The sequence below is a fragment of the Mya arenaria genome, chromosome 16 (genome assembly GCF_026914265.1).
Source record: "Mya arenaria isolate MELC-2E11 chromosome 16, ASM2691426v1".
NCBI lineage: Eukaryota > Metazoa > Mollusca > Bivalvia > Myida > Myidae > Mya > Mya arenaria.
The window spans coordinates 12,671,540-12,815,718 of NC_069137.1; the positions used below are offsets into that span (position 1 = coordinate 12,671,540).

The 144,179-nt window shown below is 35.2% G+C and overlaps 2 protein-coding genes and 2 long non-coding RNA genes across 9 annotated transcripts; 1 reads left to right on the forward strand and 3 right to left on the reverse strand.

Moving 5' to 3' along the window:
- Nucleotides 1-17,341: 17,341 nt before the first annotated feature.
- Nucleotides 17,342-20,771, reverse strand: LOC128221262 (uncharacterized). Its single transcript, XR_008258932.1, has 3 exons — nt 20,701-20,771; nt 18,165-18,282; nt 17,342-17,641 (listed from the first exon to the last, which is right to left on the reverse strand). It is a non-coding gene; the product is annotated as an uncharacterized LOC128221262 (long non-coding RNA).
- Nucleotides 20,772-23,535: 2,764 nt separating this feature from the next.
- LOC128221897 (uncharacterized) lies at nt 23,536-25,221 on the reverse strand. Its single transcript, XR_008259021.1, has 3 exons — nt 25,194-25,221; nt 24,188-24,316; nt 23,536-23,573 (listed from the first exon to the last, which is right to left on the reverse strand). It is a non-coding gene; the product is annotated as an uncharacterized LOC128221897 (long non-coding RNA).
- Nucleotides 25,222-45,171: 19,950 nt separating this feature from the next.
- LOC128222228 (golgin subfamily A member 6-like protein 2) lies at nt 45,172-102,342 on the forward strand. 6 transcript variants are annotated; one of them, XM_052931170.1, is made up of 22 exons: nt 45,172-45,238; nt 73,671-73,719; nt 73,915-74,006; nt 75,884-75,944; nt 80,773-80,871; nt 83,915-83,983; nt 84,155-84,217; nt 84,399-84,461; nt 84,666-84,728; nt 85,458-85,520; nt 86,486-86,536; nt 86,804-86,899; nt 87,202-87,243; nt 87,457-87,498; nt 87,615-87,656; nt 89,199-89,243; nt 89,909-89,950; nt 94,598-94,639; nt 95,406-95,447; nt 98,638-98,733; nt 99,937-99,972; nt 100,931-102,342. In XM_052931170.1, the coding sequence occupies exons 2-22, from the start codon at nt 73,676-73,678 to the stop codon at nt 100,935-100,937; spliced, it is 1,200 nt and encodes a 399-aa protein (XP_052787130.1). In that variant the 5' UTR covers nt 45,172-45,238; nt 73,671-73,675; the 3' UTR covers nt 100,938-102,342. The 6 variants fall into 6 exon arrangements, with proteins under 6 accessions (XP_052787130.1, XP_052787129.1, XP_052787131.1 ...); XM_052931169.1 differs by lacking the exon at nt 45,172-45,238 and adding an exon at nt 45,275-45,660; XM_052931171.1 differs by lacking the exon at nt 45,172-45,238 and adding an exon at nt 57,570-57,662.
- Nucleotides 102,343-109,809: 7,467 nt separating this feature from the next.
- On the reverse strand, nt 109,810-112,441 carry LOC128221409 (T-cell-specific guanine nucleotide triphosphate-binding protein 2-like). The gene is made up of 3 exons (XM_052930021.1): nt 112,336-112,441; nt 111,379-111,471; nt 109,810-110,883 (listed from the first exon to the last, which is right to left on the reverse strand). The coding sequence occupies exons 2-3, from the start codon at nt 111,442-111,444 to the stop codon at nt 109,810-109,812; spliced, it is 1,140 nt and encodes a 379-aa protein (XP_052785981.1). The 5' UTR covers nt 111,445-111,471; nt 112,336-112,441.
- Between the last annotated feature and the right edge of the window lie 31,738 nt (nt 112,442-144,179).

Sequence of the window (144,179 nt, forward strand, 5' to 3'; positions counted from 1 at the left end):
CATGTGCCAGGCAATAATTACCACGACACAGTTATACGCACGCCTTGGTCAGGGTATGTTCACCAGTACATTGTTTTCCACCGCCGCTCGGAGAGGGATTATTGCATGCCCTAGTCATTGTCTCTGTTCCTTGACCATACGTTGCGCTGCACGTTGTCCACTCAGACCAAACCGACCATTCGCCATTAACTGAAAGTGTTACAAACAGCTTTATTAAAAATGTAATCGAATAGTTGATGCTTAAATATCAGCACTAAATCTGTCTCGCTATTAAACTATTATTGACCGCGGTTTTGATCGCCTGCATATTAAGAGGTCAATATCTTCTTCCCGACCATCAACTTCTTAATTAACGCGAAAATAGTTAAACCAAAAGCATTTTTTTTCAACAGAAAAGAAATAAAAAAAGGGTAATGTAAACATAAGGATTGATTCTTATTTTTCATTCGTTCGTTCAGTATGAACGCTCGGTCGCGGCTAGCGCGTAGCACCTGACTAAGCGTTAATCTATAGTCAAAGCATCATTCAGACAATGCCCACAGCTCCTAGGGACTTGAAACGAATAAATACGCGTTCAGCGAATATAAGATGATTTTGTAGAGGCATTCAATAACATAGGCATACAATTTATGATAGATATTTAAATGATAACACTAACCTAATGGGATGCATTTGTCATTACAAAGGTCACTTGAGCAACATGAGGTACAACCACGGCTGTCGTCAGACCTTCTTTCCAAGTCCGAAATTTGCCGTCGACCAATGAGTATTTCGCCCGAATGGTGTGTTTCGCATGCCTTGAAGGTGCAAACAGTCAGACATTGGCATTTATGCATGTGTATTTTATAACTATAGCTTTCATAAACGTCAATACAATTGTATTTCAAATGACTAATTAAGTCTTAATTGATAAAAAATGTGATTAGTATGACTGATAATGTTTTAATTTAAGTAAGTGCTCTTTAACGCTAGTAGCGATTACCACGACACATGTTTAGCACCTTTGACAAACATATGTCTATAATCTAAATGTAAGACTCCGATAAACTTTTAAGGTTGAATGTACAATAACCATATGAATATTTCAGTGAGATAACAGTCAACTATCTAGATGCACTGTTTAGATATACATGACTTAATCCCCGTTTTTAACTAAGGCGCCTGTTTGTGCAAAACTGTATACAAAACAGTGTTTACGACACGTCGTAGACAGCATCCTATGGCTCCACAATAGGTAACTGTGCTTCCCACTGTATGTGTACATCTAATTTGTAGCAATCTTGCTGTTCACTAAAGGGCTCCTCGCTATTGATGTCGATAACACTTTAAAGGGAATTTCGCGATGATCGCCGAATATTGCAACACATTGATGACACATTGACATACAACGTATTGTGTGTTGGCTTATAGATTTGTCTTGTCTTGGCAATATTCATGTCAAAGTACATGCGTTTGTCCTAAGCAACTATCCAATATCTTCATTACTGTAGTTATTATATTTGACAATTTCATCAGGATGCTTCGGAGTCAGTAGGTGTTATATTCAAGAGGAAATATTGCGATGGAATACGTACAAATTGGCATTTCGACGAGAAAACCATTGTCCCAAATACTTCTCTTCCAGTCACACTGCATACCTACAACGGTAAACATAACTTGTGCAAAAACACAATATTCAATTCTCTATATGTTAGATTAAAATTATTTCTTTATTACCAGCTAATGTAATCGGCAAGCGCGTTCAATATGACACACACAATCACATCAAAATATAATTGAACGTTTTGGAACGCGACGTGATGCGACGCGACGACATGTGACGGAAAACATCCTATATAGCCACTGTTATATACTATTGTTAAACAGCTCTTTATAATATCTTGCTTAAGAGTTATTCATAATCAAACGAAGTCTAGCTCTAGCTTTTTACACATCGATTCTATGATTTTTCCAGATATTCTTATTTGCTTCGTAGTCGACCGCGGCCTATATTTGATGTATATATTGATTGGCATCGCAATTTTACGCAGCCTATTTATGATAAAACTATGAAGTTTGTTGCAGTTGAACGCGGCCTCTAAGTATGCTGTAACTATTTACAAACTTCGCAGACGACTGCAGCCTCTATTAACAATAACTTTTAATTGGAGTCGTAGTTGACCACGGCCTCATTATAATGATACTATATATTTACTTCGAAGACGACCACGACCTCATTATGATGTTATTAATTATTGCACTCAACCAGGGCCTATATATGATGAAACTATTTATTGTATAATTTTGATTAAGATAAAGATCGGAGTATTAGAATGTACTGTCCCTTAAGGTCCTTTCAAACTAGACCAAACCGTCTGGGGCAGAGTAAAGAAAAGTTCATTAAGCATTTTTGTTCCAAACGCCCTTGCAAGTATGTCTCCAAATTCAAATTAGCAAACGGTTGTGTCTGCTGTAAAGCTTAGGTCAATGTAGTCATTTATAATTAGTAAGTGTGTCTTTCAAAATGCTAAAATATTTGAAAGGTATTAAGCCGAATGCAAACATCCCAAAACTACAGGGACAAACACATTAAAAATCTAAAAAAAAATGCATGATATATGTTCAATAATTTATTTTGTGATATTACTGAAAGTGAAGCTGTGGATGAGACGGTGTGATGGTATTTCAGTAGTTTATCTACATAAGCTTTGCGGAGGTATTTTAAGTGACATCAACAATGCCTACCTCTCCTGATCGACAAAAGTCAATGTTATGGCACCTGCCGGCTGGTACGGGGTCATGACAGTTGAAACAAAGAAGTCCTCGATCTGCCGGATAACCTATATAAACGAATTCAAAGTATAATACATTAACTATTTACCTTTTCCTAAATGTTTATATATATATTAGGTTGTATGTTGAATGTGATAGTAAATGTAGAACAACTGACAACTCTAGCAACGGCTTAAATGCCTAAAGTATGGAATTGTTGTCACGGTAATCCTTAGCTCTGATTTAATTTCCTAGTTATTGCTCTAGTGTTAAATAGCAGGATAACACATTTCCACTCGATGATTATTAGTTTAGTATGGGACGTGTTCAATGAGAATGCACATTGGGGCTATTGATCTTATCAAATAAGGGCAATACTAAAAAGGAACAATTAACAACCAGTGCAAAACACATGCAAACTCGTATATTCACAGTAATAATTTAAACATATATAAATAATTGAATTTCATCTTAAATAATTTAACTGTAATAATAGTAATGTATGAGCGGGACTTTAAAACATTGAATCTTCAAAGGTGTCGGATGGAAGGGGTATCATGCATCTCTTCAGTTTCAGTTAAAAAAAAACAGAACCACAATCGTTGCATATCTTTAGATTTGCGTCTTGCCGCTTGCAACATTTGCACCATTTTTCATGTAGTTGTATTGAGCGGTTTTTGAAAAATGTGTGTGCACCCCGATTACCTCGCAAACAACACATAGGCTTAGACAATACTTAAATTGTTGGCATAAAATGATGGCAAAGAAGTTGCTTGCCCGGTTCTCCACAGGCCTCGTTGTTACATAGCGGGCTGTCACAGCAGTGTTGACATCTGCTGAACTGAGAGGTTGAGGAAGAGTTTGAACATATCTGAAATTTTAAAGAAATAATATGATTAACTTTACTCTCTTCTCTTTGTTTTTTATTGCTAAGGGGTTGCTGTTTATTTTCACATGAAAAAGTAAATTAATCAAATCGAACCAAATCAACACGTTGAATAGACTGCATAACAAAACAAAATGTGTTGACATTGTCTGGTGATAACATGTTTTTAACATACATTTATGAAAATTCTTTGCTAATGGGAGACAGATTTTATATTAAACTTTCCAGTATCAATGCATTTAACATGTCCATTAAACATGTCGGTATTGCCTTACGGCGGAGGGAGACTTATGGGCGAGGGGAAATATGACATATGAAAAAATAAGAAACACATACTTGGACAATCCCATCAGTTGAAACGTAAATGTCTATGACCTTTTTTAAAGGTAATGTTAACATAGGCAAACGTGTGTATAACGAAACAAACGAAACAAACATGACGTCGGAGGACAACAAACACATATTTTAGAATTTTGAAATATCGTTATCAATTAAATTTAATGAAACAGTTACTGGCTTTAAACCCTTACATTGAGAAAAACACAGTTTACAAGTGACTTTTATCCATTTCAATCCCTCAATCTTTCTAAAACATTACAATCACGTATATTAGTTAAAATACAGAGTTCAGTCAGCCAAATGTGCACAAATACCCCATGTGTCTCATAACAGCCCGACATGTAATCACACGAATGGCCACTTATGGTTACATCTTCCCTACTAAAGCAATTATTAGTATACTAGGTTGTCCATGAAGTGTACATAGTTCAATTGAAATACTTCAATATTGTAAGATATTAAAGAAATATTAAATCAATCTAATTTTTAAAGTTTTATAAAAATAACTTTTAGAAATACTTGCCTGTTTTGGCGTGCATCCCAATGTATAGCGACCTCGTCCAGGTCATTAACTGTTCTTTCGGCGTAACACACCTAAAGTAGTTATATTTAGATTGAATAATTTATGCCCATTTTATTGTACTGTAAATGTGTAATATACACGAACATATGGAAGTAGTTTTTGAAAACATAATAATATCACTCGAAACACATGTTTGTCATGTGTACGTCTGTTGTGATGAAACCAATCAAAGCGTGTATTTGAAAATTGAGATGATCACGGACAAAATGGTACGTTTCTTAATAAAATATATAGTATATGTGATCAACCGCAATGGCTTTTATAATGATAAATGTTTGGGTTGACAAATTCGTACCAACCTCAGAATCTGCACAGCTGACAGCGGTCATGCAGTGTCGTGGCTGTACAACGTAATGGCATTTCAAACACACCAGACCTGTAATACAAATGCATTTAACTTAGTGGTAATTTAAAAGAATTTGTCCCTCGTCATGGCGTTTCGAACACTAACGACTGATAATGCAAACAGGGTAACTCAATGTTTTTTTTAATTAAACATTTCCCCTCGTCATGGCATTTTGAATAATAACGACCGGTAATGCAAAGTGGGGTTACTCAATTGTATTTTAAAGGTATTTTGTCCTTCGCCATGGCCTTTCGAACAAAAAGACCGGTAATGCAAAGTGGGATTATTCAATTGTATTGTTAAGGAGTTTTGTCCCTTGTCATGGCGTTTCGACCACTATCGACTGATAATTCAGAGAGGTTAACTCAATGACATGTTAATGAAAGTTTCCCCTCGTTATGGAGATTCGAACACTAACGACTGATAATGCAGAGGTGTTAACTCAATGATATCTTAATGAAAGTTTCCCCTCGTTATGGAGATTCGAACACTAACGACTGATAATGCAAAGGAGGTAACTCAATTGTATGTTAATGGAATTTGTCCCTCGTCATGGAGTCTCAAAAGGGTGTTACTCAATGGTATTTTAATGGCTATTCAAACATTGACGACCAGTAAAACAAAGGGCGCTCAGTTAATAGTTTGTTATGGAGACTGTACCACGTGATAACGTTTCGAACACTGACAACCTGTAAGGCAAAGGTTGTTACCCCAATGGTAGGGCTAGCAACGGCAAAGCTCATAAATATTTCAAATATGAATGTACATACCTTGTGATATATTAACACGAAAGCCTATCACTAACACAAGCAAACGTAATGATTTCATACTATCAGCCGAGTAGCTCCACTTCGAAAGAAAGCATAACCTAAAATAAATCGCTTGTGTTTATCTTGGCTGTATCGTGTAATGATGTACTTGTGTTGGTATGAAAGATAAGAATTGTGATCTTCATCATTATCACTTTTATAAACTACTTATATTCGCAGTTTAAGGTAGCAAGACAATATTATATAAAGCATGTTCATATCATTTTTTAGCTATTTACTTAATATCGGCCAATTAGGGTTTTTATTATATGTGTTTGATTGTTCAATATTTATCCATATATTGTTTTTATATGAAATCTTACCAAATGATAGATAACCTGTGTATACTTATCATTTTTGTATAGAAGTGGCCCCAGATAAATATGCTTATTTTTATAGTGTACCTGTCATAAGCAAACAAACAAAATATCACACATAAAAGAACCCTTCTAAGACTAGTGGAAGACTGTTAGTGAATGAATATGTTACAGCCGTTCTCATGGACCTGTCCAAGGCATTCAGCTATCTCCTTCATCAGCTGATTGTTCAGTTACTTCCAACCTATGGGTTTTTGTCTTCTTCTGTCTCACTTCTTAATGATTCACATCTTTCAAATCGTCAATGCGTAAAAATAGGCAATTTTCTTAGTGCGTTGATGCCAATTACTAAACAACAGCCCCAGGGATCAATTCTGGGTATTCTGATCTTTGATGTTATTTCTTAATAATAGTTTCTTCTTTGTAGAGAAGGCCAATTGTTTCAATTGTGCAGATGATAACACCAACTGCGACAAAACTATCGCCAATTTGAAACTTGTTCTAAATAATGAGAGCGCAGTTTTAATGTCATGGTTTGAAAGCAATCATGTGTAAGCCAGTCCTGAAAAGTTTCAGAGGAAATGTATTGGTAAAAACACAAGTGATTGCATTAAGGATTTTAAAATTCATGGCTCCTTTATTTCATGTGACATTAGTCTCAAATGTCTGGGAATTGAAATTGATTCATTGCTAAATTATAAACAACATGTGTCACCTGTTTGTATGAAAGAAGCAAGACAAGTAAATGTTTGTAAAAAATATTTAGACCGTGACATTAGAATTTATACATGTTTAGTAAAATCAAATTTTAATTATTGTCCTCTTGCCTGGGACTTTTGCAGGTCCGAATACCGAATGTTTTTACTGATTTTACATCTAGCTTCATAATTGTTGAATAAGGTAAATATGCCAACTCTGCATGTCAGTCGCTCGAGACAAATGGTTAAAATGTCAACAACACTATTCCCAGTATATGTTTAAAATGTAAATGTAGAATCTAAACATTATTCTTACAGGTGTAGTTATGCTCTCGATGTCGCTTGATTCAAAACTTTAACCTATGGTAAGATGAGTTTCTGTTATGAAGCCGCCCAGGTATGGAACTCTGTTCTAAAGGACATCATAACAACCACAGGCTATGGTAAGTTCAAGAGACTGATCCAACCTGGGGTGGCTTCAAGTATGGTTGTTTATTGTGTACATAGTTTGTATGTTATGGGTGTACCTGCATGTTTGATGTGCCTGTAATATAAAGGTGCGCATGTGTTGTTTTAGAATGATTATGTAGCTGCTGTCTTTGTCATTCGTTGTGCTTTAGTTTATGAGCTTGTAATTTATGCATTTTTAGTTATGCTTTTGCTGTAACCTTGCTTTCCTTTGAATTGCAGCACCATGCGTTTCACTTTGTTGAATGTTATTTGTTATTTATGTATAAAATTTTAGGTGCGTGTACTATATATTTATTTGTTCGGAAGCAAAATGTCAATGCTGCTCTTTTAATCTGTCTAAACGTATTCAATCTAATGTATTTAAGCCATTCTAAGTTACTTTTGCTCCGCTAAATGATTGTGTTTTTGAAATGATAAAGTATTATTACTTTTACCATGTTAACTTGTCACCTTTATATATGTTTGTAGTATTTCCTTATATGTACATTGTATATATGCTAAGAGTTTCTATGAAAATCCTATAATGTATAAATCAACTAAATTGTACTCTTGTGGATCTTTAAATACTACTCTCTTAACAGAACGTGTGTTCGCTTGTTTTTTGGATAATCTTGTTTTGTCGGACAATTGCTTGCAAATAATGTAACCCTTTTTCAATGTAACCGACGTTTTATAAAGATTATCTTATATTATCTTAAAGAAAAGTATTCACGTTGGTTTTATATCAATTATTGTTTATTAAAAGTGTTTTAATAAAAATATAAAAACAATTAGACGAAGGCGAAGACAAAGGCGAAGATATAGAAGAAAAAAGCGAAAAAGAAGAAGAAGAAGAAGAAGAAGAAGAAGAAGAAGAAGAAGAAGAAGAAGAAGAAGAAGAAGAAGAAGAAGAAGAAGAAGAAGAAGAAGAAGAAGAATATGAAGATGAAGAATATGAAGATGATGATGATGAAGAAGAAGAACAATGAGGGTTATTTTGTTACACACTTAGTTGATTAGTAAACATTGTATTCTTAATCGAACTAGTGTAATCATTAGCGACTAAATGATTTACCCATGTTTGGGTGTAGCTTCGAATTAGTTGATCATACAAAAGTTTGACACAATCGACTATCATGTATTCGAAATTACAAATCAGTGGCTGTTGTTATTTTTTAGTTGCGTTTATATAAGGTCGATATAATTTTTAATGTGTATTTAAAATAAATCGTCACCACATACCGCAAGTATATTACAAAATTTTGAAATAAAACAAAACACTTTTAATATCATTAATGCATTATTTTGATCTCAATTGCTAAGAAAGGAAGAGGAAAAGGAAGAAACACCATAACGGACAGGAAGGCTTGCACGTATTCTAATGAGGCGAACCTTGAAAAGCCCACAGAACGTTAAAATTCTTACCGATTACGCGTAGGGCGAGGAGACTGTTCATTGGCTGAAAATGTAGGTTATATTCTAGCTTGGTAAATGACCCAACAACACCAACAAGGCTACGAAACAGGTACGATACACGAAATTTGATAACATTGTATACCAAGTAGATTATAAGCTAGCATACATATAAGGCTTGACAAGGTTGACTGTCAAAATATATGGAGCTATTGACAATAACTGGTTATTCCCGTCTCACACTTACTCACTGATAACGATTACAGGTGATCACCGTAAGGCTATGAATAATCACTAACTAGATTAAAACATATATTTAAGGCTTGTTATTTCTCGTTCTCAATACAGCCTGATCGTAAGTCGTACCTAACGCAACAATCTGTATCACGCCTCCAACATAAATGACGCAACGCCATTGGTCTAGGAATAACACGCGGTGACCCCATATTTTTCCACCAAATTTATATTGCGCCAAAATGGCGTCTATTTCCCGATTCCGATTCCGATAAATATTCCGATAAATAAATGAACTATTTAAACATGTAAACCGATTGTTGACGTGATATATACGTTACGGGGTTAGTAGGTGAGCCGATATAGGATATACGGGGCGCAGGAACTTGTAATATCCTTAAAACGAGGAAAACACGCTACCTAAAAAATGCGCTAGAACCCTTATTTCCATACCGACGAGCTGTTATATGGTACCAGTTATTATGCACATGGCATAGCGTTAGGGTTAGGGTAAGTAATCTAGTAGTCCCTTTAATGTTCAACCAAGTTGAAAAAGATGTTTTCGGATTAATATGGAGTCTGTCTTCGGAAGTTTCTGATACTCAAGAAAGGGATAATGTATGTGTACGACCAAATGTTTGGTCTGGCATTCCCGTCTTCCTGCAAACATAAGTAATTATATTAATAAAGCAAGGTGCACGAATAAAACACATGCTTTTTTGAAATGTTACGGATACCGTTATAAGTGTAGGGAAAACAGAGATTACATTTATATTTGGGTAAATTACGGTTACCTTATTGTTTAAACTTTATTTGTTTGAATCGTGATTAATTGTACACATGTACATATCAGTCTTGGTGAATTCAACAGCAATACTGGTTATCAATGTGCAACACTATTTGTTTATTTAATGCAATTATATCTTACAAACAAAACGTTTGGTTATGTAAAAGTATTTGTTAATACAAGGTATATACAAAACACGTTTGAATTTAAGTTCGGTGCTTATTTAATACAGATCTCTAAATTTTAAACTTATACCAGCTAGGAAACGTGTGTGAATGTTGTAAGTCAAGCAGTACATAATGACAGCCATTACATTCGACGCCATATCGGATATATGGGCATTGTGCATATGTTCATAATCAGAAAATAATATTCTTATTCATTAATCCTTTTTTTCTTTATTGATTATTTTGCTTTAAATTAATAAATCAGTCACGTCTAGCTACTATTAGAAAACAAATGAAAACTCTCGGCTGCATTTATCTAGTATAAGGAAAGTTGTTCGTCTAAAGCCCTAACGACCTTCCAAGACTTGAAGGATGTTTCAATTATTATGTAATGTTCTCTTGTGGCGTTTTGTGTGTCTCCTTTACTGTCTGTTGGGCTTGGACCCTTGCTTCGTGGGCTCATAGATAAACATTCGCCTGCTGGACTTGTCTGTATAGATACCATTATAGTTAGAAGTTTTAAGCATAGTACATGGACATGGGTAAACATTCGCCTACTGGACTCGTCTGTATAGATACCATTATAGTTAAAAGTATTAAGCATTGTACATGGACTTGGGTAGATTTCAGTTCACAATGTCCACCAGCGTATTGTTACATGGGTATTCCTTGTATACAGCTTGCAGCCTTTCATATCGTGTCATACAATTTCCAAAACCCGACGTATGTGGTACATGTTTTTTCATTGGCTGTAATGCTACAAGTTAATGACTGGTGACCCCATGTAGGTGTGGTATATCTTATTCATGTTATAAATATTAAACTATTTATTTACGTCATAAACATAACAGTACTACTAGACAAATTCCACAGAGAAGGTGTTTTCTATGTCGTACAGTAAGCATTGTCTCCACGAATATTAGATGGTGATGTTTAAAATCACGTGACGTTATTCACAACGTTTCAATTGTATTTCACTTGATTTTTGTTTTAAACTTCGGAAACAATGCTATATTAGGCACATTTACAAACATTTCGAATTAATACGTTTTGTTGTGTTTTTTAATTAAAATTGACAACTGAAATCGATCTTTTTTTCAAATGTTGTGGCTGGTATTGTATATATTCATCAAAGGAGATCATTTCGTATGGGATTGGAATTTAAGGAGGTCGAATTGTTTAACAGAGGATTCAAATATGTCTAACCAATGTTCGATCTGCTTAACATATGTTGCCGTTTAGTATAGCATAAGACAATTCAAAAGAAACTCAACTCGTAAAATTGTAAAAAAAACAACGTTTGTTGTCGTTTCCTGCATGAGACCTAGAGACGGTTGTTCGGTTAGTGCAGTGGTTAGCGCACTCGCTTCCCACCAAAGGTCCGGGTTCGATTACCGGCCTGGGCGTATATGAGTTTGGTTAGGGGTCACCAAGCCGGACAAGTGGGTTTTCTCCGGTACTCCGGTTTCGCCCGCAACACAGGACCACATTCTCGCGCTACATCGTGCGAACGAGGGTGACTTAGTATAAGCTATCATAGCTTTTTTTACAATCGTTGTAAAATATATAATGTTTAAATTAAACCTAGAGACGGCACGCTTCATTCAGCTAATACGGGTTCGATACTTGATAAGGGCCAAGAGTTTTTAGAGCAAGTGTTGAAAGGTTTTCAAAAGCGTTGATGCATTTGTGGACATAGGTGGTATTCAATCGATTTTTCTATATCAAATATTGCAATCAGCAGTAAACATTTTTGACATAATTCATATATTTTGAATCTTACTCGAAATTGACCGTATAGTTTCCAATTCCAATTGTAAATCCACCCATCATATTCATGAATACCATTTCACAAAACAAAACCAAAAGTCTTGAAACATTCAATAATTCTTTGTTTAAACACTGAAGTACATATTTGCGAAGACGGTAACATCGGGTGAAGTCGCTGGTCATTAAACGGGCTTGTGCCATTGTTTACAAAACATTGACATACTTGAAACTTTAAGGAAGTATTAGGGACACTTAATTACAACACGTTATCGCGTTTTACCTTAAAAGTTGTATTTTTTATTCATTTATTTATACAAACTTCCTCACAATGTCATTAAACAGCAAAATTGAAGTTAACACTTTGATCAAATTTGTTTTTTCGGTGTGTTACCTAAAGCAGGAATATTTCTACTAAATACACCTAATACTTATACTTCAAATGTATGCCTAACAACAAATAACTCGTTTGTTAATTAAAAATAAATAGTCATTACAATGCATTACTACAAGTTTAAGGTAACACCGACCAATTTCCAGATCAAGATAAAATACTGTTACGTTTAATGCTCTGTTTAATGTGCTTGTAACGTCCCTTAGACAATATTTTGTTACTAGAATGCTTGATTGCGATCAGATAATTTGATTGGAAGTAGTAACGCTGAAAAGTTGCATAAATAATTCAAAAAAACATGTAGTATTGATTTAAAGAACTTTTACAAATCAGAAATTGCATCGATGGTGTCGTATTTATTATACATTAATATTTAATAAAAACATTTTTTATTAACATAAAGACCTTTTGAAATAAGTATGTTATATCAATAAGCATAATCATTCATTTATGCTAATGAAGTTTTACGAAATTCTTAAACACACATATTTTACATTCACGTTTTATTACTAACAATTTTATATTATGAGGGTTTAGGTACCCAATAAGGATGATTAAACAACAAGTTCGTGGTATAGTACATTTACAGCACAGAAATATTTTGCTACTAATCGGAGGCTTAAAAATACGTTTATATAGACAACATATCAATTTCATAATTTGTGATCTCAAATATTTTCGAATCTTATTCTTAATTCAAGAGAGACAATGTAGAATTATCGAATTGCTTGAATTGCGATACTTATTAAGCAACATTTAAGCTGTTAACTAAATTATACATCTGTCTAAGAAGTATCAAAACTTAATATTCTATTTATGTCGATATAAGGAGGCTTCATTACCTTTGTCATGTTACATGTATTCCGTTGAAACTGGGAAAACATTATTATAAAATGATGATCGACACTTGGACATACATAAAAGGATAACACATCTGATGTCGTTGCACATGTATTTTATGATTTGGAAAAAATTTCTTGCGTTTGTGAATAGTTTAAAAACTAGACTTTTTAAACATGCAACGGAAATATAATTTGCATATTCATGTTTTATGTAAGAAATGATACTATATTTGCATCTTAAATAAGATAACAATATATTCCTTCATCATACCGATACCTTCAAAGCGTTACTGGGATGTATATATATATATTCATACTTATATTTTGTGATGCATCTTTGAAACGTTCGCATAAAGCTTGGTTTACTGTATGCGCCAGCCAGCCAGCCATTCAGCGAGACATTCAGTCAGTCATTTAGGCAGTCAGTCGACCGACCGACTGATTGTCAAACATGCTCACTCACTCACTCACTCACTCACTCACTCACTCACTCACTCACTCACTCACTCACTCACTCACTCACTCACTCACTCACTCACTCACTCACTCACTCACTCACTCACTCACTCACTCACTCACTCACTCACTCACTCACTCACTCACTCACTCACTCACTCACTCACTCACTCACTCACTCACTCACTCACTCACTCACTCACTCACTCACTCACTCACTCACTCACTCAATCACTCACTACTCGCTCGCTCGCTCGCCGCTCACTCACTCACTCACTCACTCACTCACTCACTCACTCACTCACTCACTCACTCACTCACTCACTCACTCACTCACTCACTCACTCACTCACTCACTCACTCACTCACTCACTCACTCACTCACTCACTCACTCACTCACTCACTCACTCACTCACTCACTCACTCACTCACTCACTCACTCACTCACGTACTCGCTCGCTCGCTCGCTCACTCACTCAATCTGGTCAGTCACGTGTATGTGTCTGTGTGTTTTTTAATTAAGTGTGCCTCTTGCACACTCTCAGACCAGGTGGACCTTATAAGCTGGATAAATGAAAAAAAGTAAACAATTATATCAAAGTAGCTTACATGATTAGGAGTATGTGGCTATCTTAATAGATTCACTTTATCTTTTATGATGTTGTCCTACAATGTTTCAATTTAAAATGTTCTACAATTGATGTCGAAGTAAATAAACAAAAACAATGAAATTAAATATCTAAAAATCTCATTTAAAAAAATATAAGAAATACAATCAGCGGTTACACCGTATACATTTGATATATAAACTTGAATTAATACACTCACAAAAAACCTGAAGTTATTTTCCAGTGCAAAAGGTAGTGTATAAAAATGATATTCGTTCGATACCGAGGTATTTTGCGAACGTTTTCAAGTTCACGTGCAACTGCCGAAAAACATTAACAAGCATTCATCTTCATTTCAGGTGTCTGTTATTTTTCTTTCTTTTAAATGTCCCTTGTCTTCAGATGATAAAGTCTGAGTCAAAGGAACATGCGATAACGAAGAGATTTAATTAAAATCACTGACGTCAATAGGCACTTGAACTAACATGTGATTATCAATCATTTGGTAAAACATCATTTGTCTTGTTTAAGTTCGTCTTCAGACAGGGAAGTCTTGAAGCAAAACACTTGAATGATTAAACTTTCTTAAAGCATGTGTTTGATCATGATACGCTGCTTCAGTTATTAAAAGCCGATATATCGACACATCAACAAAGTTAATCCACTCTTATTTCTGTCAAATATTTACAATTTTTGTCACATTTTGTATATGCGTGTTCTTTAAGGTTTATCATAGTTTGGCTAAATAACAAACGCGTTTAGTTGTTTTTAAATGGTTGTCTAATTCAGATGCCGTAGCAACATTTGTCGCTGGTTTATGTTTTTTATGTTACTTTTTTAATACTGTTTTCCTTCAGAAACGTGGGATTGTTTCTAAAACATTGCAATATCATTTGTATTTTTGCTTATGAATAATTCAATTAGCAATTTCATGATATTTTACATGTACCCTTGGTCATTGAAATTACCAAAGGAACGCTTTTAGTTGAGTCATTTCGTTTGTTTTCAATGAAATGCCATTAAGGCTGTTCTGCATCGCATTCAGTTAATAACTTAATGTGTGATTTGTGTAAGCTGTGTAAACCGTTGATGCTCCGTTTACAGGCTTCTTCTTATTGTCCATGCTTCAACCAAAGGTTTACATTATTATATCAACATAAACGAATCATCGACATTCCCAGACTTTGATATAAACGCTATCATAATATATTTAAAAGTTTATTATTTACTTAACAGCTGCATGAGGCACATACTATTCTGCAGATGTGTTAAATTGTGATAAAATATATGCACACTGCTGAGATATCACAGGTGAGTAATACTGATGACACTGAAAAGTTTGTATTCTTTGTCTATTTTTAATTAACGTTATAAGATGAAGAGAAATGAGTTTGGCCATCAGCACCAATAATGTTGAACCGACTGCAATTAAGTAGTAGTAGTAAGTAGTAGTAGTAGTAGTAGAAGAAGAAGTAGTAGTAGTACTAGTAGTAGTAGTAGTAGTAGTAGTAGTAGTAGTAGTAGTAGTAGTAGTAGTAGTAGTAGTAGTAGTAGTAGTAGTAGTAGTAGTAGCATCAGCAGCAATAGTAGCAGCAGCAGCAGCAGTAACAGTAGCAGTAGCTAGCAGCAGTAGTAGTAGTACTATAGTTGTAATAGTAGTAGTGAAAGTAGTAGTAGTAGTAGAAGTAGAATGTCCTATCGACAATGACTATCATAATTACAAACGTTTCTTAGTATAGATGGCGCATATTTTGCGATTTAAAAAAGTAGATTCGTTGCTCGTTTTATTCTGTGTATTATTTACCATAATATTTCATATTTTGTTTTGTAGTACCAGCTATGGTTAACTCATATCCATTTGCTACTAGAGTGACACACATAAATTATACAGTTTGAGATGATCACGGTAAAACACGTCGTGTATGTTCGTTTCCTTGATTATTGTGATAAGTACAATAACAGCACACAGGGAGTTACGTCACGTAAGTATAAATACGTCACGCGCGATACGTCGATGCATCGCGTTATGTCTCCCGGCCACAAATGGTTCTAAGGTGTATTCCGATAAAGTATATTTAGTGTCCACTACTTCCAGCGGGAATACTTTCACTTGAGGCCTAGTGGATGCCCCCTTCGCTGTATGTATTTTTGCGGCCCTCGTGAATCCGACATTACCGGTAATGAGTTCCTCTACAATTGGAAGGTCCCACAATCTCGCGAGATCCGTGGTCTTTGAAGCATGCGTTACTATTACGTCCACTGCTGTTGTATAGGAAGTTTAGAGTTTAATTGTATACTTGTGTAATAAAGGGGTTATTTAGGACAAGAATTCCTATCGAGATTTCATGTCTTGATACCTTTTTAACTAGTTTTAGCTCCGTGAGTTCTTCGACCGACTATAAACTACGGTCATAGGTTTCGAGTCGTTAGATGAAGAAAATTATGGAAACCTATGTATTCCTTTAATCCTTGAGAGGCTTCCACCGAAAAAGAGGCGCGACTTAGCAAGAGGACTTGGAACTGGAAGTTTGACACTATCTGAACTTCGCGAAGCGATACACAAAAAGACAGGATATTATGGAGGATGGTCAGACACAGGTACAAGTACCTCATTCCTTTCAAGCACCCGTTAATCGTCTAAACATGACGACTTTCCGAATCCATCACAAAAGATGCGTTAAGAAGGAAATGCGAAAACCGCAATTGCCCCAGTAAACTGCTATTGGTCGAATACCTTAAACCTTTAACCAACCTTTTACAGAAGGAGTTTCATTTCGACTGCATCCAACTCCAGTTCCATATAAGATCAATTTCCAGGAAGACAATGTGCCTACAATGAAAGAAACAAGCTTATTATAGATCTTTCTGCATTATTTTAAGCAGCTTCATTCAACATAAATATCATTGCTGCTTTCCTATCAATCAAAATGGAAACTGAATAAAATACACCATAGCCAAGCATTATGTATGTTTTATATATCAGATGAAGTATTTAATGTTTAACAATTTTGTTGTTGGTCAAACTAACTATAATTTCAAAGTATTATCAAGTCAATGACCACCAGTGACAAGATATCTGTGAATGGATTAATTGAACCAGCATTTTTTTTTTAAATACGAGTACTTATAATGATTGTCGGGTTCAAGTTATGCCTATAACACATATATCAATGAAATCGTACTATCTTAGTATTAAGACTCCAACTTTCAAATTATCTTCCTACTTAGGATGGCATAATAGTTAAGCTACCACAGGCAACATCTTCAAGGTTATGCATATTATGATATATGAGCTTTGTCATTGTTAAGAAACTAATATAAAATTAAAGAAAGGTTGAGAATAGAAATTACAAATAAATACAAATGTATTAAATATAGATAATATGTAATGTATATTAGTAATTATGTATACATTTCATTGGTTTTTGAACTACAGCCTTTGATTTCATGCTTTTCTATGGAATAATTTGTACCTCCTTCGTTTATATTCGCTTTGACCGATAAGTTAAGTTTCCACGTTCCAAATGGATTTTCACTCCAATGATGTACCGACATATATGTCCATTTTTGTTCTGAATTTTTCATTGAATCCGAGCCCCTCGTATTCAAAAGCGTGCTCACAGTCCCGCTTGGAGATTCTAGAATTAGTTCAATAATTCCTCTAGTTGTGTATGAAAACTCTATATATGCCTCTACATGTTCAACTCTGTTAACACAATAAGTGGTGTCGTTACACCCGTCCGTGTATATTTGGCTCTGCACCACACGTACAGTGTCTTTAGGTTTGACCGTTCTGAAATGGTGTAATTAGTTGAAATCAAATGTTTTTACGTATAAAGGCTTTAGTTCAGTGCGAAAATTATGAAATTATGACATTTTTAGGGTGAATTTATACCTAAATAACCATCAACTAAAATCATTATAAAGATATCGTCAACTGCATGCATAATGTAGAAAACCATAAACTTAACATACTATTTAAACCACCAGCACCTCGATATATATATACACTTTTAAGTATATGTAATATGTAGAATACCATCAATAATACATTATGTATAATATCATCAACTACCTACATTATATAATACAATCATTTGCATCCATTATGTACTTCAGTCAACTGTATACATTAAAGATTATACCAGTTAATATTAATAATAATACATACAAGAAATGGAAACGTTAAGGAATACGAAGCAACAAAGAGAAAAAAATATCAACATTCGGTAGCAATTGCATTTTTTAAAATAATACATTCGTAGAATCATAATAACATAACCCTTTTTCGTAAAAGGTACTATAATTATTATTACTTCATTTCATATTTCACTTGAGTGTGACACGAATGTTGCTCTGGAAGACTCTGCCACGTTGGAGCTCTTTGAACCATCGCTTCGACGTCAATGAGGCCGTATCCGAACCAATGACTCACTACAGAGCAGAAAAAAAAAACAATACGTAAGTCAACACATAAGGGCAAGTATTTGGATCAAGGTCATTACAAATTAATACAAATTACGTGAAATTTGAATAAAACATTATTATTCCTGGCATAATTTGCAATTGAAAGTGAGGTATGCAGTTATGTTCAAAGGGTAAAACTTCCAGTGATTTGAATAATTCTTAAAGTTGATATTTTAAAACCACTCCTAAAACTGCAATGAAACATTCCTTGATATTGTTTACTGATTTAGCTATTGTTGTCAATGAAAAGCATGAACGAAAACAGTGAGAATATGGTTTAGATTTCAGCCTTATCTGTTTTATCACATTGATAGTGTGTACCGTATAATACAGCAGGTCATGTTACCATAAAAACCACGTTTTATGGTCTTTTGACTTGTCTTACTATATTGAGTACAACTATTTAGCACCTACATGCATTGTCTTGAAAGGTTGTCAATTAAGTGTAAACAGTCAATTCAAAGACGATGCAAACGGTCATTTCAAGGTCGAATTTCGGTTAAATTTGACGTGAATTATGGTAGAAATAGTATCTATATGTATACTGACGCATATCTGTTTTGATATTTGCAACATTCATATACAATATTTTAACTAAATTTCTCTGTATACACCATGTGTCGGCTGTTATGACACCAGGTTAATATTATACAGACCAAACCTTTTGGTATATAACATTGATTATTCTACTGTTCTTACTACTCTTCCCCAATATTAACCAATTGTCATTCAACTATAAATGCATATTAAGGGTGTCACAACAGGTTTTATTTAACTTGACTTTAATAAATGATAATCTGAATGTTTCATCCATGATATATGCCAACAGGTCATTCATTGATGAGGATAAGAAGCATCAATGTATACTTATTAAACATTAAAATGTTGAAAAAATCTCAGATAATTGAGTGTGTTTAAAAATATTGCAATTAGAAAATGTTCAGCAAATTTTAAAATAAAGTAGTGGCACATAATTGACTGTTGTATCTTATCAGTATATCGTATGCGGTCCTCGTTTTAATTCTCTGTTTGGAAATGGTTATAGAACTATTTTCCTTTAATACAATATTGATTTTTTTATAAATGATTAAACACGGAAAAAGATAGATAATCAATATATATTTTAGCACTTATATTCATATTTTTACCTTGACATGATCTTGACCCTGACCTTTTATGAGCGTAATGGGCAATATGTTACAAAGACTGACATTTATAAAAAAAAATAGTAAAATAAGTACTTGTTAGTGTTAATTTGAAAATGTGAATATAGTTATACAGTAAAACTGCGATCGCTCGAGGACGGCGGGGACCGAGCCTAAATCTCGAGGGAACCGATGTTTTTTAACGACCCGAATGTCAATTTCCGAGTCTGTTAAGAAATATCTTTCAGTGTGTTTTAAGTTTGAAGTCGTTAAACCGACTGTTTACTTAAACACCGATTATGAGTTACATTGTGGAAATCGATCATATGTTCAAAGGATGTCGTACATTTAATGTAAAAGAAATATCAATAAATCAATAAATTGAAATGTTTATTTTTACAAAATCGCCATTTTGCAAGTGACAAGAAGGAATTATTTTCAGAGATTCCGATGTTGGATTTGTATGGTAATGTTTATTCATATTCTTATTACTCATTTACATTTCTCACAATTAACTTCTCGTCATTAATTTCTCATAATTATCTTGTAAAAAAGCCTTTATCAACTACTATCGGTCATGCGTAAACAGTGATAAACGGTTGTTCACACCTGATCAAATTGCCTTTCAACTGTCACTGTAATTTTAACAACTTGCGAAAATTTTAACACCTATCAATTGTCTGTTTATTTTGGTACACGCGTTTGGGAAAAAGTGTGAAATTATGATCTCGAAGGAGCCATAGGGTTTTGTGCATGATTTTTGAACTTGAGACCGACTATATTGCTCGACCCCTTGACATATTTAGGTAACGATGCAGCGTAGGTATATTTTATATGAAAATAGAAGGAAAAAATGTTCGGGACCAAGCTCCAACCTCGAGGGACTGCCGGTTATAGAACGACCGCTTGTTCGAACGACCGAAGTTTTACTGTGCTAGTCATTGGTTCAGAAAACGACGCCAAATCTGACTGTTTCTTGGTTGGAATGGTTATTTGTATAATGCCATTTGTGCATCCTGGGTATAAAAGAGTATTTTGACTTCCAACAACCCAATTGTATCTGGACAAAAAAAATGCTCAGAAATATCGAGTCGAATTCGATCGTACGATTACTACTCTCATGCTATGATACACTACTCCTGAATAAACTTTCAGTTAAAACGTAATGCGAATATTTGCTTCAGAAACTATCCTGAATGTTGCATAAAATTCTTGTGTCGAAGTTTGATTTAATACAAACCATTTCGTCCTACTGCATTTTGCTGAGCCTCTGTGTATTTCAGGTTGTCTTATTTCGCAGTTTCAATCAAGAGCTGTTGCATGTCACGCCAATGAAGATTTTGGCTAAAACAAAGCATTTACGTAAGTTTTTGAAGAAAAATTCGAAACAATAAGCTAACAGTGTTTAAAGCTTTCACATTTTCATGATTTTAAGGAGGAAGTATTGGTTGCAATGAATAAATGACAAAAACATGTCGAATATTAATAACTTCTATTGCACTTTAATGAAAGTTTTGCAAAAGCATAACAGAATTGTACATTTGTATAAATGCCTTGCAAAATCAAACTCTAGCCAAGCAGGTTATCTGAAAAAGTTCCTTTTTACTCGGATGATGGCAAGTGGTCACATTGCAATTGACTTTCGTTGTTTCATTTTTAAAAACAAAAATATCAATTTTGCTTTTTGAACGGTCGATAATATATTGTATTCTATTATATATTACACGCTACAATGTCAAAAGTGAATGCATGAATCTGCTTGTAGCACTGATATTCGACCAACAATCAATTGATTTCAGGAACGCCAGAAATACTGTAACCAAGTTACACCTACTTTGATGCTGACATAGTCACAAAATATAATTGAATATTTAGTGGCATACTTTGCCCCAAGCACCAGTGCAAGTGCCCCAGCTGCTAACGGAGCGGCTGCCGACTTTCCGCTGAGCGAATTAATGCAACCGCCATTCACGTCAGTGGTACACTGTAAAGTAAATTTAGATCTGGTACAGAGAAAACTCCATTGATTCTGTGGACACTTTGTAGTGTTACATACAAATTGCCTCTTAACTTACTAAATTGTCCGAGATTCCTCCCTTTCCTGTGTAGGCACTTGCCATGACAGCGCTACAAGGTTCTGCATAACCTGGAGGCTCGAGATCACGGGCAACACCGTTGATGCCAATTGTATAAATACTGTTAACATATCCGTCCATGTTGCAGTTGTCGTCAAAACCACCGTTGCCTCCGGCGAAGACGTAGATTACACCTTTCCCCCCTCGTAGCTGTAATGTATTATAACACAAACAACATATTAAAGCTTATTCAAAAATGCTTGTGATAATTTAGTTATTCTTTTAACGCAATTAAGCTTTCAGTCATTATTAGAACAAGTATGTCGGCTTAAGAATGTTTAATAATAATGTCGATAAAATACCGAAGATGTTCCATGAACAAAAGCTTCCTTCACAGGCTGTGAAGGGCCTTCGAAGCTTCCGTCAGTTCCTCCCCAACTGTTTGATGATACATCAACGTCAGTGGTCAAAGCAATCACCTGTCCACTTGGTAAAACACCATTTGGCCCTATCATCCGTAAAGCTGAAAATTAAGCATATTATTTTCTTTTGTCCATGGTGTAACGCACAAAAGAACAACACTTATGAGCTTTTACTATCAATATTTATATGAAAAACAAGCAAGCACAATAAGCCTTACCACACAGACAGATTGCGTTATTGTGTTAACATTGGGTTGCTCGTTAAGGACAAGACTGATGAGTACCCGGTGTAACGCACATGAGGATAGTTCATATTAACATTTTTCGACAGTGTTACGCACAGAAGGACTAGCTGTATTTTTATCCGACAGGAGTCTCCGCACACTTGATAACTACGCAAATATTTTTTCCCGCGACAGCAACAAATGCACATTGATTTACTTACCAAATCACTTTACGCGGTACGTTGGGCCGATAACGATCATTCTATTTTTCTCTTTTGCAGTTACCCCTGCTCTCTTCATTACTAACCAAATATCGGTGCATAGTATTCTGTGCCAAAAATGCAAATGATATTTTCCTATTATGCAGCAACCATTACACATGTTATTACTTATAATATAGCGTTGCATGTTTTGCCGTGCCGAGAACGCATACCCAACATTTCTCGGAGACAGCAACCCCTGTGTACTTTATTCATTAACAAAAAGTGCTGCCATGTTTGCTTTGACGATAAGGAAATGTTTTTGTCTATGCTTTATAAATTCCTGCATACTTTGATACTTGCCAAAAAGCGTTACCTGGTGTGCTGCGCCGAGAATGCCAATGATATTGTTGTCTGCGACTGCAACCCCTACGTACCTAATTCTTATCAAAAAGCGTTGCCTGTTGCTCTTTTAATATCGCAAATGCTTTATTTACTGCGACAGCAACCCGTACACAGTTTATGACTTACCAAATAGCTTTGCGTGGTTCGTTGTGCCCTATAACGCAAATGTTTTTTTTTTTTTTCAAATAGCGCTTCCTTGTTTGCTATGCCGAAAACGCAAATACTTTTTTTCCTGGTGCGACAGTAACCCTGCACACTATATAACTTACCAAATAGTGTTGCCTGGTATACGGCGCCAATTACGCAAATGTTATTGCTTTTTGCAACAGCAACCCCTGCACACTTAGTTCCATGGCTGGTAAAGAAGAATATAACACGTACAGCTGTGTACTAGTTGGTTTAAAGTAGTTGGACTGTGTGACGTACAATGTTAGTCAGTGATCTTTCAAGAATAATTAAACAGTTTTTGCAACGTAGGAACATATGTTGCAATATCTGTTAGACACCTTTTTTAAGTTGAAACACACGAGTCACAAACTATTTTCGAAAGTAATTCGATTAAATTTTTTGTAAATAGCAATATAGCTTGATCGGAGTTTAAATTCAAAACCTGGTAATACATATAAATATTATATTGAAAACATGTAAGTATTATAAAAAAGGATATAAAAAAGTACATGCATTTGAAAGTTTACATATCTCATGAGTACTTGCAGGCGTACCTTTGTCCAATACCAGGTAATGGATAATTGTCGTTATCATAAACGTCTCTGCTCCCAGATAAGTTCTGAATTTAATTGTTATACATATATAAGACAAGTATCGTGAAAATAAACCAGAACACGCAAATGCCCAGACAAACGCTGAAAATCAAGAAATGGAGCTCGAGGAATAGGGTTTTCATGTCAGAAATTCTACCAACTGAGATAACCGGGCCAATTAACTCAGATACACTCTGATGTTCGAATCAGTAACATGATATACATGTTCACTGATTGAAAATGCCGAACGCCAAACAAAAACATTAATTTACAATTTGGGCATCTCTATTCATCACGAGTTGAATTCCTGCTTATACACTGGGCTTAAGCAACAAGCCTACGTTCGGCGCGAAATGTAACAGAGTAAGAAAAGTTAATGACAAAATATTGACATATATGAATACTATAATTAAAAGTGAATTTGATTTGAAAAAAAAGTTTTTTTTTTTTTACTATTGTAACTAATGATGCGTTTTTTTAGTATAAAAAATGCATTCCAAATGACTTGCAATTAACCAATTAAACAACAGGTAGTGGGAACCATGCCATATATTGCCAGAACAAGCCAAGCGATAACAAACTATAGGTTTTTTTAACCTACGATGTATTAAAACAACTAATTACTCTAAACTAGACTCACAATTCTGTTTTTAAGGTCAGGATGGTTGTAGTCAACTCCGTCATCTACTATTGCCAATCTCACACCCCTACCAGTGATATTCTTTCTCCATGTATTTTCCACGCTCATAGATGGCCCAGATTTGCCATTCTGAAACCACAACGATCTATTAATTGTTTTCTTATAATAGTTGCAAAATTGTTTACTTGATAACAATGTAATACAATTCAAACAAACGTCAAAGCGTTCTTATATCTATTCGTGAAAGGTCAATGCGTTTAAGGGGCTAGACACCAGATGATACAATTGCAAAAACAGCAAATTGTCAAAATAATTACATATACTTTATATCGTTGTGTACAGCTAATTGAATCTTATTTAATGATGCATTGAATGGCTTACGACACGGGCATCTTTTTCATTTTTTGCGTATTGTTTATTCAAATTCGAAATTTACTTGGTTTGTCTTCCAGGTAAATAACAGTAAATTAAAAAAGAGTAACGGTAAAATATATAAATGACGTTTAATCCTTAATATATACACTATTAACCGGGAATACATTATGTGCTATTTTAAAACGGGAAAACTCTTTAATATATTATCTTAATCATTTAAAATGACGTTTTCTCGGTCTTATAACAGCTCGTATTTACAACTCTATTCTTGTTATGATAAAATAATGAATCTGCAGATTTTAGGACCATCTCGTGTCTTGTCCGTTTAATATCATTATCTTGACCTGGGTTGTTACCTTCGATGTGCGTAAACATGCAGAAGTGACGTAGTGAATATAATAATCTAGGATAGAGCACAATTATCGTCCTTTTGAGTCAGTTTTATGCAAGCAATACAAATATAAATTGTTTGTTGAGGTGAAATTTCCATTTCCTTTCTTATGGAGGGCGCGTGCAAGTATAATGTTGGGTGCACATTTAGTGAAGTAAAACTGATATGTCAAGGAAACAAACTCTTATTGTTTAGCTTAAGCTTATTACATTTAGTATAAATACAGGTTTTTTGTCTTACAAGGTACCACATCTGAGGCCATTTGGGGGTCCATAATCTGTCGCAAAGACACGTTGATCAACTGTTCTTGTTTAATGAATGTGAGCTGTAAAAATACATATCATACTTTTATTATCGCTTTGTTACGTTTAAAATTAAATTCGACAATTTACTTTGAAATAGTGTGATTGTATGTAGGACTATGGATAAAAACATAAGTAATGTGCACCAATTACAGAGCAACACAGTACGTGGTAAAAACTCTATCATGCACAGCTTAAGAATAATCAATGTGTAAGATGATCCACAATTATCTGTATCCCTTGCAATACCCATAAATGTAGTAATTAAATTGTAGGTTGATCAACCGAACTCATCTACAGCCTTACATTTAAAGCCTTATGCAGGGAGTTGTTGTAACTGTATTTACGTCTGGAGCGATGGGGAACATCGCCTCGTCTTAACACAAAATGGTTTGTTGGAAGCTGAAAAGGTACAATAAATGTACATGTACATCTACAATTAATTTATTACGATTACTATTCAATTCAAACCTTTGAAACATGATAGTTGTTAAGTCAATTTTAATTTCGGATTTTATTCGAGCTGGCAGTAGGATAATTATTAATGTTCCCAGCTTTGAGTAATTATATTTGATTTAAGTCGATTCGTGTCAGGTTTTACTAGAAGGTACTCGTACTAAATAACGTTCATAGCTCCATATCAAAGAAGAAATTAATAGTAATAAATTCAAAAATCAAGTTATGACCATTTTCGGAAGACCACTTTTGTTGTTAAACCTGCACTGGCGGTCAAATATTGCTTTGATTCAGATAATGAACTTATTTAATCGCCGTTACGATGTATTTTTTGTTAGGATCATATTTCATATCAAATTAATAGTATTTGTTAAGGTATATATCGTTTATCAAATTATGATTAGAAAGCCATTATTAAATATAAAGGTTTGACGATATTCACTCGATATTGCACCACTGTAATTCATTTATCGCGCATTAATATCGATTAAAGCAATTTTAATAGTGACAACCGATGACAGCATATTCAGACTGACTCGTGAGTTATCGCTGAATTTCTTATCGCTTTAATGTTACATACCAGGTTCGTGTAACCAGTTCACCATTAATATTAAATTGTTAACTTTTTTAATATAAATGTTTGACGATTTGAAAGAGTCATGTTAAGTGCCATGAAAGCCAGCTATTGAAACCGTACTGCTTGAGATGACTATAAACAAAGCAAGAAAGTATATTCGTTGAAAATGAAATACCATATGCTCACTCTTTGTTCATAATGTGTTTCCAAAATAGCTGACACTAGTTTTTAACATAATTTTGACTTAAAATCATCCATGAAAAGTCTTGTAAATTCCTAATAAAATATGATATTCAATGTCTTGACAGGACTGATAAAGGTTCTGACGCTCATGTTTCCAATTGATTGGAATATTATTTTCATCAGCAATGATTTTGTCATTTTAAACTTCCAGGTTTTTTTTCAGACGTTTGATCGTTACCACTTAATAAATAAAAGCAATACATCGATAAGATACAACATACGTGGTAATACACAATAGTCTGATCATTGACAGTAGGTAGGTGAAAATAAATCAGAGAATAAGTTTCAAACGCCAAAATGAAATGTTCTCATTGAATCATTTCTTCACAATCATTTTGATTTGGTGCATATATTCGTATAATTGCAATTTTAAAAAGCATCTGAAAAGTGAGTGCCTTTCTAATGCATCCGACCATTTACTGGCTAATATTTGTCTCTTCTGTATAAATATCACATTCTTGGCAGATATTGAAAATTGTCATTGTGCAAAAATATAAGATAAACTAAAATCTCACCTTTTGTAGAAAATCAAATCCAATCCTTGATGACACTTTTCTTACTTCCTCTTCAGTAACGTGTCCTTGTAAAAGCCATGTATTACTAAACCTATGTGATTCATTAATAGGTAAAGCATACGGTACTAAAGCAAAAATCAAATATATCGAAAATATCATTATAAGAAAGGAGTAAATACAATCACAAAATGCACGCTTACTTAATGCTTCGTTGCACTGAATCACTCGGTTTGATATCAGACATGATCAATTTGATCGATATGTTATCTTGCACAACAACAAAACAAATACAGTCCCATGCATTCAAATGTTTTTGAAAAGGGGCCATTGTGCAAAAGAAACGGGAAGTTTTCCGTTCAAGTATAGCAAGTAATCTGTTTAAGACTTAGGCCTTTCGATAACGCATGTTTGTTTGCACCTTGCGATCATTAACAATATGTGCTTAAATCGAGCATTTTGTTTTGGTTACACAATGTTAAATAACAATTCAGACCTATATCAGACAGGCGATAGTGCCCAGCAAAAAATAGTTTAAGTTTAGTGAAAATCGTTATTGATTACCGCGACCTACAACATTGATAACATTTTAAATAAAGCCTTATCAAAGGCTCAAATAATGGCGACCGTTCAATTATCCTATATCTCTAAGGCTAACAACTTAATAATTACATGGCCTTAAAGGGGCTGTACTCCGTATGATAAAATAGCGAAAAAAAAAAGAAAAAAAGAATTGTCGAACTGACATAAACTTGACATCGATGTGTGCAATGTATTGAAACTTACTAACTGAAGTACCACATAGATTACAGTTTATTTAAGCTAAGCAGTTTTTTCGTATTTTTCCATTAACAAAAGACTACTGGGTATGTCTTCCAGGTAGAATTCATTCCTAATGCGTGATTGGCTAATCGGTGTTATCACGTGATATTATCGAAGTAGATATATAGCTTAATTATGTCACCTACGTAGTGTAAGCCGTCGTATCTCAGAGGATACGACGCTGGGCTGCAATTTCGGCGACACGGGTTCGAACCAGGTCTCCGACACATTTTTTTTTACATTTTGGTACTTTTTTTACAATTATGATATCACAGCGTAACACATTCTATTAGATAATTGTCCTGAAATTCGTTACAGAAAAAACACTTTTTTTGGATGCCAATCTGGTGAACAGTCCATTTAATGTTGTTGTTCTGCCGGGTGATTCTATATCAGTTGTTCATTAGCATTCGAAACGTAACTGCCTACTGACTACTTATATGTTAAATGAACGACGTAAACTACCATTTTGTCAAACAGTGTTAAAGTAAACAATTAAACGGCAAGAAACACATCAGTCTTCCATTAGAGGTAACAAATAAGAATAAGACAATAACGAAAAGCAAATGCTATTGCCTGTTACATAATTTGAGCCTGGGTCTGTAAAATCCTATGCATTGCACAGAAAATCACATTTTTCAATTAAGAATTATGTATTTTGGTGACGGGAATATTGCTGTCAACGATTTATTTACATATCGTTGGTTTACATGAACAGTTCAAGATGCCTGTGGATGCTCTTTCGTTCTTTATGTTAATGGTTAACTCTGTTGAAACATAAGAGGGACATACTGCGTAGCGCTCGCTTTGTCTACGAAATCAATTCATGAGAAAAAACACCAACATATTTTTGAGTATTCGTTATTTTTATTGACCGTGATGTCATGTTCGAGTACCCTCGATAAAACTGTTTAAGGAATTAATTGCGGAGTTTATGTCATTATCGAGGTATGAACGCAATTAGGCTGGTCAACGTGTATGTAGTCCGAAGGACTCCAAGCGTTCTTTGACCACCCAAATTACGATTATATCCCCGACAATGTCATCAAACCCCCAATTTATTATTTATATTTACACCAATAGTTCATTATTTCATTCAAGAAGTGTTAAAAATACCGTCGAAACCCGTTGACTCGAACTCGCTTGGCTCGAATTCATCGTTGCCTTGAACGTGATTTAAGGGACCGATTTCTTTATACTGAAGATAAACAAAACCGCTTGGCTCGAATTTTCCGACGCTCGAAGTATTTTCGCCGGTCCCTTGGAGTTCGAGCGAACGGAGTTCTACTGTTCTTCATTTCATTTAAGAAAAAAATCAGTAATCCTTGATAACCCATTATGTAAATAGAACGACCCGACTGTAACCGGAAACATTTTTTCAAATGACGTCACAATAAAAGATAAAACACAAATTAATTTTTAAACGTGAAATTTAAACACTTATGGCAACAATACATTTAATATATCATAAATTACCACTTTATTAAATGTTGATATTTATTTTACGGGACCTGCTGACAAAATACAAACAATAAAAGGATCAACCATTTTCATGTATAATATTATGATATGAATTGCGATCCGAACATATCCGAAGATGTTGTGTTCATCGGATGATAAACACAATTGACGAAAAGCAGTTTATTGAAGGAATGGAAGTTTAGGTTTGAATGTATCAAAATACTATATTGTGTATACTAAATAGTTTTAAATGCATTTTTACAGACAAACACTAAGACAAGTACAACATATATTTTATTTCCGATAAGAGATAAATATGTTGAACTTTTACACGTTAATTTGCGCGTTCTTTCCCTTTGAACGATATTTGATATTATTTGCTAAATCGATTAAATGGTCTAGCTGTGCCCTTGAACACTTATTATCTTGACATTTTGAATGGCAAATAAGGGCAGATACCTGCTTCAATATTTTGGCTAATTCATGACTTGATTGCCTCCCTTAATCACATACAGCAGTGACGTCAGTACTTAATATGTACACAAAAGCATCAGACGATAGAAACTGTCAGCAAGTTAACCTGTCTCGTTTACCTTATTAAACTTGTTTAATGAAATTAATTAAAAACATTTAAAAAAAAAATGTGTATTTAATTTTGTTCGGTATAATAAAATAAATATCATATGGCAGCATATGTGACACTGATATTGTCAACGCCTCGGGTGACAATCTGCTCTCGGGTTATATGCTGCCATATGATATTTATATATTATACGATGAGGTAAATGCCCCTAAATCCTCAATATCGCAGTAGGTGTATCATTGTCTCTTTTACAACCATTAAAAAAACGTGCAAATAAAATACTACGACAAAAACTTAAACAGATCATCACAAATACTAAAGTCTTAAAGTTTAAATTAAATTACGAATGGTACGAGTATATCAATTACCATATGTGGCAAGCATGAAGACCTGTATTATTGTTGAAAACACGTAACCAGTTATAAAGTTTGCTATATGTAAACCGTCAGTAACACCGGATAAATATTTAACGCTCTTTATGGAAAATACTTCAGATAGAGTATCATCAAACCCGTATAGCTTAAGCACACACTTAGAAAATAAAGATTTAAACGTGGTCGTTTTTGCTACGTGGGTAAGTTTAACATGGGAATAGTCTCACCACCTGCGTCCGGTTAACGTAAAAAATCGAGAAAAATGGGTTAAAGTAGATTTAAAATTTGCAGAAACATACATGTGCCACATAAATTGCACGTTTTCGCTTTAATTGCTGTAAAGTCTTGTAAAAATATATACTTTGTACAACATTGACCATCACGATTTTTATTTTTGACTTTCCCTTTATCATATATAAAGCAGGTGTTTTACTGTATCGTCCGTCGAGTTTTAAATATGGACTAGAGTCGGCGTTTGAGACGGACTGGTGTCAGCCAGTTTTTGTCTGATATATTTTGTCTGATAAATTTGCTCAAAATATTTTTGTTGTAAGAACTTAAAAAACATGACATTACGTGGCAATGACTATTTTTTTCTCCGAGCAGGCAAGTGAATGGTACGCGAGGGTCAGGCATCTGGAAATTACTTACACAGTTCGTGCGGGCCACCAGCGGAGGGAAAGTACAAATAAAAATCGTTCGCGCGAGACACTCAATTGAACAGCAGATACATATTTCAAATTTAATGACGCTACTGCGTATCCTTCCTACAGTCATCTATGCACCTGATGTGTATGGTATTTATACATTCAGTTCTTTGCATTGTCCGTGACATTTTGTAGTTTAAATCGTGTATTGTTCTTTGTGTTCTGGCCCTGTAGTAATCGTTAATTTATTGTTATAGGATCAAATTCTATGATGTTCATTGTTAAAACTTGTTCTAATTAAACCTAAAATTAATTCTCAGATTATTAATTAATATTAACCCAGATCGTATATTACTTATTCAAAATATACCCCATTGCAACTTAGAGTACAAATCATTGTTCAATACCCTGTTAATTTGCCATTTACTTTTAGTCTTTAACATCTTAACAATATTCTTGAATTTATCAAATTAGTTTGCAGTCATTTTGAACATCTTTAGGTTCATTGTACAGGTATATTATTCAACATATATCAAATTGAAAAAGAGCTGCTTCTTATCTAAAAATAAACAATCATGAACAAAACAATTTTTTTTGTATGCTCTTCAGTATGTTCTATTGAATTCGTTTATTTTGTTGACTCTATATGAGTCGTACTAATGCATAATTCATAAGGAGCTATATAATCGTTATTGTTTCCCTTATCAGTGCCATTGCTATGTCAACAATTCATAAGGATTCAAACATTAAGACTTGCTCGTGATGACCTCAGATAAAATGACACATTATTTGCGTCAAAATATTGGGCTAATAAGATGATATCCGAAGCATTATTTACATTCCATTGCTGAAAGATGTTAAAAAGTATTAAAGTTAATCTTTTTAAGAAAGGCCCATGATACCACATAAAAAACTATACATATACACATATTAGTAATGTTCTATCAATTATTAATCAATTTTTGCTTTTTTTTCATGATAGCATTAACATAAAAACCTTTTGTTTTTACTGTCGTTTAAACAATGCATAAAATTGCAGAATACTTTGAATTAATGTATACCACTGTATCTTTAAGATATGTAAGATGTCTTAATTGATTTGATTTATTACATATAAACAACACATGGTTATCGTCTTCTAAACATCGAGTATAAAAAATAACCATAAATTTTCGGCTTTCTTTTAAAAGTTCTGAAATGTCGACCATTTTCATTAAACTATAACTTCTGAATCCTGCTAGTAATTGCTTAACAGAATATGTTAGATAATTGATAAATCCATGGCCATATTGATAAGATACTTTCTAAACAGAGGTGTCCCAATTTTTATTTTCAAATCCCATTTTTTTCAGCATTTAATATACATTCCTTGCACTTTAGAAAGGGATACAACTCATGTATGCATAATTCAAAGATTATAATAATGTTTACATCCCCTTAAATTGTGCCACCGCTTTAATTAACGAAATGGGTTAGTTTATCGTCACCGACAATTGCTAAAAATATCTAACTTCGTTTTTAAATCCGCCAATAAAATGTTTAATATACGCTCCAGTTTTCTGGTATTTTTGTTTGTACTTTTTTGTAATGCACAAAACTTGTCCGTTATAGAATAGCAAGCACGCATATGCCTCATGTATTCTATCAAATTGTTCAAAATTTCATACAAAAAAGTTTAACAGACAATTGATAAAGGATATGCTCCTATAATAAGACGTATCTTATAGACTGAATTGTGCAAGGGCCTACATAACTATATATTGACGTAGCTGGAAAAACGTAGTTTATTCATTGATTGATCCAAGGTTAGAGTTAACACATGTTTGTACTCTTATCAAATTCAGCACATAATCGATTTGTCCGTTGAGATGTCCCACTCTTTAAATTGATTATCCAAAGCTCAGACAGATTTGAATAATTATCCTTATTTATTATTAAACGAAAATTCAGTACCACAAACAAATTTTGTATTTTATTATCTGGTATATAATATAACATATTAATTTGTGTGGGCATACAAGCATATGTAATTATGCATTACAAATAGCAAATATCTGTTAAAATGTAAGCCATTTGAGAAATACCAATAACAAGGCACATGCAATTGAGATCGTTTTGAGCTATCGAGCTTGTATTTAAGTAATTTGATACAATTGTTTTATATTATTGGTCATTTGATTAAAGCTCAATAAGCTAATTTGCAAACCAATTAGAATATTTATGCAAAAAGCTACAAAAACAAGCTCAGTAGCAAAAAAAGCATAAACCCGGTTTATTGGCACTGGGCAAACGCCAAAGATATAAAACACAAAATCTCAAACAAGAAACATAGAAGAACAGCACAAAACTTCAAAAACAGCACAGTGCATACATACTATATATATAAAAAAAAATGTTTATCAAGAATTGTTAGGTACCGCCTTGGAACGTTCAGTAAAATGTAAATTTACTGGGGGTTTAAACCAGTATATGTGCACAAACATCACTCCTATCCCAACAATCCATAAAAAAGATAAAACGCAAAAGGTAAATCTTATCAAAGTATACATTAACTTGAGGAAACTTATCAATAAAACAAATAATAGTAAGTAAGTAAGTAAGTAAATTGTTTATTATAGTGACATGTGTATATAACATAATTACATTTTCAATACAAACATATAGCACATTTTACACCCGGCCCATCGGACCTATAAGTCACCTAAATATTAACGTTATGTAAAGCATATATTTATAGTTATACATTTTTAAATTTGTATGTTACAGTGCAGTTAATCTGGTATAGGTAATCAAGTTTATACATATATAGCATCTATGAGTTATAAATATGGAGATTGTTCAAAGAGGTAATAATTTCATTCGATAAAGATTAAATGAAAAAACGAAAGCAAACGTGTACATGTGCAAAAATATGGAGGCAAAATAAATAAACATAAACATGTATATTGAATAGAAACACAATGTCATTCATGCGTTAAGAATATAACGTATTTCTCCTTATGGTGTATGCCTTCACAATATATTTTGCTGTCTGACATGTTTTTGCATGAGATATGTGATTTTGCCTGTATCAGAGAGGTTTACAAATTCATTGTTGGACATAAGTGGTCCTAAACATGTAGTTATTGCAGCATTGTACAATTGACATTTCAGGACAAAATGGCACTCGTTTTCCACTTCTTGGGAATCACAAAGTTTACAGAGTCTGGAGTTGACTGGTTCACCTAAATAACGACCTGTTTCTATTCGTAGTGGCAATATACCAGTCCTAAATTGAGCAAGCAATGAACGTTCGTTCTTCTTAAGAGCCAAGCTCAAATACTTTTCACATTTAAATTCTTGTTTAAATTCACGGTATGTTCGTAGTTTTGGCATCGATCCTACATCTGTTGACCAAATGTTATTAATGTAATGATTTCGCACAAGCATATGCACAGTCGGGATTTCAACAGGTAGCTTAGCATTGAATTTATCCAATAATCCGATATGCATCATGATGTCCTTGACCTCGCTTGACCAGTTTGTAGTACATCTGTTATAGTCCGTTTCAAATACTTGCGCGCATAGCCGGTCTCGGTCCATTAGCACGAGTCTATTCCAGAGGCGTAGCATATTACTCCATCTGCGGTAGCGGGTGGGAATCCATCCGGTGTCCCCGGTTAGAGCGGGTATTGGAGCAAATCGATGAACACCAAGAGCGTAACGTAGGGCACGGTTTTGGACGTTATCGATGATTGAAATTGCTTGTATCCCCACACCGAACTACAGTAATCCATGACGGGCACAACACATGCGTTATACAATTTTTCATAGGGTTTAAATCCAAGGTCCTTCAGTGTGTGTACTTTACTGATGACACTTCCAACTGAGAGACCTTCACAAGTGAACGAGAAGTCGCGTTTATCTTGGAAAACGATACCGATGTATTTGTATTTGTCCACGATTTCAAGGACATTTTCACCGATGTGGGAATTAAACTGTGTTCGTTGAGTACGTCCTTTCCGGAAGTGCATGCATTTTGATTTTGACGTATTAATCATCACACGCCAACGTTTACACCAGCTGTTGAGAACATCTAGCATTGACTACAATTTTTCCTCACTGTCGGCCATAAGCACTATGTCATCAGCGTACATGAGCATTGATACCTGATTTTCTCCAATAGCTACGCCACAGCGCAGGTCATTTATTTCCTTGACGAGATCGTTGGCGAAGATGGCAAAAAGTGTCGGCGACTACGTGCAGCCCTGTTTCACACCTGTTACACAGTCAAACCAGTTGATGTGAGAGTTATTTATCCGGACACAAGATGAGGAACTGGCATAAATATTCTTGACAGGGTTGTAGAACTTTCCATCTACTCTAGTCAGCAACAGTTTGTACAATAGCATGTCTCGATCAATATAATCAAAACAACGTCGCAGGTCGATATATGCCGCAAAGACGTTCTTGTTGTTTCTAACAACACTATTTCAGGTGAATACATGATCTTCACACGATCTATTTGCCCGAAATCCGTTTTGTTCATCCGCAAGAAGATTTTCAATTTCAAGGTACTTCGAGAGCCGTTTATTCAAAAATGCAGTATACATTTTGCTAACGCACGACAAAAGGCTAATCCCTCTATAGTTCATTGGTATTCGTTTATCAGATGGAGGATCCTGAAGTATTGGGTAAATAAAAGCCTTTCTCCATATTGACGGGATAATGCTGGTGTCGAACACTAATTGAAATATTTGCTGTAGCACGGCAATAACAGGTGGATTTTTCAATACGTCATACGGTAAATTGTCTATTCCGCAGGCCGAACCAGATTTACATTTCTGTATTATAAATGCTATCTCTTCTAATGAAATGTTGTTATTCAATGATGCGTTCGTTTCATATAGGGGATCATTTATATTGTTCTCAAGTAACAGTTTATGTAACTTTGCACGGTTGTAATGTTCATTGTCGAAATTATCAAATTCCTGGCAATTGTACAAGTCTTTGAAGTCCTCATTCCACCGGTCAAACACTCTGTTTTCATCACTCGTAACAGATCCGTCGGCTTCGTACACTTCAGTAGGGATGCGCGAGTCTCTCCGTGGTCCCAGCGCTTTGATTTTGCTCCAAAACTCTTTGGGGTTATTTGCCTTTAAGGTCTCGATTTCAATGGCTTTGTCCTTTCTATAAACACGTTCTGTTCTATAGAGAGTCTTGTCAAACTTATTCCTGGCTGTAACATATTCCGAATGCAGACGTACTCTTAATGTCCTGTCATCCCTGCACTTAAGGAATCTATTTTCACGCTCTCTGAGCTCATTCCAAAGATCTTGCAATTCGTTGTTCCAGAACGGTTTTGTGTGTTTCAGTCTTTTTGATGTTCTTTTTGAACTTTACAATTTCGGAATTTTATCATTCATTCCAACCAAAATCACATCGCAAAGAGTTGTGTTTAGACTGCCAATAGATTCTTGAGTCTCTCTTGAGTTTTCTATTTGCATGATAAGAGAAAGTAAAGCAGTTCTGACCCTCTCACTGTCCATGAAGTCAGACGGGATACGCCGAAGGTTAAATCGAGCTTCGCGGGGGGTCTCTGTAGCAGTATTTGTACCAGATAAAGGTGCACTATAGATCAATATTACACTTAATGCGCAGTGATCAGGAACGCGTGAACGCTCAATCAATAATCCCTGTAATCCTTGTTGATCAATAATGTCATGGGGGTTTATAACTTTAAAGTTTTTACAGCGCTGATAAATATCGTGTGGGACACAAATAAAATCAACAACAGCTTTCCCTTTTCTCGAAATAGATGTAAAGTTATCTAGATCACGTTGAAAACGGCCGTTTAATACACAGAACTTGGAGTCACATAGGAATTCAACGAAATCATGGCCGTGCTGGTTTACAGTTTTATCAATAACCTTTCTCTCCGGTAGGGAGTCGCATTCATTAAGTAAATCTGATAATGAGCCTATCCTGGCGTTAAGGTCCGAACATATAACCATCTGGTCACAGTTTGCATGGGCGTATATCTGCGTTAGAAGATGCGCAAAGAAGCCCTGCGCATCGCGTCCTCGTGTGGATCCTTCCGGTGGCAAATAGCACGAGAATACAATAAAATCGGACTGCGTAGCTTTATTTGTGAAGTTAACAGCTAGAATTCCGTCGTAGGCTCGGTCAACCACGCTAACATCATAGTCATTTATAATCCGCTGTTTTACCAAAAGTCCGACACCGCCAGACGCTTTGGGTGCATTTCTGTGAATTTCGGTTCTATTAAAGCCAAACCATGAATATCCCTCAACCTCTATTACATTTATGTCAGGTAAATGAGTTTCGCAAACGGAGATAATATCAGCATCAAATGAGTTGATTAATGCAACACGAATATTTTCATTGTCTTTTGTCCATCCGCAAACGTTAATATGTACAATATGGACGGACGTTCCAATGGCACGGGGTGCATCCTAGTTACCATCACATGGGGCAGTGGGCTGCTGGTCGGGACGGGCGCAGATGCGTCCGTTGGCATCAACACGGTGGTTGGCGCCCTGTGGGAGATGGCGAAGAAGTGTCCTTGCGTTGAGCTCTATGAGTCTTTCTGCGTGGGATTTGCTGCTCTTAATGAACACGTCGCGATAGGTTTCAATGTCCTTCAGCTTCATTTTGTTTCTGAGAACGAGTACCTTTTCTTGAATTTCGCCAAAGCTGATTTTCAAAGGTCCCGGTTTTCCTTGAATTTTGCTTGGTAGACGTACTGTTCCCGTTATAGATACGCGGGAGGAAACCTCTTCACCCAATGCACCTATTAGGTTATTTGCCTTTTCAAGAAGATCCTCGCCGTCATGCTTCTGTATCCCAGTGGCAATAATGCAGAAGTCAGGGTCATTCAGACGATTTACATTGCTTGGGGGCAAGTCGGCCGGGGCTAACACACCATCTTCGACAGCTCATATGCGAACTTTGACGTCCTTCATAGAGGCCATAAGCTCATCAATGCCACTAGTCTCTTTGCCTATGTCGAGCGATATTTCATTCTTGAGCGATTTTAGTTTAGAATAAATGTTTCTCATCATATCATTTCTTAGAGTGTCAATTTTGCTTTCCAGGGTGCGTTTCATTCCTTCCTGTGTGGTTTTCATTTCTGTCATGACAGACAACACTTTGTCAACTTTATCACTGAGATCAGTGTAACCGTCGTGTTTTCCTCCGGTCGCCATGTTCCCCCCGCCTTGAGCGACGTCACCGTCGCCACTATACTGATGTTCGTTGTATAGAACACTGTTGGCCTCGTTCAGAACCTCGCTTACACTTAAGTCTTTGTCGCTGTCGTCTGGACTTCCGCACCGCCCTGTTTAAAAGTTAATCCTTCGTCGCTCGAAGTACTGGAGAATTTCTGTTTACGTTTACTTCGTTTCTTCGCCTTAAACGACATGTAGGCTAATAAGCGTATTCATACAGTTGTCCGTTTTGTGTCCCGTTAATATGTCCGTTATAATAGCTCGTTAACTCCGAGTGAACACATGTCAAAATCCTTCATGCGTGACGGTTTTTTGGCTATTCTTGGTGGGAAATTCGAATTTTTCAATGTCGATCCCCTACCCACAATGTACCCACAATGTACGTGATGTACGATCAATTCACAGAAACAGAAACAGAAAAGTCATTAAAGTCTCAAACACATACCGATGATAATCCGATATATCCTGATACACTATCACTATAAATATTTGCACTAGGCTCACATACCGGAACCGGAACCGAAACAAATAATATTAAACGTATATGTAAACCCCAAGTACTTCTATGATTAGAGATCCCAACTCTATCTGCAGACGGAGGGATACAATTCAGAGCACCTAATGCAAAAACTGACAAAAGATACGATGCAGTCATTGTTTGAAACTATAAACAACTGTGTGATCATTGAGTTTCATAATAAAAAGCATCATTGTACTAAAACTGGGAACAAATAAGGAAAACATTATCAAATATAACAGCGACATGTATAAATCTCGAGGAAAATGTGATTGCCAACTAAACACAATATGTATAAAATATAACACCGAAATTAGTCATATTAAACTGTTTTCTGTCTGAAAATGTGTTATTGTGGTACATATAAAAATAATAAATCAAGTACAGTCAAGCTCGCTACACTTTAAAAATCAAGCGCAACATTGTCATTGTCAATGATTTTGCCTACATATAGGTAAAAGTGAAAGGCCTTGTTTCAAAGATAAAGTAAATGAGACCAAAGTTCAACATTTGATTTTGTTTCATCCCATACGTCAACCTTTTTATCAAATTCCAATCATTAGGCAACGATTTGTTTGATTTAACTAATTCAATTTGCTTCGACTAAAATAAAACTGTTTTTAATGTTCATTATCACATCAATTTGCCACTGTTGGTCCCCATAAAGGAAGTTTGGGTAGCTTGATTGCTAGGATTGCATGTTTTTCAGATTGTAATATAGGTTATACAAATATTCAACAAGCAGTTGATTAAGACCACCTCAGCGATTTTGACAGTAATGGCGTGCAGCTACAGTATAAACTCATTCAAAATACAAATCTGTTGAACATTTGACAGATAGAGTTGTCAAATGTCACGTGAATACACGTATAAAAAGCAGATGCAAGTGAGACCGCACTTTAATATTGGCTAAGCGATTTGCCCTAAACAAGATGTCCGCAAATTATATTGTGGCGCTTTTTGTGATTTTAATGTTTTGTCATAAAATGGCTGTAGCAAACCCAGGTATTATCATTCATTTTCATTTTGAAATTTATTTTATAAAATACAATCTGAATATTGATAAAGTAGTTCGCAATGAATTGTCTTTCTTCTACTAAAACGACATCTCGTTATATTTTGTAAATGACTGTATGTATTATGTTAGAGTTAGACGATATATATTTTACAGATATATCGCAAACAAATATTCTTATGTTCTAACATATTTTGCTAGATACGCTTTTGAATCAATCTAGAGGTTGTAAAATAATTCGAGGCCATTCAGAAAGTATTAAACATGTTACATGGATACTAAAGATTGAATTATGAAATTGATCTAAAGATAATTAAAACAATGGATATAAAAACTTTGCTATTCTTCGTTTTGAATATAGTCCCTGTGTTACCTTCCGATTAAAGTTATCTTTATTTATATCAATGTAAATATTCAACGTAAATGCCATATATTTCGACAGCGCAATGTGCAACATTACTATTTATGATAAGTAACAAATTGGACTGGTTCATTTTTTTAAAAATCCGATTGATAAACAAATGATTCAGGCTGTTTTAGATTTGAAACATCCGTTCTATTTTCTAACATAAGGTTGTAATTCTTGCATTACAGGAGATGATTTTGACCTTGTGATTTTGTTTGAATCATCTGATGATTATCGATCTACGAATTTTGTTGAGGAAATGCGATTTCTTTCACGGCTTGTAGGACAGATGTTTCCTAGCAACAACAGGATCGCGTTGTATACGTTTGGCAGGAGTACATACAGTCAGTTTTCACTAGATATGTATTCTACTCCACACGACATTCTTCAGGCCATTCAGTATATGTGGTACAGCACCGGGAACGGGGCATTGGCTCCCGCAATTGATTTTACAATAGCGGATGCCTTTCAGTCATCTAGCGGAGATAGAGAATGTACTGCCAATTCAGTTTTGATTGTTACTCACTCGGCAATCAATGAAAGCGATCAGGCCTTAAAGCTTGCCGAAAAGCTCGTGGACAAAAGGGTCACGACATTTATTTTGAATATGGCAGGAACATCTGCAAACCCAAATTTTGAGACTCTTACAAACAAGTCTTCTCGGGTTATTAACATTGGGAATTGGACAATGTTGCAGAATATGTCAATGACAGTCGTAAATGCAATAAAATCAGGTAATACATTTAACATCTTTGGTAGTAGTATGCAGAATTCTTACACAATCCACGATGTGTCTGCCATTCTTAATGCATTATCCGGGACACGAAACGCACTTCTTAACATATTATGTTTATATATAACTAGTTTCGTTTGAAATATGCTTTTATATCACTGAATGTGCTTCACAGATGTCGGACATACTGGCTGTGGCCGCCTTTCCCAGTGGCTTTCTTGGACGGGATGCTGTAGAACTTGTGGATACGGGTTTCAGTTTCGAACTCGCCAATGTATAAGAGACGATCAATCAGAAAAAGACTGCGAAGGGGAATTTTCAGAAAACAAAGAATGCTTTATTACTAAATGCACAGGTATGGTGATGTTGCTAATATTTTGTATTTATTGAAAAACAAATGGGACAAGTGTGAAGTAATGGCCAATCAAACAATTTTAGCCCCCCCCCCCTCCCCCTACGAGTAGACTCGTGTTTAAGTAGACTATTGTTTTAAGTTTGTTATGTGTGTGTGTGTGTGTGTGTGTGTGTGTGTGTGTTTGCGTTTGTGTGTGCGTGCGTGCGTGTGTGCGTGTGAGTGTGTGTGGATAAATATGCATGTCTTGTACGATTCTCTTGTATTATTACACTAAATGGCTGCTTGCGCCTCGAGCAATCTGAAGCTTCAAAAACCAACTCGAGTCTAATTCAGCGCCCCCCCCCCCCCCTCCCTGTTCAAAGCGCAGTAATAATCTTATCATATTTACCATAGACCCCGTAGACGGTAACTGGGCATTTTGGGGTAACTGGGGTCCGTGTTCAAAGACTTGTGAAACAGGCTCCCAGCAGAGAACTCGCTCATGCACGCAGCCACCACCATTGAATGGAGGTAAAGCCTGTCCTGGAAACAATACCCAGACTAGAGCATGCGCAGACTACAAATGTCCAGGTGAGATTTACATACAGGGTAGGGTTTTTGCTGAATTTGGTCTCATTAATCTAGATAATATTTAGTCACAGTTTAATCTTTTTCATGAATCTGATAAACCTAATTCTAACATACGCATATTCTATATATACCTTTAAGAATTGAACATGTTTTGTCTGCGCTAGATCAAACACAAGGATGGGTTTAACGAATACACAAAGTTGGTTAACGTGTAGACTACCGGTCATGTCTCTGTAGTTTTCGTTGTTGTTTTTTTAACATCACTCGACGTAAATTTGTATTAGTACAAGCAACGCATATTCCAAATACGTGTTAAATCCATCCATTTCGAACAATTGCTTTATAAATAAAAACATACCCTCAGGAATATGCATTATTTTTACCTTTTATTACTTTGATCACTTTGCACATTCTATGAACGTAGTCAACACACTTTATGGTCCAAATACAACTTGTTTACAAAATTGATTATTGGTAATTATGTCATGGGATAATGATAACAACATTGTCTAGCTTTCTTGTATCTATGATTGTATTTAATAGATTGCAATTCCTCGTGTCCCGCTGGCGCACACCGTTCAAGAGACTGCAAGCTTTGCGAATGTTCCAGTTTGGTACTATATGGAAAAGTAATGAACGATAACAGCGAAATAGTACAGAGTGCCAACATATTTTTAGAATCTAGCAAATATAGCCCACTTGTGACAACGGATGCGTTTGTCTTGTTTCAAATAAGCGGTGTGTGCTTGATGAACGAACGCGTGTTCATAACAGCCGCACATTGCGCTGATGCCCATGTTTCTCCGAAAGAAGTCAACGCTACGCACTGGACGCTTCCTGATTTCAGTGTTGAAGTTTACGGTAAATATTCGAATCGTTTGACAATCGTTATCCACTATTTGATGAATAGTAACTATGTAACACATTTGTAAAGGTTAATATGAATTTTGGCTTGTTCGTAACGTCGAAATTCAAAACAGTTTCCTGCAAAGTCATCAGATGAAACATTGTTGTTTTCCGGCTTACTTTCAAATATATTTTTAACTTGGTGATACGTGTATCTGACCGTCGATCCTAAAGATAATAGGAATATTATTGCAGAATAACTTTAATTATACAGTTTATAAAAAAGGGAATATTTTTGACATGCTTAAATATTAAAACATGGCTTAGTCACGCCATTAGAGGATGATTGGCGATTGTGCTCATTTCTTCCTTCGATGACGTATCTGGTGGCTAATTAATAAAATATCGAAAGCCTTGTTGATGATTAATGCTGATATCACACAGGATCTTTATTTTATTTATCATACCTTGTTCACATAATTTTTATGAAATACTACAGAGACAAAATTGCACAATATCAAAATTGCATACTAGTTAAGTAAATTTGTTGATTACAGTTCCCCCTACACTCACAGTTCAACCAGCAGATAAAGTTCGAATGATCGGGCAAAGTCTAAGTATTTGCTGCAATGGAGTCGGAAGGCCGAAACCGAACGTTTTCAAATGGTTTATTAATTTTTTATAGTACAAAACTATTTATAATTAAGTTTCCTATACACAATAAACATATATATATATATATATATATATATATATATATATATATATATATATATATATATATATATATATATATATATATATATATATATATATATAAACTTTACTTGGTCAGATTAATTCAATGCATGGGGAAATAATGGCACTTTAAAAGTTTGCGGCTTACCGATTGATGGAAATGGCTATTTCTGTTTTCTATGAAAACACCACAAATGCTTATACTCATTCTAAAAGTGTTTAATATATCATTGCCAAACTTTCAGCATGTGTTGCATACAGCCTGAAATTGAACTATAGAAGTTTTGAAGTCTGTTTTTGCAAAAATATTATATGAAAATATAATTATAGTACATTTTTGTTCTGATAGTGTTGTGAACAGTTAAATTGCTTCATTGTGCATATATTACAAGTTTACAACATAAATATATATGTATCAATAACAATAACTAATGATTTGTTGAATTATCTATGTGCTTGTTTTTAGGAAATATACAATATACTATTGTGATCGCCCTGTGTTCGTCATCAGTCGTAGTTGTCCGTCGTCGTCCGTCATCAACAATTTGACTGTTAACACTCTAGAGGTCACAGTTTGGGCACTATCTTAATGAAACTTGGCCAGAATGTTACTCTCAATAAAATATTGGACGAGTTCGATATTAGGTCATCTGGGGTTAAAAACTAGGTTACTCGGTCAAATTAAAGGAAAAGCTTGTGAACACTGTAGAATTCACATTTATGACTGTATCTTCAGGAGACTTTGTCAGAATGTTAATATTGATAATCTCTAGGTCAAGTTTGAATCTGGGTCAAGTGTGGTCAAAAACTAGGTCACCTGATCAAATTGAAGGAAAAGCTTGTTAATACTCTAGGCCCCAATTTCTCGAAACTTCTTAAGCTTAACAGGCTTAAGTAGCTTTTAATATTTCAATTACTCAAAATACATACTTGAATGGAATTTTGGTAAATGAAAAATGGTTTAATTTAACTAACATATAGATAATTCCCATTTAAAGTATAAAAACTCTTAAAGAAGTAAATATTATCCAAATTATTGAAAACCAAAAATAGTGAGTTTAGCTTAATCCGGTTTGTCGAAAATCTAACACTTTGACAGATGTTTGTCGAAAATCTAACACTTTGACAGATGTTTGTCCAAAATCTAACACTTTGAAAGATTTTTGTCCAAAATTTAACACTTTGACAGATGTTTGTCGAAAATCTAACACTTTGACAGATGTTTGTCGAAAATCGAACACTTTGACAGATGTTTGTCCAAATGTTACACTTTGACAGATGTTTGTCCAAAATATTTTAAGAATATTGATTAAATGACAATCTTTTCAAATGTAAAGCTTCAGTGCTCTTATATTGTTTTGAACCCCGACGAGCCCCTGTTTTTCTGATCGTTCTAAAATGATAACCCCACTTTGTTTTAAATAAATGCATTGTATGGAAGTTTGTTTTTCAAGTTATTTGTACGTTGTTTTGTCAGTGTTCGCTGGGCCAATGTTCGACTACTCGGCTTTTTGCAGTTCTATTGTATTAAATTTGTTCATTTGTTGCAATTGCCTTCATCTTTTAAATGTTTGATCGAGGTTGGAAACTGAATATGTCATAATGTGTTAATGATGAAAGATGAAACACTGTCGTAAATCAGGGTTTAAACTTTCAAACCTAGTATGTGTTTACAACTTCGCATTTTAGATTAAGCTTTCGAAATAAATCTCTCTTATGTGGGAGAATATTCCTGCCTCATTTCTGCATGAAAAGCTTTAAATCGATATTCTGAAAAGCGCTAGTTAGAGTTGATCGATATTAAGTTAAACATTCCTTTTAAATCCAGGAGCATTCGCTCGTCATAGATAAAACGAGAACTATCTTATTGAGATTTAGCATTTCGAATTTCTTTTCAGAGTAAGTTTACATACATGTTTTCTACTTTCGGATATTTTACTTTAGCCGTCTTTTCTCGTGCCATTTGATATAATCGAAATTAAACAAACCGTCGGTCAGCACACAATAAACTTAAGAGAAAATAATTCGTGTAGACTTGTTCTGAATACATTCTGAGCCTCCTAGATATGTTTGACTTATGACTTTGATAAAAAGAGTAGGTATCGCGTAAACGCTTTGACAGAGCATGCACTTATAGTATGACGTGATGTCTTTTAAAAGCGACTGCGCAGTAAATGTGTATGTATTAAGTCCACTGGTAACATTAACGCCTGCGCGAATGTCAATATACAATAGCAGAAAAAGAGTGCATACGGGACTTTGAAAACACATAAGATAAATAAAAGGAGATTATATTGTGAACTCAACCGAGAAACAGGCATGTAAGTTTGGTTTAATACATACAATTAAATGTTTATTTAATATTTTATAACAACTATTATTGCATTGCAAGTCAAAAACACTTCATTGTTATCATATAACTTATGTTTCTTCTCTAAAAGTAATAATTGGATATCTTGGTGTGGATATAATGTTTTGTTTTTGTCACTAATCGTATTAAAATGTTGGCAATGCAAACAGTTTTGCTGTCTATATAAACATAAGGATACGTATTCAATCCATGAATGTATAATGCGTGATAAATCTTCTCTTTTGGCGATATAGTACAGTCCCTAGAGGTATTTGTGTGCATCTTTTGTCCAGAGCTTTTCTTGGTATATTTGTGTCGGGGGGATCTCTGAAATTCATTTTTAGCGAGGGTGGACAGCTGGCTTCCCCCAGGTTACCATGGTAATCACGACAACAACCAAGATGACCGCCGTTTTCTTAGCCCATTGCTAGTCTTTCAGTATTTATCATAACTATTTAACATAAAATTTTATTAAATTAAATGTTTGAAGTATGTTATGAACATATGCCAATCTTTCTAACACACTGACCATTAAGGTCAGCAAAGGTCAAGGTCAAGGTCATTTCAAGGACGAAATGTGAAAAAGTGCTAAAATATCAGTTATTTACCTCAAATTGTTTTTAATAATTTACAAATTATTATTAAATCTTCCATTCAAAGTGCATAGTTTTGTAACAAATAATTCATTCCTATCATAATAATCCAAAAGAGGACCAACACGTGGTATGTAAGACACTAAGTAGTCTGAACTAGAGTTGTATTTGTGTTTGTTTGGCTCCAATTGGCTTTTTTGGTTCCAACATGTGGTATGTAAGACTCTTAGTTGTCTGAACTAGAGTTATATTTGTGTTTTTTTGGCTCTATTTGGTTTTTATGGTGCAAACATGTGGTATGTAAGACACCCAGTAATCTGAAGTAGAGTTGCATATTTGTTTTTGGTTGGCTCTAAATGGCTTTTAAGGTGCCAACATGTGGTATGTAAGACACTGAGTAGTCTGAACTAGAGTTGTTTATGTGTTAGTTAGGCTCTAAATGGCTTTCGTGGTGCCAACATGGGGTATGTAAGACAATGAGTAGTCTGAACTAGATTTGTATACGTGTTTGTTTCGCTTTAAATGGCTTTTATGGTGCTAACATGTGGTGTGTAAGACACCCAGTAATTTGAACTAAAGTTGAATATTTGTTTGCATGGCGATTAAGGGGCGTTATGGTTGTCAACATGTGGTCTATTTGGCACTGTGTAGGCTTTACTAGAGCTTGACACTATATGAGTTCTATTGGAGTTACAATGAGATTTACTAGGCACTAAATTTACTTCGATATAACCTTTTGTGGATGGATTTCTTTGGCACTAAATAGTTTCCAATATAGCGAAAATGTGGTTCATTTAATTCTTTATCGGCTCGAAAGACTCCGATTGATGACATGTTTAACACAAAACTAAGTAATAAAATGTTTATTGAATACTAGGCACACTTAAACAGAGCCAATCGTTGATGACTGCGTGGCCGATTAGGCTCGGTTGTAGACAAAATGTGATTGATTAGGCTCTGGGTTGGCCTTGGAAGAACCTTTCTGGGGTTTTAATAAAAAGTAGGCTTGACTGAACAAACTAGAAGGGAGTATTGAGCTCTTAAAAAGTTTTTGAGTACCCATTGTATCTGAAAAAAGACAAATTGGAATTGGCTTGGCACTTAGAAGGCACTCGTATGCTTAGGTAGACACATTTAATGGTTTGCTAAACACGTATACATTAAACATGAGCCAAAATACATTGGGGTTGTTAGTTCTAAACTGTTTACAGACTAGGTCGGTAAAGCACTGGATAAACTTGAACATTGGTTGACTTCCGGCTGAATGGACTTTTGTGAAATTTACACAAATAGAATACATGTAGTTTGTTAAGCACTGAATGATGTTAAGTGAGGTATATTGCGATTAATCTGATTTTATGCTAAGTTTGGTATGGAAAAAGAGATGATATATGATTCGAAATGCTCTTTGCTTTTAGTTATGTTTAGATTTTTTTCAAAAGAAATCCAGTCAAACATAATGATGTTGTCAAACATAATGATGTTATAAATAACACAGTTGATATTGTTTATATTCGCATTTTAAAATTCAAATGATCATTTCGACCTTGATTTAGAATTGCTTGGTTTTGTATATCAATATTATGAAGTCCATTACAAAACAGTTTTCCTCTATTCATTAAGATGCATATTTTAAACAGTTACAATGTCATATAAAAGCCTCTTTGGAGCAGCCTGCTTTTGGTTTTATGTATTAGGATCACACCACGCCTAGCTGCTTTGCTTTAACAAAAATTTAAAATGGTTCACTGTTAAACTTACGAGCCCATAACATTTCTACAACATCTTGTGAAATTAAATTCAAATTGATTAAATACCTTTTTTTACCTTAAATGACCTTGAAGAAGTCAGTATTGAATGCTAACAAAAATCACATTGTATAAAAGATACATCCCGTTAGGTTGCATTTTTGAGTGTCACCCTGTAAGGCTAGCAAAATTTGCCATACAACTATTGTTATAGCAACCTTTCGACAACCTTCGGTACGTTTTAATGGCATTGGAAAGCTACACTCTAACAGATTTATCGTTTTGACAACTTTTTTTTTCTTTGAATGAGCCAATGTCTGCGTAAATATCTGAAAAACAGTGATATGAGACTGCTGACAAAAGATCAATTCTCAGTTTATCATAAAAAATGATGCGTTATGGCTTAAAGCGTAACTAACGTTTTAAGAAAAATGAAATTTCCAGCAGTTAACCAAGGCATTGATACCAAAATGAGCTGATTCTAGGACATTTTTCTATTAAAAAGTTTCGAATCTGACAATCTGTAAGAGTGTAGCTTTAAGAAATCATCTGAAAAGTCGACCCTTAAATAAATAATAAATGAGATAGATAGATAGATATTGTTTATTCCTCCATGAAATAAAGAGCAAAACATTGATATATATATATACAAATAATGACACATATTATGAATTACATTTAACACAATAATATTCAAACAATACGAGTAAACCAAACATGCATATTATGTACACAAGTAGACAAACAGAATAAAATATCAAGTACTCTCGAAAGATAACAATATTAAGCATTGGTAAGAAATATTTAGATTTAGAGCAGCCCTCTATTCCTAGGTATAATTACACACATAAATGCAAAGCTAATACGAAAAACGAAATAACTAGGAAAGCAAAGTGTGATATTACAATATACCTAATTCTGGATCTACTTAATTCAACAAGTTATTGACACAAAGCTACAAATGATTTTAGCAAGGTACAAATCACTCATTGACATTGTACTATCCACTGTTCCTGCCTGAGATAGAATATGAACAGATTGTATCAATGGGCTCATCGTGCGCAAGTTATTGAAGTTCATAAAGTTGAGCATTAAATAATCCCACATTTTCAGACTACAATTTTGCAACTTGAGACAAAAGCAAATTCTGTGAACAACCATATTATCTGTCAGCATATCACATTTGACGCAACGTCTCATAAAGTTGTTCGAAACGAGTTGACACATTGTGCGAAGTATTGTGCAACACAGGGGAGATAATCTAGGACTATTTCTTGACACTTCCCATAAGGTTGCTCCAGTCTTCTCCCTTAGTACAGTGCAAACGAATGGGTTGAACTTGGACCGATTTAGTCTTCTATACTGACTTACGAGAATTGGGTTTTTGACGTAAGTATCAAAGATTGCTTTCCACGTATATTGTGACGGAAAGGTCCCGCTATGCATGTAGTTTAGCAATATATCTAGAAGTCCGTATTTCGATAACAGTCTGTAAAAATCTGGTATACAGCCACGAGATTGGTTATCATATCCAAGGTACGTACACAGTCGTATGTTGAACACCTGTTTAGCGATATATGTATTTCGGAGCCGACATAATTGCCCGAAAAATTGAAGTTTTCGCAAATCCACATATGTTTCAATGGGTGGAATAGCTGAAGCACAGAGTGACCAGTATGTATTGCTGCTCTTATGGAGCATATATTTAATGCAAAATCGGTGCGCTCTTTCTGGTTTCAGTAAGTCCGGTGGCGATATGAATGACCATAATTCACACCCATATAAAGTCTTCGGTATGACAATAGATGTATATATTGTCTTTGACGTCAGCGGGTTAAGAGTTTCAGGATGTAAACCACTATTACAAATGCTGATGAACGTTTCCTTCAGTTTGGTACATGCGTCACGAATAATATCCGAAGTATTTAGATGCGCGTCACATTTAATTCCCAAATGAGTATAGTCCTTTGCTTCATTTAGAAGTTTATCACCAAGTTTGAATGTTCGTCTACTCTGTATGTTCTTACATTCATTAAATACCAATATTGAACATTTGTTAGCATTATATGTATATCTCCACTGTTTTGAATACAACTCGCGAATGTTTAACATGGAATTAAGTCCACTGACAGAAAAAGAGATAAGCACCATGTCATCTGCTACTGTTGGTGATCCGAGTTTCATGTCAAACATACAAAAACCATGACCGCTATTTTGTAGAGTGTTAATTAGTTCGTTGATGTATAGGAGGTAGATCAACGGCGAGGCCTTGCCCCCCTGCCGGACCGGAAACCACTCGGAAATATTGCCCAGGTAGCGAACACAGCTAGTCATATCTCGGTACATCGCTGCATAACTTAATATGGAAGTGGGGTCCATCTTACACTCCTTTAATAGTTTGTAAAGGATTCCGGTGTGCCACACGGTATCGAATGTTTTCCTACAGTCCATAAACGCTGCGTACACCCTAGACCCATGTTCACGTGCGAAATGTACGCTTTCACGAAGGACAAATGACGTCATGGAACACCCAAGACCTTCCTGAAAACCACCTTGTTGTTTATTGATGTTTTCCATAATACACTCTTTACTTCGCACTAAGAGTATCTGTTCATACAACTTAAATAGAACCGGAGAAAGGTTAATTGCTCGATAATTGTCAGGAACATACAATTTACATTCCTGCCACAAAAAAATAAATAAACGTAAATTATTTTCAAATTTTGAGGTAGTTTTCATACTTCAACCTTGAAGGACATTGACCTTGAAGTGGTCAATGGTACGTGTCAATTTGATATTCATTATAGGAGAAGTAATATATCCATGTGAATATTCACCCCTATATGTTATTGATTATTGCTGCATTCCAATATAATGTTTTAACTGAAATTGCAAGTTATGGCGGCCATCTTGGGCGCCATCTTGGATTTATCGATCCTCACCACGTGTTTGCAATAAATCACACCAGCTCCATATACTTGAGACTTTGCCAAACATTTGGGTATATACCATTGCTTGTTTTACTTTCGTTTCCAGTCTTCCCCAATTCCACTGAGTGTCACTAATCTATTAATGCCAATACAGGTGGTGTTTAACCTTTAAAGGACCTCCACAGTAATTTATGCTCAAGTAAAATGCTTCATACATGATACATGGCCACAGATCATTCATTTATAAGAATTTAAAGTATTGATGTATACATATAAATCAAATCATTTAATTGCCAAAAAACTCAAATGAATATTGTTTGTTGATTAAAATTACAATTAGAAATTGTTCAGAAAAGTCGATATAGGTAGGTGGTACGTAATGGTCTGGTGTGTCTTACCAGAATATATAATGCGGTTCTCGTTTTGATTATTATGATGGGAAATGATAACATATTATTTAAATATGCTCTTTAAATGCAATATTGCATAAGTTTGCAAATGATTAAAAACAATTTGAGGTAAATAACTGATATTTTAGCACTTTTTCACATTTCGTCCTTGAAATGACCTTGACCTTGACCTTTGCTGGCCTTGATGGTCAGTGTGTTAGAAAGCTTAGCGAATGTACAAAGCATACTTCAAACATTTAAGTCAATATAAGTTTATGTTAAATAGTTATGATTAATACTGTAAGACTAGACATGTGCTAAGAAAACGGCGTCCATCTTGGCTGTTGTTGTGGTTACCATGGTAACCTGGGGAATGCTAGCTGTCCACCCTCGCAAAAAATGAACTTCAGACATCCCCCGACACAAATATACCAAGAAACGCTCTGGACAAAAAATACACACAAATACCTCTAGGGACTAGACTAATATTGATTTCGCCGACAAACTAATGGTTCAAATTCTTCGTCTGAAACTGTGAATGAAAAATATCCATTTTAAAATATACAGATATTCCTTATACATGTACAGTTATCCACTGATGAGGAGCAAGTAGCGTTCTTTACTGATGAGGTTCATATACAGTTATTTACTGATTAGGTGCATGTACATTTTTTGTCTCTTGAGGTTCATGTACAGTTATTAACTGATGAGGCATATGTACAGTTAATCACTAATGAGGTACATGTGCTGTAATTGACTGATGAGGTGCATGTACAGTTATTGACTAATGAGGTGCATGTACAGTTATTGTCTGATGAAGTGCATGTACAGTTACTTACTGGTAAGGTGCATGTGCAGATTTTGACTGATCAGGTACATGTACAGTTATTGACTTATTAGGTACATGAACAGTTATTCACTGTTGAATAACATGTACAGTTATGGACTGATAAGATACATGTTCAGTTATTCACTGATGATGTGACTGTATAGTTATTGATTGACTAGGTTAATGTACAATTATTCACTGATGATGTACATGGACAGTTATTGACTGATGAGTTGCATGTACAGTTATTGACTGATTAGGTGTATGTACATTTAATAACTAATGAGGTACATGTTCAGTTACTGACTAATGAGGTGCATGTACAGTTATTGGCTAATGAGGTACATGTACAGGTATTGTCTAATTATGTACATGCCTAGTTATTGACTAATGAGGTACATGCGCAGTTATTGATTAATGAGGTACATGCCTAGTTATAGACTAATGAGGTACATGTACAGGTATTGACTTATTATGTACATGCCTAGTTATTGACTAATGAGGTACATGCGCAGTAATTGACTAATGAGGTACATGCAAAGATATTGACTAATGAAGTACATGCATATTTATTGACTAATGAGGTACATGTACAGTTATTGACTAATGAGGTACATGTACAGTTATTGACTGATGAGGTTCATGCTTAGTTATTGACTTATGATGTACATATACAGTTATTGACTAAGGAGGTTCATGCTTAGTTATTGACTGATGAGGTACATGTACAGTTAATGACTAATGAGGTGCATGTACAGTTATTGACTAATGAGGTGCATGTACTGTTATTGACTAATGAGGTGCATGTACAGTTATTGTCTAATAAGGTACATGTACATTTATTGACTAATGAGTTGCATGTACAGTTAATGACTTATGAGGTACATGTACAGTTTTTGACTGATGAGGTGCATGTACAGTTATTGACTAATGAAGTACATGTACAGTTATTGACTAATGAGGTGCATGTACTGTTATTGACTTATGAGGTAAATGTACAGTTATTGTCTAATAAGGTACATGTAAATTTATTGACTAATGAGTTGCATGTACAGTTAATGACTTATGAGGTAAATGTACAGCTATTGAATGATAAGTTACATGTACAGGTAATGACCAATGAGGTGCATGTACAGTTATTGACTAATGAGGTACATGTACAGTTTTTGACTGATGAGGTGCATGTACAGTAATTGACTAATGAAGTACATGTACAGTTATTGACTAATGAGGCACATGTACAGTTATTGACTAATGAGGTACATGTACAGTTATTGACTAATGATGTACATGTACAATTATTGACTGATGTGGCACATGTACAGTTATTGACTAATGTGGCACATGTACAGTTATTGACTAATGAGGTACATGTACAGTTATTGACTAATGAGGTACATGTACAGTTATTGATTAATGAGGTACATGTACAGTTATTGACTGATGAGGTGCATGTACAGTCATTCAATGATAATGTTCCAATCTTGTTATTGACTAATGAGGTGCATGCACTGTTATTGACTGATGAGGTACATAAACAGTTATTGACTGATGAGGTGCATTTACATGTTTTGACAAATAATCAGTTAATACATTTGAATTGCTCTTAATCAATATCGGCACTAGAATCTTTATTAAAACAAATATATTTAGTTTACTTTGGACATCATCATCATCATCATCATCATCATCATCATCATCAGCATCATCATCATCATCATCATCATCATCATCATCATCATCATCATCATCATCATCATCATCATCATCATCATCATCATCACCACCATTATCATCATCATCATCAACATCTTTAGAAGCAAGTTAACTCCAAGTAAATAAAATAATATTGTGCGTCTGTTGATGAGAACTATTGATATAAATACCATATTTAGTTTGTATTGTGCACTATGGGTTTTTCGAATGAATACGTTCTCTATTTAGCAATCTTTAGCATTAATAATTCATAGCCATATTTATTTCACATTGAATGATCGGAAGCTCATGAAAATGGCTACTAGCATTAAACCTGCATAGAAAGAATAACGATCCGTCAATGTCAATGAATTCAAAGGCCTGCATTTATAAGATAAGACCACACCAAATAATTTTCGTTTCTCGGATTTTTGTCAAAAAAATTGAGAGAGCAAGCGGGGAAAAATAAAAAAGTATAATTTTGTCAGTTTTCATAAAACCCGAAGTGAGCGAACAAAGTATTTGCTTTCTTATCATCAATACAAATAAGAAATATTGTTAAAAAATGCCCTGAAACCCATTTGAATGCAGTCTAAAACTGAAACTCTAGTGGACATTGGGAAAATGTCCGAATACATACTTTTTATTCATCCGTTTTTGGTTAAAACGTAATATGGATAAACCAAATTCTTATATAATTAAAGCATATTTTAAGTTGGATAATTATGCACATTCATTAGGATCGATTTTGGATGTTTAAAAAAATAATGTTTTACACTGGCATCTTCAAACATTAGACGCCATAAACGTTTAAATTTCTTGACTTAATTTTGTTTTGAATATCTCAGTAAATTCAAGTATAAGAATATGTTTCGATAACTTTTATGGTCAGTGAGATGAGTTTATAATTCTGATTCATGCTGTAAATAAAATGTGAAATTAAGGTGAAAAACATAACTGAGGCTTACCTACTTTTTTGGTCTATCCGGCCCAGTGTTAATATCGCTATATGTGAAAAGATTTAGTTCGACCACTGTTGTTTTGTCAGAATTTGGTCAAAAATGACTTTGATACATCAATTTGGACCAAACAAGTGAAATGTAAAGTGAACCTGTTTTCTTTAGTATTGAAGTAATAAGGTAAAGTTCTTGTCACTTGTATTATGACTTGAATCAAGTAATACCGTATTAAGTCATTGTTCATCATTCCAATTTCCATCTAAAAAGAATCACTAATAACTAATCCAACTAAATGGCCTTCAACGAGACTTTTAATGATTTTTTTACTATGGCAGACTCCAGACGTCGCTACAGGGATGCATTAGAAATGTCAATATAATAAAAAATATCCCTGATCGCTCAATATTGTAGCTACACTAATGACGCTACCAAAATCAAATACACATATTTAATTGCATAATAATTGATTCAATTAATGATCCTTTAGTGCATGAGACGTTGAAAAATGACATCCAGCATAGTCAAAATACATTTATTGTCAAAGATAAGATTAAATTTCCAAAGATTTGAGCCACAGTGTTTATACCGAAAGCCGCCATTTTGATTTAATTTATTGAAACCAATACTAAACCGATCGAACAATACAAAAACACCACGCATTGGTTACTTCCCTTTACAAAAAAATCTTGAACTAGCCGTAGAAAAAATATACTTGATTATTTTTCAGTTTCAAACAATAACTCCTACAAAAGATCTGGTTGGCGATAAAAATATTGGAGTGGGCGCACAATTTTTTTTATATTTTTAACATTTTCAAAAAAAATAAGAGCGGTAAATCCAAGGAACGGAACATCAATTTGGTGTGGCCTAAGGAACAATAGAGATTACAAAATACTACTTTTAGTTGTACTTATACTTGTTCAAGTAAATGTTGCAGTCAAATTCGGTGGCTAGATTTCACATTAGTGTGTACCGTGATATCACCCGACACTTCCTTAAATGTAGCGCCATTTTCTTTCACCATGCGAGAGACTACTCAAATATGTATGAAATAAATGGCTTAAGATGTCATTGTTATCGACTTCATGTTTTAAACATGCACAAAGGGCACATACCAGAGTTACGTAGAATCATTTTGAATCACAAATATAAGGTCTCGGTAAATGTGCAGATACCCGTGCAAGAATAATTTCAGAACACTTCTAATCAACGAATTCTAATGCATATATACTTAAAGTAATTGGTGAAGACCCATAAATTGTAACTGCTAAAATCATTTTGATCAATATCATAAAAAATGTTGGTAGGAGGATCAACAAGGAACCCAAATAAAGCATTCCAAGTCCAAGGGTTAAGGTTTGGTTAAATCGTTTAAAGTATTGTTGTTAAGGTTTCGGTTATTCGAAGTTCTGAGATATTGGTTAGGTTTAACACAATAACGTTCAAAGTCCTTGGGTAAAGGTTTTGTAAAATCCAGCTCAATGTACTTTTTTAGGGTAAGGTTAAATCAAACTGCATTCAAGGCCCTAGGGTAAACAAATGTAAGGAATTTGTTTAAACCAACTATGTTCATAGTCCTTGGGTAAACGTTAGGTACCTTTCTAACCCATCTTTGAACTATGGAAGGCCCTTAAATCAATTTACTGTTAAATTACTTTTGTTAAGGTAAGGTTTACGCTAGGTACGTCCAAAGTCACTGTGTAAAGCTACGGTTAATTCCAACTGCGTCCAAAGTCATTGTGTAAAGCTACGGTTAATTCCAACTGCGTCCAAAGTCATTGGGTTAAACTAAGAATATAACAAACTACATTCAAAGTCCTTGTGTTAGGGTTAGGTTTAAACCACCAACATTCAAAGTATGAACAAAAGCAGTTTTGGATTGATTTAGAAAAAAATACAATTAATATTTGATGTAAACTCTTTATGTCGGGTATATTATAAAAAAAGATATTAGCCTTATTGAGCTATTTTCCAACGAGGTCAGCTCCTGAATTGCTTGAAAAGTCCGTTTCCAAACATACCGTAGTGATTTGAAAGACAATGAAAGGCAAGATATGTGTGAATATGAAGATGGTAATAAAGTGAAATGTTTGATCGAGGCAGGTCACTTGTTATATGTGTTAAATGTAGATGCAACACAGTCGTAGATCAGGGTTTAAACTTTAAAACCTAGTATGTGTTTACTACTTCGCATTTTAGATTAAACATTCGAAATGAATCTCTCTTATTTTGGACAATCTAACTGCCTCAATTGTGCAAGTAAGGCTCTAAAATGATATTCTTAAAAGCGCTATTTAGAGTAAGATTTATTTTAAACATTCCTTTTAAATCCAGAGCATTTGCCGCTGTTATACTCTCGTTATTCGCGTGAACAAACGCAGTGTAGTTTATATACATGCTTTCTTCTTCCGGATATTGCTTTGGTAATAAAAAAAACACATTTCTATTTTAAACGTTATTTAAGCCGTCTTTACTCGGGCCGTTTGATATAACTAAAATTAAACAAACCTTTTTCGACTCGTCGGTCAGCACACAATAAACTTCAGAGGAAATAAATATTGTAGACTAATGCTTAATTTACAGTGAGCCTCCTAGACATGTTGGGCTTATGACTCAGATCAAGCAAGAATGTATCGGGTAAACGCCTCGACAAAGCACGTGCTTATAGCATGACGTGAAATCGATTTAAAGCAACTGCGTAGTAAACCACTAGTCACATGTATGCATGCGCGAATAGCAGAATACCGCCATCGGAAAAAAATGCATACGGGACTGTTAAAATGTAACATAAATTAAAGGAGATTATTTTGTAAACTTAACCGAAAAATAGGTACGCTAGCTTGTTTTTATACTTGTAATTAAATGTTTATTTAATATTTTATGACAATTATTATTGTATTGCAAGTCAAATTCACTTCAACGTTATAATAAAGCATGTGTTTCTTCTTCGAAAATAGTCATTAGAAAACTTGGTGTGAATATATTGTTTGGTTTGTGTCACTAGTCGTATTAATATGTTGGCAATTCAACATGTTTTCCTGACTATACAGACATTAAGATTCCTCTTTAATTCTTAAATGCATAATGTATGAAAAATCTTCTCTTTCGGTGATATTTGTTTGGTCGACAAATTACTGGTTCAAATCCTTCACCAAAAATTGAGAATGAAAAATATCCATTTTATATACAGACACTGCCTGTTGATTGCAATGTATATCTCACCTTGGATTCCTTAACAGAATTACATTGTAACATGAAACTGTTTTACAGGATGCCATTGAAAATATAGTCAATGTTGTTCCTGTTTTCCGTTTTGTTTAAGTTATCACGTGATAAGATTCGTGTTCGTCTGTTAAATGTAATAAATATGAATATGTTAGACTACCCCTTACCCAATGCATTATATCGCGTAATTGACATCGATGCAATTGGGACAATTAATGATAGCGTACTTTGTTTTATTAACTTTTCATTAGAACTGAAAGAAAAATATTTCAGTGAATGAAACTTTATGAATATGATCATATTGTAGTACAATATTAAACATTATGTTACAAACATGTTTGTTCTTACCTTCTTTGATATTGAGTTATTTATTTATTAAAAGCAAAATATAAATGACAATTGAAATATTGGCTTATTGAGATATGGAATGTGTACTTGTCAAGAACCATGACTGTGTTTTTTGTGCTCAAGTTCTGTCCTTTGCATACAAGGCAGTGTTGCAAATTATTCAAGGTGGAAACTGACAAACTTGACAATGATTGTTAGTTAAGTGTAGGCAACCATTTGAAGAATCATAGCTCCGTTTGTCCTAATGCTACCTCCCTTGGTTTTATCGATATTTAAGAATAACTATATTTAAAATATGTTTCTCATTGAGCTGATGATAGTGAGAACTCATCAACAATCTTGGTTCTGTTTCCATTTTTTTAAAATCTTACTTCTGTATTGATAAGATCCCATTGGCTGTGAGGATAAATTATGAACTATTTGTATTTTGAAATGTCTAGATTCTGCTGAATCAATAAACTGACAAGTATTTGTCTAATCGAAACGCTATACTTCTGATATTGAAAATGCTTATTTAAGTAAGTTCAATACGATAATGAATAGTTCACATTTGGCTTGTAATGATTACCTGCATGGTGGTTTTCCTAATTGTTTATCAATTTAATTGAAACACAAACCCAAGGGCTACTCGTTGTATATGGCTGTTAACACTTCAAATAATTTTATATACCAAGGTCAAAATTAGCAAAACAAAAGGTAGTGTGTTTTTCAAAAAGAACCATGACTAGTTTTAAAAGTCAATGTATTTATTTGAAATAAACTATGAACTTTATGAACGGATTATGCAGATTTATTGGATGATATTTCTGGAATTTTGATATTTCAGTAAAACGTTCACAGAATCGAACACTGGTTTTCCTACAAAATTTCCCATTCCACATTTACTACATTTCTCTGTATTAAAAAAGCTCTAGATGAAAAACATACCAACTTATAACTTTTAAATGTTTGAAGATAACTAGTGTTTTGAACAAACATATTATGTATAATTATTTTGGACATTTCTTTATAGTTGTACTTATTTCTGAATGACATGTGTACTTTTAATATTTAAACTAGGCGCTAGGGTAAACAGACATTCACATAATCACGTGGCATACTCCGAATTAGCTAGAACATTCACAACCGCGCACGGACGCAAGCACGTATTAACAAACAATACGAGAATTACAAATAAAACTGCACGCGTTGCATAATCTATGCCTTAAATGTCTTGGGTTCACCTATCACGATGTTTATTGTTGTTGAAGCAAAACTACTATTCAGTATGTTAAATCACGGATGTGTTCCATAGCACTCTCAACGTAATTGTTGATTCAAACAATTGAATAACAGATTGAAAACGACTAGATTGAAAGTTATCTATTATTTGTAATAATGGTTGGTAAGTGTTTGGTCAAATTCCTTGTTTTAGGGCTTGGTTAGTTGCGACTTCATTCAAATACCTTGTGTTAGGATTAGATTAAATCCAACTACATTCAAAGTCCCTGAGCCAGGGCTTGGTTAAATACGACTACATTCAAAGTCCTTGAGCGAGGGTTTGGATAAATACGACTACATTCAAAGCCCTTGTGTTAGGGCTTGGTTAAATACGACTACATTCAAAGTCCTTGTGTTAGGGCTTGGTTTAATACGACTACATTTGAAGTCATTGTGTTAGGGCTTGGTTTAATACGACATCATTCGAAGTCCTTGTGTTAGGGATTGCTTAAATACGACTACATTCGAAGTCCTTGTGTTAGGACCTGGTTAAATACGACAACATTCAATGTCCTTATGTATGGTTTGGTTAAATACGACTACATTCAAAGTTCTGGTTTTACGGTTGTGTTAAATAGGATTACATTCAAAGTCATTGTGTTAGGGCTTGGTTAAATACCACTACATTTCAAGTTCAAGTGTTAGGGTTTCGATAAATACGACTACATTCAAAGTCCTTATGCTAGGGTTTGGTTAAATTCGACTACATTCAAAGTCCTTTTGTTATGGTTTGGTTAAATGCGACTACATGCAAAGAATTCGTGTTAGGATTTAGTTGAATACGACTACATTCAAAGTCCTTATGCTAGGGTTTAGATAAACCCAACTACATTCACTCCGTTTCCCAATAGATAAAATAGCAATTTGAAAGACAAATGCGTATGCAGATATTTTGGATAAGGATGCTGGTGCTTACAAAGTAATATTCGATCGAGGGTGGATAATAACTCTTTTATAATGTGTTTGTTATTAAAAAAATGTCGTAAAATGAGGTTAAGACGTTGAAATACACTTTGTGTTTTCATCGTAGTTGCGTTCGATTAAGCATTTGAAAAATAAGAATTCTTATGTGGGGCTTAATGTCTAAAGTATTCGTTGTTCCCAAGCTTGTAGAATGGTTGACAGAAGTTATGCTATTTACAATCATTATGCAGAAGCAATTTGAAAAGCAAAGAATTGTGCTCATAAAAGATACAATTCAGCTACTGGTTCAAAGCCTGAATATGAATTTGAGATTTAATAATTCCATAATGGAAATTTCATACAGCCTATACTCTGTTTACAATTTATTTCAAACGACATTAAAATACCGCTTTACATTGTTGCATGTTATAAAAGGTATGCATTAAGAAATTAGTAAATGCAAATCTAAGTTGTAGTCTTTATTTGTTCTTTGGTAGACATTATTCTCAATTGTAAAGCTTTGTATCTATTTCGCCTTATCAACAATGCTATAATTGCGACAATCAATGGTATGCCATTCATCCATAATTTCTCTAATAAAAGGTATATTTACCTTATGCATTCGTATTTTAATTAGCTACATTGTGTAAACCGCCATAAGCTAGTTTAATTCAAATTTTGGTCTGTCTGTTGCGTTGTCCTAAACCAGATATGAGAATATCTCTAGTACCCAGGTATGCACCAATTGGATGGAGGCCCATATTTCACTTCGCACCTCTCATCTCATTAATTCAAACGTCCAGGGAAATGTTTCTGATCTACGTCAGACATAAATTCGACGAGTCGTGTATAAACATCTGAATTGCTTAGACAACATTTGAAATAATGAAAACTATATCCTAAAGACCAAGAATACATTGTTGATATCCAACCTTCTGATGACTGGATATGGCCTGTCGGCTAATTTCAATGATATTCCGCCATGGAAAACGTGGAGCATTTGAATATTATTTTAAATGCTTCCACTTTCAAGAACTTTAAGTTTAGTTAACGCTTTCCATCTTTGCTATGAAAGAGTTCTCACATTTTGTCATATGTTTTAAACAATCCCGAAAATAATGTATTACTCGATTATCCCGATCACCATTAAACTAATGCATGACCTGTGCATATGCTATAAATATGACGTAATCTCGTGATGAAGAAAAACAAGTTGACACCAATAGTTGCCATTGGCAATGACATTTGCGTAATCTGTAACGTATTTCCTAACATTTCTGTTTTATATTTTCTTCGTTGATGATTGCAGCATGGTTAATATGTAAAAAAGGATAATTATTAAAATCTTTATGTAGTATCGAATAAAACCTGGACACACGGCAAAACTGTCCATTTTATCGTGACCCTCGAACATCTCACTTGCCTATGTAGTACACACGGCGGCCAAGTTTGTTCAAATTCGTAACATTATAGGCAACAACAAAAGAAAAGAATTATTAACACAATTGCAATTTTCTTTAATCAAGCTTTTATCAAAAAGGATAATCATCTTTCATGTTCATAAAATACTTTAAAAATCATATAATGGTATGCTTAGTTTTAAAGATGATCTAGTTTGCATCCCTTTTTCCATTATATTATGCTATAATTATACTGATTTATCGTAAATTTCACCACCATGCGTGTTTGCTAAGCTGTATGGCAATGGATTGAATATAGTTGCCAATAAACTGACTCAGCATGATAACAAATTCAAATAAATTCATTTCAGAAAATATGTTTAAATCCTTATCAACCATTATGTAAATAGATCGACCCGTCCGTGACAAAAACAGTTTATCACAGGCATCATGTTATCTCGAATAAAATAACCTTTTTAAATATAATTGAAACCCTAATGATAGCAATACATTTAACAAATCATAAATACCACTTTTTGACATTTTTATTTAAGATTTTCGTGACCTGCTGTCAAGCAATAACAAGATACACAGTTATCGGTTTATATTCGCAGTCTGAACATATTTAAACATGTTGCGTTCGATATGTGAGCACTTAAGGTGACTTCAATGAGTTAGCACTAAAGGTGATTTCAATGTGTTAACATTTAAGTGAATGTGTAAAGATTGTGATATGGTATGTGTAGTTTTTAAGAATTAACACTGCCTTTTTGTTTCTCAAGTTCTTTCTGTAGCTTTTTGCATATATACTGTCCTTTGCATACAGGGAACTGTGTTGTATTTTGAAACACGTCATTTAAGTTTCTTTAAACTATGCCTAGTATGAAAGTTAGGAAAAAACTGTCATATTATGAACCTTCAGGAATATAACCATTACAAAGCTTCCAAGACAACGCGACAAGGTGAAATGCGTCTAATATATGAGTATGGTGCAGAAGAACAATATGACAAAGTTTTTTTTTCTCTTTAACTTGGACTCATGATGTTATGTAAACGATAATTGGTGAAAGGTTTAAATGAAGATTTTTTCCTGTATCTTGAACTATGACACGAAACAAAGAGCGCTTAAGTTACACTAAACTCACTTCAACGTTGATAATGCTTGTGGACGACTTGAACTACCTTTGAAGTATAAAATCGAGAAGCTTTAACGTGCAGCCAGTATATCACATTGATGATGTCTCGCGAATTTGCTTTATTTTATTGAAATACCTTAACTCTGGTCGTGTTTACTCGGGCTGTACACCATATTGCATGCCTTTGCAGATGGTAACGACCTCAAAAAGGTGCGTGAACCCTATATAAATCCAGGCTTTATCGGTAGAAAACGTGCATTAGTCAGTAAATTTTGGTGCCGTTAATGACCGGCTTTTTGTTTACATCAGCGCTATCAGTGCCCGCATCATAACATTATAACAATAGACGCTGATCGTCCTGGTTACAGTCCGAAAGTGAGTCCGCGATGCAATCTTTTGCACTTAATCATATTTTACCATATATTGCTGTATACAAATATTAAAGAAATTAAATAAACAACATTTAACTTACATATTTTCTTCTAAGTTGTCTTTTACTGGCAAGCTGAGGTGACTTACTAGAGTACTTTTATGTTTCAACCCATCAGGATTCCTGATTACTCCGAAGGAAAAGTCACCATGTGTATTGCTTAGTTCTGATTTATTTCGAGAGGCAGAGTTTATGTGATATATGGAACTAAGATGGAGAGTATGGAATTGAGTAACAACACCAATATATATATATATGGATTAAAATATTGGAAATGCATACAATCTTTAACAAAGGCATACATACCATTCATTCGCGGTGAAAACTTGTTTTCATGGCTGCCATCCATCCGTTAAGAGGTATTTTAAGCCATATTTAAGTGTTCCCATAAATGTTTGCGTACGACAGGTTGGACATTATACAATGCTTTTGCCGATCTGTCTAAAAGCTGATATGTAAAGAATGCAAGTACACCATAAGCATTACTATCATGTTTTTTGTGTTGTTTTTTTTGCAACAGTTTGAAGTATAGAAATAGCGTTAGCGGATGAAGAATTGGTAAAGTAAATACGAATCGTTGAATATGTATTATTTAAAAGCATCAAATTCATTAAAATTTCAATACGTTACACAGAAAATTGATATATCTGGAATACAAACCGATGTACATTTTTCCATAAATCTTCATTTTATGCCAGTATTCCTTTATTTTATTCGGTAAAAAATTCATAATACGTTATTCAAAAGCCTTTGGTTTAAACAAAGCATGCGATTCAGCTATGAAATACGTATATATTATTTCTGAACAGTGTATTTGGTGAAGCACGTGCTCAGTAATTTAATAAGGTTGCCAATAGAGTTATACCATTTACTCGTATTATTTTAAACCATCTTGCGTTACACTGAAACGGAAGGTCTGCTTCAAGTCAGTAGGATAGTTTAATGTACTCTGCACACCATATGTGTTTTGGAGCATTCAGTTCTTCGCAAAGTTTAAATTCATAAACTTTAACTTTTTTCTCAAGGTCATGACCACCGTACAAATCTGCTTGGCCCATATGTAAGCTTTTTATAAATAGTCCTAGTGCATATGTTCTGTAAATTCCTGTGTTGTGCTATCTGGCCTTACAGCATAACATCTAGCATGGAATACATTAATGTGACTTATTGTTAAGAACAATATGAACTCCATTACCTTTCAATCTTACAATCTAATTTAAAGTAGTTCACACTTAAAAGTGTGTAGTGTCTCGATGGAAGCTAGACATGAATGCCTTAGAAGTTAAATACGTATATGGGACTCAAACAACGCACCTAAAGCAATGATATTAATAAAAATAATATTATTAATATGAGTAATAAAGGTGTTTACCCGAACTGGAAACATAAAATAAATTTCAATATTCAATGTTTGTTTTTTCTGTTAGATCTCCTACCCTCAAACCCCTAGCAAAAACTGTATATACATATATACATATACATATAAAACATGTGCTTTTTACTATCGACATTATACTCTCTTCTAGGCCCGGCACCAATCATTTTCTTATATTTGTGCGTATATGTATAAACTTATGACATAGGACAATATAGAGACTTGTACCACCATTATACATGGAAAGTATGAATTGACGACTTTTTAAATGCTATGCAAAAGATACATGTTGTTACAATATATCATTCTAACCGGAAACGAAAGTTAACAGATAAAAAAAAATCATTTAAAGCTTACTATTCGGTCGATTTCAGTGGAAGGGCAAAACATGTTATTTATGATGACAATATCAGGTATACATGACTATTCAAAAATGTCCATTTTAACCCAAACCAAAAAAAAAACCCACACTACATCACACATTTTCTCATTCAAAGAAAACAAATATGTGCTTTTTCACCTAAACAAACAAGATCGTTATAACCCAGCGCATTTAGCTGCATAGCCTTATTCCCAACGTAATACGGACTTTATTCTGTACTTAAAGTGATAAGACGACCTATTTTGATAGAACAGAATGAAAATTAAAAACAATAAAAGGTAATGTATATTAACTCTTATCTTGATCTTTGTTACTTCTTGCTCTAGATGGTCGATAAATTCAGTGTACTGTTTGATGCGTCCTGCGATTTGGTCATGTTTGCATTGTGACTGTTACCTTGTTTTTGGTGATAAGTAGCAAAAACAATTTTATCGGAACGGAAACTAAGGGTACGTTAGGAACATTTCATGCTAGAGTATATATGCCTAGAGGTCAATATGTAAGTAAAACAAATTTGTTTAGGCCATTAAACATACTTCTAATAGCATCTTCAAAAAAGTTTGTTTACAAAATGTCCAGGCACGTTTAGTTGCAACTAATCATAGAAGCTATCAAGGATTTAAATTGAGTGATGAGTTTACCCGATTGACATACAATTAATAATGATAAAATCATTATAATGTTACCTAAAGTGTGTTTGTTGACAGACCGTTACTAATTAATCGTTTGAAATTGAGAATATTATACAGTTAACAATTAAATTAATTGTGCATAAATTAATTGTCATTTTTTAAACCACTCTTTTGTTTAGGCCTTATCGTCTTATGAGTTCATAACTTAAAAATAATATCGTTATACAACGTGCAGTTAATAGAAGACCGCCATGTGTGAATTAAATGGCGATAAAAACAAAATTTTCATTTTTATCTTTAAGAAATATGGTATATATTTTTTTATAATTGTGCATTGACTAATACGATAATCGTACAGATATTGACCGCAAAGTAAATGTAGATGTATTGACTGATGAGATATTCTCAAGTTAGTGTCAAGTTATTGACAGATCAAATATAAATACAAATAAAGTTCATGTACATTTATGGACAAATGAGGTATATGTCAAGTCATTGCCTTATGAGTTATGCGAACAGCAGGTATTGAATATTGAAATACATGTACAGTTGTTCTGACTGATGAGGTACATGTCAAATGATTGATAAGTGAGGTACATGTATATGTATAACACTTAACTGTTCAGGTTCATATACAGTCAATCACTGATAAGGTAAATATACAGTCATAAACAGATACGGAACAAGCACAGTGTCTGATGTGGAACATGTCCCGTCATTGACTGATGAGATACATGTGCAGTTAGTAACTGATGATTTACATGTCCATTCATTGACTGATTTGGTTTCTAAACAGTTATTGACTGATGAGGTACATGTTCAATAATTGATTGATAAGATAAATGTACATTATTTGACCGATGAGATACATGTGCAGTTAATGACTGATGAGGTATATGTATAACGAGGGACATTTATTGCTATTGACAAAAAAGTACGTGTGATGTTATTGTTGTTGTAAAAAGACAAACAAGGTACATATACATTTATTTACTGACGAGGTACATGTAAAATCATTAAATAAAGAGGTACAAGTACAGTTATTGACTGATGAGGTACATGTAAAGTAATTGAATTGAACTGAATGATCATGGCTTTAAGAACACCCCAACCCTACAAGTGAACTGCAACTTCCCATTGCAAAGGAAACCAACTGCAGGCATCAGCAATTTAGCATACATTTTGATGTAGCATCATGAACTTTTTACAATATAGTTGGTTACTTACCCCTGCTAAGTATGAATAGATCGCATTTGTTATCCTTCAATGAATCATACCTTCAAAAAAGTTTTGCTTTTTTGAGCAGTACAAGTTATTTTCGTTTCAAAACTTATTATTATCATGTTTCATCGTACGAAACAATTGTTATAGTTATCATATATCAGATCAACAGGCCTGATGACTTAATTGTGACATATATCGACCAAAAAAACTGCTGCCCGTAATTTACAAAATAATTCGAAACGGTATTTCATGAAAGCTTCGAATTGTGGTTATAAATAAACAACAAAACAGATTTAAAACGTCACTTCGGTCACCATGGAATCCTTTATACTTCAAGAAAACATTGTAACCAATTTTGAATACGGATCAAAGTTATCCGCAGCAATGCAGTAAATATTATAATGTGCTTCATTTCTCATTATTTTTAAAACAAATGGACACTAGTGGACTGAGATCCATCAGCACCTGTTCCGTTACTCCAAGGTATCAATCAAGATTTAATATTGTTAACATTGCTATATTCTATTCATATACAAACGTTTGATGATTATCCCCACCGCTCAAGCATCGTTAGATTTGCAATCGACATACCGTAAATTCAATATACTATGCATTAAATGCCGGTATTAAAATCCACAATAGAATGACAAGTGTCCATGCTTGAACAGCACCAAAGAAAAGGACAAGCGTACTATTGTACTGAATTCAATTTGAGACAACTCCCACTACATTTATCTTTTAGTCTGTCCGATTCGGTGAAAACAAAACCATTTCTATATCTACAGAAATGTTGTCATTGGTGTCAATGCCTGATATACAGAAGGTAGAACGTTTTTACCGATTATCAGAAATAATTGTCAAAATCTGTTTAAATTGACACTAACAGACATTGCCATACTTCTGCTTGGCTGGATCTATATTCTGGCTGACATGTGTATTTAACTTCCTGACAAAATATGCACACTAGGCTTTGAAATACATAAATACAAATGACTTCCTATGTAGTCTTCATCGAAACGAATCAAGAGCATCAAGGTCAAATCCAAGTACAGTAGTTAGTCCGCGTAACCAGTGACCCGGAATTCAAATTTGGAAACCAGGTCGCTTACGCAAAACAGCACTGAGTTTTATACAGCAATGACAATGTGAAACATGTCAATATGAAATGCCTTGTATTTATTCAAGATGAGCTATTTGCAAAACATGCTATCCTGTCGCAGATTAAAAACGTTAATGATATATTAAAATAATCCCTTTCAAAATATACAAAACATGCAGTGGATCATATCACTCTTAACACTTGAATATACACACAGACCTGTAACCAGAGCTCTCGCTACCTTACAATTATTTCAAGTCAACTTTAATTGCTATAATTGCCATATATTTTGTATCACATAACCCAAAAAAGTATGCAAAAAACTTGTATTTGAAATAGGATTAATTTTCACGCAAACCTTATCTACAGTTTGACCTCGTTGGTCATAAACCAACGTATTTGTCTGCAACACAAACTAGAAATCAGCTGCATATATCACTCCTCTTTCATATGATTGTACAATTAATTAACAGTGCCGTTTTATTTACATGTGTGACAAGGAGTTATACATTCCATATGCTATCAAATCATCATGTAGGAGTCAATATTGTCATTTAAATAGATGAAACTGAAATAATCCCCTTGTAAATTATTAATTACGGCATTTTCTTTAAATAATTGAAGGAAGCGATGTATTGAAAATGAAAGTAAGAAAATAAAGTTGTGTTTATATGTGTACATTTCTAAGTATTAATATTTATCTTAACAACTACAGAAACAAGCTCAGTAGCCAAAAGTTTAAACTTAAACACCGTTTAATGGCACAGGGTAAACGCCAAATACATAGAACAAAAACACAAAAAAATCACAAGCAAAAGCACAAAACTCAACAAACAACCTTAATGTGTAACACATTGAAGATTTCGGATTTCGAACTTTTTTGTATATAAAAAACAAGGGAGTAAAGTCGGTTTTCAATTCTACGCCCATTACTTTCTTAATTGTTCATTGCACTTTGACAATGATACTAACCGTCGATTCGGGTTACAAATCGAAACTATTCAGACAAGTTCGGTATTCGTTTGCTTTTAAAACTGTTACGTATTGTATTTAATGAACCTTAACGTGAAGAAAGTGTGCCTCAGGTATATAAGTTCGGAAATTTGATATGCAAAGCTTTGTCCTCAAAATAGATCAATACAAAGCCTGTCGAGTTGATCGATACGTATTTAAATATTAAATCAAGGAGTACTTTCCTCCACATTGAAAACATAGCTGAGTTATTGATTAACGCGATTTATCTTATAGAGTATTTACATAATTGTGTTCCGTTTTTGGTAGATGATTTCATAAATTAGAAATGATCAAACTCATTCACGCTGGCCGTGTTTACTCGGGCTGTTTTATATAACCAAAATTAAATAAGCTGAAACCCTTACATACAGTGAAATGGAATTTGGAAGATTTGTGTAGACTGAAGCTTTAGCTCTTGTACAGTGATCCTACGAATTGTTCGGATTATAACTCATATAACTCGGATAAAACGAGTAAGTGTGTACTTATGTATCCTTATTAGTTGAAACTATTTAAAATTTGATTTGCAATGCTTTGTTCTCAAATAAGATAAAAACAATTTCAAACCTAACATAATGATATACTGAACAGTGCTAAGAAGACTGGTTCTTTCAACAAATATAAAGGCGTTTAAATGAAATAATTGTAAGAGATGAAATTGAGTTAAAAAGTGTAGTACAGAGTGGTTTATCTTTGAACCCATGTGACTCGTAAAAAAGAAGTTGGTATTGCGAACAGTACAGTAAGGCTAGCGTGTATAAAGCTTTGTTTATAAATGATTGATAATTGTTTTAGTGTTAGATCGAAGTATATTTCATCGAGACAGCACAAACAGTTTATTTTGACGGGAGACGTAGAATGAAATAAAACTTTGTTGACATAAACATGAACGACAACCGTTTGAATATTTTTCAATGCAGTGCAATGTGTTAGCCAATCGCTTACACGAACCATTAAGGTAAATGCTAAAATCCTATACATTAAACAAATTCATTAATAATGAAATCAATTAGTGAAAAAAAATGTTAAACATGCATTTACGAGAACGCAAACGTTTCACGTAGTAGTTGTTTTAAATATTTGTATCTTGTTACTGTGACGAATGATTTTGTCATAACGACTTTACTTATTAACTAAAACGTATTTTACCCTATACTGGAACAATCTAATACTATACAATTGACGACAATAACTGCCAAAACTCGCACAATACGGACCAAAGTTTGCTCATACGAGTTTCTAGACTATTGATTGGCTAATTAGCTTGAACAAACAGGATTAGAAGCAATGGTCATTTTAATTGACTGCCTAAACTCACCGTAAAACGAACATGCTGTAAATTATTAAATTCGGCAGCCGTTTGGTTTTTAATCTTACCGACTGTTTCTAAGCTGTACTTCAACCACTTTATACGGTTTATTATTACAGTTTTGTTTAACCTGTTCGTGAATATTAGGACATTTCCTATTTTGGAAACCTGAAAAAATGGACGACGACGTGAAAACGTTTGGCAAACGATTTACAAATTAATCAAGGAAAAATGCTTCCTTAGCAAGTACAGTGCATTTGACTGAATCCATAAAGTATTTGCAAGGTCACTTTAAAGGATTCGAGATCAGCAAAGTCCAGTCTAGAAAAACAAAATTCATGAATGAAAAAGGAAAAAAAAAATCAATAATAAAGTAAGGTATAATTCTTTTTTAACCAAAATGCCGTAGCATACGTAATAGCTAATTGATAATATACTTTTTAATAACAATGTCGTAACAATGTGATACCTAGTCGTTTTAACTGCCTACTTAGTTGTTTTGAGGAGAGCGTGTCTCTTTTGCAATATACGTAATCGTTATGACAATATACTCAATATTTTCATTTAAAAAATGTCTTTATAACAAAAAACCAAGTCCTGAAACATAATGTTTATGCTGTTAATTCAAGAGACTCTATCTTTTGGATAAGCTACTTAGATGTTTTAACCATATACATATCATATATATATCGACATTCTAAGTCGCTTTAACAAACACACTTAAACGTTTAAATTTACTACGTACAGACATTTGCATGCGTGCAATATTTAAGTGAACAAGTATGTTATCCGAAACTAAAGTAACATCTTAATTCAAGTATTGTTGTTAACAAGAACACTGCAGGACCCTGTAAATGGAAAGCAATGATGCTACAATTTTTTGTGATTGTGATTTATAAGGTCTGCCCACGCTCATATGTTACATTTGGAATTTCGAATCACTTGCAAGCATATTACTCTTACCTTGGAAATCACATGAAAACATATTAAAAACACAAATACGTGATTGTAAAACAACAATGTCACGACATATACATTATTACACAATATTGACGTATCTCATAAGCCGGTCAGTATAGCATCCACAATTCATCTACCCAGGTCGTATGTCCCTTTATACAATTATTTTCTTATTTATATATTACTGATATTCTCAGAACACGCCGGATATTCCATTGCAAGTAGTTTTTTTTTGAATCTGTGGATATTGACATATATTAAAGATATAAAATATTTTGAGCTTAAACCTTGCTTTAACTGCCGTTAATGAAAGTACCACACGAATAAGGAATTTTCAAAGAATGGAACACAAATATGGTAAAATAGTTTTGTTTTAGTATGTACGTACAAAATGCAGTTGCAGTTGCATTAACATTTATTTGTGTAAGTACAAACTAACAATCTGTTCTTAGTGGTCTACATAATATTATAAAACTACCTACAAACTGGACCATCAACTGTTTATATCTACCGTTTCACATGATTAATATATGTATATCGGCTGACTGTTGATTTAGTGAAATAAATGTCTTGAGAAACTTGAGTACTACTGCCTTTTCATTAGTTAAACTATTATATTGACCTCAGATACATGTGTCTTGTTTAATTGGAGTATTTAACACTTCGCTGTGCATGTATTGTCAGGTTTGTTTCAAATTTCATACCATAGTTTTAGCACTTTCAACAGCTTGTTGCTGTCGATATATAAAGATTCTGTGATAGATGTTCTCTCCGGCGATATTTCCTTCGTCGAATAATACCTGGTTCAAAACCTAAGCATGAAATTGAGAATTAAATATCAATATAAAAGGATTCAGACTGTGATTCATAAATACACTCCTTATAACTGACTTGTATACATTTATTTCGCTCGTTAAGCTATTTAATACCCTGCTTTACATTGCAGCGTTGTAAGATGATACTGTTAGAATAAATATTGATTGAGATACTATTCAATGCAGATCAAATGAAGTCGTTTAATATCATAAATTTGTCGATATTATTGCGTGACAAGATTCGTGATCTCCTTATTGAATGTATTAAATGTATGGATAGTATGACTGAACTTATTCCTTGCCAGTATATCGCATATTCAATTCCGCTTAAAATGTGACACTAAATAATATGCCATTAATGACAGCGATAAAATATTCGAATCAAACTCGAGTTTGTATTTTAGGTTTGCAGCCATCTCCCTCGAATTTACCTGGTTAAATATTATTCTTCCTTACGCGGAAGTTTGTTCTTGAGATAGTTAGCATTGTAATGTGCATTTTAATCTAATGACCATATCATTAGCGATGTTTTTTTTTTAACCGATTTTATACGTTCAACTACATTAACATTAAGAAACAGTTTAAATACATCATTATCATTTTCGTCTCAAGAGGTTTTATGGCTTTCTTAAGCACAGAAGACATTTGTTTTACGCACAAAGCAAAAAATCACGACACAGTGTAGAACTTTGATCTTCATTCAATATACTTATGCTGTCGTATGAAATCACGTCAGATATAGTTGTTTCTAAATCACGCCATATCCATTTGTAGCCTGGCACCACTTAGTAAACGACAGCATAAGTATTTTGAATGAAGATCAAAGTTCTACACTGTGCCGTGATTTTTTGCTTTGTGTGTAAAACAAATGCCTTCTGTGCATGTAGTACTGCCCAGGTCAATGCTGTGCATGTAGTACTGCCCAGGTTAATGCAGTCCATGAAGTATTAAGTCGTTTTTTTTTTGGAAAAGCGCTGGCTACGTTATATGGGTATTCTACATTGTAAATGCATTATCTTTATTTTTACTTGTTTCTATAATTGGATAAAGGTTTGCCGAATAAAGTCGTTGATATCCTAGCAACAGCGCACGTGTGGCATATGCATATAGATTAAATGTGCCAAAATGACTATTTTAACACTTTTATGAACGTTATGGTTTACATATATTAATGAGCAGTTTCATTATTAAATAATTTTCTGTACTTACCTGGATAAATGTTTTATAAGACTCTCTCTTTTTTTAAAATAGCTCATCAATATTATTTGTCTTTACAAATACATTATTTGGTTCAATTTGTTTCTATTTTTGTTTTTTCCATGGAAGCTGATATGACAACACGAAGGCGACCCAAGCCATCGGGAAGAAGAAATGAGTATGATTGAATGTATCTTTTTATTTATTACTTAACAATTGAACTGCTGTTTAACTATATAGATCAGCTATGTTTTCCGAGTTTATTTAATTAATGTCCATTACAATTGAAATGTAACTGGTATCAGGGCGCCATTATGGGGATACGTCACAACAGCCTTGTTTTATTATCCCTTTACTGCATCTGTTTTTTTAGCACGGAGGAGTTGATACTACAAGTTGGACAAATGCCTTTTTCGAACGGATGTCTGGAATCCCCTAATACAGGGCATAGACCTTCTACCATAGGTATGTAATAATATATATCTATAACATCTACAATTCTTCTTTTATTCTACTGTAAATAACCATCAATAATTACCGCATGCATTGTTCTGTCTTAAAAGTCGAAACAAAAAGGTAGACTTGATACTACTTTTTAAGGGTCTGCTACAAAACGGTTGCATTTCCTTGTATCATGAAACAAATTTTCAAACTTGGGAAAATATTTATTCACATTTGCTTTGATTACCTGTTTGACCTTTCCAATATTCATTTAGTAAATGGTGATATGTGTATGCAATTATGCATGGTTTAATTTAAAAAAAATACATTTGTGCATGTTTGAACACAATATTTGTTCAATGACAAATGTGTACAAAATGCTTGCACAGTTACACTTGAAAAATAGTAAATAGTAATAAAGTTGATCGACCATCGTAGGAAAATGAACCAAATTCGTTTAAAATGTTGACTCTCCGTATACAATATTGACTCCCTACGATCGTGTCTATAAATGATCAACCCCACCGAAAAGAACCGTGTTTCTATTAGTGACGAAATTTTTGTAAGGTATTGGACACCATAAAATAACCACCCCTTAGTAATTATTCTTAGAAATAACATATCGACCACCCGGTCATGATATTAAGACTTCTACATGCAGTGAAACGATACTAGGGAGTCGTCATTCTGTATAAAAAGTGACCGCCGTGTTATTGTTTATCGACACTTGAGTCGAATGTATCGAATTGTCTACATACAGTAAATTATAACCTGCAAAGTCGTTTTTCTATGGGGGTAGTTGTTATTTGTAAATGTTAATTTGCCTTCGTGTAAAGGAATCGTAACATAATGACCTGATAGTCGAAATATTATTTTCTCCCACCTCAGATAAGTAGATCCATTAATTTAACCATGCTAGAAATTCTTATCTTGCCCAAGGGCGAAGATAAAATGCCCGTATGGAACTTCTTTTTATGGTCACCACATTGTAATTACCTCCCTTGTTGAAGATTGTCGTCTGTAGCTCATCATAGAATCCTTGTCTTGTGGCAATATTTAGAACGCGAGTTAATTATTTCTCGCTTCAAATGTCACCAGAAAACAGTTTTCACGCACCTTTCAAGAAATAACGCTTCACTCTTCTAAGAACTATTTGAAGACCGATCAGACCATTTACATACTCTGAACCACTGCGCGAATATCTATGACAACCACGAATTATCGCATATCCGTACGCAATTAGTTTCACTATCCTGGTGCCACTCGATGGAATGATAACCAGGTTTTTTATTCAATCAGGGTCGAAAAACTCCATTACACCGACGTAAAAATAACAGCCACCTCACCGGCAATAAATGTGTTGCATGAGTGTGAGGCGTTCCACGGGTAACAGCGTAGCAAACAATCTTCTCTTTTTAAAGATACGGTGTTTAAAATTAAATAAAATACCAGTTAACCTCCGAAAATAAGCATAAAAGAAACAAACGTTAGTGTAAAAACGTATTGTATTTCACTCGTGTTATTTTTTTTTTATTTTCAAACCTGGCATTTTTTGCATTTCTTCTATGACTTTCGTGAAATGATATACGATCTATCAATGAAATAAACACATATCCTTTTTTTGTGACACCACGAATTTCTCATCAATCAGAATATCACTGTGAACTGACGTAGACATATCAGACATATTTTATCTCAAAGTCAATAAATTTTTATTTATAAAACAATCACAGGGAAATGGCTTAGATATGTCATACATATCTCACGTATAAGTCAATCACTTCGAAATGGCTAAGATATGTCATAAATATATTATATATAAGTCAATCACAGGGAAATGGCTTATATAAGGTAAACAGTTTAACATGCTTATATTGTTATTGTTGTTTTTTTCATTATAGCGGATGAGGCAGAGCCTATGCGAACTAGGCCATCGGATGAGTGGAAGGAACACGATATTAAGTATTGCTTTCCAATACCCGGCTAATTATGGATAATATCTTACATAACCATATCAAATGCAAATTAGCTCTGCATGGTCCAGCATAAATAAAATATTTGAAAATTATAACAACTTTAAGATGGAAAGGTAATTTATTTATCGATTTGTTTGTCCGTTATTTCTTCAAGCAAATTCTGGTTTTATCTTAATCCTGTTGCCTTTTTAAGTGTTTCAAATGTCCAAACAAACGATGTATTAGCATACACATCAGCATAATATTTAACGACTCTGTTATAAATTTTTCTTAAAACACAAACAATTGATCAACAAAGCATTCGCTCCGACGTAGGTTTTTCATCGTTGTCGACGAAGTGCTCGTTTTACCGGAAATTATATCAAGGATTTTTCCGCTAAAATTATATCAACCTAATGTGCCGATTATAGGTAACTTGCAATCCTAGCAACACTAGCAATAATATACTGGACAAGCCCAATGTCCAAGTTGCACTGATAAGAATATATTGAACCAGCGCAATGCCCTTTGTGCATGCAACACTCGTAATAATATACTGGACAAGCCCACTGCCCTATGTCCAAGCAATAGTGCCAATAATATACTGGACAAGTCCAGTGCTCTATGACCATGCAACACTAGCAATAATATACTGGAAAATCCTAATGCTCTATGTCCAAGCAACACTGGCAATAATACACTGGACATGCCCAATGCGCTATGTCCAAGCAACACTGGCAATACTATACTGGACAAGCCAAATGGCCAATGTCCAAGCAACACTGGCAATGATATACTGGACAAACCCAATGCCATATGTTCAAACAGCACTGGCAATAATATATTGGACAAGCCCAATGCCCTATGTCCAAGCAACACTGGCAACAATATACTGGACAAGCCCAGTGCTTTTTGACAAAGCAACACTGGCAATATCATACTGGAAAAGCCCAATGTCCTATGTAAAACAAACACTAGCAATTATATACTGGACAAGCCCAATGCCCTTTGTCCAAGCAACACTAGCAATAATATACTGGACAAGCCCAATGCCCTTTGTCCAAGCAACACTAGCAATAATATACAGAACAAGCCCAATACCCTTTGTCCAAACAACAATGGCAATAATATACTGGACAAGCCCAGTGCTTTTTGACAAAGCAACACTGGCAATATCATACTGGAAAAGCCCAATGTCCTATGTAAAACAAACACTAGCAATTATATACTGGACAAGCCCAATGCCCTTTGTCCAAGCAACACTAGCAATAATATACTGGACAAGCCCAATGCCCTTTGTCCAAGCAACACTAGCAATAATATACAGAACAAGCCCAATACCCTATGTCTAAACAACTATGACAATAATATACTGGACAAGCCCAATGCACTATGTCCAAGCAATACTGGCAATAATATACTGGAAAAGACGAATGCCCTATGTACAAGCAAGACTAGCAATACTATAATGGACCAGCCAAATGCCCTATGTCCAAACAAAAAAATGGCAATACTATACTGGACAACCCCATTGCTCTTTGACACAGCAACTCTGGCAATATTATATTGGAGAAGCACAATGTCCTATATAAAAAACACTAGCAATAATATACTTGAAATTCCCAATGCCCTGTGTCCAAGCAACACTGTCAATTATATACTGGATAATCCCAATGCCCTATATCCAAGCAACACTGGTAATAATGTACTGGAGATGCCCAATGCCATCCATATGTCCAAGCAACACTAGAAATAATATACTGGAAATGCTCATTACACTCTGCCAAAGTAACACTGGCAATAATATACTGGACAAGCCCAGTGCTCTTTGACAAAGCAACACAGGCAATATTATACTGGAGAAGCCCAATGTCCTATGTAAAGAAACACTAGCAATACCATACTTGACATGAACAATGCCCTATGTACAAGCAACCATGCAAATAATATACTGGACAAGCCCAATGCCCTATGTTCAAGCAACACTGGCAATAATATACAGGACAGTCCAATGTACTATGTCCAAGCAACACTGGCAATAATATACTGGACAGTCCAATGCCCTATGTCCAAGCAACACTGGCAATAATATACTGGATAATCCCAATGCACAATGTCCAAGCATCACTTGCTATAATATGCCCTATGTCGAAGCAACACCGGCAATAACATATTGGACAAGCCCAATGCCCTTTGTCCAGACAGCACTGGCAATAATGTAATAGAGAAACCAAATGATATATGCCCAAACAACACTGGCACATATATACTTGGCACACCTAATACACTATGTCCAATCAACACTAGCAATAATACACTGGACAGCCCAATGCCCTATGTCCAAGCAACACTGGCAATAATATACTGGGAAATCTGAATGCCCTATGTCCAAGCAAAACTTGCAATACTATACTGGACAATCCCAATGCACTATGTCCAAGCAACACTGGCAATAATATACTGGACAAGTCCAGTTTTCTATGACCATGCAACACTAGCAATAATATACTGGACAAGCCCAATGCCCTATGTCAAAGCAACACTGGCAATAATAAACTGGACAAGCCCAATGCCCTATGTCCAAGCAACACTGGCAATAATATACTGGACAAGCCCAATGCCATTTGTCCAAGCAACACAAGCAATAATATACTGGACAATCCCAATGTCCTATGTCCAAGCAACACTGGCAATAATATACTGGACAAGCCCAATACCCTATGTCCAAGCAACACTAGCAATAATATACTTGACATGCCCAATGCCCTATGTGCAAGCATCACTGACAATAATATACTGGACAAGGCCAATGCCCTATGTCCAAGCAACACTAGCAATAATATACTTGACAACCCCAATGCCCTATGTCCAAGCAGCACAGCCAATAATATACTGGACAAGCCCAATGCCATATGTCAAAGCAATACTGGCAATAATATATTGGACAAGCCCAATGCACTGTGTCCAGTCAACACTGGCAAAAATAATTATACTGGACAATCACAGTGCACTATGTCCAAGCAACATTGCCAGAAAAATATAGCCAAGCCAAATGCGCTATGGCCTAACAATACTAGTAATAATTGACTAGAGAAGCCTAATGCCTTATCTCCAAGCTACACTGGCATCAATATACTAGAGAAGCCCAAGCTGTAGGTCCAAGACATACTGGCAATAATATAATAGAGAAGCTCAATATCTATGTCCAAGCAACACTGGCAATAATATACTGGACAAGCCAAATTCCCTACGTCCAGGGAACACTGGCAATGATATACTGGAGAAGCCCAATGTCCTTTGTCCATGTAACACTGGCACTGAAATACTAGAGAAGCCAAATGCTCTATGTCCAAACAACACTCATCTGGCAAAAAATACTTTACAAGCCCATTGCCCTATGTCCAAGCAACACTGGCAATAATATACTGGACATTCCCAATTCTCTATGTCCAAGCAACATTGGAAATTATATACGTTACAAGCCCAATGCTCTATGTCTAAGCAAAACTGGCAATAATATACTCGACAAGCCCAATTCCCTTTGTCCAAGCAACACTGGCAATAATATACTTGACAAACCCAATGCGTTTTGTCCAAGCAACACTGGCAATAATATACTGGACAAGCCCAATGCTCTTTGTCCAAGCAACACTGGCAATAATATACTGGACAAGCCCAATGCCCTTTGTCCAAGCAACACTGGCAATAATATACTGGAGAAGCCAAACGCTCTTTGCCCCAGCAACACTGACAATAATATACTAGACCAGCCAAATACCCTTTGTCCAAGCAACACTGGCAATTATATACGTGACAAGCCCAATGCCCTATGTCTAGGCAACACTGGCAATAATATACTGGACAAGCCCAATGCCCTTTGTCCAAGCAACACTGGCAATAATATACTGGACAAGCCCAATGCCCTTTGTCCAAGCAACACTGGCAATAATATACTGGACAAGCCCAATGCCCTTTGTCCAAGTAACACTGGCAATAATATACTGGAGAAGCCAAATGCTCTATGCCCCAGCAACACTGACAATAATATACTAGACCAGCCAAATACCCTATGTCCAAGCAACACTGGCAATTATATTTTTGAAAAGCCCATTGCTCTTTGCCGAAGCAACCATGCCAATAATATACTTGACAAGCCTAATGCTCTATGACCAAGCAACACTGGCAATATTATACTGGGGAAACCCAAGCAGCACTTAAAACTCCTCAATGTTAAAACACAAATATACATTCAAAGGATTGGCATTCATTCATAGACAACTGTCTGACATAAGTCTAGGTAAACATGAAGCTTTTAATCTAAAAAAGATATATATAAACTTTTTATAAAAGTCGCAAGTAAATACATTCTTGTATAAGCTTGAATATAACGTCCATACGTCAATACATCGATAAACATTAAACCTTTAGCAAGGTTAATATATCTTTGAAAAACAAATCCATAATTGATTTTGCAACCTTAAGCGGGACACTATTTTCGTAGCAGTAACTTCTGTAAAGTGAGATCCGTCATAAAACACATTTTTCTTCTTTATTCATATTCGTGTATTTTTAATTTATTATTATATGGGGATCGAGTACCAAGTGGTGCAGGGGGGGGGGGGGGTAGAGTTTTGAATTTTGTTAACACGTCAGCTTCTTGTACTATAAACAAATACATTGCTGTAAAAGACAACTAAGTACGATATGTGTGCATAATATATATCTTTTCATTAACTGTTATATAATATTTTATGGTTATGATGTGATACATTGTATTAACAATTTCATATATCAGTTAAAATTTTATATTGGAAACATACGTGTTATTATTGTAGAGAAGCATCAGCCGATTGCCCATCAGAAGACGAGCAGCACATGTCTCAAGTCGAACGACCTCTCATTCATAATACAGCAGTAATTCCCGAGGCTCAGGGGTAAGATAAACATACGCTTATACCAATGCAATAAATGAAAACTACCGCGATAATAAATGTATTTAAAATTTAAACCCCTGTTTCATATAGCCGTAGTAAATGTAATTTGAGATAGTTAAGAAAAACGAATGTATCAAAGATAAGTTTATAATTTCACTGTACATGTCTTGAAGGTTTGTTTTGTTTAGTCAAATATAAAATATCCATACATTTTAGACCTGCATACACTTACATCGAACGGGATAATAAGTGATTTAGGGCAACGCTTAACGATGAATAGAGGAGCGTATTTTATTACATGCAATCACTAAACTATAAAACGTGTTATTTATATGATATCTAACTTGTCATTTTTATATTGGTAGTATCATTATCAATGATATCAGTGAGCCATATATTGGAAGATTAAATACCGAAATAACTGAAAGTAAGTGACTAGACAAGATCCCCTCTAAACGGCGCTAATCGTTTGGCATTTGTGTTTTCATTTGAAACTTCATTTTGTTCAAGTTTCCATTGCTTGTGAGTCAGACTGTTATTTAAATATGCACTGGGTGGTAATGTGGTCAGCCAATACTTTAGCAAATGGCTTAAATGTTTATTCAATTTTGACAAATACCTTTCTGAGAACTCTAATATTATAATTTAAATGCAGATTTTTGATATGAAAACAAGTGTAGTGTGTAACAAATTTGTATCATAACATCTGAGAATTATGACTATATATAGACGAAAATAATTTTAGGTTCAAGGTCAATTAAAGAAACGTTTCTAATTTTTTGGTTTTGTTCAAAAAGAAAATGAACCAATATCCTTCTTTGCGAAAGAGGATTGTAAATTTTCGCCAAAGGCATATGCTGTTGCAATCTAAATGTGTTTATACATTAGCTCGTGTACGAACACAAAACTGAACTTTATTGAATACAAGGCGTGTTTTTCCGGATATATGATTATCCTGTCCTTACTCTCACAATATGGAATTTTGGAAGCATGCAACAACGCGCTTATATATCAACAGTGACATAAATTTACTTCACGTATTTAATTACGCACATGATTGTTGATGCAATGTTTAAAGTATATGTTTTTGACGTCATTTGATACAAACAATCTCTTAGAAATAACAGTTTTAAAACATGCATGTTCCATTGCGGTTTTAAACTCCGAAGGGAATCAAGTCCAGTTCCCACGTTTTCATAAATGTAAAGATCTAAAGAATTATTATCAACAGACTATCTTGGGATATGGCATAATGTATGTTGAACTGGGGCCTTTTATGAGATGTTCACGTAGCAATGAAATCAATATTTATTCGTAACAGGCTCGAGCGTCTTACAAATTGGCCTACAAACTGGACCGGTTCATATTCGTTACTTGCTATGGAACGTGTCCTGATTTTTTTTTTATGGTTTGATCAGCATGGGTTACTCAATAAACGTATTAAGAGAATGCATTTTTATAATACTTGGCTATTTGCTATAAAGGTACCCATGTACTAACAATCTATATAGTACACACTTCTTACTGGAGTACATGTTGTGCTGGTATTTATTCATTGCGGCGCTATAAGTATATATATGCATATGAAACGTTGTTACTCGCACTAAAAGTAGCTGATGTACAATCAGTTTATACAAGTATAGCCCCACCGCCATTTATTCTTGGCTACAAGGCCACTTTGTCAAATAATGTTAAGTTATCAGATGTACAAAACATGTCCTTTTGGGGTATTATTGGCCGTATTTGCTAAATGTAGATGGCCGGTGAGCATCGAAGTAACATGTCTGCTTTAGGTTTTGTTTTATAACCAATCAGATTAAGGAACGTAAGAGGATTTTTGCGCAACGAACATAGGCATTGGTCAAACGAGCGATTACTTTTTAGGTACAAAATCCGATACATATACAATACTTGTCCATATCTAGAACATCAACACCATGAATCAACGAAGTCATTGTATTAAGTTTGATCATCAAGATAATGCATTTAAACTATGAAACTATTTAAGTATTTAATCATTACACCCATCACAATCTTCAACATCTAAAATTCATAATATACAACTTTTAAAGAACTGCATATTGAAACTTTTAATCATAAAATGACTGACAATTGCCCAACATGAATGAAATAAATGCATTGTCCCGCTTAACTCTCATACTCATAAGTGTGTACACGATGAAGTCGTTAACTTGATGCTGTACAACATAACTGTACGAAGACCTGAATGTAGTCGGATATATCTTGCTCAGTTCAAGCATTCCATTTTGAATTCTCAGATAAGAAAATGTGATTGGTGAAATGTCTTTGTGTTCGGCACTATAAGGGTGTTTAACCGTACAAATCAGTTCAGCACTTATGATACCATCTGGAACCAACTAGGAAAGGGAGGTTCTTTGACATACATTTGCCACACGAGTTTACATTGAATTTGTGATTTAATTTCATAAGAATAAAATGCCTTTGTTCAGCTTTATGTCTATATTTGATAAACTCGTTTGGCTGAATACAACGGGTTTATACAAATGTCTCGGCTCTTCTCCACATATATTTTTGCTGTTGCGACACAGATGCAATATAAGATGAACTCTGGATTAGTTGCTGTCTCTCTTCAAACCACCATTGGTTTCAAGTATGTTCGCTCTGTTGCTACATATTCGCCGCTGAGACAGTCATGAGTTCACTGACTCTTAAAAATGTTTGTTCATTGGGCTCTGCTAAGTAGTTGTGATCTGCATTCAAAGCATTAACATTGGCATGTTCAAGTGAGAGTTTTAGAAATAACTTTCAAATTGGCAATTGGAACATACTTAACATTATCGTCTTTTAACGAATGCTCGATAAGCTAAGGGGGTTAACTGACCCTCAATCCAAATTTAAATGCACTGTACATGCATTTCTTTAATGTGTGTGAAGACAATGTTTTTTTTCATCTATTTGAATATCATAGTTTCAATTTCCGAACTATTTTTTAAACCAGAAAGCCGACTTAATTTTCCATTATACAAAAATTATTTTATTATTTTATTTTTAACGTTTGTAGGCAACAGAACGAGATCAATAGGGACAATACAACGATTTTAAAGACGATAGAAAAACAAGAGAAAGCTCGGTAACGTGTACAAATTGATATGATTTTAATCGTTTTTGACAAGTAATTCCGAAAGCTTCAATACAGCGTTGTAAGGGAAAACATATCACATTTAAACGAATAATTGTATTGGTTTTTAAATAATTAAAAATGTTAACAACCCAAATATACTCATAACTGTTTCTATTTCAGGGAGGAAGAAACAAAGCTGCAACATAACATTGAACAGATAATGAAAGAATGTTCCGGTTTGAGGTTGGCTTCTGTAACATATATTAAATAAAGCATGTCAAGCTACATTTAAATAAGAATGCCTTATTACGTACTGTTAAACTGGTAGCGCGCATTTGTTATGTAATAATTATTATATATCTAAAGAAGGTAAATAATTAAAAATGTTAGCAACCCTAATATCCTCAAACTGTTTCTATTTCAGGGAGGAAGAAAAAATGCTGCAAGATAACATTGAGCAACTGATGAAAGAATGTTCCGGTTTGAGGTTGGTCTCTGTAATATTTGTTAAATAAAGCATTTGAAGCTAAATTTAAATAATAATGCCTTATTGTGATTACTGGCCATGCACTTACTACGTTATGTTAACATCAAAGCTTGCATTTGCTATTTAATAATTTATATATCTAAAGGAGGTAAATAATTAAACATGTAAACAACCCTAAAATACTTATAAATGTTACTATTTCAGGGAGGAAGAAAAAATGCTGCAAACTAACATTGAGCAGATGATGAAAGAATGTTCCGGTTTGAGGTTGGCCTCTGTAACATATATTAAATAAAGCATGTTAAGCTACATTTAAATATTCACACCTCGACTTCCATTCCTTAAATGAACTGCCTTTCGTCAATTGCTTTTATTAATCGATGAACGCAATATCTTCGGATATATTCGGATCGCAATTCATCGTATTACAATATACATTAAAACTATTGATCTTGTTATTGTTGGTTTTGTGTCAGCAGATCCCGTAAATAAATCAACAGTTTAGAAAGCGTTAATTTGTTATATTTTAAATGTATTTCAATTATACGTTTAAAAATGATTTAAAGTGGTTGATCCTTTCCCGCGTAATTGTGACGTCATTTGAAAAAAAGGTTTCTGTTTACAGTCGTGCCATTTTATTTACGGAATGGGTAAGAACGGATTACTGAAAGGTTTTCATAACTGAAATGAATTATTTTTTAACAATTTTTGAATGTAATAAGGAACTATTGATGAAAATATAAGTAATGAATTGCGGAGTTGATGTCATTATCGGGGATATCAACGCAATTGGGCTGGTCAAAGTACACGTGGAGTCCTTTGGACTCCGCACACTTTGACCAGCCCAATTGCGTTCATACCCCAAAACTGACATCCACCCCGCAATTCATTCTTTAAATAATAATGCCTTATTATGTGGTCATGCACTCTACGTTCTGTTTGTACATACAGGAAGCTCGCACTTGCTATATTTACTCATTACTGTGTTTATTTCAGGGAGAAAGAAAAATTGCTGCAAAATAACATTCGACAGCTGAAGGAAGAATGTACCGATTGGAGGTTGGCCTTTGCAAACATAAAATAAATGAACATATGTTAAGTTACGTTAAAATTATTTTGTTAGGGTATTGTTAAAGTATGGGTTGATTTTCGAGGAATTCATGTTCAGCATGTTGTTAATTCAAAGAGGAAAACTAACCATCTACTCAAATAAGAGGACTGATTGGTATTTACATAGAATGCAAGGTGGAGCAGAGTTTAGCTTTGAAGCAGAAACAAAGTGCATTAGACGAAAAAGGAAAGGCGCTTTCACCACTGCAGTATACAACCAAGTACAATTAACATCAGCATTAACAGTATTAGCAGATACTAGGACAATATTTCGTTTTTTCCTTAAAGCATTGACGCTGTTCAGTAAAAGAAACAAAACTCATATATCATCTTTCTTATAGACGGTAATATTGATATATTTTTTTCAAAATAATATTTTCTTATTTAAAATTTCACGATATAAACATTCCTTAAAGATTTGTTGAGCAAACCACAATCAACTTTAATAATATCAAATTATATAGGGTCAGTGATTTTCTTTTCTTGGTCTGTTAATATGCTTGTTGTGAAAGTATTTCATCACCAAATATAGCAATATTGATACATTGATATCTTATGTAAACAAATATGTGAATTAGTTATAATGTTATAATCTTAAATTTGAATTACACTTTTCTCATGCTAAAATAAAACATCCAAATTGAATGTTATAAAAGTAATTCCGTTAAGCTTCAAGACATCGTTAGGGAATAAAACAAACATTTGAACTTACACTTGTATGTGTTTTATTCTCTGAAAGTGCTGTGCAAGAACCAAGGCTAATTAAAATATGTAAGTGTTGTAATATGATTATTGGCCCTATCCTTACTAAGTATTGTTATATTGGTAGCTCGCGTTTGCTATTTAATCATTTATTTATCTCAAAAAATAACATGTAACCAACCTGAATAAACTCAAAACTGTGTCTTTTTCAGAGAGAAAGAAAACGAAATTAAACAGCTGAAGAAAGAATGTAACGGTTTGAGGTTGGCCTTTGTAGCATAGATTTAATAAAAACATGTTATAAAGCTACATTAAAATAATGTCTCTCAAAACGTACGTTCAACAAGTTATTTATATTATCCTGTTTTTACACAAATCAAAACACAAAAAACAACAAAGTGGTTAAGGTTAGTGTAGCACAATGTAGTACAGGTTGTAGTTCGCAGAATACATGTACAACATGTGTTTTATTCAAAGCGAACAAAAAAAAACACATCTACTTTAATTGTAATATTAATTGTTATTTACAGAAAATGCAATCAAGAGCGGACATTTGCTTTGAGCCGGAAACAAAGTGATTTAGACAAAAACAGAACGGAGCTTCAGTCACTGCAGAAAACAATCGAGTACGATTTACGTCAACATTACAAACAGTAATATCAGAGACTAGACTTAGGACACCATTTATTATTTCTTTAAAGCACAGACGCTGTTAAATTTAAAAACAATACTCAAGAAACCATCACTTGATATTGTATCATGTTATATTATTTGTTTGCATTGATGCAATTTATAAATAATAATGATACAAGTTACCTTTATATAAAAGTTTTTGTTATTTTTTCCAATTAAAGAGGCAGCCTGTGTATCCGTGTTATTATTGTTCAATTGCATGCCATCTATATATTGTTTTTTTCCATTATTTTAGATTTAACAATAAATGCTTAAGAGAGTATAATGTCGCAATAAGGTAGGTCAATTAAACATTATTCAATACGCAACACATGATTAAATAGTCTTAATGATTAGGTTTTGCTTTCTGTAAAGTGTCTATAAAATATTTATGACTACCCGGTAGCGATTGGTAATAATCATACTAATTTGTGTAGTTTAAAAAAATATATATAATATAATTATTACACATTTGGAATGCTTTCATACTTTTTAACCGTTTCTATTGCAGAACAAATGAGGAAGATGTGTTTGATCTGAAACATAAAAACTCGTAAGTATCGATATTTTGTTCAATGCTAATTAATGTAGCTTTTGAACAAAATTTAATATAATTTTTATACTGTTTAAAATGAAATGCTTTAATTATTTTAACCGTTTCTATTGCAGAACACTAGAGGAAAATATGTCAGATTTGAACCATGAAAACTTGTAAGTATCGATATGGTTTTTAAACATGTTTATTCGGCGCTCTATTAGTTCGTCTGTCTGTCCACATATCAGACCTGAAACTTATATTGATTTCGTTATAAGTATGTTTATACGTCTATAGCATGGAACAAAATTCGACTATCTAATCTAGCGGCTGGGATCTGGATATTCATAAGCCATTTGTACGTTTTCTGTGTCGAAATATTCTTTTTTTAAACAAGACATGTATGTAAAAACTCATGCAAACAAGAGATGTTTGTCAATATTTATATGACAAACTACAGAAAAAAGCCCAGTATCCAAGTTATCCAAAACTCCACGAAAAAAACAGTGTATATATAATATATACAACAATCAGGCGTGCTTATCAAGGATTGATAGGTACCGCCTTGGAACGGTCAGTAAAATGTTAATTTGTTGGGGGGTTAAACCAATTTGCATGCACAGCCTCACTCATATCCCAACAATCCTGAATAAATAAAAGCGCATGCAAACAAATGAGGTGTGTCAATTAGTATTTATATGAAAAACTACAGAAACAAACTCATTAGACAAAAAATACAAACCCCGTTTAATGGCACAGGGTAAACGCCAATTACGAAGAACACGAAACAATCACAAACAAGACACATGGAACAACAACACAAAACTCCCAAAACAACACAGTAAATACTATATACAAATTAGGTGTGTTTATTAAACACTACCAAATATCGTAAACTTACCAAATTATTTCTCCTCCGCTGCCTCAACTGCAATTAGCTCCCCTAGATATAATAATGTTTGAAGCTTTGGCGTATATACAAGTAATGCTCCAATACGTAAAGTAAATTGTACTTACTGTTCGTTGTACGGCAATCCGGGTTTCGGCAATAGTCCATGCTAAGGCTATTGGGGCAGTTTATATAATTTACTTTTTTAAATGTACTCTATTCAAGTGTAACTCGAACAATAGTGTCTCTAGTCTTTATTTACATGCATTGGCGGTATATTTCGGACATAAACGATTATATGTTGATTAACGTCCCCTTGTAGAGGTTTCTACCACTCAGCAGTATAATTTGAAAGTATTGCCCTGAAACCTTTGCATTCAGACGTTTTCTGAAAGTCTCACAAACTTTGATCAATGGTTGTATATGAATACGTGTGTACCAAAATGTGTGGGACATTGTTAAAACAACGCAAACTATTGCAATATGAGACATAAACATTATCAGTCCCGTCCATGCATCGCAGTAAGATTTGTTGTTATTCGAATGTTGACATGGCATAAACGTCCGAAACAATTCGTATACCGAAAATGATTTAACAGCGCTTAAACATGTTAACATTATCGGTAAAGGTAGGCACGCAACTGAAACATTCGACCCTAACCGTTTACTGTAGCAAATGTATCAGACGCATACATGTGAACAGACGAACTTTGTAGATATGTTTTTCTTTAAAGAAATCGTCGAGACAATAAAAGTTTCTAACATTTGACTTTACAAAAATTTGCTTTTAACTTTGCACTGTTGCAAATCCATTTTTTACTATTTTCAGACAGATGCATGAAGAAGTCGATCAGCAACTTAAAAGACATCATAAGTAAAACCATTATTGTTTCGTTTTTAGTGCAATGCCATAAGATACATTATTAGATGTTATGCAGAAAAAAAATACGAGAGAATATAGGTTTGGCCTTGATAAAATGTTCAATTGAAATAAAAAAAATACCCCTTTTGCTCAGAACTTATAGTGTATACTTGTATAGTAAAACCAAATAATATCCTTGTCAAAAGGTATAGTTGAACTTGTTTGATATAATGACAAATTTCAGATTAGTATCTATTTGGATGTGATTTTGCTTCAAACACACTCATACTGGTGAATTAGAAGTACAACCTCCGCTTACAGTCCGTCTTTAGTGGTCTCCCCCTCACAGTCAGGGGTAATTTGTCCTCTCCTCACTGGATCCTGCAATGAACCCTTTTTTGCCTAAATGTGTTCAACCAAGTGATCTAACACTGCTAACAAAATATGGAATCGCAGTTTTCAATTATAACGTTAGAAAATTGATAATGTTTTTTTGTGTATTAAAATGATTTTATTCCACAGTTTCCCAAACAATTGAGATACGTTCTATGGCGGCATCTTACATGACTGAATTAAAGGCATTGGTGACAAACTATGCTAATTCAGATACCTTATTTTTTTATTACTAAGTTGCCCTTCTGTACAGCTTTAATATATAGTCAATGCGTTTGTTCCAGGCAGGAGGAAACCATTCAAAAATTGAACGAAGAGAAGTCAAGGTAAATAGTTTTATAAAGTCCTGGTTCTTTCAATACATAAAAGGGAACTATAAAGCCAAACCCAGTACGCTATAACAGTTGATCAAGGTCAAGATTAATGCAACATGACTAAAGGCCAAACACACATTAAGCAAGGGACACATTGCTGCAGACAACAGTCAATTTTAACAGCTATCAAATTACAATTACTTTGGTTAGGAAACACTTACTGAGACTTGTTATTACTGTTCAGTTCCATCAAATTTCAGTTGATTTATTGGTGTCGACTTAGTTTGTTTGGAATTAAAATGCAATTTCAAGTAAAATGTATAATTATTATAGTATAACAAATTTACAGTATATAATTATTTTCAAATTAACCTTTGTCCATTTTTTTGCAATAAGAAACATACATACGCGCGCGCACGCATTCACGTACACGAGAGCACACGCAGATACAAACGCTTACGTACATGCACAAGTACACACAAGCATTCTCAAACAAATTTTAGATTAAACAGTGTTGAAACACTGCAGGGCTAGTTTCCTTTGTTCCATAAATAAAATAAAATCATATTTTCGTTCGACAGCATTATTAAATTAGTTTGATATAATCTTTTAACTCGAAACAGAATATATTTGATCAAAAGAATGAGTTTGCTTAGAATAACACTATCACAAATACATGTGAAGTATGAAGTACAACCTACCCTCACAAGTCCTTAGAAGTATTACTAATAATATTACTTCTACTATTACTACTACCTCTACTACTACTAACACTACTACTACTACTACTACTACTACTACTACTACTACTACTACTACTACTACTACTACTACTACTACTACTACTACTACTACTACTACTACTACTACTACTACTACTACTACTACTACTACTACTACTACTACTACTACTACTACTACTACTACTACTACTACTACTACTACTACTACTACTACTACTACTATTTCTTCTACTACTACTACTACTACCACTACTACTACTACTACTACTACTACTACTACTACTACTACTACTACTACCACTAATACTACCACTAATACTACTACTACTACTACTACTACTACTACTACTTCTACTACTACTACTACTACTACTACTACTACTACTACTACTACTACTACTACTACTACTACTACTACTACTACTACTACTACTACTACTACTACTACTACTACTATTACTACTACTACTACTACTACCACTACTACTACTACTACTACTACTACTACTACTACTACCACCACCACCACCACCACCACCACCACCACCACCACCACCACCACCACCACCACTACTACTACTACTACTACTACTACTACTACTACTACTACTACTACTACTACTACTACTACTACTACTACCACTACTACTACTACTACTACTACTACTACTACTACTACTACTACTACTACTAATCTACTACTACTACTTCTACTACTACTTCTACTACTACTACTACTACTACTACTACTACTACTACTACTACTACTACTACTACTACTACTACTACTACTACTACTACTACTACTACTACTACTTGGCTTTTTTATTCATCATTTGTTACCAAAATTATTGAAGGAAACGCCTTATACTTAGAGTAGTGTTCTTATAGTAGCTCTAGAAGGATTATGCCTGTCATATTAGGAATGGAGAAGAAATAAGACGGTTGAATATTAAAAACACGAGATAATTGATAATCACGTTGTACATGTTAAGTGCTCATAGAAAACACAGTCAACTAAAAGCACTCGACAATTGTTCTTGTATTCTAGTATCATGTTAGAATTAATCACCATCAACAAAAAACCTCATCAACATTCAATTTGCTGTTAACATGCTAGGAATTCCGATTATAATGGCATTACACTATTTGAATGATAATTATCAATACTATTAATTACTTATAAAATAGTGAAAAACTGCCTTATGTTTATAACGGTTTTAAAACGTTATTCTTCATCAGTTTTAAATCATTTCGTATTAGCTATTGGTGCCAAAGTTTGTACTTTTTAATGTATATTGGTCTCAGGCGAAATTTAGTACAGACGGATTATTGAACTAGTTTAAAAAGATATCCTAACAAATTTGCAGCATATAATTATTTTCAAATCAACTTTCTCAGGAAAATTTTGCAACGAAGCACACATACGCGCGCGCTCGCATACATGCACACGAAAACTCCCGCAGGTAAAACGTTCACGCCCATGCACAAGTACACACAAGTACACACGCTGACAACTGTCATCAAATATCAGTTAGCTGTTTGTGGTCCTTCCCTTCTTGTTGGGCATAAGTGGTCACCAAATATCAGTTAGCTGTTAATGGTCCTTTCCTACCTGTTGGGCGTTTGTGGTCCTTCGCTTCCTATTTGGGGTTAGTGGTCATCAAATATCAGTTTGGCGTTAGTGTTTCTTTCCTTCCTGTTGGGCGTTAGTGATGCTTACCTTCCTGCTGGGCGTTAGTGGTCATCAAATATCAGTTAGCTGTTAGTGGTCCTTCGCTACCTGTTGGGCATCAGTGGTACTTACCTTCCCGCTGGGCGTAAGTACTCATCAAATACCAGTAAGCTGTTACTGATTTTTCGCTTATTTAGCATTAGTGGTCATCAAATATCAGTTACCTGTTAGTGGTCCTATCCTTCCTGTTGGGCAATAGTGGTCATCAATTATCAGTTAGCTTCCTGTTGGGCGTTGGTGGTCCTTCCCTTTGTATTGGGCGTAGTGGTCCTACTCTTCTTGCTTGGCTTTAGTGGTCATCAAAATTCAGTAATATTTTAGATATCCTTCTTTTCCTGCTTGGTGTTAGTGGTCATCAAATATATGTTTGGTACTAGTGGTCCTTTCTACCTGTTTGGCGTTAGTGGTTATCAAATACATGTTTGGTACTAGTGGTCCTTTCTACCTGTTTGGCGTTAGTGGTTATCAAATATATGTTTGGTACTATTGGTCCTTCCCTACCTGTTGGGCGTTAGTGGTCAGCAAATCCAACTTAGCTGTGGTCCTTTCCTTCCTGATGGGCGTAAGTCGTCATCAAATACCAGTTAGATTTTAGTGGTACTTTCCTTCTTGCTGGGCGTTAGTGGTCAAACCTGTCCTGCTGGGCGTTAGTGGTCATCAAATACCAACTAGTTGTAAGTGGTCCTTCGTTTCCTGTTTGGCGTTAGTGGTCATTAATATCAGTTAGCTGTTAGTAGACGTTCGATACCTGTTTTGCGTTAGTGGTCCTTCCCTTCCTGCATGATGCTAGTTGTCATCAAATATCAGTTAGCTGTTGGTGGTCTTTCGCTACATGTTGGATGTAAGTGGTCATCAAATATCAGTTAGCTGTAAGTGATACTTCCCTTCCTGCTGGGCGTTAGTGGTCATCAAATAACAGTTGGTCGTAAGTGGTCTTTCCTTCTTGCTGGACGTTAGTGGTCATCAAATATCAGTTAGCTGTTAGTTGTCTTTCCCTTCTTGTTGGGCGTTAGTGGTCCTTCCCTTCCTGCTGAGCGTTAGTGGTCATCAATTAACAGTTGATCGTAAGTGGTCCTTCTCATCCGGTTGGGCGTGATTGGTCATCAAATAACAGTTGGTCGTCAATGGTCCTTCTCTTCTTGTTGGGCGTGATTGGTCATCAAATATCAGTTAGCTGTTAGTGTTTCCCCCTTCCTAATGGGCGTTAGTGGTCATCAAATATCAGTTTGGCACTACTGGTTATTCCCTACCTGTTGGACGTTAGTGGTCATCAATTATCAGTTTTGCTCTAGTGGTCATTCGCCTCCTGTTGGGCATTAGTGGTCCTTCCCTTCATGTTGTGCGTGAGTGGTCCTTCCCTTCATGTTGGGCGTTAGTGGTCATCAAATACCAGTTTGCTGTTAGTGGTCCATCCCTACCTGTTGTGCGTAGGTGTTCATCCATTCATAGTTTGTCACTAGTGGTCATTCCAAACATGTTGGACGTTAGTGGACATCCATTCAAATTGTGGCACTAGTGGTCCTTCCCGACATGTTGGGCGTAAGTGGTCATCAAATAACAGTTGGGCGTTAGTGGTCACCAAATACAAGTTAGGCGTAAGTGATCGTTCCCTACCAGTTGGGCGTTAGTGGTCATCCATTTCTAATTGGACGTTAGTGGTATTTTCTTTCTGCTGCGCGTAATAAGTTATCCACTAACAGTTGGGAGTTAGTGGCCCTTCCCTTCCTGTTTGGCGTTAGAGGTCATTTCAAAGTTGTATCTATTTAGATCAGAACTATTTTGCTTCAAACTACACTCATTCTGGTAAATTAGACGTACAACATCAGCTTACAGTCCGTCGTTAGTGGTCTCCGCTAAAAGTTTGGCGTAATTTGTCCCATCCGCATCTGGAATTAACCCTTATTGCGTAGATGTGTTGAACCAAATGATCTAAGACTGCTCACAAAATATGGGATCGCAGTTTTCCATGTTGATGTTAGATCATTGATAATGTATTGTGTATTAAAAAATCGCAGTTTTCCAACAATTGAGTTTCGCTCTATTGCGGTTATCCTACTTGACCGAATTGAAGGCATTGATGTCAAAAACAGCTAATTCTGATACATTTAACTTTTTAGAATTGACTAAATTGTCCTTATGTGAGTGTACTGCTTCAATGTATATGCAATGCGTTTGTTCCAGGAAGGACGAAACCATTCAAAAGTTGATTAAAGAGAAGTCAAGGTAAATTGTTTTATTAAGTCCTTATTAATTCATAAAAGGGAACTTCGGAGGCACACCAAGTACGCTATAACAGTTGATCAAGGTCAATATTAATGCCACATGACTAAAGGCCAAACAAACATTAAGCAAGAGACTCATTGCTGCAGACAGCAGTCAATATTAACAGGTATCAAATTACCTAAACTTTGGTTGGGAAACACTTACTCAACCTTCGGTTGTCCGGTTAGCGCAGTGGTTAGCGCACTCGCTTCTCATCTAGGCGACCCGGGTAAGATTCCACCTCGGGCGCATGTGAATTTGGTTCGTGGTCACCAAGCCGGACAAGTGTTGTTTGTTTTTTTCCGGGTTCTCCGGTTTTCCCACAACACAATACCACAATCTCGGGTAAAATCGGGCCAACGAGTGTGATTAATATAATGTTGTAAAAATTGTTTCAAAATCAATTTACATTAAATATGTTTAAACTAACGTTGTTGTAACTGTTCAGATTCCTCATATTTAAATTGTGTTATGGTGTCGCCTCATTTCATTTGGATATCAGTCAGTGTTTCAATTTTAGTGCATTAGAATAAGATATTTTATTAGATGTTATGCAGAAAAAAACTACGAGCAAATATATGTTTGGCCATGATTCAACGCGGAATGGAAATTATTTATTTACTCCTTTTGTTTAAAACCTAAAGCTTATACTGGAATAGTAAAATAAAATCATCTTCTTTTTAAAAAGTATTGTTGAACTATTTGGATTATAATAAGTTTGTTCCAGGAAGGACGAAACCATTCAAAGGTTGAATGAAAAGAACTTCAGGTAATTTGTTATATTATATACCCATCATAAATCACGCGATACATATCGCAAACTACGGTAGTCCGTATTCCACTCCAGTGCAACACGGCCGTATACCACTCTTGTGACGTCACGCCATAACAAGTTTCGTTGCGCGATGGTAAAATGACATAATAAAACAAAGTAGTGCGTTAAAATCGTCGTTAACATGACATTTATTATGAAAACATGTGGCTTTTAAGTGATCTAACCAGCAATGTATATAATAAAAGGGTTACTCGCGCCTCGTGAAATCCGAATCTGCAAAAATCCAGTGGTCGAATACAACCTTCCGGATCATAAAGCAGTACTGATATCCCTATTTTATCAAGTCCTGATTATTTAAAAAAAATAGTGGTCCTTCGCATCCCGTTGGGCGTAAGTGGTCATCGAATACCAGTAAGCTGTCAATGGTCCTTCCCTAACTGTTGGGCGTTAGTGGTCATCAACTTCCAGTTAGGTGTAAGTGGTCCTTCCCTTCCTGATGGGCATAAGTGGTCATCAAATACCAGTTTGGCACAAGTGGTCTTTCCCTACCTGTTGGGTGTTAGTGTTCCCCAAATATAAGTTTGTAACTAATGGTCCTTCCCTACCAGTTGGGCGTTTGTGGTCATCAAATATCAGTTTTGCTTAACTGGTCCTTCCCTACCTGTTGAGCGTTAGTGTTCCTTCGCTTTCTGTTGAGCGTTTGTGGTCATCAATTAATAAATAGGCTTTAGTGGTCCTTCCATTCCTGCTGGGCTTAAGTGGTCATAAAATATCAGTTAGCTGTTAGTGGTCCTTCGCATCCTGATGGGCGTTAGTGGTCATCAACTATTAGTTTTGGCACCAGTGGTCCTTCCCTACCTGTTGGGCCTTAGTGGTCAGCAAATACCAGTTTAGCACTAGTGGTCCTTCCTACCTGTTGGGCGTGAATGGTCATTAAATATCAGTATGGCACTAGTGCTCCATTCCTATTTGTTTGGCGATAGTGGTCACCAAATAACAATTGGGCCTTAGTGTACCTTCCCTACCTGTTGGGCGTAAGTGGTCATTACATAACAATTTGGCGTTAGTGGTTCTTCCCTATCTGTTTGGTGTTAGTGGTCATTCCCTTCCTGTTTGTAGTTATTTGTCATCAAATAACAGTTGGGCGTTAGTGGTTCTTCCCTATCTGTTTGGTGTTAGTGGTCATTCCCTTCCTGTTGGGAGTTAGTGGTCATCAAATGAATGTTGGTCGTAAGTGGTCCTTCCCTACCTGTTGGGCCCTAGTGGTCATCAAATATCAGTTAGCTATTGGTGGTTCTTCGCATCCAGTTAGGCGTAAGTGGTCACCAAATACCAGTTTGGGGAAAGTGGACCTTCCCTACCTGTTTGGCGGTGGTGGTCATCCATTCATAGCTGTGCGTTATTTATACTTTCTTTCCTGCTGCGCGTAAGAGGTAATCCACTTGGGAGTTAGTGGCCCTTACCTTCCTGTTTGGCGAAAGTGGTCATCCACTCACAGATTGGCGTTAGTGCTGATTCACTAACCTTTTGGCGTTAGTGGTCCTTAAAATCATGTTAGGCGTTAGTGGTCATACACTTACAAACGTAAGTGGTCATCGGCATAATGTTAAGCATAATTGGTCCTCACCTTACTGTTTTGCATTAAGAGTAATCCTGCCACAGATGGTCATTATTTTGTCCTCCCCTGCCTGTTTGGCGTTAGTGGTTAATCTTCAACTGTTGGGCTTTTATGGTCGTCTACCAACAACTTGGCGTCAGTGGTATTTCCCTTACTCTTGGAGGTTAGCGGTTATCCAGTAACATTTAGGCCCTTGTACTAATACTACTAAATGGAACTAAAGAGCCAAGACTAACACGCTTTAACATTTGATCAAGGCAAAGTTTAATGGAACATGGATAAAGACCAAAATTGCTACAGTAATCAGTCATTTTTAACTACTATCAAATTACCATAACGTTCGTTAGGAAGCACTTACTCAAACTTGTTATAATTATTGAGATTCATCAATTCATGGTTCAGCGTAAGCGGTCCTCCTCTGACTTTTGGGGTGTAGTTGTTTTGTTTTTACAGTATGGGGTAAGTGGTGGTCCCTTTAGGTGGTTTTGGCCCTTCAGTTATGCGTTAGTGGTACTCTGACAGTTGAGATAAGAAGTTTTTGCCTTTACAGTCGGGCTTTAATAGTCCTACCCTGACAGTTTTGATTTAGTTGTTTTGCCCATACAGTTGTCGTAAGTGATCCTCCCCAGACAGTTGGCATTAATGGTTGTGCACTTACGGTTGTCGTAAGTGATCCTCCCCAGACAGTTGGCATTAATGGTTGTGCACATAAAGTTGTCGTAAGTGATCCTCCCCAGTCAGTTGGCATTAGTGGTTGTGCACTTACGGTTGTCGTAAGTGATCCTCCCCAGACAGTTGGCATTATTGGTTGTGCACATAAAGTTGTCGTAAGTGATCCTCCCCAGACAGTTGGCATACATGGTTGTGCACTTAAAGATGTCGTAAGTGATTCTCCCCAGACAGTTGGCATAAATGGTTGTGCACTTAAGGTTGTCGTTATTGGTTCTCCCCAGACAGTTGGCATTAATGGTTGTGCACTTACGGTTGTCGTTATTGGTCCTCCCCACACAGTTGGCATAAATGATTTTGCACTTACAGTTGTCGCTATTGATCCTCCCCAGACAGTTGGCATAAATGGTTGTGCACTTACAGTTGGTCGTTATTGATCCTCCCAAGACGGTTGGCATAAATGGTTGTGCACTTACAAGTGTCGTAAATGGTCCTCCACAGACAGTTGGAATAAATGGTTGTGCACTTACAGTTGGACGTTATTGGTCCTACCCTGCCTGTTGGGATTCAGAGGTTTTGCACTTGCAGTTGGACGTTAGTGATCCTCCCTTGACAGTTTGGCGTTATTGGTTCTCACCTTGCTGTTTATATTAAGTAGTTTAGCATTGACATTTTGGCGTAAGTGTTCCTTCCCTGGTAGTTGGGATTTAGCGGTTTTGCACTTCAGTTGGGCGTTAAAGGTCCTTCCCTGGTAGTTGGGATTTAGCGGTTTTGCACTCGCAGTTGGACGTTGTGATTCTCCCCCTGACAGTTTGGGTTAATTTATTTTGCCCTAACAATTAATTTTACAGAGTAAATTTCGAACATTTATTTATACTGAATTTTATCTATATTCAGGTTATGCTTGGTATGTTTGCTGATTTGCATTGCGATAGCAGTTTTCCTTGGGTTCAATACAACTCAACTATCAACAGAATGTCCAGATAGAAAATGGTAATGCTGGAATGGCAACCCTTACTTGTACAAATACTACTACTACTACTACTACTACTACTACAACTACTACTACTACTACTACTACTACTACTACTACTACTACTACTACTACTACTACTACTACTACTACTACTACTACTACTACTACTACTACTACTACTACTACTACTATTACTACTACTACTACTACTACTACTACTACTACTACTACTACTACTACTACTACTACTACTACTACTACTACTACTACTACTACAACTACTACTACTACTACTACTACTTCTTCTACTACTACTACTTCTACTACTACTACTACTACTACTACTACTACTACTACTACTACTACTACTACTACTACTACTACTACTTCTACTACTACTACTAATACTACTACTACTACTACTACTACTACTACTACTACTACTACTACTACTACTACTACTACTACTACTACTACTACTACTACTACTACTACTACTACTACTATTACTACTACTACTACTACTACTACTACTACTACTACTACTACTACTACTACTACTACTACTACTACTACTACTTCTACTACTACTACTACTACTACTTCTACTACTACTACTACTACTACTACTACTACTACTACTACTACTTCTACTACTACTACTACTACTACTACTACTACTACTACTACTACTACTACTACTACTACTACTACTACTACTACTACTACTACTACTACTACTACTACTACAACAACTACTACTACTACTACTACTACTACTACTACTACTACTACTACTACTACTACTACTACTACTACTACTACTACTACTTCTACTACTACTACTACTACTACTTCTACTTCTACTACTACTACTACTACTACTACTACTACTACTACTACTACTACTACTACTACTACTACTACTACTACTACTACTACTACTACTACTACTACTACTACTACTACAACTACTACTACAACTACTACTACTTCTACTACTACTACTACTACTACTACTACTACTACTACTACTACTACTACTACTACTACTACTACTACTACTACTACTACTACTACTACTACTACTACTACTACTACTACTACTACTACTACTAATGAGATAAATCCGAATATTATATCATGAATAAAAATTGAATTATATTATTCCATAATATGTAATACCTAACGAAATAATGAAACATTGTTATTTGTTTCAGTAACATTTCAATACAGGGGAACACGTTTATATCCGGGTATGTAGCTTTGTACGTTCTCTGACTTATATTCATAATAATTTTATAATAATTATTGATAAAAAAGTTTTCTTTTTGTTTTATCAAAATGTGGCCAATATAAGTACTTTATATAGTTTTATTAGTTTTATTCTCAAACAAAAATTAATACAGTCGGATAATTGAAATTATTAAGATAGATTGCAATATCATTTCTGGTGTTTTATATACACTTTTAAGATTGGTGCGTTATGTTAAATAACAATGTTTTAACTACATTGTAAAAATATATATAATTTAAAAACTGATCGAAAATCATATATAACATATTTGGCTACTTAGGTAAATAGAATACGCATTTACATTTCACAGGCCTGATAAATTCTGCAAAAATTAGAAATTAGTTAGGTAGAAATTCCAGAAATATTGTTTGTACTACTACTTCTCTTGAAGATGATTTCTATTAAAATAAACCATCTTAGCAGCTCTTGTTCGGTCAGTAAACACGTCAACGTAGGATACGTGTGTATACATCGAACTCGACGTGATACAGATCACCAGAAAAGCGTCCTATCATAATATACCATATATAGCCGTCGGTTATCATCCGTATCATATACTTTACCTCTTGGACAACTAACAATTGCTAAAGACACATGATGTTGGCAGTTCAATGTCAGTGTTTAAGCTTGATTTTATCCGAGACTTCGGATTGTTATCATGTTTTTATAGGTATGAAAGCTATAATAAAAGGATGACGCTTGCATTACTCAGCATGCTGAAAAGATCTGAGATGAAATTGCCTGTATTTCCTATTATTTTACACTAACGTACACAGAAATTACAGATGTGTTGTGTAGAGATTATACAGTATATACTTATTTATGCTGTTTATATGTTGTTTATATACAGTTTATGCTGCGTATAAACGATATAACATCTTTAAAAGGAATATTTTACCTAACCTTTTGTGTTTCAGTCAATAAAAACATATGCTAAGTCTAGAAATAGCGAAATGGATTCTATCTGAATGGGTACGGACCAGCAGATACCGAGATAAAGACAGTGGAATAATCTATCACAAAGAACAAGAAAACCAAACTGTTAGTCACCCCACATAGACCCCACAGGCATATGAAGTAGAGAAATACACGTAAATCACCACACACGGACGACACACGCATCAAAATTATCGATGAAATAACCATATGGAATGCTGAGTAAAATACAAGTTTGCTGTGGATTTCAAGTGTTGACATTGTTGTTTGGATTGTAAAATACCGTGTATCTTTTTTTGAACAAATCTCGTTTTATATACCTGAACATGTATGAAGGATTGTATTTGTATGAATGTAAGAATTCCATTGTGTCAAACCACTGGCTGTAACGTGACTTTATAAAAACCTAGTGATCCCAAATAATTGTGGAAGTACTTAAAAGGGTCTAAGTAGGTGTTTATCAACATGTAAACACAAATGACCAACAGATCATTAAAGATAGAGTTATGGCAGATGATATTTTGGTTATGTTTTTTAAAACTCAAATCTGAAATAAAATTACCAATTGTGCAGTAGTTCGAAGTGAAAAGAAAAGGTTTACTCTATTTATGTATAAACGCCTTTTCTTCGCACTAAACCCTTTCATATTATTCCAATATATTATTGGGTCATGAGGCATAATGTGTTTCCATTGGCGTTCTATTGATAGTTTAAAGCGACGTTAAACTCGGTTTTGTGTTTGTGCCTTCCACTTTGTTAAAGCATGTGATTTGAGTCTTCGACTTTGTTTAACTTCGTGGTTTGAGCCTTCGACTTTGTTAAAGCTTGTGGTTTGAGCTTTATACTTAATATTGGATGTTACGCATGTTCGCCTCATTTTAGTATGCCGTTTTACTATACAATACACATCAACTCCTTTATAAGTCACCTCAATTTGCTGTTCAGTAACCATTTCTTTAAACGCAGTATTTTAATGTTTATTTATCTACTTTTATCTGCATGGTGACATAGATTCATTGAACTAAAGTATGATTTATCCTATGACAGTCAAGCTTATATTATTCGAGATGTGTTTAGAATGTTATAAGAATTGTATTCATTCTATAAATAGTTGTTTTAGAATAGAAAATTTAGGTATAGATAATGTTTTATGTAATTTTCGATTTTGTATATATGGGCAAACTTCTTTTATCTGGATTCTTTTGTAAATTTCAAGTTTCTTAAAAAAAAAATCCTTATCAAAGATTGAGCATTAAATTGAATTATCAATGTCTTGGATCTTACAACGTTATTATGTAAGAAATACAGTTCAAGCCTGCTTGAAATAATGCTGACTGTCTTATGTATGTGAAATTTCTTTTGTTAACTGGTAGTGAATACATGTTGTTGTTTTCTTAAATGTGTTACTCATTTCTCTTTCCCTGTTGCCTTTGGTAGTAGTAACAAAAGTATATGTAGACACGCTTGATGATGCCAAGTGCATCTCTTCTAGAGAATTATCACATGCAATAGTACGAGGGGGTACAGGTGGATTTATTTCAAGCGGGTATAGAGGAGAGACAGTAAAGCACATTCAAGAGAACTAGCGCATGCAATAGTACGAGGGTGTACAGGTGGATTAGTTTGGAGGGGAAAAAGGAGAGCCTGTAAACCGTATTCAGCGCTCGGATCGGGATAATAATTTTTTTTATCGTAAATGCATTCGCCCTATGAGATAAATGTTGATATTCAACTCTAAAACTGTCGCTTTATTGGATATAAATGTATTGAATATCGCAACCGTAGAAAATAATATTTGCAACAATATCCCAATACTCTTTATACTCAAATATGTGGTTTTGAATCTTGTAACCAAAAGTACGGTCGTAGACGGTAGGCAATATGTCAGCGTTTAATATTGTTTGTTTTCTTCCTGGAAGAGCATATATTCAAATATTTTAGACAATATTTTAAGAAATAAAATGATATGCCAAGGTATATGCAATCGTTTTGGGATAAAAAAAACCCGCTTCAACGTATCATTGTTACTAAGGATTATCCCGAACGAGTTTACCAATGGGTATGAAACATCCAAATACTATTGGGACAATTTGTGACATTCAACATATCTGAGAACTGGACATAAATGGTTCCCAATGTCAAAGTTTCTTGTAAGAATTCATTGTTTACGTTAATGTAAAATCATAAATAACCGTTATAATATTTAACATAATTTCCCTGAGTTTTCTCAAAACTCATAAAAGAAATTGATTTATACAAAAAATACAGTGTGCTTAGCTTGATTATGTTATGGTGGACTTGTGATCGTTTGAGGAATTAAGCCAAGATGTATTGTATGAACTGACACGAAATAAACAGGTTGCAGTATCCTTTTTATGTCGAGCCCACTTCCGGAGAGCTCGAAATAGTTACCACAATGGCGGTTCAGTGTACGTGCCCGAGTCCTTTTGTGCTCATGTGCGTTAGCGAACACGTAGGTTCGTGCGGTTTCTTTCAAGTGTTTCTCATATGAAAAGCGTACAAACCCCATTTCTATAGGAAAAAAGACTAGGTAACACCTGATAATCATTTTTGTTAAATTTATTTTATTTCGGCTTGTCCGGGTTTCGGTTCACCCAATAACTCATGCTCCTTGCTTGATGAACTTTCCAAATGTACGACCTAACATTGTATTAGGTAATAGTCAGTCATTTCGAATTTAGAATTATGGTCCTTATCGGAGCCAGCATTACCATTAAACAATGAAGAATACATTAAAGCAAACAATATAACCTTAAAACGACTAGATACAGCCATACATGCGAACGAGTGATTATAGTCGGAACAACAGTGCACACATCAACAAGATGCAAACATGACCTGCGAACGAATGAATGCAATCAGAACAACAGTGAACACAACAATTAATTACAGACATGACCTGCGAACGAATGATTTTATATTCTGAACAGCAGTGCACAAAACAACTAGATAACTTAAAAAATGCACTTTTCCACTAAGTTGAAAATTTAACAGAAGTTGTTTTATGAACAATTACATGTTAACTATATTATATTGAAATAACAGCTCGAATGTATATTTTGTATTTACAAATACATTTACATTTCGGAGTATCATTTATACAAAAAGTAGATTTTACATATGTCGAGAGAAAGAAAGCACCCAGTATTGTTTCAATAAATTGCATTTCCTTAGTTGCAATCCTATTAAATTCCGTTCCAAAGATGCATGTATTATGTGATATTTATTAGGTTTGACGGGGATATTTTCGGAGTTAAAATCAGTTACAAAGACAATTATTGTGCCAACGCATGTTAAATTAAGCTTTAAAATATGTTTTGTCATTTTATTCAAAAAATAAGAAAATAACTTATGTTAGGAAATTATCACGATTACCCGCCCAGACATCTTTGATGTACTGGATGTACAGAAACAAATAACAGACTGACCATAATAACTATCATCTTACTTTGCAGATATCTTTAACAGTATACCTGGTAGAAAAACCTGGAATATAATACGTTTTCGATCAACTTCAAGCTCGCGATCCTGTGCTAAGGCGTTAATCGAAACATTTATTGATATTGATATATTGTAAAAATGTAATCTATGTAAGAAATCGGGATCACAATATCAATTATGTGTAGATGTAATGGTACTTATGAACAAACGGAATAACTTAAAACAGTTAAACATGTGCACGTTCCCATAACAACGTAAACCAAATTGCAAACCTAATTTATCAGTGTCTTGAACAGATTTTCCATATGTTCGATATCGCTTGATAACCCGCTTTGGAAGCGCCATTCGGTATAAATGCATAGAATATTTATTGCTTATTTTATATTCAAAGGCTATATTACATTAACGGGCTATCTTAGATCTAAACATTATACATACCGGTAATTGATGCGTTGCATCGCATTATTAGATATCTTTGCGCTTATAGTCGCCGAATCTTTCTGTGTTAAATCGAAGACAATGTTTATTTGAGTGTGTTTGACGCCGACCTCAATGGTTGTCTGGTTGTCTGACGGAACAAGCTGGAAGCCTAAAACACCGATACATCTTAATGTTAGATGTCGAAAACAAATCATTGTGTAAGTATGGATTATGATCAATAGATCGGGTTACGGTCCTAAATCGCACATGTCAGAGAGCATTGGAGTTATCGTGGTCGGGTGGCTCAGTTTGTAGAACGCCTGACTATCGAGCATGGGGTTCCGATTTCGATATTTTATGAGCCTGTGACGGAACATAACTGACCGTTGTTTATTGAGAAACATTAATCAAATGAATGTAAGGTCAAACTAAAAGGGTTTTAAATACTAAACTGGTCAAAGTAAATATCCGAGGGAATGGTTAGTAATGTGTTATATGAATCAGATACATTTACTTGTGGACTTGATTGGAGTTCTGCATCATGTAGTGTACACTGTACATGTCAAAGCGTTTAGCTGAAATCGAGGACACATGTAAAATGTGTGTCTACGTCACAAAGGTTTAAGAATGCACATCGAAAGTGAGTTTATGAGTATCATGTTTACAAATGAATTGTATAATCTCGCGAGGAACGCGTCAACGGGCCTACACGGCCGAGAGGGTATTCTTAAACTATTTATAACGAAGCGCTCAATAGAACATAAATGAGTTTATGAGTATCATGTTTACACATGAATTGTATAATCTCGCGAGGAACGCGTCAACGGGCCTACACGGACGAGAGGGTATTCTAAAACTATTTATAACGGAGCGCTCAATAGAACATTGACGGTTCGATTGTATAAAAATTAACTGATTTTTTCAACTTTTGTGTGGTATCATCTTTCAAAAACTCATGCAAACATTCCTTAATTTCTACAAATTAGGCCGCAATTTAAAAATGAAGTGCCTTATCGTTGTCATGGACCTATAAACTATGGATTGGCAACTCTCATCTGTGTTGATGCGATCATCTCAAACTCACGCGTGCAACGGGATTTCATTCCGAGATCTTACCGTGTGGTTATTTTCGAGACGCCCGACATCGGCCGAATACATACATGTAGGAAAACATTAATTAAAATTGACTCAAATGCGTGGTACTTTCATTTGAGTTGCTAAAAGTCCAATTGAGTCTGATTAAAACACAGTTATTAGTTATAATTAAATCAATAACGAACAAGGCATTATTAGCAGAGTTGGCGGAAATAACCGAAGATCGCCGTTAATCACCGATCGGAGATTCGGCGGAAGTTTTCGATATTTGCCGAGTTCGCGCTAAGGATTGTGGGTAAATTATTATTTCTTATCGTTTCATCGATATGTGGCAGTTGCCAATCCATGGTTTATAGGTCCGTGTCGTTTTTTCATGTAACATGTGCAAAACGTAAGTTTTCTCCCTGACTTTAAAGGTTTGCCCACAGGAAATACGGCTATTATAAGAGGTAGAAGGTTTTTTAACTCTCCTACTAATACAATTGAGTCAAACAGTTTGTTTTATTCCCTGTTATTTTTTTTTTTGCACTAACATAGTGTGTAGAGATAATACAATAGATCGTTGCTGATATTCTGCTAAATGATAAACAGATGACGGGTTGTTAAAGGAATACAATAAATTACCGTTCTTGTTTCAGTCCATCAAGACGTCGTGGTATGAGCTGAGTTCAAATGAAACCAGAAGCGGTACTTGCGATTTATGGGAGCCGTTATACATTTGAAGTTGTTCGTCATGTTAATGTTTTATTTACATTGATTTTATTTTGTCACTCAGTAAATGAGTAAGTGGATTGGTGTTAATATGTTATAATAAAACTAGGCAAAGATACGATGATCAATATGTAAGACTGCCGAGGCATCTTCAAACTCATTTTACAATATATATATTGTCGAAACAAAACTTTGAAAGCATCCCTTTATGACCTGTTTTTACATTTCGTTGTTTTTTTTTTAAGTCCAGCGCAAAGCGTTGGTCTTTAAGTCCTTGTACTGTAAAATGCTATTTTATGCATTGAGTTTCGGAATGTCTGCTTTGGATTTTCGAAACTAATCTGATATGCATGTTTATTGTCGTAACTGCACACGATGATTAGTAAAAGCGACATATCTGTTTAAAAAAGCAGCACTTTAATTTGTAGTTTCCTAGGATTTCCTGGGTATAGTTAACAAGTCGGGTTATATGGGATATGGCATATACACCTTGTTCATTTGACTGCACCAAACCAATCGGATAGCATCGCTGAAGTAGAATAGAAGGTGAGATTCATATATTTATTATGTGACAACTTTCCACCCCCACCCTGTAACGACCGAATTACGGCCTGCCGGATTAGTTGCTTGATAACACCGGTAAAAGTGCACTTTTTTGCTTTGTAATGGAAATAATGTTGTCTCCATTCGTTTTTAAGCGATCAAATACTAGTTTTACATTTCATCATTGATCGAAATAGGTGTGTTTCCGCCGGATGACACAATCTCACACAAAGGTATTTGCGAAAGCCGTTAAAAAGGCTTGTCTGAACACAAGTTTGGTCTTTATTCTTGTATAACTTAATATTTAAATGTGTGTACAAATCGATGTAGATGAAAGCATTTGTATACATTTCAAACAGTTAGTGTTTACTAACATAATAACGCGAACTAATTTTAGTTCAATGTTGGCATTAAATAGTTCCTTTGGTATTTGTATATGATTTAGTAATCTTAGTTATAGAATGCTGCTATTGACAGTTTCAGGGAGTATTACCAATGTTACACTTTTTTTGTATTGTCAATCTAAAAATCAACAGGGACAAGCAAAGTATCCTTAATGTAATCAATGCTTTGATTTAATGCACAAGAACCACAGACAAAACACAAAGGTCTGTGTGTGGTTTTGTGTGTGTGTGTGTGTGTGTGTGTGTGTGTGTGTGTGTGTGCGTGTGCGTGCGTGCGTGCGTGCGTGAGTGCGTGAGTGTGTGTGTTTGCGTGTGTGTGCGTGTGTGTGCGTGTGTGTGCGTGTGTGTGTGGTCTGTGTGGTCTGTGTATGGTCCGTGTGTGGTCTGTTTGTGGTATGTGTTTCGTCTCTGTGTGGTATGTCTGTTGTTTATGTGTGTGTGTGTGTGTGTGTGTGTGTGTGTGTGTGTGTGTAGTCAGTGTATGTGGTCTGTGTGTGGTCTGTGTGTATGGTCTGTGTATGGTCCGTGTGTGGTCTGTTTGTGGTATGTGTGTGTGTGTGTGTGTGGTGTGTGGTCTCACATTGGCAAACTTCCTATGAATATTGTAATATGTGTTTACGAAGGTTGTTGTTTGAAGGACGATATTTGCACTGAAACCATTCAGTAAATTAAAAAAAAAACTACAAAAACTACGGTGACAATCGGAAGAAGATAAGACTAAATCTGGAGCCCTCAATCACATACACAAATGTAAGTCTATATTTTAAATATTTATTATATCTAAAATGTATTTCTTATATGACGATACTTTGACAAGCAACCACACGGCATTATTAATTGTGTAGTCGTATAGTTGTGTATCAATTTGTATTAGAAAAATCAAGATAAACGACTCGTTTTTAAGCAACGCTGATTTAGACAATGTGAAAAGGCAAACATAATGAAACGTTGATAAGCGCCATTCACAGAAACACAAACTGGCAGGTAAACAGTATTGAGAAGCTATTTCCTCGTCAGAAATTGTTTTTGATTGTTGGAGGGTTTATAAGTTTATTGCAAAGTTGAAGCAGCATGACCCTGAACAACATATCAAGGAAAATATCAGTAATATAATGGACATATCTGGGAGATATCTAGAGAAAAATAATTAACGTAGTAGACATATCTAGGCGATATCTAGAGAGATAGCATAAACATGATAGGCATATCTAGGTGATATCTAGGGAAATATCATTAATATAATAGACATATCTGGGTAATATCTAGGGAAATGTCATTAACAAAATGGACATATCAAGGCGATATCTAGGGAAATATTAGTTACATATTGGACATATCTAGGTGATGTATAGGGATTATTTTAACATAATAGACATATCTGATAAAAAATGGACATATTTAGGTGATATCTATGGAAAATCGTAAACATAATATGCATATCTAGGCGATATCTAGGGAATAATCATTAACATAAAAGACATAGCTAGGCAATATCTATGGAAATATAATTAACATAATGGACCTATCTAAGCAATATCTAGGGAAATATCATTAGCATAATGGACCTATCTAGGCGATATGAGACGTCAAAAGAATCAAGACAGGCAGGTATGATATGTTATATATCAGGGAACATGGTCTGCATAATAAACAATGGTAATATGGTATTCATCAATTAAAAACAGTTAAAATCGACGATATCAAACAACAACTACAACAACAACAATGTCAAAAATTAATACAATATATAGCAACGTGGCACTAAGGAGTAAACAATTTGCCGATTTTAAGTAATTGTCGCTATGTCAACACGGGTAGAAAATACATTTTCTGAAACACAATGGCCAAGGCCAAGACAGAATCTATAAATATTAAGTTTGTCGCCAGTTGCGTGCTTTCGATAGCTGCTCCCGGTGAAAAGTTTGTCATTAAAATGGTAAAAGAGTAAATTTCATAATTAAAACTTTTAAGTAGTAAATGTTATTATTTGAATCGAAAATCATAGAGAAATTTATTTCCAGCTACCCAGTTGTCACTTACAATATTAAAACCTCTAAACTTATGGATGCACATTGCTGATGTAAATTCATCTGGCTTATAACCCCATATTGACGATCATCCATGAAAGGTGTAACAAACGCTTAGATAATTCTGGAAACACATGGTCTTAAACAAGGTCTTTATTGACCAGATGTCGGTTTAAATACTCGTGTATTTTAATGGCGTCACTTTCCATTGCAAAGAAAATTGTGCTTGAACAAAATGTTTTTCAGGACAGATCGTGTATTAAAAAATTGTTTCCATTTGGAAGTAGGTGTCATCTGCAGATCTAAATTGTTTACGTCAATGTTCCTTTGAATAATAGACTCGTCGTCGATTCCTAATTGTTGTCTGTACATATTCATTTCATTATCTAAAATACCCTCGACAAAAAATAAGCTCAGGATGTTTATTCCTGGAATGCATAAAGCAACGGTTATTGCACCCCACATTTTTTGAAAGCGTTCTTTTATAACCTTCATTTTTTCATCGATTGCTGACAGCGTTAAGGTAGATAGCGCCATAACCATCGCCTCCTTCTTGATATCCGGTATCTCGTCTGTCATTGTCTTCTGAAGATCTTCGAAGTCGTATTTCTTTACATCGTGAAGCTTTGTACTTATCAGGAAAATTGGTATCTTTTCGACAACTGCTTTTTTAAGATGCATCTCATCAGCTAGCTTTTCCATGTTGGCTGTTGTAGACTGCCTAATTTTTTCCATAACCACTTTCTTTTGAAACCGTTCAGCATAGTCAGACATTTCATTTTGCATGTCTATATCAATTTTTGTGCGAACAATGTAGACCTGGCGGTCTATCTTAAACACCTCTGACGCCAGCCAAGCATCGTTTTCAGTAAATCTTCCACAACCAACAATAATAAATAAATCGTATTTATCGAGATCAGTTTTTTCAACGTAAGTATCCTTCTTAAATTTCAGTGTTCCCACACCCGGTAGATCCCAATATACAACATTGTCGTACTGTGGATGCGGGTATGGTGTCGGCTGCAGAGTTGTTTCATCTACCCCGACCTTTGCCGCGAGTGGATGACTAGGTCTGATTCCACGCAGAGTGTTTATGAGGCTTGATTTTCCAGTACCCGCGGCTCCGGTGATAGCTATATTCAACTTCACATCCTTCCATCTGTTCAGTTCATGTTTCAGTACATCATGCATTCCTTGTATTCCGTTTTTGTTTATTGCGTCCTTAAACAGTTTCCTCAATGATCCGTTAGCCTTTTTCAAAGATTCTTTTGCCTGCGGAAATATAACATACAAAGATATATATGGAAACTTTTGTACACACACGCACGCACGCACGCACGCACGCACGCACGCACGCACGCACACACACACATACATATATATCTAATTTCTAGTAACTTGTATCCCGATAGGAAATAAACAGCTTTTTAAACCGGTGCAAGGGGGAAGGTTGGTGATGCTGAATTGTTGCAATTTCCGGTTCCAACTTAACTGACACAACTGTTATCTTCTCTGGACATATCTTTTTTCCCGACTAGAATATATTCAATTAAGTGTTCTAGCATTACCAGAACAATAAATATGACATTGGGTTTTTCACAATAGAAACAAATAACAGGAAAACGGTTTGAATACATTTGACAAATAATTTTATATAATTTAATTTTAAACATTCATTTTTAAAATGTACACGCTTTATGCAAAACGTATTTATCATAAATAAATATAAAAAACAACAACAACCGACCCATGATATACTCAACATACCTCGTTCTGAAATTGTTCAATATCTTCGTAATCCAAAGTGCTAGATCCAACTTCCATTTCGTTCATCAACGACTCCAGATTAACCCGGAGCACCTGTATTGAAATGGCTGTATTAAATGCTTTCCTATTGCCCAAGTATGGATTTTTGAGATAAGGGAAGATACGGGGACTGGCTCAGGAGATAAACATTTAACACATGACACAGACCATATTACAAGGCACAAGACCACGGCCTAACATGTAAAAGTACTTCATCTTTGATTTTGCCTAGTGTTTTACCAATAGACATATTATCTGCATGTTTCGTTTTATTTTGGCTGTAGTTTCTGTATTTACTTTTTAATACCAAATATGGTCGTAAGCCTAAAAACAGGTTTGTCATATTTCAAAAAAGTGTTTAGTTAATTAAATTGGGGCTTTCATTTTGTTTGAAAGTAGCAACGTATATGGGAGACATCATCTATCAGGTTTTTTGTCTACCAACTTAAAGCGTAATTTTGAAACTACAAAAAAGGATGCTCCCTATTAAAATGGTACTAATATAAAGAACACAGGGGCCATATTATCAACGCACGTTCCATTTCTCGAATAGTTTATTGTTTATCGTAATGAGATATACTTTCAAAAAGTAAGACTTGAAATGTTATACTTTATTTATTTGATTTCACAAGTGAAAAAGAAAATTTTATTTTTGATACTCCATTAGGATTTTACGTATATCCTGATCCTAAAATGTTCTGTCGTAATCTCGTTGATAAGAGGGCCCATGAACTCAATTGAACAATTTCTGTTTTTTACGCTTGACTGTAAGGAAACTGTTATTTTAGTTGGCATTATTTTTATATATCGCATATCATCATGCCATTATCACTGTGACGTCATTTTAAAACCTATAATTGCTATTTTGGAATTTTGAAATTTATGTTAAATCTTTATTTTATTCAGCATTTTTCTGACCTCCGAATCTGTTGTAGAGTCCGTTGAATCTTCCGTAGTGCTATTATCGCCTGCAGATGCCACTAAAGATAACTTGTGATCGTGTCACTTTTATTCGTATCTTGAGAAGATAAATCCCTTCGTGTACCCGTTGAAGACGGTTTGGCGTCTTTTGATGACTGAAGCCAACGCCAAACGACAACACTCATAGTCATCATGCTTATCAGGAAAGTGAAAAGTACCACTTGGTCCATCCTGAATAAAGAAAACATTCTCAATTAGTATAAATAAGGTACAATGTTTGAAATTGTGTTTACGGGTCGAGAAGCTAATCAGAGGCAACAAAACCACTCGATCGAGTATATTTGAAAATATATAATTACGCAGTACAACTTAGTAGATTCAATCCAAAGGCACATATCTCCTGATACAATTTTATATTGTTTTCATATCATCCATAGCTTTCCGGTCATCAGTCTCCTCTCTTAGATATTATGTAAGCAGCCTGGGTTTATAAGTGTTACTTAATATTTAAAACAGACTGTCACTATAGCAGTCGTAGTGTTACGCATACGTTGGTCGTAGTGTATCTAATTACTGTATGGTAATACAAGGATCGTGTTATGCATATGTTGGTTCTTGCAAATAAAATACAATCGCTTTTTGAGGTGCAAAAAGACTTTGTTATTTTGCATTAAATGAAAAGTAAATGAGATCAATGTCTTAGCAGCATACGCTCGTATTGTGTATTAATTATTTTATTTACGTTGCTAGTTCAACTGCTGAAAAGCAGTATCATAAAACATTATGTGAGCTATTTGTGTAAGCCAGTTCATTCAATGTCGCAGCTTAAACCGCTCTTTTCATGGCAATACCGTAAATTGTTGTAAATATAGGAGTTGTATATTGTCGTGCCCTTACACATTTGGTCGCTCATTGAAATTTAATATGTATGACGTCTATTTCAATCACAATGACACTACACTTCGGTAATTGCTTGACGACTTGCATGGGTTTTAGTGAAACAATGGCTTTGGTTGTTTCGGTTGAAGCCAAGCTTAAATAACCAAAATGTCAATAAGTATTCATGAGGCAAAGTCAATGCAATAAAAATGTAGTATAAACAACGTGAGGCAGAACTTTCAAACAATCTGTGTCTTTCAAACAATGTTTGTTATTTATAAAAAAAAACACACTCCATTGTTATTCATTTGGGAAGTAATTTCCGCTGATGTCTGATATAAAAATGGACAGATCGTCATTGTTTATTTTTTATTTGTTTTGTTTTGTCTCCCGAAAACACCAAAATTTTGCAATTGTTCCAGCTGCCCAGCACTTTTGTAGTACATACATTATAACACGACTGTATTATTTGAGTCTTCTGACGTTCTGTACGTTATCATTCATTAATGTTATCCAATAATTAAATTGAAATTAAATGATCTTGTCTAAAATGCAATTGATTTGCAAACAAAATCGATATTAAGAACAATCTGTATAACGTTTCTATTTCTTTTATTTCTTAAAAGGCACTCTTAGAACAAGAGTAGAAGTGTAACATTCAGCTCAATAGTCTTTTTCAAACCGGCAGTCATTTGTTAAAATATTTTCTAATTGCATTAAATCTTTACATTGTATATATAATCAACGATTATAAACAGACAGAAAATAATTGCATTTACAAATCTAAGCTTTGGCGATTTTTATGCCGTCTGAATTCACCCTAACTTACTGTGAAATGCTCAGAAATAAACTGAATAAAAATAGAAATTGTATCGGTCATCATAAACTAAACCAGAAATCCCATTTGTCAGTGTAAAAGAAGTCAAATAAAATAAAGAAATATCGGAAACGAACTATTTAGATCTCTGCATCTCTGTTTAAAAGTTGATTTTTTTTTCCAGCGAAAGATTTTTTCCTGGAAAGTAAAACAGATCATCTTTTAAAGGTAAGCACCACCAGTTAAACGCTAAATAGAGTATTCACATTGTTTTTCGACTTGATTGTTTTTGTGTACTACGGGCGTGCTTCCTTTCCCTTCCTTTCGTTGAGACCATCTTAAGCATTACATGTTTTCGGGTCGTGCTAGAATGTTGACCAATTAGATTACGATGTAGAAATAGAGAGATACTGCTGATCAATTGCTGACGATATAGATAAGGAAGGAAATTCTTACTAGTGAAATGAAAGTAGTAAGAATAGTAAGTTTATTTTTCAATATTTACTATTAGTTTGTTAAATATTAATTTTATAACAAAAATATTAAAATGCATACTGTATATTTTATAAGAGCGTGTAGTTGCAAACCACATGCAAACTCAACGTCGATCATTATAGTCTAAACGAATATTCTCAATAACTTAGTTCCTATTGGTCATATATTTACGCCCTACACTAAATCTAATAAAAAGCACATGGCGTGTCGTTACCTTTTTAGAGGTGAAAACATTTATGTATTGAAAAATAACACATGTTTAATCAAACATTGAACTCCTCTGTAACACTGTGCATGGTTTCAATATTACTTTTAAAAAGCTGCACTGACTCAGGAATTAACCAACAAAAATTTAACAAAAATCCAGCTCGATTAGATGTCGATCATTCAAACCATTCGAGAGATTCAAGGCAATACCAAAAATAAAGCAATGTACAGTATAAAACCATTGATTACCAAAATACCAAACAACTGTCTTCAATTTCTCATTTTAATTGGGAAAAATGATAACAAATTTATCAAACATTTATTTCAAATGTTTTCTTTTGAATCGTGAAACATATCTTATTGTCTTGAATCTAACTATGTAGATGTCGAACTAAAGACAAAAAAAACAAAAACGAATACACACTCAAGGGTTTGCCTAGACTGTTTTAAATCACTATTGTATTTGAACGCATCGTCTAGAATCTAGAAAACTTAAATAAACCAATATTCCTTTTTAATCAACTACAATAAACAAATATGCCTTATAATCAATATTCATCAATCACAATTTTGATGACCTAATAAAAATTAACCAGCGTAATTAATTAAACATTACAGAAATAATCTCCACTTCTTGTCAAGCAAAGCAAATTGTAGATATAACTTAACCTAGGTCTCTCAACTTTACTGATTTATTGATGGAACTTGCTTTAATTGCCGTAAGGTTTAATAGCCTAATTAATAATATGTAGGACCAATGAACAATTGAAATAGACAAACTTACATATAATTAATCTGCAATCCTTAAATTTACGGCAAACTATTCCAGGTTAACACTATTCGTTCATAAATTAAGTTAATTTTCTGAAAATACGTGGCAGCTGCAGAGCAAGCGATGCTTGAGAAATAACGGGGGTTTCCCCCATACTTAAGGCCGTACTTGAATAATTAGCTGGTTGCTGGAATCGGGGTTGAAAGCGATGTGTTCGTGTACAAATATACACCGAAGAACATTTCCTCAAATGTCTTTCTTGAAACTCAGTAGGTAGTTTAACTAGGTGGAGACACATATATCTTCACAATGTTAATACTGATATTAATATCTACTGATATCTTATATACATGTATCGTTGAGCGGGATGTGAACGCACACATGATGGTGTTTGTACATTTAAGCTAGATGTGAACGTATACATGCTGGTGTTTGTATATTTGAGCTGGATGTGAACGTAAACATGATGGTGTTTGTATATTTGAGCTAGATGTGTACGTATACATAATGGTGTTTGTATCTTTGAGCTGGATGTGCGTATACATGATGGTGTTTGTATCTTTGAGCTGACTGTGAACGTTTACATGATGATGTGTGTATCTTTGAGCTGGATGTGCATATACATGATGGTGTTTGTTAATTGTTGCTAATAAAAAATTGACCTTACCAGCAAAGTTAAATTTTATAGGCATAATTCCATGTGTATTTACGGTATCTTAACAATTATGTTTGTTTTTAATACGTGTTCCATTAAGTATTGACCTGAAAATATATGTCACGTGCCCAATTTAAAGGATACAGGTTTCGAAATAAGAAGGAACAAGTCAGCCGTTTTAGCAATGGTACACTATTTTGCTCGGGCGAACATAAACATGTTTGCTATGGATACGGTCTGACTGTTCCTCGACAGTGTTAACCCTAAAAAACATTGCGATTATTGTGACAATAAACTCATTGAGACCGTGTAGCAAATATCATTCTGCGATCGATATCATGTCGTACGGCCATGGGAAGCACAGGTAGCTAGCGCACCCGTCAACACGGTTCATAGTTATTCCGAACATTCCCTGAAAATATCCCGAACGGGACAACGAGTCATGGAGACTTATAACGATCTTGGCAATGGCATCATAAAAAATGAGGGTTTCTGAACGCAAGCGAAGGAAAGCAACTGTCACATGAATCCTCTGGAAGTCGATGATAAGTTTTAGCAACTTCAGAGATCCCAAACTACCTTACGTTGTTGCCTCTACTTTATCTAGTCGTTAAATTGCTTTAACTTCAATGCAAATAATTAAGTCAGAGTCTCCATGTGATAGTGGAAACTTACTTCATGCGTTTGCTCGCATTTATAAATTGTTAACTGTCCAATCATAATTAAGATGCAGGTTGGGAAGTCAGTGGATTTTGTGATTTATATAAGGTAATGGTTCAAAGTGACATCTGATATATAAAAAAACTATGATTGGAGCTCCACTTATCATTTCACTCGTCCATATCATGTAATTTTGAAGAAAAAAACGCTTATCATATAAATAATGTAGCCTTGTTTACAAAAACATCTATTTTTCTATTGTACAACTATTGACATGTTCTGATGCATATTGAAAACATTAATACTCAAACGCAAAATGTCCTAATCTTCAGGATTTGTGTAGCATCACGTACAGAAATATCACAGTTTCGTGTATCAAACGCTTTTCGAAGTCGACGAAATTTACGGCATTATCATAACATATGTCAACATAGCATTAAATAAAATGTCAATAATTTAGGTTTATATCTTCAACTACATTCTAACAAGTTATGCAATGCAAAGTTCAACAATATTAACACATATTTCATATACAAACTAATGCAATAAAGTGTGTATCAGTGATGCTTAGATTTCATTTTAAAATGAATGTTTTTTTATAATTCACCATTTAAATTTCAACCTTTATAGCCATTTTTATATTTTAACGTCATTCACGCTTATATCATACTACAAATATTGCAATTCCAAATTCAATATTATTTACGAATAATTAATAAAAATGCATATACAATGCTTACTGTTCACATTATTGATGCAATGTTTTACTAAAATACTGTAATGCAAATAAATATATGTACATATCATTCATGCAATAACTCATGCAATCAAGACAAAATTAACGCATATTGTATACATAAGCTAACGCAATGCAAGTTCGATTTTCTTTATTGTTGAAAATTTGCCTTCTTAGTCAAAACGTTTGTATACAAGGGTACAATGTGTGTCTGTATAAGTGGTAAACAATTCAGGTACAAGGAGTGTCTGTATACATGGTAAACAAGTCAGGTACAAGGAGTGTCTGTAGCAGTGGTAAACAAGTCAGGTACAAGGAGTGTCTGTATTTGTGGTAAACAAGTCAGGTACAAGGAGTGTCTGTATATGTGGTAAACAAGTCAGGTACAAGGAGTGTCTGTATATGTGGTAAACAAGTCAGGTTCAAGGAGTGTCTGTATACGTGGTAAACAAGTCAGGTACAAGGAGTGTCTGTAGCAGTGGTAAACAAGTCAGGTACAAGGTGTGTCTGTATATGTGGTAAACAAGTCAGGTACAAGGAGTGTCTGTATATGTGGTAAACAAGTCAGGTACAAGGAGTGTCTGTATATGTGGTAAACAAGTCAGGTACAAGGAGTGTCTGTATACGTGGTAAACAAGTCAGGTACAAGGAGTGTCTGTAGCAGTGGTAAACAAGTCAGGTACAAGGAGTGTCTATAAATGTGGTAAACAAGTCAGGTACAGGGAGTGTCTGTATACGTGGTAAACAAGTCAGGTACAAGGAGTGTCTGTATATATGGTAAACAAGTCAGGTACAGTGAGTGTCTGTATATGTGGTAAACAAGTCAGGTACAAGGAGTGTCTGTAGCAGAGGTAAACAAGTCAGGTACAAGGAGTGTCTGTATTTATGGTAAACAAGTCAGGTACAAGGAGTGTCTGTATACGTGGTAAACAAGTCAGGTAAAAGGAGTGTCTGTAGCAGTGGTAAACAAGGCAGGTACAAGGAGTGTCTGTATACGTGGTAAACTAGTCAGGTACAAGGAGTGTCTGTATACATGGTAAACAAGTCAGGTACAAGGAGTGTGTGTAGCAGTGGTAAACAAGTCAGGTACAAGGAGTGTCTGTATATATGGTAAACAAGTCAGGTACAAGAAGTGTCTGTATACATGGTAAACAAGTCAGGTACAAGAAGTGTCTGTATAAGTGGTAAACAAGTCAGGTACAGTGAGTGTCTGTATATGTGGTAAACAAGTCAGGTACAAGAAGTGTCTGTATACATGGTAAACAAGTCAGGTACAAGGAGTGTCTGTATACATGGTAAACAAGTCAGGTACAAGGAGTGTCTGTATTTGTGGTAAACAAGTCAGGTACAAGGAGTGTCTGTATACATGGTAAACAAGTCAGGTACAGTGAGTGTTTGCATGTACAAGGAGTGTCTGTAGCAGTGGTAAACAAGTCAGGTACAAGGAGTGTCTGTATATATGGTAAACAAGTCAGGTACAAGAAGTGTCTGTATACATGGTAAACAAGTCAGGTACAAGGAGTGTCTGTATATATGGTAAACAAGTCAGGTACAAGGAGTGTCTGTATACATGGTAAACAAGTCAGGTACAGTGAGTGTTTGTATACATGGTAAACAAGTCAGGTACAGCGAGTGTTTGCATGTACAAGGAGTGTCTGTAGCAGTGGTAAACAAGTCAGGTACACGGAGTGTCTGTATACATGGTAAACACGTCAGGTACAGTGAGTGTTTGCATGTACAAGGAGTGTCTGTAGCAGTGGTAAACAAGTCAGGTACAAGGAGTGTCTGTATTAGTGGTAAACAAGTCAGGTATACGGAGTGTCTGTATATGTGGTAAATAAGTCTGGTACAAGGAGTATCTGTATATGTGGTAAACAAGTCAGGTACAAGGAGTGTCTGTAGTAGTGGTAATTAAGTCAGGTACTAGGAGTGTCTGCAGTAGTGGTAAACAAGTCAGGTACAGTGAGTGTCAGCAGATACAAGGAGTATCTGTATTATTGGTAAACAAGTCAGGTACAAGGAGTGTATGTATTAGTGGTAATTAAGTCAGGTACAAGGAGTATCTATATTAGTGGCAAACAAATCAGGTACAATGAGTGTCTGTATATGTGGTAAACAAGTCAAGTACAAGGAGTGTATGTATTAGTGGTAAGCAAGTCAGGTATAAGGAGTGTCTGTATATGTGGTAAACAAGTCAGGTACAAGGAGTGTCTGTAGCAGTGGTAAACAAGTCAGGTACAAGGAGTATCTGTATTAGTGGTAAACAAATAAGGTACAAGGAGTGTCTGTATTAGTGGTAAACAAGTCAGGTATAAGGAGTAACTGTATATGTTGTAAACAAGTCTGGTACAAGGAGTGTCTGTAGCAGTGGTAAAAAAATCAGGTACAGTGAGTGTCTTCATGTACAAGGAGTGTCTGTATATGTGTTAAACAAGTCAGGTACAAGGAGTGTCTGTAGCAGTGGTAAACAAGTCAGGTACAAGGAGTATCTGTATTAGTGGTAAACAAGTCAGGTACAATGAGTGTCTCTAGCAGTGGTAAACAAGTCAGGTACAAGGAGTGTCTGTATTAGTGGTAATCAAGTCAGGTACAAGGAGTGTCTGTATATGTGGTAAACAAGTCAGGTACAAGGAGTGTCTGTATTAGTGGTAAACAAGTCAAGTATAAGGAGTGTCTGTATATGGGGTAAACAAGTCAGGTACAAGGAGTGTCTGTAGCAGTGGTAAACAATTCAGGTACAGTGAGTGTCTTCAGGTACAAGGAGTGTCTGTATATGTGGTAAACAAGTCAGGTACAGTGAGTGTCTTTAGGTAAAAGTAGTGTCTGTATATGTGGTAAACAAGGCAGGTATAAGGAGTGTATGTATATGTGGTAAACAAGTCAGTTACAGTGAGTGTCTTCAGGTACAAGGAGTGTCTGTATATGTGGTAAACAAGTCAGGTACGGTGAGTGTCTTCAGGTACAAGGAGTGTCAGTATATGTGGGAAACAACTCAGGTACAGTGAGTGTCTTCTGGTAAAAGGAGTGTTTGTATAAGTGGTAAACAAGTCAGGTACAGTGAGTGTGTTCAGGTACAAGGAGTGTCTGTATATGTGGTAAACAAGACAGGTACAAGGAGTGCCTGTATATGTTGTAAACAAGTCATGTACAGTGAGTGTCGTCAGGTACATGGAGTGTCTGTATATGTGGTAAACAAGTCAGGTACAAAGAGTGTCTGTAGCTGTGGTAAACAAGTCAGGTACAAGGAGTGTCTGTATTAGTGTTAAACAAGTCAGGTATAAGGAGTGTCTGTATATGTGGTAAACCAGTCAGGTACAAGAAGTGTCTGTTGCCGTGGTAACAAGTCAGGTACAAGGAGTGTCTGTATAAGTGGTAAACAAGTCATGTACAAGGAGTGTCTGTATAAGTGGTAAACAAGTCAGGTACAAGGAGTGTCTGTATAAGTGGTAAACAAGTCAGGTACAAGGAGGGTCTGTATAAGTGGAAAACAAGTCAGGTACAATGAGTGTCTGTATTAGTGGTAATTAAGTCAGGTACAAGGAGGGTCTGTATAAGTGGTAAACAAGTCAGGTACAAGGAGTGTCTGTATAAGTGGTAAACAAGTCAGGTACAAGGAGTGTCTGTTTAAGTGGTAAACAAGTCAGGTACAAGGAGGGTCTGTATAAGTGGTAAACACGTCAGGTACAAGGAGGGTCTGTATAAGTGGTAAACAAGTCAGGTACAAGTAGTGTCTGTATTAGTGGTAAACAAGTCAGGTACAAGTAGTGTCTGTATTAGTGGTAAACAAGTCAGGTACAAGGAGTGTCTGTATATGTGGTAAACAAGTCAGGTACAAGGAGTTTATGTATTAGTAGTAAACAAGTCAGGTACAAGGAGTGTCTGTATTAGTGGTAATTAAGTCAGGTACAAGGAGTGTCTGTATAAGTGGTAAACAAGTCAGGTACAGGGAGTGTCTGTATATGTGGTAAACAAGTCAGGTACAAGGAGTGTCTGTATTAGTGGTAATTAAGTCAGGTACAAGGAGTGTCTGTATTAGTGGTAAACAAGTCAGGTACAAGGAGGGTTTGTATATGTGGTAATTAAGTCAGGTACAAGGAGTGTCTGTATTAGTGGTAATTAAGTCAGGTACAAGGAGTGTCTGTATATGTGGTAAACAATTCAGGTACAAGGAGTGTCTGTATTAGTGGTAAACAAGTCAGGTATAAGGAGTGTCTGTATTAGTGGTAAACAAGTCAGGTAAAAGGAGTGTATGTATTAGTGGTAAACAAGTCTGGTATAAGGAGTGTCTGTATTAGTGGTAAACAAGTCAGGTACAAGGAGTGTCTGTATTAGTGGTAATTAAGTCAGGTACAAGGAGTGTCTGTATTAGTGGTAAACAAGTCAGGTACAAGGAGGGTTTGTATATGTGGTAAACAAGTCAGGTACAAGGAGTGTCTGTATTAGTGGTAAACAAGTCAGGTACAAGGAGTGTCTGTATTAGTGGTAAACAAGTCAGGTACAAGGAGTGTCTGTATTAGTGGTAAACAATTCAGGTACAAGGAGTGTCTGTATTAGTGGTAAACAAGTCAGGTATAAGGAGTGTCTGTATTAGTGGTAAACAAGTCAGGTAAAAGGAGTGTCTGTATTAGTGGTAAACAATTCAGGTACAAGGAGTGTCTGTATTAATGGTAAACAATTCAGGTACAAGGAGTGTCTGTATTAGTGGTAAACAAGTCAGGTATAAGGAGTGTCTGTATTAGTGGTAAACAAGTCAGGTAAAAGGAGTGTCTGTATTAGTGGTAAACAATTCAGGTACAAGGAGTGTCTGTATTAGTGGTAAACAAGTCAGGTATAAGGAGTGTCTGTATTAGTGGTAAACAAGTCAGGTAAAAGGAGTGTCTGTATTAGTGGTAAACAATTCAGGTACAAGGAGTGTCTGTATTAGTGGTAAACAAGTCAGGTATAAGGAGTGTCTGTATACATGGTAAACAAGTCAGGTACAAGGAGTGTCTGTATTAGTGGTAATTAAGTCAGGTACAAGGAGTGTCTGTAGCAGTGGTAAACATGTCAGGTACAAGGAGTGTCTGTATTAGTGGTAATTAAGTCAGGTACAAGGAGTGTCTGTATTAGTGGTAAACAAGTCAGGTACAAGGAGGGTCTGTATATGTGGTAAACAAGTCAGGTACAAGGAGTGTCTGTATTAGTGGTAATTAAGTCAGGTACAAGGAGTGTCTGTATTAGTGGTAAACAAGTCAGGTACAAGGAGTGTCTGTATATGTGGTAAACAAGTCAGGTACAGGGAGTGTCTGTATATGTGGTAAACAAGTCAGGTACAAGGAGTGTCTGTATTAGTGGTAAACAAGTCAGGTACAAGGAGTGTCTGTATTAGTGGTAAACAATTCAGGTACAAGGAGTGTCTGTATTAGTGGTACACAAGTCAGGTACAAGGAGGGTTTGTATATGTGGTAAACAAGTCAGGTATAAGGAGTGTCTGTATTAGTGGTAAACAAGTCAGGTATAAGGAGTGTCTGTATTAGTGGTAAACAAGTCAGGTACAAGGAGTGTCTGTATTAGTGGTAAACAAGTCAGGTACAAGGAGTGTCTGTATTAGTGGTAAACAAGTCAGGTACAAGGAGTGTCTGTATTAGTGGTAAACAAGTCAGGTACAAGGAGTGTCTGTATTAGTGGTAAACAATTCAGGTATAAGGAGTGTCTGTATTAGTGGTAAACAAGTCAGGTATAAGGAGTGTCTGTATTAGTGGTAAACAAGTCAGGTATAAGGAGTGTCTGTATTAGTGGTAAACAAGTCAGGTACAAGGAGTGTCTGTATTAGTGGTAAACAAGTCAGGTACAAGGAGTGTCTGTATTAGTGGTAAACAATTCAGGTATAAGGAGTGTCTGTATTAGTGGTAAACAAGTCAGGTAAAAGGAGTGTCTGTATTAGTGGTAAACAATTCAGGTATAAGGAGTGTCTGTATTAGTGGTAAACAAGTCAGGTACAAAGAGTGTCTGTATTAGTGGTAATTAAGTCAGGTACAAGGAGTGTCTGTATTAGTGGTAAACAAGTCAGGTACAAGGAGGGTTTGTATATGTGGTAAACAAGTCAGGTACAAGGAGTGTCTGTATTAGTGGTAATTAAGTCAGGTACAAGGAGTGTCTGTATTAGTGGTAAACAATTCAGGTACAAGGAGTGTCTGTATTAGTGGTAAACAAGTCAGGTATAAGGAGTGTCTGTATTAGTGGTAAACAAGTCAGGTAAAAGGAGTGTCTGTATTAGTGGTAAACAAGTCAGGTACAAGGAGTGTCTGTATATGTGGTAAACAAGTCAGGTACAAGGAGTGTCTGTATTAGTGGTAATTAAGTCAGGTACAAGGAGTGTCTGTATTAGTGGTAAACAAGTCAGGTACAAGAAGTGTCTGTATATGTGGTAAACAAGTCAGGTACAGGGAGTGTCTGTATATGTGGTAAACAAGTCAGGTACAAGGAGTGTCTGTATTAGTGGTAATTAAGTCAGGTACAAGGAGTGTCTGTATAAGTGGTAAACAAGTCAGGTACAAGGAGGGTTTGTATATGTGGTAAACAAGTCAGGTACAAGGAGTGTCTGTATTAGTGGTAAACAAGTCAGGTACAAGGAGTGTATGTATTAGTGGTAAACAAGTCAGGTACAAGGAGTGTCTGTATTAGTGGTAAACAATTCAGGTACAAGGAGTGTCTGTATTAGTGGTAAACAAGTCAGGTATAAGGAGTGTCTGTATTAGTGGTAAACAAGTCAGGTACAAGGAGTGTCTGTATTAGTGGTAAACAAGTCTGGTATAAGGAGTGTCTGTATTAGTGGTAAACAAGTCAGGTACAAGGAGTGTCTGTATTAGTGGTAAACAAGTCAGGTATAATGAGTGTCTGTATTAGTGGTAAACAAGTCAGGTAAAAGGAGTGTCTGTATTAGTGGTAAACAATTCAGGTACAAGGAGTGTCTGTATTAGTGGTAAACAATTCAGGTACAAGGAGTGTCTGTATTAGTGGTAAACAAGTCAGGTATAAGGAGTGTCTGTATTAGTGGTAAACAAGTCAGGTACAAGGAGGGTTTGTATATGTGGTAAACAAGTCAGGTACAAGGAGTGTCTGTATTAGTGGTAATTAAGTCAGGTACAAGGAGTGTCTGTATTAGTGGTAAACAAGTCAGGTACAAGGAGTGTCTGTATTAGTGGTAAACAAGTCAGGTATAAGGAGTGTCTGTATTAGTGGTAAACAAGTCAGGTAAAAGGAGTGTCTGTATTAGTGGTAAACAAGTCAGGTACAAGGAGGGTCTGTATATGTGGTAAACAAGTCAGGTACAAGGAGTGTCTGTATTAGTGGTAATTAAGTCAGGTACAAGGAGTGTCTGTATTAGTGGTAAACAAGTCAGGTACAAGAAGTGTCTGTATATGTGGTAAACAAGTCAGGTACAGGGAGTTTCTGTATATGTGGTAAACAAGTCAGGTACAAGGAGTGTCTGTATTAGTGGTAATTAAGTCAGGTACAAGGAGTGTCTGTATAAGTGGTAAACAAGTCAGGTACAAGGAGGGTTTGTATATGTGGTAAACAAGTCAGGTACAAGGAGTGTCTGTATTAGTGGTAAACAAGTCAGGTACAAGGAGTGTATGTATTAGTGGTAAACAAGTCAGGTACAAGGAGTGTCTGTATTAGTGGTAAACAATTCAGGTACAAGGAGTGTCTGTATTAGTGGTAAACAAGTCAGGTATAAGGAGTGTCTGTATTAGTGGTAAACAAGTCAGGTACAAGGAGTGTCTGTATTAGTGGTAAACAAGTCTGGTATAAGGAGTGTCTGTATTAGTGGTAAACAAGTCAGGTACAAGGAGTGTCTGTATTAGTGGTAAACAAGTCAGGTATAATGAGTGTCTGTATTAGTGGTAAACAAGTCAGGTAAAAGGAGTGTCTGTATTAGTGGTAAACAATTCAGGTACAAGGAGTGTCTGTATTAGTGGTAAACAATTCAGGTACAAGGAGTGTCTGTATTAGTGGTAAACAAGTCAGGTATAAGGAGTGTCTGTATTAGTGGTAAACAAGTCAGGTAAAAGGAGTGTCTGTATTAGTGGTAAACAAGTCAGGTAAAAGGAGTGTCTGTATTAGTGGTAAACAAGTCAGGTACAAGGAGTGTCTGTATTAGTGGTAAACCATTCAGGTACAAGGAGTGTCTGTATTAGTGGTAAACAAGTCAGGTATAAGGAGTGTCTGTATTAGTGGTAAACAAGTCAGGTACAAGGAGTGTCTGTATTAGTGGTAAACAAGTCAGGTACAAGGAGTGTCTGTATTAGTGGTAAACATGTCAGGTACAAGGAGTGTCTGTATTAGTGGTAATTAAGTCAGGTACAAGGAGTGTCTGTATTAGTGGTAAACAAGTCAGGTACAAGGAGGGTCTGTATATGTGGTAAACAAGTCAGGTACAAGGAGTGTCTGTATTAGTGGTAATTAAGTCAGGTACAAGGAGTGTCTGTATTAGTGGTAAACAAGTCAGGTACAAGGAGTGTCTGTATATGTGGTAAACAAGTCAGGTACAGGGAGTGTCTGTATATGTGGTAAACAAGTCAGGTACAAGGAGTGTCTGTATTAGTGGTAAACAAGTCAGGTACAAGGAGTGTCTGTATTAGTGGTAAACAAGTCAGGTATAAGGAGTGTCTGTATTAGTGGTAAACAAGTCAGGTACAAGGAGTGTCTGTATTAGTGGTAAACAAGTCAGGTACAAGGAGGGTCTGTATATGTGGTAAACAAGTCAGGTACAAGGAGTGTCTGTATTAGTGGTAATTAAGTCAGGTACAAGGAGTGTCTGTATTAGTGGTAAACAAGTCAGGTACAAGGAGTGTCTGTATATGTGGTAAACAAGTCAGGTACAGGGAGTGTCTGTATATGTGGTAAACAAGTCAGGTACAAGGAGTGTCTGTATTAGTGGTAATTAAGTCAGGTACAAGGAGTGTCTGTATTAGTGGTAAACAAGTCAGGTACAAGGAGGGTCTGTATATGTGGTAAACAAGTCAGGTACAAGGAGTGTCTGTATTAGTGGTAATTAAGTCAGGTACAAGGAGTGTCTGTATTAGTGGTAAACAAGTCAGGTACAAGGAGTGTCTGTATATGTGGTAAACAAGTCAGGTACAGGGAGTGTCTGTATATGTGGTAAACAAGTCAGGTACAAGGAGTGTCTGTATTAGTGGTAAACAAGTCAGGTACAAGGAGTGTCTGTATTAGTGGTAAACAAGTCAGGTACAAGGAGTGTCTGTATTAGTGGTAAACAAGTCAGGTACAAGGAGTGTCTGTATTAGTGGTAAACAAGTCAGGTACAAGGAGGGTCTGTATATGTGGTAAACAAGTCAGGTACAAGGAGTGTCTGTATTAGTGGTAATTAAGTCAGGTACAAGGAGTGTCTGTATTAGTGGTAAACAAGTCAGGTACAAGGAGTGTCTGTATATGTGGTAAACAAGTCAGGTACAGGGAGTGTCTGTATATGTGGTAAACAAGTCAGGTACAAGGAGTGTATGTATTAGTGGTAATTAAGTCAGGTACAAGGAGTGTCTGTATTAGTGGTAAACAAGTCAGGTACAAGGAGGGTTTGTATATGTGGTAAACAAGTCAGGTACAAGGAGTGTCTGTATTAGTGGTAATTAAGTCAGGTACAAGGAGTGTCTGTATTAGTGGTAAACAATTCAGGTACAAGGAGTGTCTGTATTAGTGGTAAACAAGTCAGGTATAAGGAGTGTCTGTATTAGTGGTAAACAAGTCAGGTAAAAGGAGTGTCTGTATTAGTGGTAAACAAGTCAGGTACAAGGAGTGTCTGTATATGTGGTAAACAAGTCAGGTACAAGGAGTGTCTGTATTAGTGGTAATTAAGTCAGGTACAAGGAGTGTCTGTATTAGTGGTAAACAAGTCAGGTACAAGGAGTGTCTGTATATGTGGTAAACAAGTCAGGTACAAGGAGTGTCTGTATTAGTGGTAAACAAGTCAGGTACAAGGAGGGTTTGTATATGTGGTAAACAAGTCAGGTACAAGGAGTGTCTGTATTAGTGGTAAACAAGTCAGGTACAAGGAGTGTCTGTATTAGTGGTAAACAAGTCAGGTACAAGGAGTGTCTGTATTAGTGGTAAACAATTCAGGTACAAGGAGTGTCTGTATTAGTGGTAAACAAGTCAGGTACAAGGAGTGTCTGTATTAGTGGTAAACAAGTCAGGTACAAGGAGTGTCTGTATTAGTGGTAAATAATTCAGGTATAAGGAGTGTCTGTATTAGTGGTAAACAAGTCAGGTAAAAGGAGTGTATGTATTAGTGGTAAACAAGTCAGGTATAAGGAGTGTCTGTATTAGTGGTAAACAAGTCTGGTACAAGGAGTGTCTGTATATGTGGTAATTAAGTCAGGTACAAGGAGTGTCTGTATTAGTGGTAAACAATTCAGGTACAAGGAGTGTCTGTATTAGTGGTAAACAATTCAGGTACAAGGAGTGTCTGTATTAGTGGTAAACAAGTCAGGTACAAGGAGTGTCTGTATTAGTGGTAAACAAGTCAGGTAAAAGGAGTGTATGTATTAGTGGTAAACAAGTCAGGTACAAGGAGTGTCTGTAGCAGTGGTAAACATGTCAGGTACAAGGAGTGTCTGTAGCAGTGGTAAACATGTCAGGTACAAGGAGTGTCTGTAGCAGTGGTAAACATGTCAGGTACAAGGAGTGTCTGTATTAGTGGTAAACAAGTCAGGTACAAGGAGGGTCTGTATATGTGGTAAACAAGTCAGGTACAAGGAGTGTCTGTAGCAGTGGTAAACATGTCAGGTACAAGGAGTGTCTGTAGCAGTGGTAAACATGTCAGGTACAAGGAGTGTCTGTATTAGTGGTAAACAAGTCAGGTACAAGGAGTGTCTGTATTAGTGGTAAACAAGTCAGGTACAAGGAGTGTCTGTATATGTGGTAAACAAGTCAGGTACAAGGAGTGTCTGTATTAGTGGTAATTAAGTCAGGTACAAGGAGTGTCTGTATTAGTGGTAAACAAGTCAGGTACAAGGAGTGTCTGTATATGTGGTAAACAAGTCAGGTACAGGGAGTGTCTGTATATGTGGTAAACAAGTCAGGTACAAGGAGTGTATGTATTAGTGGTAATTAAGTCAGGTACAAGGAGTGTCTGTATTAGTGGTAAACAAGTCAGGTACAAGGAGGGTTTGTATATGTGGTAAACAAGTCAGGTACAAGGAGTGTCTGTATTAGTGGTAATTAAGTCAGGTACAAGGAGTGTCTGTATTAGTGGTAAACAATTCAGGTACAAGGAGTGTCTGTATTAGTGGTAAACAAGTCAGGTATAAGGAGTGTCTGTATTAGTGGTAAACAAGTCAGGTAAAAGGAGTGTCTGTATTAGTGGTAAACAAGTCAGGTACAAGGAGGGTCTGTATATGTGGTAAACAAGTCAGGTACAAGGAGTGTCTGTATTAGTGGTAATTAAGTCAGGTACAAGGAGTGTCTGTATTAGTGGTAAACAAGTCAGGTACAAGGAGTGTCTGTATATGTGGTAAACAAGTCAGGTACAAGGAGTGTCTGTATTAGTGGTAAACAAGTCAGGTACAAGGAGGGTTTGTATATGTGGTAAACAAGTCAGGTACAAGGAGTGTCTGTATTAGTGGTAAACAAGTCAGGTACAAGGAGTGTCTGTATTAGTGGTAAACAAGTCAGGTACAAGGAGTGTCTGTATTAGTGGTAAACAATTCAGGTACAAGGAGTGTCTGTATTAGTGGTAAACAAGTCAGGTACAAGGAGTGTCTGTATTAGTGGTAAACAAGTCAGGTACAAGGAGTGTCTGTATTAGTGGTAAACAATTCAGGTATAAGGAGTGTCTGTATTAGTGGTAAACAAGTCAGGTAAAAGGAGTGTCTGTATTAGTGGTAAACAAGTCAGGTATAAGGAGTGTCTGTATTAGTGGTAAACAAGTCTGGTACAAGGAGTGTCTGTATATGTGGTAATTAAGTCAGGTACAAGGAGTGTCTGTATTAGTGGTAAACAATTCAGGTACAAGGAGTGTCTGTATATGTGGTAATTAAGTCAGGTACAAGGAGTGTCTGTATTAGTGGTAAACAATTCAGGTACAAGGAGTGTCTGTATTAGTGGTAAACAATTCAGGTACAAGGAGTGTCTGTATTAGTGGTAAACAAGTCAGGTACAAGGAGTGTCTGTAGCAGTGGTAAACATGTCAGGTACAAGGAGTGTCTGTAGCAGTGGTAAACATGTCAGGTACAAGGAGTGTCTGTAGCAGTGGTAAACATGTCAGGTACAAGGAGTGTCTGTATTAGTGGTAAACAAGTCAGGTACAAGGAGGGTCTGTATATGTGGTAAACAAGTCAGGTACAAGGAGTGTCTGTAGCAGTGGTAAACATGTCAGGTACAAGGAGTGTCTGTAGCAGTGGTAAACATGTCAGGTACAAGGAGTGTCTGTATTAGTGGTAAACAAGTCAGGTACAAGGAGTGTCTGTATTAGTGGTAAACAAGTCAGGTACAAGGAGTGTCTGTATATGTGGTAAACAAGTCAGGTACAAGGAGTGTCTGTATTAGTGGTAAACAAGTCAGGTACAAGGAGTGTCTGTATTAGTGGTAAACAAGTCAGGTACAAGGAGTGTCTGTATATGTGGTAAACAAGTCAGGTACAGGGAGTGTCTGTATATGTGGTAAACAAGTCAGGTACAAGGAGTGTATGTATTAGTGGTAATTAAGTCAGGTACAAGGAGTGTCTGTATTAGTGGTAAACAAGTCAGGTACAAGGAGGGTTTGTATATGTGGTAAACAAGTCAGGTACAAGGAGTGTCTGTATTAGTGGTAATTAAGTCAGGTACAAGGAGTGTGTGTATTAGTGGTAAACAATTCAGGTACAAGGAGTGTCTGTATTAGTGGTAAACAAGTCAGGTATAAGGAGTGTCTGTATTAGTGGTAAACAAGTCAGGTACAAGGAGTGTCTGTATTAGTGGTAAACAAGTCAGGTACAAGGAGTGTCTGTATATGTGGTAAACAAGTCAGGTACAAGGAGTGTCTGTATTAGTGGTAATTAAGTCAGGTACAAGGAGTGTCTGTATTAGTGGTAAACAAGTCAGGTACAAGGAGTGTCTGTATATGTGGTAAACAAGTCAGGTACAAGGAGTGTCTGTATTAGTGGTAAACAAGTCAGGTACAAGGAGGGTTTGTATATGTGGTAAACAAGTCAGGTACAAGGAGTGTCTGTATTAGTGGTAAACAAGTCAGGTACAAGGAGTGTCTGTATTAGTGGTAAACAAGTCAGGTACAAGGAGTGTCTGTATTAGTGGTAAACAATTCAGGTACAAGGAGTGTCTGTATTAGTGGTAAACAAGTCAGGTACAAGGAGTGTCTGTATTAGTGGTAAACAAGTCAGGTACAAGGAGTGTCTGTATTAGTGGTAAACAATTCAGGTATAAGGAGTGTCTGTATTAGTGGTAAACAAGTCAGGTAAAAGGAGTGTATGTATTAGTGGTAAACAAGTCAGGTATAAGGAGTGTCTGTATTAGTGGTAAACAAGTCTGGTACAAGGAGTGTCTGTATATGTGGTAATTAAGTCAGGTACAAGGAGTGTCTGTATTAGTGGTAAACAATTCAGGTACAAGGAGTGTCTGTATTAGTGGTAAACAATTCAGGTACAAGGAGTGTCTGTATTAGTGGTAAACAAGTCAGGTACAAGGAGTGTCTGTATTAGAGGTAAACAAGTCAGGTAAAAGGAGTGTATGTATTAGTGGTAAACAAGTCAGGTACAAGGAGTGTCTGTAGCAGTGGTAAACATGTCAGGTACAAGGAGTGTCTGTAGCAGTGGTAAACATGTCAGGTACAAGGAGTGTCTGTATTAGTGGTAATTAAGTCAGGTACAAGGAGTGTCTGTATTAGTGGTAAACAAGTCAGGTACAAGGAGGGTCTGTATATGTGGTAATTAAGTCAGGTACAAGGAGTGTCTGTATTAGTGGTAATTAAGTCAGGTACAAGGAGTGTCTGTATTAGTGGTAAACAAGTCAGGTACAAGGAGTGTCTGTATATGTGGTAAACAAGTCAGGTACAGGGAGTGTCTGTATATGTGGTAAACAAGTCAGGTACAAGGAGTGTCTGTATTAGTGGTAATTAAGTCAGGTACAAGGAGTGTCTGTATTAGTGGTAAACAAGTCAGGTACAAGGAGGGTTTGTATATGTGGTAAACAAGTCAGGTACAAGGAGTGTCTGTATTAGTGGTAATTAAGTCAGGTACAAGGAGTGTCTGTATATGTGGTCAACAATTCAGGTACAAGGAGTGTCTGTATTAGTGGTAAACAAGTCAGGTATAAGGAGTGTCTGTATTAGTGGTAAACAAGTCAGGTATAAGGAGTGTCTGTATTAGTGGTAAACAAGTCAGGTACAAGGAGTGTCTGTATTAGTGGTAAACAATTCAGGTACAAGGAGTGTCTGTATTAGTGGTAAACAAGTCAGGTATAAGGAGTGTCTGTATTAGTGGTAAACAAGTCAGGTAAAAGGAGTGTATGTATTAGTGGTAAACAATTCAGGTACAAGGAGTGTCTGTATTAGTGGTAAACAAGTCAGGTATAAGGAGTGTCTGTATTAGTGGTAAACAAGTCAGGTATAAGGAGTGTCTGTATATGTGGTAAACAAGTCAGGTAAAAGGAGTGTCTGTATTAGTGGTAAACAAGTCAGGTACAAGGAGTGTCTGTATTAGTGGTAAACAAGTCAGGTATAAGGAGTGTCTGTATATGTGGTAAACAAGTCAGGTACAGGGAGTGTCTGTATATGTGGTAAACAAGTCAGGTACAAGGAGTGTCTGTATTAGTGGTAATTAAGTCAGGTACAAGGAGTGTCTGTATTAGTGGTAAACAAGTCAGGTACAAGGAGTGTCTGTATATGTGGTAAACAAGTCAGGTACAAGGAGTGTATGTATTAGTGGTAAACAAGTCAGGTACAAGGAGGGTTTGTATATGTGGTAAACAAGTCAGGTACAAGGAGTGTATGTATTAGTGATAATTTAGTCAGGTACAAGGAGTGTCTGTATTAGTAGTAAACAAGTCAGGTATAAGGAGTAACTGTATTAGTGGTAAACAATTCAGGTACAAGGAGTGTCTGTATTAGTGGTAAACAATTCAGGTACAAGGAGTGTCTGTATTAGTGGTAAACAAGTCAGGTATAAGGAGTGTCTGTATTAGTGGTAAACAAGTCAGGTACAAGGAGTGTCTGTATTAGTGGTAAACAAGTCAGGTATAAAGGGTGTCTGTATATGTGGTAAACAAGTCAGGTACAAGGAGTGTCTGTATTAGTGATAATTTAGTCAGGTACAAGGAGTGTCTGTATTAGTAGTAAACAAGTCAGGTACAAGTAGTGTGTGTAAATGTGACAAACAAGTCAGTTACAGCTAGAGTCAGTATAAATGGTAAACATGTCAGGTACAAGGAGTGTCTGTACATGTGGCACACAAGTTAGGTACAAGGAGTGTCAGTATAAATGGTAAACAAGTCAGGTACAGGGAGTGTCAGTATAAATGGTAAACAAGTCAGGTACAGGGAGTGTCTGTAGCAGTGATAAACACGTTAGGTACAAGGAGTGTCTGTAGCAGTGGTAAACAAGTCAGGTAAAAGGAGTGTCTGTACATGTGACAAACAAATCAGTTACAGCTAGAGTCAGTATAAATGGTAAACAAGTCAGGTACAAGGAGTGTCAGTATAAATGGTAAACAAGTCAGGTACAGGGAGTGTCAGTATAAATGGCAAACAATTCAGGTATCGGGAGTGCCAGTTTAAATGGTAAACAAGTCAGGTGCAAGAAGTGTCCGTATAAATTGTTAACAAGTCAGGTTTAATAAGTATCAGTATAAATGGTAAACAATTCAGGTACAGGGAGTGCCATTATAAATGGTAAACTAGTCAGGTACAGGGAGTGTCTGTATAAGTGGTTAACAGGTCAGGTTTTATGAGTGTCAGTATAAATGGTAAACAAGTCATGTACTAGTGTTTGTATAAGTGGTAAACACGTCAGGTCCAATGAGTGTCAGTATAAATGGTAAACAAGTCAGGTACAAGGAGTGTCGGGGTCAAGCAATAAGGCAGCCCTGATAGGACGCGGGCAGACCTAAATAAACTCAACAACAACTACAAGGAGTGTCAGTATAAATGGTAAACAAGTCAGGTACAGGGAATGTCAGTATAAGTGGTAAACACGTCAGGTCCAATGAATGTCAGTATAAGTGGTAAACTAGTCAGGAACAAGGAGTGTCTGTATATGTGGTAAACCAGTCAGGTACTAGGAGTGTCAGCATTAATGGTAAACAAGTCAGGTACAGGGAGTGTCTGTATAAATGGTTAACAAGTCAGGTACATGGATGGTCTGTATAAGTGGTAAACACGTCAGGTCCAATGAGTGTCAGTATAAGTGGTAAACAAGTCAGGTACAAGGAGTGTCTGTATTAGTGGTAAACAAGTCAGGTACAAGGAGTGTCAGTATAAGTGGTAAATAAGTCAGGTTCAAGGAGTGTATGTATAAGTGGTAAACAAGTCAGGTACAAGGATTGTCTGTATCAGTGGTAAACAAGTCTTGTACAAGGAGTGTCTATATAAATGGTAAACAAGTCATGTACAAGGAGTATCTGTATAAGTGGTGGCAAACAAGCCAGGTACAAGGAGTGTCTATAAAAATGGTAAACAAGTCATGTACAAGGAGTATCTGTATAAGTGGTGGCGAACAAGCCAGGAACAAGGAGTGTCTATATAAATGGTAAACAAGTCATGTACAAGAAGTGTCTGTATAAGTGGTGGCAAACAAGCCAGGTACAAGGGGTGTCTGTATTTATGGTTAACAAGCCATGAACAAGGAGTATCTGTATTAAAGGTAATCAAGTCATATACTAGGAGTATCTATATAAGTGGTGGCAAACAAGCCAGGTATAAGGGGTGTCTGTATATATGATTAACAATTCATGAACAAGGAGTGACTATATGAAAGGTAATGAAGTCATGTACTAGTAGTGTCTGTATAAGCGGTAAACAAGTCAGGTTCAAGGAGTGTCTGTTTTAATGGTAAATTACAAGGAGTTTCTATATAAGTGGTTAACAAGTCATGTACAAGGAGTGTATATATAAGTGGTAATCAAGTCATGTACAAGGAGTGTATGTATAAGTTTTAATCAAGTCATGTACAAGGAGTGTATGTATAAGTGGTAATCAAGTCATGTACAAGGAGTGTATGTATAAGTGGTAATCAAGTCATGTACAAGGAGTGTATGTATAAGTGGTAATCGAGTCATATATAAGGAGTGCCATTATAAATGGTAAACGAATCAGGTAAACTAGTCATGATCATTAAAAATCTGCATACATGGCAAATTGGTCATGTACAAGAAGTGTCTGTATAAGGGTCAAACAAGTCAGGAACTATGGAGTTAAACATAGTTTTTCTTCTAAAATATCGTTAATACCAAGAGAGTGAACGTTAGTAAATACGGATAACGTAGCTATAATTCTTCAAATAGTTACATACACATTACCAACAACCATTGCCAAATGTTTCAGTTTTCTCCTTGAATAATGTTGCAGAAAAGTGTTTTGTTTGCAAAAAGCTGCACTTGAGTAAAAAAACACAGCACGGTGTTTGAAAAGTACTCAGTCCATATCACAATAAGCAGATAATTCAATTTTTATTTTTATTTTGCTTTAAAAAAATCATAACATAGATAATTATACTATCAAAAATAGGTTACTTGGTAGAAAACTTGTTCGTAAAATAGTTCCGTGTATTGTACTACTGCCATGCGTTGAATCATTAGGTTTTAATCTCTTAAATATTGTATCTGTTTCAGTTGTAATAAAAATATAAATTAAACGAATTACACTATCACTGATTGTCGCAGCTGTATATCAATTAGCCGATATATTATATTTGGTTAGGGTTAGTCGTAGCATACTCATTTTTTTGTACATTTTGTAGACAAACACAAATCATGTCACGTAATAATATTTTAAAAAAGGAAGATATTAAACGACATTGAATAAACAAAACCAGTTTCATGTTACAATGCAATGATTATGTTAATTAATCATACATGCGTTTTAAATTTGTATCAATCTAGATACAGCGAGTGTCTGTATCTTCTGATATGGATACTGTTCATTTATAATTCCGTGTTAAAAATTTGAAATAATTACCTGTCGACGAAATAAATATCGCCTAAGGAGAAGATTTATCAAACTTTGTGCGATCATTCATTGAAAATGTATTCAAATGTCTGTATAAACAGCAAGAACTGTTTTCACTGCAAACATTCTGATACGAATAATGACTAAAACCAAACAACATATGCACACACAGTTATCCGATTACTACTTTTGAAGATGAAACATATGGTTAAATTTAATTGCAAATTGATTTCCAGCGAAAGTACATTTACATTAAATATTAAAATTAATTTTAATTGTATGTATTAAAACAAGCTAACATATGAGTACGAAATACTCGTGCGTTTTGATCACTCGTGCTTGTAAAACGCCACCTGGCGGTTATTCCAGTATAAACAAGGAAAATTAGTTTTCTTCTCATTCGTTTTACTCAGACGAAAAAAATATATTCCCCTGAATACTATTCTATAATAGTTGTTACAATAGCATAAAACTTGATATTACGATTGCGAATTGCAAAAACTCTATTCAATGTATTAACCAGGTTATTTTACGCTTGTATTCTATGAATACCTGCTCAGGGCTCATGTGCACTGAATGATCGGCCCGCGTTATTTTGATTCATTTACATTAGCTAATAGTTTAAACATATTTATTTTACAACGATTGTGAAACAAGTTATATCACCATTATATTAATCACTCTCGTTGGCACGATTTTACGCAAGAGTGTGGTCTTGTGTTGTGGGGGAAACCGGAGAACCCGGAGGAAACCCACTTGTCCGGCTTGGTGACCACAAACCAAACTCACATGCGCCCAGGCCGGGAATTAGCTAATAGAAAACCAACTCGGTCGTATTATAATACCATGATTGCATGCTCGCTTATGGCAAATGTGATCAGGTGACATTTAATGCATTTAAGCAATTCAGCAGTCTAGACAGATTTTAAATTTAAAAATAAAAATAGCTTGTTTACATGTTCATGGAGAATGATCGGTTACCATGACCATGACATTATCGTCTGCATATTACGACAAAACGTGCTTAGTTAAGTAAATATGACATTTCATGAGTTGAAGTAAACGTACAAGTACATATGAGAATTTATGGTCTTCTAAAATAACTTTAATGCGAAGCTTCTCAATTTCCATTCACCTCACTTGCGCATGAACATATCTTGCGATTGCAGACTATGCATTAGAATTATTAAACACGACTATAAATATAGTTATATATATATGAATGGACCATGCATGATAAAGGACCTACTGCGTACACTCCCTAATACTACCTTGAACTATTTTTCAACTCGATTTAATTCGTTCTAATTTTAAAAATATAGCTATAATAGTATAAACACGATATTATATCAATTTTCTTAAACTTTGCTTTAGACATTTAAAAGAGTATCTAGCACTCAACATGATCGTAGGCAGATACAATCATTGGTACTCAGACTTAAACCCTTAAAATTACCTATTGTGTAGTAAAGGACGATCTTATTTTCGATTGTAAGAGGGTTATAACCTCATCCGTCTTATCGACGGTGGTTCAGACTACTCTTTGTTTTAATTTACCTAGACCTTAAGTTTGAAATAAACACGACAAAACATATCAAGGCCATTTGCTCACCGAGTGGCGATGAAAAGTAAGCTTACCCCTCGCCGTAGAGCGTCAACAAAAGAATCAATGTGTCAGCTTACACCTGAAATATTTCGATGATCACTTTTACACTTGAAACCAAAGTCTAATTTAACTGTAATAACGGCCTCGAATAGCATACCATCCCTCATCATTTCAAATTTGTAAATCTGTTTACAATTTCATGATAACCGGATGTAATCAAGTACTATTACGTGTTTTTAGTTCAGCGTCGTTGAGTTTCAAAGCATGACGGTTATTATTGTTGGACACCCGAAATTTATTGTTAACTTAAGAGCAAACATATAATACATGTATAATACACTTACACCGAAAAGAAACTGCGTAATAAACGTCATGCATTTTGCATATGCGTAAATGTAACAAGTCACACCGCGATGCACGTTTACTGCCTAGTCGCTTTAATAGATATCAAGTCATAATATAATCACATTTCGTGTTTAATTGTTTCCACGATTGCAACTCGTTTTATTCGAGTATTGAAAGCTCTTAAGCACGTGTCTATAATCACATTTCGTGTTTAATTGTTTCCACAATTGCAACTCGTTTGATTCGAGTGTTGTAAGCCCTTAAGCACGTGTCTATAATAACATCTCGTGTTTAATTGTTTCCACAATTGCAACTCGTTTTATTCGAGTGTTGTAAGCTCTTAAGCACGCGTCTACATTATACTTTGTTATCGCGTTTTAGCAAAGCGTTAAAGATTTTTTAATTTTCCTCATATTAAACGGCCCAAGTAAACAGAATGTTATAATTTAGTTATTACGACCACATGGTACATAAAACAGGAAGCTTGTACGTAAACTAACTGACACTGATAGGAAAATCAATATGTTAAAACTCTAACACATGAATCTCGTGAAACTGATAACTTAGCTTTTTGTTTGAATATGGTGGTATAGTTTTACAACTGTGAACATACAAGTTCACGTGCATGTCGTGCTTCATGGAACATTTACCTTCAAGGGAAACTATTCGTACAAGTCCACGTATACGTTATGTTGCATGGAAATTTACCAACAAGGGAACCTACACGTCCCAGATCGCGTGTCCGTCACCTTTCATGGAACATTTACCTGCACAGTATCGACACGTACACGTTCACGTGTCCGTCACCTTTCATGGAACATTTACCTGCACGGGACGCTACACGTACAAGTTCGACGTGCCGTCACCTTTCACGGAACATTTACCTGCACAGAAGCGACACGTACACGTTCACGTCTCCGTCACCTTTCATGGAACATTTACCTGCACAGAAGCGACACGTACACGTTCACGTGTCCGTCACGTTTCATGGAACATTTACCTGCACAGAAGCGACACGTACACGTTCACGTGTCCGTCACCGTTCATGGAGCATTTACCTGCACAGAAGCGACACGTACACGTTCACGTGTCCATCATCTTTCATGGAACATTTACCTGCACAGAAGCGACACGTACACGTTCCCGTGTCCGTCACCTTTCATGGACCATTTACCTGCACAGAAGCGACACGTACACGTTCACGTGTCCGTCACCTTTCATGGAACATTTACCTGCACAGAAGCGACACATACACGTTCACGTGTCCGTCACCGTTCATGGAACATTTACCTGCACAGAAGCGACACGTACACGTTCACGTGTCCGTCACCTTTATGGAACAATTACCTGCACAGAAGCGACACGTTCACGTTCACATGTCCGTCACCATTTATGGAACATTTACCTGCACAGAAGCGACACGTTAACGTGTCCGTCACCTTTCATGGAACATTTACCTGCACGGGAAGCTGTAAGTTGATGTTCTCGTGCACTTCGTGCTAAATGGAACATTTACATGCACGGAAAGCTACACGTACAAGTTCACGGAAATGTCGTGCTTCATGGAACAATTACCTGCATGGAACGCTACACGCACAAGTTCACTAGCACATTATTATTTATGCAACGTTTACTTGCACGGGAAGCTACACGCACAAGTTCACGTGAATGTCGTGCTTCATGCAACATTTGCCTACACGGGAATTTACATTTTCAAGTTCACGTGCACGTTATGTTTCGCACCCTCTCTTAAACCGAGTAAAAACTTCAGGCTCTGACTTTCGCGTTGTATCTAATATTATAGTGTACATAATACATGTAATATATGTTTGCACGAAGCGTATCAAATTCTAAAAGTTTCCCAAATCGAGGTATATATTTTGATCTTCTTTTTTTGGGAAAAAAGGTGTAAACATTTATGGCTACAGAAATAATATCGTCTTATTAAACATATGGCTGTTTTATTTGCCACGACGTTAATAAGCATATTATTATTTTACTTTGAAATCAAACATGTTTGACCAAGATCATCAGATCATAAGGTAAATATATAAATTTGAAAATTTCAAAAAAGTATCTTCCATATCTCATCATGTAAAACAAACAGTTGTTCAGACTAAGACCAAACATAACTTATATGACTCAGTTTTTAATTTCTTATCGGTTTAAATGTTTTAAATTGATTTTTTAAATTTGGTGTATAATATTTAGAATTAAAATATATGTCAATAGTTAAAAAACACTTGTACGTACGTACATTTTCATATAAACTTATTCTAATCCTCTTGTCTCCTGCAAACGAATCAGAGAAAGCAAAATGTGTTCATCACTCAGGTCGATCTTTTGAAAAAAAGGCAAGGGGCTGTATTAGTCATACTTGGGAAATATCGGGGATATCTCTTGTACATAAGGCCGTACTTTACTAAGTTTATTGCTGTAAGCTTCCTGAAGGCTAAACAATCTCATATTTCATATGATTGTGAGATACAACTGTCACATCAATAAAACCGAAAGAATTGCACAAAAGTCATCAGATGTTTTTCAAACCGTGCTTTACAAGTTTAGATCTGATACAGTAACAAGAAATTTGAATGTTGAATAATGACCCACTCTTTGTTATGCATGTAGGGAAATCAAAACAATCCCTACAGAACGTTATCACTCTTCATTGTCGCTTGACATCTTGTCTCAACACTATTTATTAGACTATTACCCACCTGTGATAGGTTGCAGGGGAACATCCACCCTATTCCTATCAACACAAACAACTGATTTCCACGTGTTTGCGTTAATTTTCTATTACACACCCTTGGTAGTTTGCAGGGAAACAAACGCCTCATTCCTATCAACACAACCAATTGATTTCCACATGTGTGCTTTCATTGTCTATTACATACACCTGGTAGTTTGCAGGGGAACATCCACCTTATTCCTATCAACATACACAATTGATTTCAACGTTTGTGCGTTCATTTTCTATTACACACCTTTGGTAGTTTGCAGGGAAACATCCACGCTATTCCTATCAACACAAACAATTGATTTCAACGTGTGTGCGTTCATTTTCTATTACACACCTTTGGTAGTTTGCAAGGGAGCATCGACCCTATTCCTATCAACACAACCTATTAATTTCTATGTGTGTGTTCATTTTCTATTACACACCCTTGGTAGTTTGCAAGGGAACATACACCCTATTATTATCAACATAACCAATTGATGTTCACGTTTGTGCGTTCATTTACTATTACACACCCTTGGTAGTTTGCAGGGGAACAAACGCCCTATTTCTATCAGCATAGCCAATTGATTTCCACGTTTGTGCGTTCATTGTCTATTACACACCCTTGGTAGTTTGTAGTGGAACAAACGCCCTATTCCTATCAACACAACCTATTGATTTCCACGTTTGTGCGTTCATTTTCTATTACACACCTTTGGTAATTCATGGAGATGTGGTATATCTTATTCATGTTATAAATATTAAACTATTTTTTTACGTCATAAACATAACAGTACTACTAGACAAATTCCACAGAGAAGGTGTTTTCTATGTCGTACAGTAAGCATTGTCTCCACGAATATCAGATGGTGATGTTTAAAATCTCGTGACGTCAATTGTATTTCACATGATTTTTTTTCAAACTTCGGAAACAATGTTATATTAGGCACATTTACAAACATATCGAATTAATACGTTTTGTTGTGTTTTTAATTAAAATTGACAACTGAAATCGATCTTTTTTCAAATGTTGTGGCTGGTATTGTATATATTCATCAAGGGAGATCATTTCGTATGTGATTGAAATTTAAGGAGGTCGAATTGTTTAACAGAGGATTCAAATATGTCTAACCAATGTTCGATCTGCTTAACATATGTTGCCGTTTAGTATAGCATAAGACAATTCAAAAGAAACTCAACTCGTAAAAAAACAACGTTTGTTGTCGTTTCCTGCATGAGACCTAGAGACGGTTGTGCGGTTAGTGCAGTGGTTAGCGCACTCGCTTCTCACCAAAGGCTCCGGGTTCGATTACCGGCCTGGGCGTATATGAGTTTGGTTAGGGGTCACCAAGCCGGACAAGTGGGTTTTCTCCGGTACTCCGGTTTCGCCCGCAACACAGGACCACACTCTCGCGCTACATCGTGCCAACGAGGGTGACTTAGTTTAAGCTATCATAGCTTTTTTTTTACAATCGTTGTAAAATATATAATGTTTAAATTAAACCTAGAGACGACACGTTTCATTCAGCCAATACGGGTTCGATACTTGATAAAGGCCATGAGTGTTTAGAGCAAGTGTTGAGAGGTTTACAAAAGCGTTGATGTATTTGTGGACATAGGTGGTATTCAATCGATTTTTCTATATCAAATATTGCAATTAGCAGTAAACATTTTTGACATAATTCATATATTTTGAATCTTACTCGAAATTGACCGTATAGTTTCAAATTCCAATTGTAAATCCACCCATCATATTCATGAATACCATTTCACAAAACAAAACCAAAAGTCTTGAAACATTCAATAATTCTTTGTTTAAACACTGAAGTACATATTTGCGAAGACGGTAACATCGGGTGAAGTCGCTGGTCATAAAACGGGCTTGTGCCATTGTTTACAAAACATCGACATACTTGAAACTTTAAGGAAGTATTAGGGACACTTAATTACAACACGTTATCGCCTTTTACCTTAAAAGTTGTATTTTTTATTCATTTATTTATACACTTCCTCACAATGTCATTAAACAGCAAAAGTGAAGTTAACATTTTGATCAAATTTGTTTTTTCGGTGTGTTACCTAAAGCAGGAATATTTCTACTAAATACACCTAATACTTATACTTCAAATATATGCCTTACAACAAATAACTCGTTTGTTAATTAAAAATAAATAGTCATATCTTTTTATGTGTGTATTTATAGACACTTTTACCATTCATACATTTCATACACACATAAGAGTCACATATATAAACTAATATAAAACATAAGCTTAATCCTGCTTTTGGAAATAATCAGATATTTGGACGAACAATCATTAACATATCCATAGTAATGCAATGTTACGACTCTTATTATATTTGAAACGTCCAGCAGTATCTGTCAAATACCTTTGGATATACGACATAGTCGTATTACACTAAAGCAAATAATTTGTATCGTCAAAATGTTGACATTCTTGGTCCACCTAGCATGGGACATAGCTAAACTTCGCCCATCATTCCATACAGTTATAAATCCAAGTATAGACTTTAATAATTACTATAGTAATTTAACAAAGAACAATCTGTATTTCATTGCATTTACAAAAATTAATGAGGAGGTTGAATTCGATTCGAGTGGATTATCGAACATGAGGATATCACCAGGCGGAAATCAAGTCAACTCAAAACCTGCAAAAATACCTGTGAGTTGATTATGACACTGAAAAATAGATAGTATCAATAACACTTGTATTATATGCATTGCTGGTAATTTTTGATGAAAATTTTCGATGTAACCGATGTAACTAGTTGTAACCAATGTCACTGCGTAAACCGCTATTTCAGAAAGAAAAAAACAACACTTTTTCAAACTTTTCAAAAACTTTGCTGTAACTCATTGTAACTAATGTAAACGTATAACTCTGATCATATGTCGACCTGAAAACTCGATTTTTGATTAAAATTTTCGATGTTACTGATGTAACTAGTTGTAACCAATGTAACCGCGTAACCCGCTATTTCAGATAGAAAAAAAACACTTTTTCAAACTTTTAAAAAACTTTCCTGTAACTTATTGTAACTAATGTAACCGTATAACTCTAATCATAGGTCGACCTGAAAACTCTATTTTTGATGAAAATTTTCGATGTAACCGATGTAACCAGTTGTAACCAATGTAACCGCGTAACCAGCTATTTCAGAGAGAAAAAAAAAACACACTTTTTAAACCTTTTAAAAAACTGTGCTGTAAGTCATTGTAACTAATGTAACTTCATAACTCTAATCATATGTCGACCTGAAAACTCGATTTTTGATGAAAATTTTCTATGTAACCGATGTAACCAGTTGTAACCAATGTAACCGCGTTACCCGCTATTTCAGATAGAAAAAAACACTTTTTCAAACTTTTCAAAAACTTCCCTGTAACTTATTGTAACTATTGTAACCGTACAAGTCTAATCATATGTCGACCTGAAAACTCGATTTTTGATGAAAATTTTCGATGTAACCGATGTAACCAGTTGTAACCAATGTAACCGCGTAACCCGCTGTTTCAGAAAGAAAAAAGAACACTTCTTCAAACTTTTCAAAAAATTTGCTGTAACTCATTGTAACTAATGTAACCGCATAACTCTGATAATATGTCAACCTGAAAACTCGATTTTTGATGCTGAACTTTGAAAATTTTCGATGTAACCGATGTAACCATTTGTAACCAATGTAATCGCGTAACCCAATATTTGAGATAGAAAAAAACACTTTTTCAAACTTTTTTCAAAAACTGTGCTGTAACTCATTGTAACTAATGTA

What these genes read in the sequence shown, in the direction of transcription:
- LOC128222228 (XM_052931170.1), top strand. Translation starts at nt 73,676, where the DNA reads ATGACAACACGAAGGCGACCCAAGCCATCGGGAAGAAGAAATGA. An exon ending in AAAGAATGTTCCGGTTTGAG is followed by an intron (nt 84,729 to 85,457) that starts GTTGGCCTCTGT and finishes TGTTTATTTCAG; the next exon opens with GGAGAAAGAAAAATTGCTGC. An exon ending in GATCTGAAACATAAAAACTC is followed by an intron (nt 87,499 to 87,614) that starts GTAAGTATCGAT and finishes TTTCTATTGCAG; the next exon opens with AACACTAGAGGAAAATATGT.
- LOC128221409 (XM_052930021.1), bottom strand. Translation starts at nt 111,444, where the DNA reads ATGAACGAAATGGAAGTTGGATCTAGCACTTTGGATTACGAAGATATT. An exon ending in TTGAACAATTTCAGAACGAG is followed by an intron (nt 110,884 to 111,378) that starts GTATGTTGAGTA and finishes ATATTTCCGCAG; the next exon opens with GCAAAAGAATCTTTGAAAAA.